Source organism: Cryptomeria japonica, chromosome 1, assembly GCF_030272615.1.
Source record: "Cryptomeria japonica chromosome 1, Sugi_1.0, whole genome shotgun sequence".
NCBI lineage: Eukaryota > Viridiplantae > Streptophyta > Pinopsida > Cupressales > Cupressaceae > Cryptomeria > Cryptomeria japonica.
Window position 1 is genome coordinate 660,909,848 of NC_081405.1, and position 144,179 is coordinate 661,054,026.

Consider the following 144,179-nt stretch of genomic DNA (forward strand, 5'->3'; position numbering starts at 1 on the left):
TACCTTGGTTATCTAGTTATGGTGTATTGAGAGCCCTTGCTTTTGTGTTGTGCATATTGTTAACCTAAGGTCTAGGTGCATGGTAGGGGGAGTGGGCTTCCATATGAGTGACTAGGCTCGTGAGGAATAGATTGATAGGTTGCCCGGGGTCTAGAATGCCAAGATAGCTCATTGGGAGTTTTCCTTATAATCAAGTCATAACATAATTAAATTAACCTTGGATGGATAAGGTAGAAGTAAAACACTTAATTAAGATAATATACATGGATGTGTGGTGCCTCAACACATGTCCCTACAGTAATAGTATATATCTCGGAATGGTTGAGTAGACCTTGGTGATCTAGGTAAGCCAAACTCCCTTAATATCCTCAAACTTTGAGGCGGCTCCACATGCGTATCACGGACGCTGAGACAAGTTCCCAATGGTTGCTTATTGGTGATAGTATGTGATGGCACTCCTTCCCTACATGTAGGTCATAGCACCTTAAGCCTTGTTTGTGGGAAGCCTCTGTAGGTCTTATGTTTTATGTTGAACTAGCCATGTGATGTGTGGAGGGTAAAATTACAAACATGTGTCACACTTTTATAAAGGAAAAGGTTAACACAACAATAACAGTTCAATTTTGATGCCATAAAAGTGGCATTTGTATTTTGAATTTGAAGATGATGTAAACTGATGAAATGTGTAAAATTTGATGAAGTTTGAGTCTATTTTTTTTTTAAATTTTTTATCAAAGATTGATATATTTTTTTACTTTTAAATTCAAATAGTTTATTGCTGAAAAATGTTAAAAATCAGGGGGTTTAGTTCCCACCAAAAACAAAATATAAATCAACTTATTTTTTTTTTTATATTGATATCCCTAATAGATGACATACATATACAATGCATAAAAAATCAATGTATATTTTCTTTGTTATAACATTTTAAAGTCGAACATACCTGAATTTGACAGCTTTTATCTCCCACCATATTTTGTTTATTTAATTTTTGATAATAATAAAAAAAAAAACCTTTTGGAGGAGACTCTCTCCTCTAGTGAACCATATTTTTTTCAAATTTTTTTGAGGTGTTTCATTTTTATTTTTATTTTTCAAACCAGCCTCTTACCAAACATTATAATACCTACTTGTAGTATTTTTAAAATAATATATATTAAATCTAATCAAAACATCATAAAAATTATATTAGTAGATTCTAGACTTCGATATCTACAAAAGGGTATTTTTGTTCTTTCAATAAATTGAATTTACTTGTAGAATTTTGTTGCAGTAGTCATAAGTTTTAGAAATTTGTCAAATTTGATGATGTGGCTGCCACTTAGGATGCCACTAAGGACATATTGGCCGAAAGTGTTCCGACTAAAAGGGTTCCTGCAGAAACTTTGGAGGCCGACGCGATCGGTCATTTGAGTGACCACGCCTCTTAAACCCCATATAAATAATGATTTATTTTTTTGTTTTTAAATATGAAAATCAATGAGTGTGAATTAATATATTTGATTTTTGAATTAAATCAATTATTTTTTGCAAATAAAAGCAACATTTTTTATACAAAGCGGCGAAGATTTCCAATTTTTTTGAAGATCTTGGTTGAAGGCTTCTACTTTTTTCAAGTATGTTATTTAAAAAAAAAAATCAATTAAATAAATATCCAATATTAGAAGGCTTTTTCAAGTATGTTATATTTAACTAAATATTTTTAAGATTTTATTAACCCTTATTTTTTGGATGCATAAATTGTTAAAGAAAAAATTGTATTGAAATGTTATTTACCTTTTATTTGTGGATTCATTCATGTAATTGTTCTTGAAAAATGTTTTTTAATTGTTGATCCAATAATGTATTTTCACTTGAACCTTTTATTTACACGTATAGATTCATTTATATGTGTTTGTGCATGTTTTAATTACATGTATGGATCTCTTTTGATTTGCATGTATGCATTCATTTTTATTTGTGTGTATGGATTCATCTATATGTGTGGATTCATTCTTATTTACATGTACATGGATTCATTTTTATTTACAAATAAACCAATGAAGTTTAAAAGACATTCAAAATAGTTGTCATTATCTTTAGAAAGTGAAAGATGAAATATTACAAAGATTGTAGAATTGTTATTTAGATAGATCAAATTTGTTTTAAGATTACCAACTAAGAAATAAGAATATTATTAAAATAAGTCTCGCAATTGTTACTAATTATTGTACTAATCCAAAAATAGTTTGAGTTAGTGAATTTATAAAATATATTACATTAATAGAATTGAGTATGACATGATTTTGTAACAAATAATTTTATTTACATATACAACTCAACTTCTCTGTATTTCAAAAATTGGAGTTTAGGTTCAAATGATAAATGGATGATGAGAATGATTACTATATTAGTAATAATCTCAATAAAAACACTTCTTAAATTGTCACTCTCAATAATGTGTTTTAGAAGGAAGCAAATAATAACTTCAATAATGTATGAATCATTATTTAAAACTGTATATTTAATTTAGTTGTCATTACCAAATCACTAATGAGAAAAATTATAGTGATCTTGAAATTATATATGTTTGTCCACCTTAGTTTTATAGCTCTTTTTTTTTCTATTTAAATGCTACTCCGTCACTTGTATAACAAGCTAACACCTATCTAGCAAGTTTAAGAATGAAAAATTATACATTTCATAAGCAACATTGTGAACAAGTCATAGAGCTCTTTTTTAAGAAAAAGGAAAAGTAAATTTAACTTTTGTATATATAGTATGTAGTAACAAATATTTTAGATCTAGAACAATATTATATCTATATGTGTTTACAAATGAAGTCTATATGTATCTAACTCTAATGTATTGTTCAACATTTAAAATACCTTGTGCATGATCTATGATTTTTTTCTTATATATGGTATATATGTGTTTGTGTGTTTAGGTGCTCAATTGAAATTGAATTTGAATATTTTGTGCAATGGAAAATAAGAGGACTAGATCAAGGTTGTATGATAAAAAAAGGGACGATAAGATGAAAGGGCATACAAAACATAAACAACAACAATCCATTGATGTTCAAGATCAACCTATTAATGTTAAAGAAATGACAACTCAGGTACGAGATCAAATTGGTATAGTGTCAATTTCAAAATTTTTCTCTAGTATGAAAAATTTGATGGAAATGGATGAAGATCGTCTATTCAATGAAATTCCTTTTGAGTATATGGTACTTGAAAGCATAATAAAATTGCATTGTAAGAAAATGTGCGATGATTAGTTTGAAAATAAGTCTATTATTGGAAGATCACAATTATTTGCTAAGTTATTTAGGAAAAGAGAAATGACCCCTGTTTTGGAGTTGTTTTGTGTTGATGATAAGAAAAGCTCACATGATACATCAGTAAAAGAAACTATAATTGAAAATTTGCAAGAAGCACTGAAATGTATTGACAACACAAGTCGAGGTGTTGAATTAAGTGTTGCACGTAGAGCATTGATGACTATGATTTCTAGTAAGTAATTGTCTCATAGAAATCAAGCTCGCACAATTTCTCAATTAATGAAAGTATATAGAAGAATTGTTCAAAGATATATTAGGAAGAGAAATATGTTAGATGAAAACATTGAAAACAATTGGGTAAATATATGTAGGGTTCCTCGAAAAGATAGCATTTCTGAAGATGTGAGAACACAAGTCGTTGATTATTGGACCAACCACTCTCGTGTTTCTTCTAATAGAAGGGACACTATATAGATGATAGATGAAGATGATACAAAAATTTCACATCTAAAACATTTTCTAGATACAACACAAAGTAAATTGTTTGAAGCATTCAAGCAAGAATTTTCAAATGTGAAGATTTGTCAAAGGATGTTTGAGAGATTGCATCCTTGCTTTGTACACATAAATAAGGTAAGTGAAACTTGTTGTCAAAATCATGTTAAATTTCATCTACACTTGCAATCATATAAAAAAGGCATGGCAACAATTAATCCAAATCTAGTCATTCCTACAAGTACAACACAATTTGTGAAGTCTATTTTATGTGATAAATTAGAAGATTCAAATGAGTTCAAAATGCAGTGTATAAAAGGTGCATGCAATGATTGTGGAGATTTGAGTAAGTTTTTATTGAAAACTAAGAATATTGGTATTACAATGCAATTTATGTGGAAGAGATTTAAATATGAGACATACAAAACTAACTCAAGAGCTGAATCCAAAAAAATTGTGTTCAAGGAGAGTGAATTTCCCTACATTGAGTTTATGACTAGATTTCATAGTATCATATATCCACATATCCAACATTTTCATGGTGCAAGATGGTAAGCTAAACAGTTTCGCGAGTCGAAGAATTATTTTCCAATAGGTTGTATTCTTTCAATTGTATATTTCTTTGAGAACTATACATTTATCCTCACACATAAATTCAAAGTCAATATTATCATTTTGAACATGTTGTAATATTTGTACAAGTTTGCTATAGATATGCACAATTTCAGGTGGATGGTATAGAGAGTACTGAAAATGAATGCATTATCATCAAGGAAGTTCATTTTTATATCAGTGATGATATGTGTCATGATAGGAGCTATGTAGCATGTATTGTTTTGGAATTTTTTTTGAAGATATTAGAGAATGTGGGATAAATTGTTCACAACATTAGATTTGGTCAGATGGATGTGTCGATAAGTGTTCAGATTGTACACACACACACACACACACACACACACACACACACACACACACACACACACATATATATATATATTAAATACATACATGTGTTTTAAATTTCAATTTGATTTGATTTTAACACCAAGTATATATATATATGTAACTATTTATGTCAGGACAATTTGTCTGCAAAAGCTTTTAACTGGTTATCCTTACAACATGCTTGACGTAACATAAAGTTTTTGTGGAACTTCTTTCAGAGTAGACATGGAAAAGGAGAGCATGATGGAGTAGGAGCATGTGTGAAGCATTCACTTAGCCAACATGAACTTACAGGTACATTCTCTTCATTTACTTTAATTTAATAATCTTTATATCAAGCAATTTAAATATATATGGGCAATTCCACTTTTCTAAAGCGATATCTTGTGTATAGGTAACACCATACGAAATTCAAATGAAATTGTTGAATGGTGCAAATTTCATTTTGCTAGTCGTGATACAACATACAAAAAGCATTATTTTTGGGAAGTTAAAGGTATTTATTCTTGTGTTCAAATTATTTTAAAATTCAACATGACATAAATGAAAAGTAAATTAAATTACTTTTGTTGAATTATGTGTTTGACATGTACATTTATTTTAAAACTATGTATTGAACTAGAAATGTAAATGTGTGTTTCTAAATTCATAAATTTGTAACATATATTGATCAATCAAATCCTTATAATTGTCAAACAATTAATGGTATTAGAAGTCTACATCAAGTCATGACTATGGGACATAGCAAGCCTCTTGTTATTCTTGTAAGAGAAAAATCATGTTTTTGTGTTGATTGCATTGAGAACAACACAAATACTCAATGTGAGAATATTGGAGATGGATATGTTTTACAATGGAAAATGAAATGGTTAGTCGCAATGCCTCGTTATGAAGATAGTGACATTATTGATATTCACGATCCTCTATATTCAGCTGATTGTGAACGTATTTTTGATTTAGTTGTTATAGGTGCGTGCGTGCATTTTTTTTACAATTTTTTAAATTCTTATTTATTTTATTGTTCAAATATTTTTTATTAATTGTTTTTGAAATATATGTGGTCTATGTAGGTGATTATTTTGCGGTGGTTGTTAATCTTAACAATACTAAAGGTGTTGATTATTATCTACTGAGATGCACAACACCAAAATGCAAGTTATTAGAATTAGTCACTGATGGTGATGGACAACAATATCCCATTGGTTCAATTGTTGTTGAAGGCACCTATTATCAACAAATGAAGATAGATAAAAATGGTGTAACATTTATTGATTATATGTCAGGCCGAAAATTTCTACATTACAGTCACTTAGTAATAGTGACAAGATTGCATTTGGAGACATTGACAAAAAGAGGATGTGGCAACCGAAAGTGGAGGTTGCCTATTGAAGATCATGAAAAAAAATTAGAGATTATAAAAGATAGGGAGGATCCATATTATATGTACCAAGAGCTTTAAGTTAACTTGTCATGTTTGAACTTTTTATATTAGATAGGTCGTACTTCGATGAACTCATATTTTCTAGGACAAGATCATATATATCTATCTAGAGATAGACATGCATGTTTGCTTGGATAGTGTGGATGGATATATATTATACATATTGCACATTGACATTTAATTTTGTGGATGCATAAATTGTTAAAGAAAAAAATGTGCATTGAATTTATGTTTTATATTTAAATATATTTTGTGGATGCATTGAATTTGTATGTGTATGTATGTGTATAGATTCATTTATATTTACATGTATGGATTCATTTATATGTGTTCTTAAGGGGTCTTAAGGGGATTTATGCAATGAGGTCATAGTGCATGTACATAGTTACACCTAGATCATAGTGCATGTGTTTTGTGGATGCATAAATTGTTAAAGAAAAAATTTGTGCATTGAATTTATGTTTTATACTTAATTATATTTTGTGGATGCATTGAATTTGTATGTATGTATGGATTTGAATTTTTATGTGTATGTGTGTGTATAGATTAATTTATATTTACATGTATGGATTCATTTATATGCGGTCTTAAGAGGTCTTAAGGGGATTTATGCAATGGGGTCATAGTGCATGTACATAGTTACACCTAGATCATAGTGCATGTGTGAATCACCTATAAATCATCTTTATGTATGTATACATGTATGGATTCATTTATATGCACGGCCTTAAGGGGTATGTTATTTAGCCAATTTGTAGCTTTGGTAAAAATTACCAAGCAATCCATGATATAATTTAAATGGTCACTCTTCAATTTAAGATTTTTTTAATTGTCATTGTATCCTTAGGACCATATAATAAAGTTTGTAATTTCATTATGGGGCCTAACTATCTTGGAAAGAAGTGCAACTTATAAATTTTTAGCCGAGACACTAATTTAGGATCTATTCCCTCTTTCTCTTGTAGAGGTAGTTTTAGGCACATAAAACGAATATATATGTTAGCTATATAGAAACATTTTCAATTGTTTCAAATTTTCTTATTTAAGAGATCCATGCAAACATTTAATTATGGATATTCTTCAAATAAATCTTACTTTTAATCTATCCTTTTGTTGAAGTTTTACATTAATGTAGGTTAGTTTTATAATTTAGATTGATAAATAATAAATTAGTTTAAGGTTATTTTTGGTTAGTAGTCCATTTATCTAGGAATCTACTACTTACATAAAATCCAAATATCAATTTGTTGAAACTTGATTAAATTTTTGGGTGAAGAACATGAGATTGATTAACTTTGCAATACAGGTTTAGAAAGTTATGAAATCTTGATATATATATATATATATTGGTGCAGGAGCACCCTTCCAAACTCTTTCTCTTTCTTGTTTTGTTGGTGTTATGCTTCTTGTGAAGCCATTGTACATAAAATAATGAGCCATGTGCTCATAGGTCCTAGTGGAGCTCTTAGGGGTCATCAGTCAAGATTGTGATTTTCTTGAAAATGGAGGGTATGTTTGTCCTGGAGGTGTTTAGGGTTCCTTCATATCATGGTAGTGTCCTTAGGTTGGCCCATTGTGGGTCTAGGAGTCATGAAGAGCAACATTGGGAAAGTTGCATGACAACTTTTAAAAGTTGTCAAGCAACTTTTTGACCATGATGTCAAGTTCTTTAGGTTAGAGTGGAAAACCCTAGTTTGGGCACACAGACCAAGGCAAAGGTAGTATAAGTACTAACAAACCCTAAATTCATGGGTTGGAGGTCAGACATTGTACGGCCCTAGCAAAAATATCAGACTGAGACTGTGAAACTATTACCAGTCAGTTTGAATGAAGGAAACAAGCAAGTTAATGGATTGAGATACGTCCAAAACTATGTGGTTTGTCATTCATGGTGTAAATACTTTCATTTCAAGCAATTAGTTTAGGTTCTTACTTTTAGATTGAGTGTGTGTGTAAATAGTCTATAAATTGTCTTCTTACTGTCCAGTTTTGGACAGGATTGTGTAAATGAAGTCTTAACTCCATTCCCCATTGTGGAACCACCATGAAACCATGGGGAATGGATGTGAAGACCCTATACTATAGTCCTAAGCAAGCAAGTCCCTTAAAAATTCAAGAAGGCCAAGAAAAGACCTACTCCTAGGCGAGACTGTTCAGTGCTTGGTTAGGAGAGGTCAGATTGCAGAGGTCTTGGAGAGCAAGGTTGAATAGTGGAGAGTGCATCCTTTGGAGGAGGTACAAAGGAGTGTTTGAAGCATCATTGGTGTGAAGGAGGAGCTTCCACCAATCCATAAAAGGTGGCTAAAACTCAAAGTACTCACTGTGAGCCAGGCAGACCACAAAACCCTTAAAAACCCCAAAATTTGCCCTAGGTACTGTACGGCCACTTGGAGGCCCAAAACCTAGAAAATCCTTGAGCCCTTGCCAATTGAATGGAATTCCATTTTGGGAGTTAGGGTTGGTTGTGCATCATTTGTGAGAGGGAGCCCTAGAAGACTGGATAGGAGGCCTAATTGGTCCTAATCCTTGTAGCCCTGTTTTGTAAGCAAAAACACAAAACAGTGAAATCGGTAGAAAGGATGAAGGTAGCAACTTCTTGGGGGCACATGGAGGGATGTAAAACATGGTTTAAGACTTGATTTAACCTTTCTAATACTTTGGAAAGTTTGAAACAAACCTTAGCCCTTATTAGCCATAGTAAGGGGTTTTTTGAGTCTCATGAGTAGGTGAGACCTTAGGAGTAGCATAGCAACTCATTGGTGGGTGGATTGGGCAAGGTCAGGGGATTCCTCAAGAAAAGGGAGTCCTAGAGACCCTAGGGTGTGAGGAGAACACCAGGTGATCCCAGGGAAGGATCCAGGAGCATAGACTAGGCTAGTCTATCCCAAACCCCATCCCATCATATATATATATATATATATAACATTTAACTTGAAAACTATATATATATATGATCAATCTATTTAATTTATATATATGTCTAATATTTCAAGATCCCACATGAAACACAAATCAAATTATCTTGAGTCATCAATTAACATTTAAATTCTTGAGTTGTTCACAAAACCAAACAATATAAATCTTCATGAAATGTAAGATCTAGTAAAGTCAAAATAGTAAGATAGAGCTCTACATAATATATAATGAAATGTAGATCTACACATGTATGTATGTTCTAAAATATACATCCAGGAAATGTCTAGAAAATAAAAATATATCTATATAAAATATGAATGTAATGTCTCTAGAAAATTTACATGCACATGCACATATGTGTCAAATGAATGTATAATGGGTCAGTCCGGGCCCTATCCTGAACCATGTCCCGATCCCTATGTCTACAATAGAGTACACGTGTACATACATGTTAAAAACATTCATACATATAAATTTAAGAATACATGGTAAAAATCTCATTAATTAAACAATTTATATCATTCAAGGTATCTAATAATTCAACCTAGATTAAGAACATACATGTACATGGTCTAGAGATATACATGTACATGGTCTAGAGATAAACATGTACATGATCTCTAACATCTCCACCATGTACATACATTACTCTAGAACGTCTATGAGATGAAGAGCTCAGGTTTGATCGTATCTCAACCTACAATGTACAAATTTTGTTAGATACATAACTTGAACCTAGAAAATTTTAAAAATTTAATTAATTAAAATCAATATCTTTTCCTTTAAATTGAACTTTAATAAATTTTTTTTTTTTTTTAAGTTATACTTGTGTCTAATGATGAATAGGGTCAGTGGTTGTGTGCAAATCTCCATACATGGATCCTAACATAATTCCCCTCAATTCACAAATTATAATTTTAATTAAAAAATTATACCTCTAGAATATAGAAATCATATATGTGTATGTGACATGTGTGTGTGTACAAACATTTAATTCAAAATTTATAGTGAACTATAGATAGTTTTTAAATTTATATCTCATTTGCAACATGTAATGCTCACCTGATCCTAATGATGTTAGAATCATGCAAGGTGCCCACTATAGCATCACCATCAAGGTCTGTCTCCATAAGTAGACTAGTGTAAATCCCCCAAACTCTAGTATCAGGTGCTATGGGATCAAGTGATGTATGAACACTAGGAGGAGGTGTATCCTAGCCAACAATTGTATGCTAGGGAGGGGTTGTAGGATGTGCAACACCATGTTGAGAGTCTATAGCACCACTATGGAAAGCAGGAGGCGGTCTACCAAGTACTCATCTAACATATGTTGATTCCTTATGTAGAGGGAACCCATGCTCCATAGAAAGAACCTAATATGCATCCAAAAGATCACTAGATAGACATGCACTCATCTATCACAAAGAATCTACATCATGTAGTCATGCAGCATCCATCGACAATGGTATGTTAGCTCGAATGTAGGGATCGTAACTCGATGATGTATATCAACTGGAGGAATGTTAGTATGAGAACATATCAAATATTTTCCCACATGATCTGATGTCATTTGATCAACCTGTGTCACTATAGTAGCAATACTGGAATAAATATGTTGCCGAGTGTCATCGGTTGCACTATCTGCTGCATGTGATAGTTCCAAACATTTTGGAAGTACCAAAAGCTTTGGACCAACTAATGCCCACTTATTAATGGGTTCTGGTGCATCAGGTTGTCTAAACTTATCTAAAAACCTCCCTCTCCCCTACCCAGCATGCACATGAAAATTTATATAGTCTACATCATAGCCCAAATGGAACACTACAAATAATTGTTTGCAGAAATAGAGGGGAAACTCATCCTTTTGGGGCCACATACGATGAGTGGCCAACTATCTAGGATATATAAAAGGTTCCAAAAGGACATTTGTGCACCTAGTAGGCATATAACCCCTTGTTCTACCTTTCAACTGATAATGGGGGAACATACTCTTCATATCATTAGTAGAAATATCATCATTGATTTTTTGCCATTTTACAGTATCAGTAACACTACGTGTAAGAGAAGAATAGAATGCATCAATGCTAATCTCATCATAGGGGTTATACATCTCAACAACGTCAATCATATGACATAGCTCATCACTAATGGTCTTTGCCCTTTCCTTATTTATATGGTTAGGGGTATTTTCCAATGTGTGCTTCAGGTGATCTAAAGCATATTGTAATGTTTGTGTGGTTTCCACATAAAGACATTGTTTATCATCAATAGATCTTGCAGACTGATGTGGCATCTACTCACTGCCACCTGGTTGAACACTAGGCTCAGATCCAATATGATGTGAAGTAGGATGATCTGACATGATGGTATGAAATATATATAAATATTTGCATTTGCACATATACATTACACATTAAAAAAAAATTTACTTAAATAAACAACAATTTTATATGTAAATATATTCTAACATCTTTTTTCTTTGAAGAATATTGAAATAAAGTGCAATTTTTCAAAAAAGATGTGTAGAACTAGATATATATAATTACATATAACAAATCTCAAACATATATAGAACACTGTATGTAAATTAATACATAAATGACATTTTAAACATATAAAAAGATTGAAAGAAATTTAAACATCCTAAAAAACATCTTAAAGTAATAAATTAAATGTCATGTTTTAAAGGTGGTCTTAAGGGGTCTTAAAGGGATTTATGCAATGGGGTCATATGTGGTCCTAAGGGGTCACCCATGTGTTAGAACACATGCATGACCCTTTAGGACCACATATGACCCCATAGGACACTATGTGATCCTATGTGGTTATATTGGGTCATAAGGAGTATATTGTACACACTAGGATGTTATAAGGGGTCATATGTGGTCCTAAGGGGTCATGCATATGTTAAAACACATGTGTAACCCCTTAGGACCACATATGACCCCTTATACACTATGTGACCCTATGTGATTATATTGGGTCATAAGGGGTATGTTGTACACACTAGGATGTTATAAGGGGTCATGTGTGGTTGTAAGGGGTCACACATGTGTTAAAACACATGTGTGACCTCGTAGGACCACATATAACCCCTTAGGATACAATGTGATCCTATGTGGTCAAATTGGGTCCTAAGGGATACATTGTACACACTAGGATGTTATAAGGGTTCATATGTCATCCTAAGGGGCCACCCATGTGTGACCCCTTAGGACACTATGTGATCCTATGTGGATTGTTAGAACACATGTGTGACCCCTCAGGACCACAAATGACCCCTTAGGACACTGTGTGATCCTATGTGGTCAAATTGGATCCTAAGGGATATGTTGTACACACCAAGATGTTATAAGGATTCGTATGTGATCCTAAAGGATCACCCATGTTTTAGAACACATGTGTGACACCTTTGTTAGTCCTCTCTTGAATTTTTTGTCTTTTCGCATTCTTTAAGTTTTTCCCCTTTGCAATTTTTCTTGAACTGAACTTCTCACTTGAACCGTTTCAAGGTTCAAGGTTCAAGTTCAAGTGCAGTATGTGACATAGTGCCTTTCTTTTAAAAAAAAGGGTGTTAAAGGTCTTGGTGGTCATAATTCATTGAACTTGAACCGTGAACTTTTAGAGTGGTTCAAGGTTCAACATGTTAAAGCAAGTCACACGTAAGTCATGTTTTATAATGGGTAAGCTTCATGTTCATGTGTTTTGCACTAATACTATTTTGAACTTGAACCTTTGAACTTCTTTTCGAAGGGTTCAAGGTTCAAGGTTCAAACTTTGAGGATTGATGACTTTGGAGATAAAGTGAACAAGTGTCAGCATATAGGGAATATTCTGGATTTAAAAGATGAACCTCGAGAAAATGAATAGTGATGTGAATCCGTACTTGGGAATAATCATTCCATATAATCATTTCAAGTAAAGGATGTGGAGGAGAAAAGACTTAATATTAATAAATTGTCAGAACTTGATCTTTTCAACATGATTTGGCACAGATGAGTATGCCGTTTTCAAATTATGATAGATCATGCGACCAATATTTTAGGCCAGTCCCTAAGATTTGTTTTTTTTTAAAACAAGTTACTTCCCTTTATTATTTGCCCAATTTTGTAAGTAGAAGGTTAATGCAAATGACATTTCTTTCTCTTAACTCTGTGAATTCTTAGCTTTGCATGAAAGGTGAGTGCAAGTTCTTCCTCTCTCCTTGTTGGTTTTCATTAATTGAAAGTGTTATTTGATACTTCAATCGATTTAGTCAATTCTTCCTGCTCTGCATTTTCTAATTGTAAAGCTAAAATGAGACCTCAAGTACCTCAAGTAGACCAGAAGTCTTGGCTAGTTAGTTCCCTGCCTAACATAGGAGATACTTTTCTGTTGTCAGTAGATTTAAATGAATTCCATGAAAGAATGTGAAATTCTACTAGTTCCCGTTTGATGCAGAAAATTTTAGGTAGTGGGTTGATAGAAGTTGCTGCATTTCCTCCCACTGTGTCATGCCCAAAAGTAGTTTTGGAATGTATGAGCAGATATGATCCTGTAGAGAGGTGTGTAATAGATGCAAAGGGTAAGGTTTTGAATGCAATTAGTCAAGAGGTTGTATCCACCATAATGAAAATACCAAAGACAGCAATACAAGGACTAGAGGGTATGCAAGTCGCAAGGGCTTTTCTCTGAGAAGAAATCATGTTATAGGAGTGTCATTGCAAGAAATTGGTTATTAAAATTTCAAAAGGGGGGTTCAAGGCTGCCAAGCCCATTAACCCGAGAGCATTTGATTCGGGAAGTAAGGGACATAATCATTTTAGTAAATAGAATGTAGGGAAATCAGATAGCCTTTTATTGGGAGGATTGGATGTATTTCTTTATTCAAGTCATTTTTGGTGACAAAAGATACATAGATTGGGCAAAGTTAACTGCAGAAAGAATGCATGAGGGTTTAGAACTTCTATATGTCATCCTACCTCATATATTGTTTAGCTTGTACTTGTCAATGGGTAGGTTTGTATCATGAAACTTGGCAGAATGATATGAAGATATATGAATATCACTCGCATTTGCAACAACATATGGTTACTGAAAATTATTATAAGGTTCACAATATTTTCCTGGGCCGGCTAGTATTTGAATTAAAAGGAGATGTTCATAAGAGATTGACTGAGGAAGATATGCAGTTTATAAATATATATGGCAGCTTCTATAATCAGTTCTCTAGGTTCACTTATTTGAGGGTTGGTGGCTTTGAAGGAGAACCCTACAAATTGCTGAGATATGCCTTTGACGGACAAGTATTAATTGAAGTTTGCAGGCAATTGGATTATATAGATAATAAATATGGGGAAGAACACCAAACAGGGGCTTCCTTTCCCATTGAGCTCACATACTACACTTGTAGCAGTGTCTCAGATGCTTTGAATTCGGATTTAGAGTTCAAAAGGTTCAAATTTCAGTTGTATTTCCCCCGTATGGAATTTGATACTAAAAGACTTGAAATGACACACTTTACATTCAGGGAGAATTTTTGACATGTACCTGATTTAGAAGACTTTTGGGCAGATTATGTGGATGAGTATAAAGTCCGAAAAAGAGCTCACCTGAGACTCAAAGTGAAGAAAATTCGGGATTATGGTTTGAAGATAAACACTGCAAATATTGTGGATGATGAAAATGATTTGCTTGATTCCAAATTTGTTGATGATAGGCAGCCAAGGGTAATACCCAAGATTGACTAGACAAAGGATGAGGAAGAACAGATTCAAACTAGGACATTCTTGGTCATTCGAAGAACACAGAAGTGGCTTAAAAAGCGAAGACCAATAAGAAGCTCAAGGAAAGATTCAACCTCACCCATTGAGGTCTTGGTATCTAATTCTCTTGTTCAATCTTGTGCTGTAGGTTCACAAAAATAGGGATAAGGAGGACAAAGAGCAAAGACAGTGCAAACCAAAGAGGAGACAACTTCTATTATAGTCACCCACTCAAGAACAAGAGGCGAAAGACATTCCTTTCCTGTTGATACTGTAGTAGTGAATCTTCACATAGATGCTACTTCAATTGATCCAATCAAAGAGCGACAAGATATAGCGGATGAGGGTAATAATCAATAGGAACAGGAAATCCCAAATGAAGTTACTATTACGGTAGTTAGGGATGGAAAAGAAATAGGAACTGACCCAGATAGGTCTCAAGTTCCTTTAGGACCAGTATGGTTAGAAAACATGTTAAGCAGCAAGAAGAGAAATATTGTTCCAGCCTTGATTCTAGTTAAAGATATGGTGAGTAAGTGCCTGGGAAAATTCCTAAGGCAAAGAAGTCAAAAACCATGTCAAAGATTGATTTTGATGTAGATAGTGGGAACGGGATTGTGTAGATAGCGCATCCATTAACAGATGAGAAGACAAAGAGCCCTATAGCTTAGGACTTTGCTATTGAAAGGATTAAAATTGGAACTACCTCTCAGGCTACAGATGTGCTTCATCTTGAAGCTTCAACAAAGAAAATCATAACCAAGACCTGGAAAGATGAGAAGGATAAACATAGAATGAAAGAGATGATACAAAGGATGGCAGAGTATATTGAGGTAATAAATGATCCAAATCCTCAATCTTTATCACAACTTCCAATGTCTTTCGATCCTAAGTCCCCTACAAATAAGAAGACTCTGGAACAAATACAAAAATGCAGGCTGATCACAGAAACTGTGATGGAGTGGCTAGGAAGAATTCAGAAGTCTGGTGCAGAATACTTTGTTAATTTAAGCAGATTATATAATGGGGCGATACAAGTCATGAAGGAATTGGAAGTCGAGATCATCAATTAGAAAAATGAAGAAGCTAAATGGGTGCCAAAAGTTGCACAGATGCGACAAGTGCAAAATTAAGGGGTAATGAAGTTTCTTGCTGAAACACTTGTGGTAGGTTTGAATGATCTATTTTGTATGTGTGTTAGAAGAATATTGAATGGAGAAATTCTCTAATAAAACAGGCTTATGAGGACTTCACGAAACTGATAAATCAACTCGCAGAGTTAGTCACCTCCATGAGAAATGAGCTCGTGTGAATTGAGATAAAATATCTAAAAGATGATGGAAGAACCCTTGAGACAGTTGAGGTTATAATCGAATCATTTAAGGACAAAATCAATTATGTGAAAGAAGCTAAGGGTTGAGTTTTGGATGACCTAAGTGTGATTGCTAAGATTGAATCACTCCTATTTTTATGCATCAGACAACTAGATAGTCACTCTGACAAAGTTGCATAGGTTCAAAAGGAAAAAGAAGTCTAGAAACAACGAATGGCACACATGGGATTACCTCATAACAAAATGATTCAACATTTTGCCACTACTCATGCGGATTGGAAGAAAGAAGCAACTTTCCCAGAACTGCATAGTAATTTTTTCTGTTGATGTTGGTTTCACTGATTATGCGGGGTGGAAGTTGTTGGTTTTCCGTGTTTCCCATTTTAACCGTAGGCCAGGTTGTGGCTATATATCTATGTTTTTGAGACTCTAGAAAGGTCTAAAAAACTGTGATTTTTTGCACAGTAGATAATATTTGTGTTTTTCTTTAAAGAATTGCTAGAAATTGGAATGATTGATTGATCAATATAAGTTATGGTTTTATCTTTAAATCTGGGTGTTTAAGGAATAGCAATATTTTCAGGAAAAGTTTGCTATAAACATGATATCATTTTATGCTCAGTCATTTCTATGTTTTCTTCAATTCATGGTTACCATTAGTTGTTAGTAGACTGATTACGTATTGATTTGCGTTGATCCCCCTTGCCCTGTGAGGCACGAGAGAGTATCGATCAACCTTCAGTATTGTTGAGCTTCTGCTATGCTTTGAATTTATATAGTGAGCATGTTTGTGAATCAGAGTCTATGAACTCTCATTAAATTCTTTTTAGAAGATTTTCTCTACTTTTAGTTTGGAGGCATTCATTTGTGTTGATGGATGAATGCTAAAGCCTTTCAATGCTTTATGGTAAAAAGTGTTAGCATTTCATTTATATAATAAATTGACTGCAAATCATATGGGGAGTTGCCCTCTAATGCAGAGGTTGAATTTTAATTAATTCATCTAGCTGTTGGTAATTTGTTTATTTTCATAAAGGGCAAACTAGAGTTATTTTTTTGCTTAAGGAAGATAATTATTAAGATTTCAGAAAAGAGACAAATCTATTCACCAATATATTTTTGGCGACTCTACTGGGGAGTCGAATTATAAGACTGGTTGCCTAGTTGCAAGACTGGAGTCAAAAAGTTACACTAGGACCCAAAGTAGGGAGGGGGTAGTTGATTCTTTCTTTCAGGAGTTACAAAACATCAATTTTCAACCCACTTTTTCACATCGAAGATGAGTAAGAAGTAGGCCTCCTTCTCCATCACCATCATCTCTTGTGTCATCAGTGTGTCAAGCTCTAACCTTGCATGGTATTGCTTTACCAAATATAATCAACCTGACTCTGCTCAATATCATACTTCCAATGGAAGTAAATAATCCTTGGGGGGCTATTGTAGGTCCATTGAACTTAGGTTTAAATCTCAATCCCTTACCCAAAGGTGCTAGAGATCACTTGCCAAAATTTAGTGGGGATGGAAAAATCACCATTGATGAGCACTTGAATGCATTCAATGTGGCTTGTGGGATAATAGTTGTTCAACACAAGGATGTTGTTGTAAGATTGTTTGTCCAAACACTAACTGGAGCAGTAGCAGACTAGTTCTATCACTTACCGAATAGCGTGATAATAAATTGGTAGAGTTTGAGAACAAGGTTTGAGGAAAGATTCAAAGTAGCTGAGGATGAACACTCTCTCTTAGCTCAATTGGCCCAAATTAAGAAAGATATTCTGGAGTCTATGAGGGACTTTGTAGCGAAGTTTGACAAAATTGTGCATAAAATTCTTGTTAATCAAAAACCCTCTGATGATAATTTGAAGTGTTTCTTTATAAATTTTATGCCTTCAGAAATAGGTTTGTTGATCCACAGGAAAAGAGTTGTAGATTTGAGTGCTGCCAAAACCCTTGCAGTTGAATTGGAAGATGATTTAATCACGATAGGTAAATGGAAAAGAGAAGTATAGGCTTCCCCTACCCAATCTTCAACTTCTTCTAATCTTATGATCCAAAGATTGATGAATGATGTGATTACCCTTAAAAGACAATTACCTAAAGCTAGTACTTCATATCCATCTCCCTATCAAGATATACCTAGGAGAAATACAAATCAGTCTATGGGATTTGGGAATAAGGCTTTGCAATTACCCCCTTCTCAACAGAGATTAGCAATTGAGGCACTGCCACCTAAAGTGAGTATGTGTATCTTTCATCTAATCGATGAACATGAGGGTAGTTCTTGTTCTAAAATGGTGCTTTATGCACAATTGATGAATTCTAAAGATACCCCAAATGAGTGGAGTGAAGAAAAATCTTTAAAGCAACTTGGTGACTCTGAAATCCACTTCCTAGAGTATGAGTCAGATTCAGAAGGAGGGGGTGATATTTTGGTTACTTTAGAAGATCCTTCATGTGTTGTGCTCACAAGAAATCAACAAAATGTAAAACCTCAGGGTGCTTCTTCATCGTCTGCTATGAATTTCAAAGGTAAGGAGATGGTTTCAAAATTTCATAACAATGATCAAAAACTGCAAGAGCCTCCATTTTTAAGGTTTGTTGAAAAAGAAAGTTCATTTGATATTGTAAAATTTTTCAAATCTTCTCAAATCCAAATTACACCTGCTGAGTGCCTCAAGATAAGCCCAAAAGAGTTAGATAAGCAAGTGTTCAATTCGTAAAAGGAAGTAACGTACTACAAGCTAATGGAACACAACAGACAGTAAATGCCATGTTGTCCTCACACAGTGATGAGTCAGTTCACCCTGTTGTTCATGAAAAGTTGCCTGAAATAACTGCTCTCCAAACAGATGATTCTTTGTCTACTCCAGAGTCAAAACCTGAACCCTTTTACCTATCATTGTTCATAAATGGTCATAGGTTAAATAATTGTATTATAGATTCAGGTGCGTCTGATAATATAATGCCTTTTGTAGTAGCTAAAGCATTAGGGTTGTCCTTGACAAAAAAAATTGGCAGATGTTATTTTATGGATTCAAAGCAAATTCCTCTGTTAGGACAAATTAAGGATGCTCAAGTAGTTCTTGCCGCTCACCCGAGAAAAATAATTAAGTTGACTATTCTGATAGCTGACATTCCAGCTAGCTATGGTATGTTTCTAAGTCATACATTCTGTAGGGATCTAGGAGGTGAAATTAAAATGGATTGGTTCCAAGCTATAATTCCTGTTGGAAAACAACGAGTCATTATGCAGCCTAAACCAAAGTCTAAATTCACTATTTTCCCTTTTGATGACCCAAGAGCTTAAATTATATATCATGATTATCAATTTGGAAATTACATGATTTTGTCCAATAATGAGGTAAGAGAAGATCCATCATAGTCTAAGGGAGAGGAAAGTTTATGGTTAATGGAGTTTGATGGTCGTTGTGAAGCATCAGGTTCAGGTGCAGGGGTAGTTTCAATCTAACCTTCTGGCAATCATATTCCTTTCTCTTTTAAATTGGAATTCAAAAACACCAACAATACGGTTGAGTATGAGGCTTTGTTGCTAGGTTTAGTTGAAGCCTAGAGACTGGGAGTAAAGCTCCTACGAGTCAAAGGAGATGTTGAATTGATTGTAAAATAGGTCAGAGGGTTTTTTAATGTTAAAAATGAAATATTGAAACACTATCGGAATAGAGTTTGGGATGAAATTGAAGATTTCGATGCATTTTCCATTGAGGCAATACCCAGAGAACTGAATTCAAAGGCAGATTCATTAGCAGTCTTAGCTTCTTTACTTGTTACGCATCTTGAATTTGTTGATGATATTTACAGGGTAGAGTTGATATATCGACCTAGTGTCCCAGAAAACTCTGAGTTTTGGTAGGTGTTTGAAAAGGACAAACAAATCAATAATTTTATGCAAAGTGTAGACATGTTTTCTGCCATATATTTTGAAGGTTCAGATGTAGAGTGCAAAGAATTTTCACCAGAATGAGCCAAGGAGTTGCCTAATGGAATTATGCAGTTGAAAGGAAACAAGATCCCTAAAGGGTTGGTTTCATTGGAGCGTCTGTTTGATCGTCATGACACCTACAAGAAGAACAAAGTTGACAAATCCCCTGAGGTTCAGAATATTGGAGGTTACGAGAAGATCAACATCGGTATCGAGGATGAACCTAAACATATCAATCTAGGAAAATGTTGTATGCCTACAGAAAATGAGAGGCTCATTAGTCCCCTATTGGAGTTAAAGGACGTGTTTGATTGGTGCTATGATGATCTTAAAAACTTCAGAGACGGTAAATTCCAACATCAAATTCCTCTAAAACTTGGAGTAAGTCCTTTCTGATAAAAGCTTAGAAGCTTCAATCCAAAAGTAGTTGAGGCTATATTTCAAGAAGTAGATAAGATGTTAAAGGCTAGGATTATATACCCCATCCATCATTATACATGGATAGCTAATATTGTACTTGTTAGAAAGAAAAATGGAGAAATAAGGATCTATGTGGATTTTAGAAATCTAAATTAGGCCAGCGTAAAAGATAACTATCCATTACTAGTCATGGACCACATTCTACAAATAGTTTCAGGATCAGAGATGATGTCCATGCTTGATGTATTTTCGGATTATAATCATATTAGTGTTCAGGAAAGTGATCAACATAAAATTGCCTTTATTACTCCCTGGGGTACATTTTCTTATAACCGAATGCCATTTGGTTTGATTAATGCAGGAGCGACATTTCAGCGTGCTATGGATTTGTCCTTTGGTCATTTAAAGGATAATATCATTGTTGTCTATTTGGATGACTTAAAAGTTTTCTCAAAAAGAAGAAACATCACTTGCGAGACCTAAGACAAGTGTTATAGACATGTTGTGAGCATGGGGTGTCCCTAAACCCGAGAAATCTGTGTTTGGAGTCACAGAGGGTAATTTGATTGGTCATATTGTTTCTAAGGAAGGGGTGAAAATAGATCCTGAAAGGGTAAGAGCAATTCAAAAACTAACTCTACCATCAAGTAGGAATGTTGTTAGATCCTTCTTCGGATAGGTAAATTTTCTAAGGAGGTTCATCCCGGATTTTGCAGAGACTACCAGGTATATTGTGAATTTGATGAGTGAGAAACAAGCTTTTAAATGGAATGAGGAAGGGAAAAAAGCGTTCAAATCAATAAAGAATGCTATTAGTCATGCGCATGTTCTGGTTAATCTTGATTTTAGGAAGGCTTTTTTTATCTACTGTTATGCCTCAGAGCACACTATGTTAGGAATTTTATTACAGAAGAATGAGGATAATGAAGAAGTCCCAATATCATTCATGAGTATACCACGGAAAAAGCATGAATTGAAGTATTCAATAATGAAAAAGAAATCATATGCGGTTGTGAAGACCATAAAGTAGTTCAGGTATCATACTCTCCATTCGGATGCAATTGTTTATGTGCCTCATTCCGGAGTCAAGAGCATATTGACACAACAAGACATAGGAATTAATAATAGAGTCTCCTGGGTGTCAAAAATTCAAGAGTTCAATTTAGATATTGTGTGGGGGAAAAAGTGACACTAAGCAAACATGCCCTAATCTCACTTTCAATCACACACTTGTGGAATATGAAAGAGCCTAGAGGTATCACACAATTGGCTACTTCTTTTTGTGGAAGAGAGAGCCATGGGCTACCTATTAGGATTTCTATTCCTTTGTTGCAAATGATAGATAAAATGATGCAAGTTCAACAACTAGCCCTAGAGTGCAAATATGAACTAGTAACAAGATTGCAAGATTGAGATTAAGTGATGAAAAGCTGCAAACACAAGGATAAAAGGAGAATGCAGATGTGTACCCGGGGTTAACATCTGAGTGGAAATGTTCAGGATGGGGGCGCATGCGCCACTGAACTGATTCTGCACCTGATACTGCTCCTTTTGGCAACCTGAAAGCCGTCGAAAAGTGATGAAAACTGTTGTTGTCTGAGGGACCAGGGCGCCCAGTGCCCCTATCCTGTCAGGACCAGGGCGCCCCATGCCCCTGTCCTAGGTTTTTGCTCTACAATTTGGTGTGTTGTCCTGTCTCAGTCTGCTCCCATCAGATTTGCAACTTGCGGCGTCCTTCGAATTGGGAAATCTGCACTTATATCTGAAAAGGGTTATAGGTGGCTATATAGGGTTTTGCCTTAGTCAAACCCCCGCTTTGGTGATTTCCACCTCCACGAATAGCCAAGTTGTATAGTAAAAGTTGTGTGTGCAGACCTTGTGTGTGTGCAAGATCCTAAAATGCAAGTAAGCAAACTAGAGCAACCTAGAAAGTAAACCCTAATTGCTTGTAAATGATAATGTAAATGCTCCAAATCAAGATGCAAAGTGATCTAAAGCATGAATACAAATGATATAATGAGTCTTATGCAAAGACATGAAAACAACATGAAATCATACCCAACCCCAAGGGAGGGGTACAAGCCAATCTTCAGTCGGTGATCCCCTATTGCTCTTCAATGTCTTCAAAGCCCTAAATGGATGAATGAAATTGATGAATGCTTGATGGATGGATGTTGAATGTTGTTGAAGTCTTCAAAGATCTTCTCTTTCGTTGTATAGAAGGTCCCCTGAAACCAAAATTCGGATCCTTTAAAATGAAGAAAGAGGGCTCTTATATATGAAACCCTACGTCTTAATTTCAACTTTTGGCCGACCTAGAGATTGAATCTCCCACCAATTTCTTGGGGTTAAGCTTTATTTTATGATTGGATCGCGCTCCTAAAATTTCAGGAAAAATGTCCGGGACTGTGTGCACTCCGGGCGCCATGGTCCCGACAACTTTTCACCAAATTTTCAGGGCCGCGGATATGATGATTTTAGAGAGAATCCCGAAGTTACAGGTGATTTCGAGATGTTTTGACCCCCGAAATCAAGCCCCCGAGTTCAAAATAGGACCTAATTAGGGTTTTTGATTAAATGATGTATTGGAGGAATAAAATGAAAGGGGCACACTTTAATGAAAAGGGCCCAACTTTATGATATGGAAGATGATGAAATAGGACCTTAGACCTAATTAATTTAATTAATTAAGTGCTAAAGGGGAAATGCAATGCAAAATGCAAAATGCGCTAAGGCGGGTGCTAAACCAAGTGTGAAATTGTACCACCCTAGCAAGTGCGTACAATTTACGATGCTACAGATATTAAGCCCACAAAGTTGGTAAAAGGGCAGGGTTTGTGCAAGCTAATTGTTGAGGGTAAAGAGGGAGAGACAGAGGAATTGCCCTTAGTCTTGTTTGTTGGCCTTCAGGATTCCTAGTTTGTAGATGTTGCTTACTTCTTGACATATGGAGATTGCCTAGAACATCTTTCTACAAAAGAGAAGAGGAACTTAAGGTTAAAAGATGATAAATATGTCATTTTCAATGATGTATTATATAAGAGGGGATTGGATGGAACCTTCTTGCATTGTGTAGATAAATCGCTCCAAGAGTCTCTGTTGAAGACATTTCATGAAGAAGCCTGTGGCGGCCATTTATCATCAATAGTGACTGCTTACAAGATTTTGAGGAATTGTTATTATTGTCCAGGGATGTTCAAGGATGTGTATGCATGGGTAGCCAAGTGTGAGAAATGTAAGTTGTTCACAAGTAAGCAATAGCTTGCAGCATTACCACTCCGACCCGTGGTTGTAGATGAACCCTTCAAACAATGGGGTTTGGATTTTATAGGCCCTTTGATACCTACTTCGAGTGTGGGACATACACATATACTGATAGCTACAAAATATTTTACTATATGGGTTGAAGCCATTCCAGTATGGAAGACATCTTCAGAGGCTGTTTGTAACTTTCTGAAAGAGAATATCTTGGTTCGATTCAGAGTTCCGCTAAAAATTGTGGTTGATAATGCTACTAATTTCTCTTCTGTTTAGATTTCATTATTTTGCTATGATCATGGGATCTCCCTTGCTCACTCTTCTTATTATTATCCTCAGGGAAATAGTCAAGCTAAATCTAGCAATAAAAACCTTATAAACATCATGAAAAAAGTAGTGAGTGAAAACTTTAAAGATTGGCATAAAAAACTGTATGAAGCTCTTTGGGTTGATCGTACATCACCAAAGAGGGCTATTGGGATTTCACCATTTGAACTAGTCTATGGTGTAGGGGCTCAGGTAGCACTTCCTTTGGAACTTGTAGCTACTAATTTACAAACTGTCATTGAGGATGCTTATTTTCAAAATTCTTTGGAAAAACAGATTATGCATTTGATGAGGATTGATGAAGAAAGAGATAAATTAGTGGACCAGATAATAGAGCACCAGATGAGGGTGAAGAAAATATTTGACAAACAGGCCAGGCCATGGAAATTCATGCTAGGTGATCAAGTACTACTCTGGGACAGAAGAACAGAACCCAAAGGGGTACATACAAAGTTCAAATCGCTCTAGAAAGGACCATTCTTGATTCATGAGGTAAAGGGGCCAAATTCATTTAAAATTCCATATCAGGATGGTATTACTCTTCCCCTATCTTATAATGGACAGGATTTGAAATTATATCAATCGTGAACAGAAGTCCCTTGTTGGTCTTGTATATAAGTTTTTGTTGGGTAGTTAGGCATTGGTTTTGTTTTGGTGTGTTTTTCGGTTCTTTCTTTCTGTAACTGTGTTTGCAAAACCATAGATTTTGAGTTCATTTATTGGTCCTTTGCAGTCCCAGTCCCTAGTCAGAGCCAATGTTAGTCCACTCTTGAATTTTTTGTCTTTTCGCGTTCTTTAAGTTTTTCCCCTTTGCAATTTTTCTTGAACTGAACCTCTCACTTGAACCATTTCAAGGTTCAAGGTTCAATTTCAAGTGCGGTATGTGACATAGCGGCTTTTTTTTTTTTAAAAAGGTGTTAAAGGCCTTGGTGGTCGTAGTTCATTAACTTGAACCGTGAACTTTTAGAGTGGTTCAAGGTTCAAGGTTCAACATGTTAAAGAAAGTCTCACGTAAGTCATGTTTTATAATGGGTAAGATTCATGTTCGCGTGTTTTGCACTAATACTATTTTGAACTTGAACCTTTGAACTTCTTTTCGAAGGGTTCAAGGTTCAAGGTTCAAACTTTGAGGATTGATGGCTTTGCAGATAAAGTGAACAAGTGTCAGCCTATAGGGAATATTCTGGATTTAAAAGATGAACCTCAAGAAAATGAATTGTGATGTGAATCTGTACTTGGGAATAATCATTCCAAATAATCATTTCAAGTAAAGGATATGGAGGAAAAAAGACTTGTTATTAATAAACTATAAAAAATTGATCTTTTCGGCACGATTAGGCATGGATGAGTATGCAGTTTTCAAATAATGATAGATCATGTGACCGATATTTTAGGCCAATCCCTAAGATTTGTTTTATTTAAAACAAGTTACTTCCCTTTATTATTCGCCCAATTTGGTAATTAGAACGTTAATGTAGGTGACATTTCTTGCTCCCGAATCTGTGAATTCTCAGTTCTGCATGAAAGGTGAGCGCAAGTTCTTCCTCTTTCCTTGTTGGTTTTCATGAATTGAAAGTGTTATTTGATACTTCAGTTGGTTCAGTCAATTCTTCTTGCTCTGCATTTTCTAATTGTAAAGCTAAAATGAGACCAAAAGTACGTCAAGTAGACTAGAAGTCTTGGCTAGTTAGTTCCCTGCCTCACATATGAGATACTTTTCTGCTGTCAGTAGATTTAAATGATTTCCGTGAAAGAATGCAAAATTCTACTAGTTCCCCTTTGATGCGGAAAATTTTAGGTAGTGGGTTGATAAAAGCTGATGCATTTCCTCCCACTGTGTCATGTCCTAAAGTAGTTTTGGAATGTATGAGTAGATATGATCCTGTAGAGAGGTGTGTAAGAGATGAATAGGGTAAGGTTTTTCTTGCAATTAGTCAGCAGGTTGTTTCCAACGTAATGAAAATACCAAAGAGAGAGCAATACGAGGACTGGACCGTATGCAGGTTGCAAGGGCGTTTCTTTGAGAAGAAGTCGTGTTATAGGAGTGTCATTGCAAGAAATTGGTTTTTAAAACTTCAAAAGGGGGGTTCAAGGCTGCCAAGCCCATTAACCAGAGAGCATCTAATTTAGGAAGTAAGGGACATAGTCATTTTACTACATAGAATGTGGGGAAATCAGATAGCCTTTTATTGGGAGGATTGGATGTATTGATTTATTTAGGTCATTTTTGGTGACAAGAGATACATAGATTGGGGAGAGTTAATTGTAGAAAGAATGCATGAGGGTTTAAGTTGTTTTGGGAACAAAAACTTCTATATGTCATCCTACCTCATATACTGTTTAGCTTGTACTTGTCAATGGGTAGGTTTGTATCATGAAACTTGGTAGAATGATATGAAGATATATGAATATCACCCGCATTTGCAACAACATAGGGTTATCGAAAATTATTATAAGGTTCACAATATTTTCCTGGGTAGGTTAGTATTTGAATTAAAAGGAGATGTTGATAAGAGATTGACTGAGGAAGCTATGTAGTTTATAAATATATATGGCAATTTCTATATTCAGTTCTCCAGGTTCACTTATTTGAGGGTTGGTGGCTTTGAAGGAGAACCCTACAAATTGGTGAGATATGCCTTTGACAGACAAGTATTAATTGAAGTTTGTAGGTAATTGGCTTATATAGACAAGAAATATGGGGAAGAACACCAAACAGGGGTTTCCTTTCCCATTGAACTCACATACTACACTTGTAGCAATGTCTCAGATGCTTTGAATTCAGAATTAGAGTTCAAAAGGTTCCATTTTCACTTGTATTTCCCCCATACGAAATTTGATACTAAAAGACTTGCAATGACACACTTTACATTTAGGGAGAATTTTTTACATGTACCTGATTTAGAAAACTTTTGGGCAGATTAAGTGGATGAGTATAAAGTCCGAAAAAGAGCTCACCTGAGACTCACAGTGAAGCAAATTCAAGATTATGGTTTGAAGATAAACACTGCAAATATTGTGGATGATGAAAATGATTTACTTGATTCCAAATTTGTTGATGATAGGCAGCCAGGGGTAATACCAAAGATTGACTGGACAAAGGATGAGGAAGAACAGATTCAAACTAGGACAATCTTGTTTATTCGAAGAACAAAGAAGTGGATTAAAAAGCAAAGACCAATTAGAAGCTCAAGGAAAGATTCAACCTCACCCATTGAGGTCTTGGTAACTAATTCTCTTGTCCCATCTTGTGTTGCTGGTTCACAAAAGTAGGGAAAAGGAGGACAAAGAGCAAAGATAGTGCAAACCAAATAGGAGATGACTTCTATTAGTCACCCGCTCAAGAACAAGAGGCGAAAGACATTCCTTGCCTGTTGATATTGTAGTAGTTGATCTTGAGATAGATGCTACTTCAATTGATCCAATCAAAGAGCGAAAAGATCTAGTGGATGAGGGTAATAATCAGCAGGAACAAGAAGCCCCAAATGAAGTTACTATTATGGTAGTCAGGGATGGAAAAGAAGCTAGAACTGACCCAAATAGGTCTCAAGTTCCTTCAGGACCAGTATGGTTAGAAAACATGTTAATTAGAAAGAAGAGAAATATTGTTCCAGCCTCGATTCCAGTTGAAGATATGGTGAGTAAGTGCCTGGGAAAAATTCCTAAGGCAAAGAAGTCAAAAACCATGTCGAAGATGATTTTGGTGTAGATAGTGGGAACTGGATTGCAGAGATAGCGCGTCCATTAACAGATGAGAAGATAGAGAGCCCTATAGCTCAAGACTTTGCTGTTGAAAGGATTAAAATTTGAACATCCTCTCGAGCTACAAATGTGCTTCATCTTGAAGCTTCAACAAAGAAAATCATAACCAGGACCTAAAAAGACGAGAAGGATAAACATCAGATGAAAGAGATGTTACTAAGGATGGCAGAGTATATTCAGGCAATCAATGATCCAAATCCTCAAACTTTATCATAACTTCCAATGTCTTTCGATCCTAAGTCCCCTACAAATCAGAAGACTCTTGAACAAATACAAAAATGCAGGTTGATCACAGAAACAGTGATGGAGTGGCTAGAAAGAATTCAGAAGTCTGGTGCAAAATACTTTGTTAATTTAAGCAGAGTATATAATGGGGTGATACAAGTCATGAAGGAATTGGAAGTCGAGATCATCAATTGGAAAAATGAAGAAGCCAAATGGGCAAAAAAAGATGCACAGATGTGAGAAGTGCAAAATTAAGGGGTAATGAAGTTTCTTGTTGAAACACCTGTGGCGGGTTTGAATGATAGTATTTTGTATGTGTGTCAAAAGAATATTGAATGGAGAAATTCTCTGATAAAACAGGGTTATGAGGACTTCACGAAACTGATAAATCAACTCGTAATGTTAGTCATCTCCATGAGAAATGAACTCGTGTGCATTGGGATACAATGTATAAAAGATGATGGAAGAACCCTTGAGATAGTTGAGGTTATCACCAAATCATTTAAGGGCAAAATCAATTATGTGAAAGAAGCTAAGGGTTTAGTTTTAGATAACCTAAATGTGATTCCTAAGATTGAATCGCTTCTGCTTTTATGCATCAGACATCTGGATAGTCACTCCAACAAAGTTGCACAGGTTTAGAAGGAAAAAGAAGTCTAGAAGCAACGAATGGCACACGTGGGATTACCTCATAACAAAATCATTCAGCACTTTGCCACTACTCATGCGGATTGGAAGAAAGAAGCAGTTGTTAGAACTACATAGTAATATTTTCCATTGATGATAGATCCTTTTACTTGTTGGTTGCAAAAACTTTTATTTTGAAGCTGGTTTCACTAATTTTGTGGGGCGGAAGTTGTTGGTTTTCCATGTTTCCCATTTTAACCGTTGGCCAGGTTGTGGCTATATATCTATGTTTTTGAGACTCTAGAAAGGTCTAAAAAACTGTGATTTTTCACACAGTAGATAATATTTGTGTTTTTCTTTAAATAATTGTTTGAAATTGGAATGATTGATCGATCAATATAAGTTATGGTGTTATCTTTAAATCTAGGTGTTTAAGGAATAGCAATATTTCCTAAGAAGTTTACAATAAACATGATATCATTTTATGCTCAGTCATTTCTATGTTTTCTTCAATTCATGGTTACTATTAGTTGTTAGTAGATTCATTACATATTGATTTGCACTGATCCCCCTTGCCCTGTGAGGCACGAGAGAGTATCGATCAGCCTTCAGTATTGTTGAGCTTCTGCTATGCTTTGAATTTATATAGTGAGCACGTTTGTGAATCGGAGTCTGTGAACTCTCATTACATTCTTTTTAGAAAATTTTCTTTGCTTTTAGTTTGGAGGCATTCATTTGTGTTGATGGATGAATGCTAAAGCCTTTCAATGCTTTCTGGTAAAAAGTGATAGCATTTCATTTATATAATAAATTCATTGCAAATCATATGGGGAGTTGCCCTCTAATGCAGAGGTTGAATTTTAATTAATTCATCTAGTTGTTGGTAATTTGTTTCTTTTCATAAAGGGTGAACCAAAGTTATTTTTTGCTTAAGAAAGATAATTATTAAGATTTCAGAAAAGAGACAAATCTGTTCACCAACAACCTTAGGACCACATATGACCCCTTAGGACACTATGTGATCCTATGTGGTCATATTGGGTCCTAAGGGATATGTTGTACATACTAGGATGTTATAAGGGGTCATATGGGGTCCTACGGGGTCACATATGTGTTAGAACACACTTGTGACCCCTTAGGACCACATATTACCCCTTAGGACACTATGTGATCCTATGTGGTCATATTGGGTCCTAAGGGGTACATTGTACATGCTAGGATGCTAAAAGGTGTCATATATGGTCCTAAGGGGTCACACATGTGTTACAACACATGTGTGACCCCTTAGGATCCCATATGACCCCTTAGAACAAGTTATGTGATCCCATGTGGTCATATTGGGTCCTAAGAGGTATGTTGTACATACTAGGATGTTATAAGGGGTCATATGGGGTCCTAAGGGGTCATGCATGTGTTAGAACACATGTGTGACCCCTTAGGACACTATGTGATCATATGCCATTAAATTCGGTCCTAGAGGATACTTTTTACACACTAGAATGTTATAAGGGTTCATATGTGGTCCTAAGGGGTCACCCATGTGTGTTAAAACACATGCGTGACCCCTTAGGACCATATATGACCCCTTAGGACACTATCTTATCCTATGTGGTTAAATTGGGTCCTAAGGGATACGTTGTTCACACTAGGATATTATAAGGGTTCATATGTGGTCCTAAGGGATCACCCATGTGTCAGAACACATGTGTGACCCCTTAGGACCAAATATGACCCCTTAGGACACTATATGATCCTATGTGATCAAATTGGGTCCTAAGGGATACGTTGTACACACTAGGATGATATAAGGGGTCATATGTGGTCATAAGGGGTCACACATGTGTAACACACATGGGTGACCCCTTAGGACCACATATGACCCCTTAGGACACTATGTGATCCTATGTGGTCAAATTGGGTCCTAAGGGATACACTATACACACTAGGATTTTATAAGGGTTCATACATGGTCCTAAGGGGTCACTCATGTGTTAGAACACGTGTGACGCCTTAGGACCACATATGACCCTTTAGGACACTATATGATCCTATATGGTCATATTAGGTCCAAAGGGGTACGTTGTACATACTAGGAAGTTGAAAGGGGTCATATGTGGTCCAAGGGGTCATGCATGTGTTAGAACACATGTGTAACCCCTTAGGACCACATATGACCCCTTAGTACACTATGTGATCCTATGTGGTCATATTGGGTCCTAAAGGATGCGTTGTACATACTACGATGTTATAAGGGGTCATATGGGGTCCTAAGGGGTCACACACATGTGTTGGAACACATGTGTGACCCCTTAGAACCACATGTGACCCCTTAGGACACTATGTGATCCTATGTTGTCATATTGGGTCCTAAGGGGTAGGTTGTACATACTAGGATATTAAAAGGGGTCATATGTGGTCCTAAGGGGTCACGCATATGTTAGAACACATGCATGACCCCTTAGGACCCCATATGACCCCTTAGGACACTATGTGATCCTATGCTATCATATTGGGTCCTAAGGGGTATGTTGTACATACTAGGATGTTAAAAGGGGTCATATGTGGTCCTAAGGGGTCACACATGTGTGACCCCTTAGGACCACAAATGACCCCTTAGGACACTATGTGATCCTATGTGGTCAAATTGGGTCCTAAGGGGTATGTTGTACACACTAGGATGTTAGAAGCGGTTCTATGTGGTCCTAAGGGGTCACCCATGTGTTACAACACATGTGTGACCCCTTACGACCACTTAGGACATTATGTGATCCCATGTGGTCATATTGGGTCCTAAGGGGTATGTTGTACATACTAGGATGTTATAAGGGGTTATATGGGGTCTTAAGGGGTCACACATGTGTTAGAACACATGCTAACACATGCGTGATGCCTTAGGACCCCACATGACCCCTTAGGACACTATGTGATTCCATGTGGTCATATTGGGTTCCAATGGATATGTTGTACATACTAGGACGTTATAAGGGGTCATATGGGGTCCTAAGGGGTCATATGAGGTCCTAAGGGGTCACACATGTGTTAGAACACATGTGTGGCCACTTAGGATCCCATATGACTCATTTGGACACTATGTGATCCTATGGGGTCATATGGAGTTCTAAGGGGTCATCTGGTGTCATCGGGGGTCGTATGGGGTCCTAAAGGGGCACACATGTGTTAGAACACATGGGTGGCCTTTTATGACCCCTTATGAGAGTATATGATCCTATGGGGTCATATGGGTTCATTATGGATCATAAGGTATTATTATGGATCATTAGAGTCATAAGGGGTCATTACAGTCAGAAGGGGTCTTAAGGGATGCTATTGTGTCGTATGAGGTCTTATATATTATACATGTGAGGATGCTAAAATAGGTCAAAATATGTCTTTAGATTTATTAAGGGGTCGTTCATGTCTTAATAGCGTCTTAAGATGTCCTAGTATGTGTTCAGGTGTCCTAGTAAAGTTGTATATATGTGCATGTCACATTTATAAATATTAACCATTAAAAACAATTTAACCATTAAAATGTTTAACACTAATATATTATTAAACATTAAAAAAAATCAAATCTAAAATATTATTAATAATTAAAAAACTAAAAAACAATAGAAAATTATTATGAAAAAAATTAAATAATTAATATATTACTACTATTGCATTTTAAAAAACACTAAAAAAACAAATAAAAAGTAAAATAAAAACTACCTCTGAAACGCTTCTGGACGAAATTGTTTCCCCTTTCTCCTCCTCGCTCGTTGAAATCTAAGCTAGTTAGTGCAAAATGAGGGGAAAAGGCTTTTTTTGCAGTTTATATAGGGAAAGGGCTTCCGGCCGGAACCCCAGTTTGCGACGTTGCCACCACATGATTGCCATATTGGTCCGGTCGGAAGGGTTCCAGTTGGATCGCACATATTAGCTCTAGGTGTGACATGGATCCATACTTTTACCCTGGAGTATTACCCTTTGGTTTTTAGGTGTCAGACTAGATCTAGAGTGTGTATGGGATCTTATGTCATCTCCTAGCACAGGGGGTGGTTCCTTATTGTTCCACATGGTCGGGTGGTTTTATGTCTTCTTCCATTGGGATTCTCTTCATTGGATGTTCATGCATGGATATGGATTCTCTAGCTCTTAAGTTCGTGATTGGTTTCTTGGAGCAGATTATTGTACTTCATGAGTTGTGTGAGACATTGTTGTATCTTGTAACTTGAGATTGTATAGTTGTAGATTGGAAACTATGTATATATTGATGTGAAAACAATAAATTGTATTCATTGGTATTGTAATTCAGTAGAGGTTATTGTTATTAATCACATTGTAAATGTGTTGAAACCCAAGTTGGATATGTGATGTATATTGTATGATTATAATTTTCACATTGTAGGAAGTTGAGTTCATGATGGATAAGTGGTGGATATAGCAATGTGTGCATATTATGACTAGTAGTGAGGATAAAGGATTAATGATGCATGGATATAAGTAAAGGAAGGATTATGCTCTAGGAATGTTACCTTGTTTATTGGATACCCTTGATTGGTTGGGATTAAGTATTAGGAATATTTGAAATTAATGCTTAAAAATGAACCTAGTGTTAGGCTAAATGGGGATGTGTTGTATAAGAATTAAGGCAATGTAATGAATATCTTTCTATGGATTTAGATGAAATGATTATAGAATAAATGTGGATTAGTTATGATGTTGTTATGTATATGATGTTGATACTTGGGTTAAATAAATGATGATGTTAAAGTTACCCTAGGGAAAGATAATTGTTGAGTTGTATTTCATTCCGCCAGTGTAATATATGTTCTTAAGATTATGCTTAGTTGATTATGTGCATGTTAGTGTATGGATGTTTAAAGCATTGAGTATTTAGTTATATGTGATGCATTAGATGATGTTTAAAAAAAATTATCTCTATTTGCATATTTGGTGGTTAATTTTCTCTAGGGTATTTTGGTGGGCATTACAAAAAATAGATGTCACACAAACATATATTTAAATAAATTTTAAATTCATAAATATTATGTGTCATTTTTTTATGTCTATCTTGTTCATAATTTGTCATTTGAATTACTAAAAGAAAAATAATTGTAGACACCTAAAATTGTCATGTCTAATTTAATAATTTTATTTATTTATTTAATTATTTTATCCTAAGTCTTCTATTAATTAACTAATTATTTATTTATTTATTTAATTCATTAATCCTCTTCTAAGACTTTTCTAATTTAAATAAATATTTTTATTTATTTAAATTGTCCTTTTCCTAATTTATTTATTTCATTGATCCCACTTCCTCTATTAATTAAATAAATCTTTATTTATTTAATTATTTCATTAGCCTTTTCTACCTATGACACATGTCATTCTTCTCTTACCTACCCACTTTATTATTCAATTATTTCCTCTACCCACCCTTTAATCCTAGCCGACCATTTATCCTTTACACCTCTTAATCTTATCCCTCCATTTCCTATAGTGTTCTCTATATAAGAGGATACTTTCATCGTTATCAATCCTAATTGTCTAATTGTCAAGTCTCTTATGCAATCAAACCTTCTTTCGATCAAGTTATCAACCACAATCCGTTCTTTGTTGAGCTTTTGTGCACACATAAAATCTGAGAGCAAATATATCAAACAAGATCAATGTAGACAGGAATAAATGGAGATTGAAACCCTACTTGACATGTGAATGGTAGTATTGTTTTATTTTGTTGATTTACATGATTTTAGGTATCTTCATATGTGTATGGTGGATACTTTTCATTGTTAGGCTAGGGTTTTTGTGGTTGGATCTTTGTTAGTCTTTCAATATTGTTGTTTTTATCATCACTTTTCGCCATATACAATAATCACTATTTATTATTTCTATGTACCATATTTATAAAAATATAGAACTAAAAAAGGACAATAAAAGTTAAATTAAGAATATATCAATATGAAAAGGCACAAAATATGAGGGCTAAATCATTTTAGTTTTTTCTTAGAATGTATGTCTTTTTCTCTTTTTTAAATATTTCTTTTCAAATTGCATTTAAATAAAAAGGGAAGATCCGTTATAAATTAGGTGAACTTTTTATACTTTTCTCATTTTCATGTGGGCAATGTGGCATATCCCTATGCAAGCTACATGAATTTTATGAATGTGTCTATCACCTTCAACATATGGCATAGTAGTGGTGAGTATTTTTTTTTTTTTATGGGAAGGGTAATCCAATTTTAGATTACTTATTCTTTTCTTGTGTCAAGTAGTTATTCAAGAAAATAATTCATAGGCATGTGTCACCTTGAAAGAAGAATAACAGTTCTATGATATCTAGATAATTTTTTTGTACTGAAGGGCGTTCCACCTAATTTATAAAAATTTCCTCCTTTGACAAAAAAATGAGAAAAAGAATTGATAGTTAAAATACTAACTAGCATCTGATGGGTATGGCTACAATGCGAGAGGCTTCTAATTTACATAGGGTGTTGGATGTTTACTTGGTTGCCTCAGGTCAACAAATCAATGAGGATAATTCTTCTATCTTCTTCTTCAACACTCCGCGCCCCATTCAGAGGAGGATTGTTCAAACATTGAGATTTCAGATCGGGACACTTCCTTTGACCTATCTTGGTTTCCCTATCTCGGTGGGCAGATTGCCTCGGGAGTCATGGCAGAGCATTCTAGATAAATTTAGGGCGAAGGTTAATCACTGGACTCGCCGGTGGTTATCCTTTGCTGGTCGTGTTCATCTTATCAAGTCAGTGGTACAGGCTTTGCCCATTTACAGATGCATGCTACAGGTTTCCCCTATGGGTTTTGTTAAGGATTTGGATTCTATGACACGACAATTTTTATGGGTTGGTTGCTTGGAGTCTTCCAAATGGAGTTTGGTTAGATGGGAGGTGGTGTGTAGCCCAAAGCATTATGGTGGCTTGGGTCTGCGGCAGATGGCTTTGACTGGTGTGGCTTTGGCTGCGAAACTATATTGGAGGTGGTGTAAGGAGCAGGATAAGAGCTGGGCCAAGATTCTTTCTCAGAAGTATTTTCAGGGAATCCCTCAGTTGGAAATGCCCCGTTACCCCCTTCTTGGAAAGGGCTCAGTGATTTGGAGTACGCTTAAGAAAGGGGCTACTCTTATTAAGGATGGTTTATTTTGGATTTGTAACAAGGGGACTGAGGTTCAATTCTGGTCTGATTCGTGGGATGGATACCCCCCCATCATTTCTCAGTTTCCTCACTTGTTAAATCTCTGTTAGAGATTTCGTGAGAATGGCTAGACTTGGGTAAGTAACTTTAAGTCATTTTCCTCTCGTGGTCAGTTGGAGGTGGCTGGATGGAAGTCTCCAGATGAATGGCCTGATGTTGGGATGCCAAAAGAATGTGTTGAGCTACATAATGTCCTTTCTAGTAGACGTTGCAACCCTCTCTAGTATGATGATGTGCTTGCCTGGACTCCCAATCCTAAAGGGGACTATACGGTTGCTTCTGGCTATCGGGAGCTATTGTCCCATAGGGTGGATGGGGATGAAATTCAGTGGTGGAAGAAGATATGGAACAAGTCTTCCTGGCCAAAATGTAATTGTTTTGTGTGGATTTTGGCTTGGAATAAGTGCTTGACCTGGGATAATATTCAAAAGCATGGCTTCCAGGGTCCCTCGGTCTGTGTTTTGTGTGGAGCTAACAAGGAGGACTCGGCTCATTTGTTTTTTCGTTGTCCTTTCTCCCTCCAGATTTGGCATTTCTGGTGGGGGGTTTGGAATAGTCCCTGTGTTCATGCTTCTTCCTTGATTGAGTTTTGGCAAAGGTTGGGTAGGCCTCCATCTATGGCTTCCTTTTTACAGGTGGTGTGGTTTGTGGGTCCTATCTTCATATTGTGGCAGATTTGGCTGGAGCGAAACCGGCGAATATTTCGTGGAGAAAAGAAGTTGGGTCAACAAATTTGGCAAAGAACTTTGGGCATGGTTCAGGAGACAATGGTGGCTAAGTGTGAGTTGGAATTCCCATTGGGGAAAAGGGATGCTGAAGTGGCAGAGAGATTGGGGATTCAGGGGCTGGCCTTGGCCTCGACATGTGTAAAGCGTGGTAAGCATTTGAAGCAGAGAGTTCAAAGGTCTGGATTCTGGCAGCCTCCCCCAATTGGGGTTCTAAAAATCAATACTGACGGTTCCTCCAGAGGCAATCTGGGGCCGGCTGGTATTGGGGGGATTGGTAGGGACTATTTGGGTTCGGTGGTTTTCCTCTTTTTGGTCTATGAGGGTGTTCATACTGTCAACCTTATGGAAGGGTTGGCAATTCTTTGTGCTCTTGAGAAAGCTTATGATTTGGGATGGAGAAGGGTTGTTTGTGAATCTGATTCCTAGGTTTTGATCAATTTACTTATTAAGCAGAAAGTGGAGGATGTTAGTTGGCAGTTGGCTGGGGTGGTGCAACAGATTTTGCGGGTTAGTTCATTAATGGAGTTGGTGACTTTCGTTCATATTCCAAGGGAGTGGAATAGGGCTGCTGATTGCTTGGCAAAATGGGCGTCAGAGTATGCTGAGGGATGGAGAATTGAGGAGTGGCAAATGGTCTCTCCGGTGCTTCGTCCTGATTTTGAGAGAATTCTTGCTAAGGATAGGGAGGGAGAAGGTGATGGTTGAAGGTGTTGATTGTCTTTTCCTGCTTGGTGGTTAGGATTTTCCTAGGGACTTTGGTCTCTTGATTCATTTGTAATGTTGTTCTTTGAGTTTCAATAAAGTTTTTACCCCTTTGGTTAAAATAAAAAATAAAAAAAAAATACTAACTAGCATGCATAGAATTTATACTTACTAATCTATGGGCTTACCACACAATCATTCATTCCTTACATGATACACTCTTTACCTACTATTTTATTATACTAAGACCATTATGTCATTTGAGTTAGAAATTCCATCTTTGTAGATATCCTCTTAGGGTATTATTGATTATAATGCAGACAAGGAATAATGATTTCAAGAAATTAAAACGCCTGGTGGATATCACATATTCAATCCTTAAACAATATATCTTTCTATTTAGACCAATTGAAAAGGATTTATAATAAAGGTATTTTTTGAAAAAAAATTGGAGACTAGTGCCTTAGTCTTTGAGAATTCTAAAAATCCAAAAGAAAAACAATAATTATAATGAACATTTATACCCAATTTTTTCCTGGACTATTCAAATTACCCTTAATGAAAAATATTTAAGAGATATTGCTAACATTATACATTTACATTGATACTACTCTTGTGGATTCATCCTTTGTTAATTTTATTTACATGATTTATATCACGTTTCAATTTCTAACAGATCATATGCATACTTACATAATCATGAGATTTTTTTTAAAATTTTTACACCCATAACTATTAGTCCAAAGTCGTGTTCATGTAATAGGTTCACTTATATTCATGTTTTTACTACTAAATAATATAACTAATATTTTAATCACATGACTAATTAAAATAATATTTTAATCCATAATGATCACATTATCTATTTGTGGTTGCCTTTCGAGCACATTATTTAGATTTAGAATCATTCATGTTTTTGCCAAGAATAATTGTATCTCATGCTAATGTGATCATTTTTTATTTTCATACAATTTATTATTGGAACATATGAACTATTATGTATTCTCATAAAATTGATGTCTTAAAAATTTAATTATTTTCTCGCATTGATCTATGATCTTTACTTGAGAAAAATTTGGGTACAATGTGGTGTCCTCACTATCTTTGTGCTTTCATGACACACAACATTACCTTATATTGTGGTGTCTTAGATGATATCCTATATTTTTGTTCTTTGTTGAAGACTATTTATTATTCAGCTTCTTATAAATTAATAACTGTTTATGTACACAACTAATTGGAAAACAGTGCACAAGGTTCTAACACCATTCTTTTAGATATTAATCATCGAAACTATCACATGCTTATTTAGCTTAATAGTTGTGACATGTAGTATAATTGTCGTTGTAGAGCACAATATTATTTTAGTTTCTTAAACAATCTCACATTAATTTTCATTAGGTACTATCCTATTTTCCCCTTGGTGGTATCATATGTATGGCTTCAAGTACTATCGTTGTTAATTTTTACTAGGCAGCCATTATTCTATGTTTTGATTTAAAAATTGTTTTTAGTTATTGTGTGGGGGAAAAAGTGACACTAGGCAAACATGCCCTAATCTCACTTTCAATCACACACTTGTGGAATACGAAAGAGCCTAGAGGTATCACACAATTGGCTACTTCTTTTTTTGGAAGAGAGAGCCACGGGCTACCTATTAGGATTTCTATTCCTTTGTTGTAATTGAAAGATAAAATGATGCAAGTTCAATCCCTAACCCCAAAGTGCAAGTATGAACTACTAACAAGATTGCAAGATTGAGATTAAGTGATGAAAAGCTGTAAACACAAGGATAAAAGGAGAATGCAGATGTGTACCTGGGGTTAAAATCTGAGTGGAAATGTTCGAGACGGGGGCGTGGGCGCCACTGTCCTGATTCTGCACCTGAAACTGCTGTTTTGCAACCTGAAAAGCTGTCAGAAAAATGCTGAAACTACTGTCTGACAGAAGGACCAGGGCGCCCAGCGCCCCTATCCTGGCAGGACCAGGGCGCCCCATGCCCCTGTCCTAGTCTTTTTCTCTGCAATTTGGTGTGAAGTTCAGTCTCCGTCTGCTTCCGTCGGATCTGCAATTTGCGGCGTCGTCCGAATCCCAAAACCTGCACTTATATCTGAAAAGGTATGGTGGGCGGCTATATAGGGTTTTGCCTTAGTCAAACCCCCGCTTTGGTGATTTCCACCTCCACGAATAGCCAAGTTGTATTGTAAAAGTAATGTGTGTGCAGACCTTGTGTGTGTGCAAGATCCTAAAATGCAAGTAAGCAAACTAGAGTAACCTAGAAAGTAAACCCTAATTGCTTGTAAATGATAATGTAAATGCTCCAAATCAGGATGTAAAGAGATCTAAAGCATGAATACAAGTGATATAATGAGGCTTATGCAAAGACATGAAAATAACATGAAATCATACCCAACCCCAAGGGAGGGGTACAAGCCAATTTTCAGTCGGTGATCCCCTACTGCTCTTCAATGTCTTCAAAGCCCTAAATGGATGAATGAAATTGATGAATGCTTGATGGATGGATGTTGAATGTTGTTGAAGTCTTCAAAGATCTGCTCCTTCGTTGCATAGAAGGCCCTTGAAACCAAAAATTTGGATCCTTTCAAATGAAGAAAGAGAGCTCTTATATATGAAACCCTAGGTCTTAATTTCAACTTTTGGTCGACCTAGAGATTGAATCTCCTGCCAATATCTTGGGGTTAAGCTTTATTTTATGATTGGATCGCGCTCCTAAAATTTCGGGAAAAATGTCCGGGACCGTGTGCACGCCGGGCGCCATGGTCCTGACAACTTTTCACCAAATTTTCAGGGCCGTCGGATATGATGATTTTAGAGTGAATCCCAAAGTTACAGCTGATTTCGAGATGTTTTGACCCCCGAAATCAAGCCCCCAAGTTCAAAATAGGACCTAATTAGGGTTTTTGATTAAATGATGTATTGGAGGAATAAAATGAAAGGGGCACACTTTAATGAAAAGGGCCCAACTTTATGATATGGAAGATGATAAAATAGAACCCTAGACCTAATTACTTTAATTAATTAAGTGCTAAAGGGGAAATGCAATGCAAAATGCAAAATGCGCCAAGGCGGGTGCTAAACTAGGTGTGAAATTGTACCACCCTAGCAAGTGCGTACAATTTACGATGCTACATTTAGCCCCCACTTTAGCAGTCATATGAACACTACGTGCATATGCAAGCTAAAGTATAGAAAAGTAAACATTATTTGAAAAAGGATATATCCATAAGTCTGCCGAACGAAGCCCCCAGCGGCATCTGCAGTACACAGTTAGTAACCGCACCCTACAAAACACACGTTAGATCACAAAATCACCTAATGCTTACTAAGGAAGGTGATGAAAATTCGAGGGTAGCTATATTGCCCCCCCTATTTCGGCTTGCTAATTTTAGTGAGTTGAAACAGGGTATCATGTTTACCACTTCGAATTGTTAAAGAATATTGATGACAAATGCTCACAAGAAGATTTGATATGAGATCAAAAACTAATGGAGAATCATTTGGTAAGAAAGAGGACTAAATGTCAATTCCAACACAACAAAGAGTGTGAGGATTTGAGAGTTCTCTAACACAAGATGAAGGATGTAAATGGAAACAAAATGCAAAGAGAAGAAAAGAAAGGAAAAAAGCATGAATACACACATTGGTGATCCATGAGAAGAATAGTGAGAGAGAAAACATGGACTTCTTGCCCCTAGATCTTGTCTGGGTGAGCCATGGGACAAAGGACATGGAAAACTAGCCCCTAGAGTCTGTCTAGGTGATCCATGTAAGGGAGGAGAGTGAGAAAGTCTAGCCTTATGCCGCTAGTTCCACTCAACCTCGTGCATGTGTGTGTAAGTGAGGTTAGAAGCACCTCATAGGAGTCTATGCCCGAGTATGCTACAACTTGTATATGTATAGTACAAAAGCGTGACATCTCGCTCTAAGAGTCTGTGCTCTGGTTCCGAGAATAATCACCTTGCATAAAAGAAAAAAATGGAGACATCTCACTCTAAGAGTCTGTGCTCCGGTTCCGAGAATGACCCATTGCTCAAAAAGTGTAATGTTTATGTCATAAGCAAAGTAGAACAAGGATACCTACCTTCATCACCAAAGAAGATACCCCAAAAATGCAACAATGTCATAGATCCAAGCAAGAGAGTTTTGCACTCTTTAAGCATGGATAAGATAGTTGAAAAGGGATATCTTGTAGTATGCGTAAAGGAGATCCTTAGAGGAGAAGAGATCTTTGTACAAAAGACACCTATCCCCGAGAGGAATTGTCTTAGACAAATATAACATCTTCTAGAATAAGACCAAGAAGAGAATATGAATGCAACACTTCCTTCTTTTGAGAGGTGAAAGTGATTCTTAGTGAAGGATGACGCTTTTTTTAACCCAATTGGGAGAGTGAATTCATTATGGATGTATTTTACCAAGTGCAAAAGAGGTTGTAGTCAAGGACTTACACCTCTTGTAAGAGAGAATCCTTGAACAAACAACAACAAATGCATACAAGGAATAACATCAAGTAATAAAGTTCACACCATCCACGAAATAAGAAAAAGTGGATCCTTAGATAAAAATAAGAAAAGATCATTGCCTCCCAAGGATAAGGTCAATGAGAAGGACTTACACAATCTTCCAGGGAGAGATTTAGATATAAACAAAATGTACCACATACTCACATGAGTTCATGCAAGCAAGACATTAGTGTATGTAAAATGCTCCTCACAAGAAGTGGGTAGGATAAGAAAGAGAATACACATCTTCTCCCATATCTAGGAAAAGAGAATTCTAAAGCAAAGATGATCAATATTTCCACACTATTACCCCATAGGAACAAGAGATAACATAGAAAAATTAGGCTATTATGTTGCTTCAAAAATATGATTGCACTTGAAATTGTACCATCATGAATGACAATGAGCCCCCAGTAAATGAGCTACCAATGTCACATAATGATGAGCAACATAATAGCCATTAATGTTATTGAAAGACATGATAGATTGAATGAGGTATTTGAATATGACATGCTGAATGCTCAACTATAAGTGAGATCAAAAACATGTATAAAATGATAAAAATTGAAGAAGGAAAGTTATGAGAAATCTTAGAAGAAAGATGAGTGTAATTTATTAGAGCCTTATCCCTGGAGGAAAGGACTTTATGATGAATAGGAGATAAAGATTCATAAGTGGATTTAGAAATTTGAGGGGATTCATAAAGAGATTTGTTCATCGCCAAGATTTCCTTATGAGGGGAATGAGAGTTGATAGAAGTAGAAGATGATTTAGTTGAAGTGAGATCATCATCACCACTAAATATAGCATTAACATTGAGAGATGGTCTTTTAGATGCTTTGGTGGGCTTAGAAAGATTATATCCAAGTCCAAATGAATATTCATGCATGTTATGTTCTAAAGGAACTTTAATTCCTTGTTCATTTGCACCACAACCATTTCCACTATAGCCACTCTTAGCCAAAATGTGAAAACCACGACCATAACGATTAGCCATTTCAGAAAGAAAAGGTGGTTTTTCATAAGACAAAGAATCAAATTCTTCAGAATTAGAGGTGTGAGGAGAAGAAGTTTGAGAAGCGGCCACAAAATTATTGCTCATAGGTTCAGGTAAGACTGATTGATCTCTAGTTTCTTCCTTCTTTTTAACTTTAAGCTCTCTAGGAGGAACCCTATACTCACCTAAAAAGGTGGGATTAAAATCAAGAGATCCCCAATCGTCTTCTACGAGAACCTTCTCAGGATCAAAAGCCTTTTCATGTGTAGATTCAAGTTGAGGAGAATCTTCTTCAGGAACTTCAAACTCATCCAAAGAATTTTGACTATCAGAGGGTGATGATTCATCCATAGGTATTTTGTTTAACGAGTCATCACTAGAAGAGGAAGGCTTAGAAGAACTCCCTTTGGAAGTAGATGTTTGCAAACAAGCTTGAAAATTAGTATCACCTATCAAGGTATATGTCTTATTATTATAAATAAATTTAACTTGTCTATGCAATGTAGAGGGGACAACTTGCATACTGTGAATCCAAGGTCTCCCTAATAACAAGTTGTATGTTAGATTTCCCGACATAACATGGATAGGAGTAGGCAAAGTAACAGGTCCCACTGTGATGGGTAAGGTGATAATACCTAATGAAGACTTAGCCACATTATCAAAGCCTCGAATGGGACGAGAGTCAGGCTCAATAAGGGATGTATCCACATTCATCTTATGCAATAGATTAATGCTACACACATTAAGGCCAGAACCATTATCTACCAGTGTTCGTCTTATAGCAGTGTCATTTATGATAACCACAATCATCAAGGGATCATATTGATGTTGAATTTCACTAGTAGGCAACTCATCTTGAGTAAACACAATTTGAGCTTTAGGATTCATCACAGAGTTAACCAAAGACACTATATTACTAGATGTATTAGGTGGAGGAACATTCAAATCTTTCAAGGCATCTTGTAACATTCCATGATGAGCGGAAGAAGTTTGGATCAAATCCGAAAGGGATATCTTAGCAAGAGTAGTTTTAAGTTGTTCTATGAGATCATAGTCCTTACTAAGCATTTGTGAAATACGAGGAGTTTGAGGAAGAATAGGTTGGGAAGGAGGAAGTGAAGTTGGGATAACTGAAGGAGGATTAGGTTGCCTATTGTTTCTTGTGTTATAGGTATGAGCAACCGCATTATAACTCTCTCTAGTCAGTTGCTTAGCATACTCATAAGGGCTCTTAGTAGAATAACCTCCTTGCACAGTAATAATAGGTTTCTTAGGAGTGCAAAAAGAATCATTAGCATAACCACCTTGAACCACTAAGATAGGCTTATTTAAAGGTTGAGAATTTTGAGAAGGACAAGCACCTTGGATAGTGAAGAGAGGTTTGTTAGGTGTTTCATTTACATGTATCAAATTGATTGAGGATGGTTTAGAGGAATGAACAAAAGTGTTGGAAGAACTATTGATAGTCTTCTCTTGCACTAAAATCTCATCACGGATTAAATCAATTTTAGGAGAGAGACAAGGGGTAGGCATTGATGTTCTACTAGGAAAGGTCATATCATCCTCTATCATCAAAGGATCTACATGGGGAATAAACTCTCTAGGAGAAGGATCAACATTACTCTCTAAAGTCTCACTTTTGAGAGGGAGATCTTTGAAAGAGACGTTAACCATCTTGTTTTGAACTAGGGTATCCTTATGAGTAGAACCAAGTTGAGGAGAGGGAGAATAATTGAGATTCAAGGAAGGTGAGAAACTATCAAGGGAGTTTTCAATCTTGATTTCATCCCCTTTGGCTAGGGTTCTCTCATGGGGTATAGAATAGTCTACACCTTCTTCTAATGGTTCATCCCAAATAGTGAAGTTGTTGAAAGGAATGTTTGAAGTATTGTCAATTTCAGGAGAGGAGATAACATTGTTTATTAATTCATCCTTAGGAGAGAGAGCATCAATAGATGTGTTAAACTCATCCTCTTTCCTCAAAATATGTTCAATATGATCTTTAGGGGAGAGAGAATTAAGGAAATTGCTTATTATTTCATCTTCTTTCTCTAAGGAATGCTTATGGGTAAGACAAACTTTAGGAGAAGGGTAAGCATTTATCATTAATTCATCATCTCTAGTGGGAATTTTGTTGGAAAAGGAAATGCCATCACTAGGAAAAGTAGGGATAATGTCATCTTCTTGCACAAAAGGATCCTCATGAAGGGAGTGTTTTTAAGGAGGAACATGAACATATTTCTCCAAAGATTCATGCTTAGGAAGGAGATCTTTGAAAGAAGTGTTCATAACCTCTTGTTGCACTAACATGCCCCCATTGGAAGGACCAACTTTAGGAGAAAATAAGTCAATGTCCATCAATACCTTTTCACTTAGAGAGGAATCATGTAGGGAAGGTGAAGTAACATTAAGAAAGGTGTTTATGATATCATTCTCTTCCTCTAGGATAGCTAAATAGGAAGGGCACATTTTAGGAGAATTGTCAAGATCACTCTTAAAGTCTTCATCCTTAGAGCATGGGAGAGTCTCAAAGGGATTGGTAGCAACTCTTTTAGGCACTAAAATGTTGTTATAGATGGGGGGAGGTTCTTTAGGAGAAGGAAAAATTGAAACAAGGGAAGCTAACCCATTATCACATCTATGAAATGAATGCATCATGACAACAATTTTCCTTTTTCAAATGATAACACATGCAAAATAGAAGGAAATGTTTAATCTTAACCAATGCAAGCACTTAGAATGTAGATTTAGAAAATGAAATTCATGATTCAAATGAGTTCCTAAATGAGATTTGAAATTATTGATCCCGATTAAGCTATCCACAAGTTCAACTTTGAATTGAAAAATTAGCAAAAATTTCCTCTAAATTTTTGAATCTTGCAAGAAATTAAAACTTGTAAATACAAATTTGAATTTGAAATAGAATAAACACTCAAATTTGAAAACATAAATCAGAATTAGAGAAGATTGGAGTTCACGTCGGGTTCACCAAAATGTGTGGGGGAAAAAGTGACACTAGGCAAACATGCCCTAATCTCACTTTCAATCACACACTTGTGGAATACGAAAGAGCCTAGAGGTATCACACAATTGGCTACTCTTTTTGTGGAAGAGAGAGCCACGGGCTACCTATTAGGATTTCTATTCCTTTGTTGTAATTGAAAGATAAAATGATGCAAGTTCAATCCCTAACCCCAAAGTGCAAGTATGAACTACTAACAAGATTGCAAGATTGAGATTAAGTGATGAAAAGCTGTAAACACAAGGATAAAAGGAGAATGCAGATGTGTACCTGGGGTTAAAATCTGAGTGGAAATGTTCAGGACGGGGGCGTGGGTGCCACTGTCCTGATTCTGCACCTGAAACTGCTGTTTTGCAACCTGAAAAGCTGTCAGAAAAATGCTGAAACTACTGTCTGATAGAAGGACCAGGGCACTCAGCGCCCCTGTCCCAAGGACCAAGGCGCCCCACACCCCTATCCTGGTCTTTTGCTCTGCAATTTGGTGTGAAGTTCAGTCTCCGTCTGCTTCCATCGGATTTGCAACTTGCGGCGTTGTCTGAATCCCGAAACCTGCACTTATATCTGAAAAGGTATGGTGGGCGGCTATATAGGGTTTTGCCTTAGTCAAACCCCCGCTTTGGTGATTTCCACCTCCACGAATAGCCAAGTTGTATTGTAAAAGTAATGTGTGTGCAGACCTTGTGTGTGTGCAAGATCCTAAAATGCAAGTAAGCAAACTAGAGCAACCTAGAAAGTAAACCCTAATTGCTTGTAAATGATAATGTAAATGCTCCAAATCAGGATTTAAAGAGATCTAAAGCATGAATACAAGTGATATAATGAGGCTTATGCAAAGACATGAAAACAACATGAATTCATACCCAACCCCAAGGGAGGGGTACAAGCCAATCTTCAGTCGATGATCCCCTATTGCTCTTCAATGTCTTCAAAGCCCTAAATGGATGAATGAAATTGATGAATGCTTGATGGATGGATGTTGAATGTTGTTGAAGTCTTCAAAGATCTGCTCCTTCGCTGCATAGAAGGCCCTTGAAACCAAAAATCTGGATCCTTTCAAATGAAGAAAGAGAGCTCTTATATATGAAACCCTAGGTCTTAATTTCAACTTTTGGTCGACCTAGAGATTGAATCTCCCGCCAATATCTTGGGGTTAAGCTTTATTTTATGATTGGATCGTGCTCCTAAAATTTTGGGAAAAATGTCCAGGACCGTGTGCACGCCGGGCGCCATGGTCCCGACAACTTTTCACCAAATTTTCAGGGCCGTCGGATATGATGATTTTAGAGTGAATCCTGAAGTTACAGCTGATTTTGAGATGTTTTGACCCCCGAAATCAAGCCCCCAAGTTCAAAATAGGACCTAATTAGGGTTTTTGATTAAATGATGTATTGGAGGAATAAAATGAAAGGGGCACACTTTAATGAAAAGGGCCCAACTTTAGGATATGGAAGATGATAAAATAGAACCCTAGACCTAATTACTTTAATTAATTAAGTGCTAAAGGGGAAATGCAATGCAAAATGCAAAATGCACCAAGGCGGGTGCTAAACTAGGTGTGAAATTGTACCACCCTAGCAAGTGCGTACAATTTACGACGCTACAGTTATGTTTATACTTAATTTTATGATTATTGTTGAAATGAATAACATATGCTACACATTAAATATTTTTATTTGATTTCACATATTTAAAGAGATTTCTAAATTTAAGGGAGTGTAAAAATAATAATATTATTTTATGAGTACCTCAATACATATTTGCTATTTGATTTTAGTTTGAGATGCATCTTCATGGTATCTCATGTTCTAGTTAAAGTGTAGGGGCTTAAAATTACACACCCTTCACTTTTTCCTTTTTCCACTCAATTTGATCCATTTTCACTACTGTAATTACTACTTTGCAAAAAAAATGTATTGTTCATGGAATTTGAAAGAACTGGATCCTAGAGTAATCCCATTGGCACTCATTCCTAGGGTCTATACTTAATCCTCTATTTTTTTTTATCTAATTCTCATGTAGGATTAGATCCATAGTTATGCAAACCACCCTAGTTAGATGCATAATTGTAAAATGAGCATATCTCTTACAAATATCAAATTCAAATTTTGGAGTTGTTCTTTTCCCTTTGTTAAGTTTTTGTGAACTAACATGAAGTGTAAGATGTTTTAATTGCATGCTAGAGTATTGTATATAAGAAGAAAAAATCCCATTTATTACAACTAAAGAATTCATGGAATGAACAATATTGCATACACTAATGGGCCTTAAAAGAATTTTCTAGTGACATCAACACTATATCAACATACTAGAGCATAATATATGACTATTTGTTGTCTCGTTTAAATTAATTGACATGGAATTCTTATGGGATTTGATATGATGGAGATTATATTCCTATTGCATGTGAACTTTTGTCTACAGTACCAAGTGATAAGTAGGACGTGTTTTAATACTGTGTCAAATTGAGATATGTATATCAAGATTCAATTCCATAGATTTTATGTCAAACTCCTTGACTCGTATTTTGTGAGTAGTGGCTCACACAAAACCATCTCTCATAGCAATGAATAGTCTACTTGACACTTATTCCATCTAGGTGATGCTCACATGGATGAAACATTCAACCTTCCTAGGAGGTCACCCATCTCAATACTACTCCAACTAAAGCACACTTAAACACCCACGATGTCAAGCCTACTTTGCCTACTAAGCTTCTACGCAAGCTAAAAAATGAAAACAAACATTTTCAAAGACTTTAAACAATTATAATAGATCATTTTTTTGTCGAAGGATCGTATTTCACAATTACAAAGGATTGAATCATATTTACAAAAGTAACCTAAAAAGGAAAAAATTACTAATTCTAATATACTCAATTGATATATCCTAATTTCCTTTTGCAAGAATGAATAAATTTTGAACACATAATAAAATTTAAATTCTACTACTATTTGATCCAAAAAAAAATATCAATTCCACATCTCATTGTAAAAATATTTATTTATCAAATATTTTTTAATTCATTCAACTTAAAATATATCAACAATATTATTTATTTCTATACAATTCTCAACTGACTAAAATTTACACAACAAAACCTACCAACTTCTTTCTAATTTTTAATGATCAAACCACAATAACAAACATTGAAAAATAAAACTGAGAACCAAAAACATGTTTTTAGATCTCGCAGCAAAGCTTTAAAAATAAATTTAACAGTGCAATAATAGTAATTAAACCTAAAATCTTGCATACCGCCTTCCTACTTCCCTCCTGTTTGGAATTGTGCAGTTTTTGCAGACCAAGTCTAAAGAGTAGTACGGATGCTTCTAAACCTAGCTGCACGGTGTCATGACATAAACCAAACAAATTTATCTACAAATTAGGAGATTGGATTTGGTCACTGCTATAAATTTTTATATTGACAATCATGTTCTACTCCATCTTAAACTAAAGAGCAATGTACTAAGTCAATGTAAATAGCTCATTCTTGACGGCTTCAAATCTTAATCATACCTCATCTCTTACGTTTGGCGCATTCCCAACTGCACCACTCAATTTCAGAGAATTCTTCCAAAAGGCAGACGTCTGATCAATTAAGAATTGTTCAAAACAATAGACTGTTTGGACGACTTCCACTTGACTGGTAGGTTCACGCGGAAAAATAAGTCTTTTTTTAATACATCACTACATATAAAAAGACTCCACCACAACCATATGAAATCACTTCAACCCATTGCATCGGCATCAACAACAATGGTGGCGAGCAGGGCACAACAATTGGATACTATGGCGTTTTTAGTTGTTTTGTTCTTCTCTATGGCAGCCTTCGCATCAGCTGAATATGAGCAATATTCATCTCCTCCACCTCCATATTATTATTATAAATCTCCACCACCACCATCCCCATCTCCTCCTCCTCCATATTATTATAAGTCTCCTCCTCCTCCATCTCCCTCTCCTCCTCCATACTATTACAATTCTCCACCTCCACTATTACCATCACCTCCTCCACCATATTATTATAAATCACCACCACCACCATCTTCATCTCCTCCTCCTCCATACTACTACAACTCTCCACCACCACCATCCCCCTCTCCACCGCCCCGATACTAATATAAGTCTCCCCCACCACCTTCTCCATCTCCTCCTCCACCATACTACTATGAATCTCCCTCACCACCATTTCCATCTTCCCCTCCTCCATACTACTACAAGTCCCCACCTCCACCATCTCCCTCACCTCCGCCTCCATATTATTATAAGTCCCCACCCCCACCATCTCCCTCACCTCCTCCTCCATATTATTACAAATCGCCTCCACCACCATCCCCTTCACCTCCACCACCATATTACTAAAAATCTCCACCACCTCCATCTCCATCGCCTCCTCCCCATACTATTACAAGTCTCCTCCACCACCATCCCCTTCACCTCCATCACCATACTATTATAAATCCCCACCACCTCCATCTCCATCTCCTCCACCCCCATATTACTATAAATCTCCCCCTCCACCATCTCCATCTCCTCCTCCACTGTATTATTATAACTCCCCACCACCACCACCACCACCACCATCACCATCTCCATCTCCATCTCCATCTCCATCTCCATCTCCATCTCCATCTCCATCTCCATCTCCATCTCCATCTCCACCTCCACCATACTATTGATTGATTCCTTCCAACCATCGGTACTAGGAGGTAACATTCTAACATATCTAATTGTCTTTTAAAAGTTATCTTGTGCATATTGAAAAGAAATCTGTAAAATCTGATATGCCGTCTTCCAATTCAATTTGAACTTATCTTGATGTTCAGAAGAATATGTTGTAAAGATCTATTTTTCTTTTTTTGTTTGTTTTTGTGTAGGCGGAACTGATGTGGTATGCAGCTCTCAATTCACTCGCCTATTGTCTTCTCATCAGTGAAATGACCATCATCAAATAAAGATTTTAAAAACCATCAAGATTTGCTTTGAAATAGGCTATATCATCTGTTCTGAGATCTGTGAGTGTGCATTGAGTAAGTAATGATAGAAAAGCAATTGCTGATACTTGTCTCTCATCTCAGAGGGAAACCCCATTGAAGTATGTTCCCTACAGCCTTCGATGGGCCAATCAATTCATTGTATTTCAGAGATAATAAGATTAATATTTCCTTAAATTCATTTTTTATTAATGTTTCCAGTATTATGGAAGAGAAAAAGACAAAAGAGCCTGGTAAAGATAGAAACGTTTATTCACTGTTCCAATTTTCTTGGGTATTTAATATAAAATGTTTTCTGGATAATTATTTTTTTATAATTTGTTTAATTATGTCAATCAATTGGAATTATTATTTTTATAGAATTTGAGAGAAGCATTGATCCATTCAAATTGTATTTTGGCATTTGATTTATTCTGATATTTGAATATTTGAAGAAGACAATGCCGAAGATGAATTCACATTCAGTTAGGTAAGAATGTATATGCTATTGACTAAAAAACCATAGTCCAATACGACAACCAAAAAAAAATTTATTAGGTTTGTTTTTAATATGTTGTAGATAGAAATACCATTCAAGACACAATATTTTTAGCTATTGTTGACTCTACAAGTGTAATACAGTAACTTAGACTAAACATAATGATCTGTACAGCTCCATGTGGAAAGGATTAGTCACATAAGAAATAATATTCCTCTTACAATCAATGTTCTACATGCAAAGAATACTCAAGGACAATTATTTTCAGTGCAAAGAATGTAGGTTATTTTCTTTGAAATAATATGTTTTCAAAACCAAATCTGACTGAACTCCAAATTATTTTGGTTTGAAAAGGTCCCCAGTGGATAAGAAATCAACCATGAAATCAATAGTTAAGTATCTCCAAGAAATGTATGGCTTTAAAATTCAGCATACCCACCTTCCATGTCTACACAAAAGGCAAACTATCTGCCAATGGAGGTAGAGCTTTACATAACAGTCAAACCAACCTAGTTCTCTTTCAACAAATATATACAATCAATAGCTTTCTGCCCATTATTTAAGTATTAACTTCAACTTAATTTTGGACAAGTCAATGGGTATCTAAGGTGTAAAGTGTTTTTGTGCAGACTGTTTGCCAATTTGATCATGATCAAGATACTTATGGAAAGGATTGTATTATAAAAATCAGTAACAAGCTTGCCTCTGTGGAAGCTCCAATCCTCCCTGTTCCATGGGTAGAGACCTCATTCTTTGTATGGATGAAACTTTGGACAATGGGTATAGATTTTTTATTGTGTAAAATAGTCACATTTTATAATACTTTGATTCTATTAATGTATTAATTTCCATGTGTAGTTGAAGTATCATGATACTGGTCAGTGGAACATGATTTATAAAGTAAATAGCATTTCCTGCTCATTTGATTGAATTGTATTTACATTATCCAGTATGATTGATCAACAACAGGGAGAATACAGTCTCTAGATAAAAGAAACAGTAGCTTAATGTATTATTAAAGAGATGGGCATTTTTTTCTAATTAATATTTGCATAACACTAAATAAAACAGAAAATTGTGAATGGGGGAACAATTAACCTCTGGGCTTGCATCAACTTTTCACAAAGTTTTCAAGAGAGCGTTTTGTCAGGATTTGGCTCAAATGTGCCAAATCTCTGGCATGGTAGGAATACACAGGAACTAATATTGTTTGTCTATACTTTTTCTCAAATTCATAGAATTGTTTTCTGGTTGATCTAAACTTATAGAGGTGTTTTCTGGAATAGAAAATGGAAAAAAAAAATTATTTGTTTTTGGTCTTTTTGTTGAAGATGTTAACAGGTGGATAGAGCTTTAAAAAATGTTTGCAAAGAGGCAATGAACGGGTTCGGAGGCAAGAATTTGGAGCTACTCATAGTCATTTTGCCTGAGTATTATTCTAAATTTTATGTAGAGATATATACTAGCAATTTTGCAATGGTTTTTTTAACCATTATAAAGTGCATCAACAATAATGGAGGATAATTTAAGGTAAATAAATTGTTCCATAAAGTGGACTCTATAATTGATGATGATGATAATCAATCAACATTATTCTAATTAATTATTCATTAAAGCTTAAATTTGTTTGAATAATTGTCATGTCAAAACATAAAATATATTTATAAAATTATCTTAAGCAATAAATTCACTTTTTAAAGCTGGATAAAGATTTATCTGCACTTCCTACAACTAATCTTTTGAGGTGCTTGATCCGGATAAGGATATGAATCCTTCTGTCCCTGTGATGTTCCTTTGGGTAGCAGTGGTTTTGAGGTTCTTGGTCAAGATAAGGATATGCTTCCTAGTGGACCTGATCCTTTAGGTACCACTGGTAGACTGCCCTTGATTCAGTCTCTACTCTCTCCTACATCTCCATTTAATACCCCTTTGAAGAGGGGTCGTAAACCTAAGCATGTTAAGACCCAGCTGGAAATTGATGTGGGTATTCAATCAACTCTTCTTTCTCCAATGGATTCTTCCAAGAGGAAGAGGAAAAAGAAGCCTTTTAGTCCGCCTATTACAAGGGCCTTGGCTTCTAAAAGGTGTCTTTAGAAGGACTTTTCTGAGGGAATGATCTCTCAGACTTGCAATTGTGAAAAGAGGGGAGTCTCCACCTCCTCTCCAGGTCAATGAGGATCATATCTTGGAATAATGCCCTAACAAAAGATGCTTGATTAAGTCCCAGTTGAACTTAATGAAGTGTGATATTGTGATGGTTCAAGAAACTAAGTTAAATTTGCCTTCTGCCAATTTTTTGTTTTCTTCTTGGAAGCCCTGGAAATTTGTATTTCTTCTTTTGTGGAGGCTTTGGGAGGGCTTGCTTTCCTTTGGAATGATCTTTGTGTGGATCTTTCTTTGGTTGCTTCTTCCTTGATTTGGATGCTTGGTTTAGTGAAAAGTATATTTTCCATTGCTAAATTTTGGCTTTTCAATATTTATGGTCCTATTAGTATTGTTGAGAAAAGGAAACTTTGGGAGAGTTTAGTTGTGATTGCTTCTCCATTGATGGGTGCCTTTTTGGTTTTTGGGGATGACTTCAATGCTATCTCAAGTCTTGATGAGAAAGCGGGGGGTATCATTCCAAACAAGCATATTATTGGTGATTTTTGTCATTTTATTAAGGAGTTGAACCTGGTTGATTGTAAAACTCAAAATGGCCCTTTTACTTGGACTAATATGAGAAAGGATTTATGTCAGATTACTGAAAGGTTGGATCATTTTTTGGTGTCTGAAAGTTGGTTTAGTTCATATAGGGATTTATTTTCCTCAGTTCTACCTTATATAGGCTTGGATCATTTTCCTATTTTATTTTCTATTCTTGAGGATAGAGCCCTTAGGAAGCTTCCTTTCAAATTTGAACCGATGTGGTTTAGGGATCAATATTTTTTGCCCCTGCTGAAAATGTGGTGGTTGTCTTCTCCTCATGTCAGTGGATCTAGGATATATCAGATTGTTAAGAAGTTGGCCTTTCTTAAAGGTAATATTAGAGAATGAAATTCTTTGCATTTTAAGAATATTTTTGGTGAAAAGGCTAGGATTAAGGAGGAAATTGAGCAGATGAATGAGGTTATTTTAAATTCTGGTATGGATTCTTTATCCTTTAATAGACTTAAATGTTTGAAAGCCAAACTTGAGGAAGTTTTGGCTTGTGAAGAATATTATTGGAGGCAGAAATCTAGGGACTTATGGTTATCAAAAGGTGATAGGAATACTAATTTTTTCATTCTTCAACCAAACTAAAGAGACAACATAATAGAATATCTTGCATTCATGATTCCAATGGGAATTGTTTGATTGATGATGGTGCCATCGCTTTAGAGGTTGTTAAATTTTTTAAGTCCTTTCTTTCTGCTGAATCAGTGACTTCGGATAATAACTTTGTTAATTCAATCACTTTATTTGTTAGGGAGGATGGCAATAAGATGCTCATGGCTCCTTTTACTAGTTTTGAGTTAAGAGAGGTGGTCTTTTCCATGTCTCCGGAGAAGGCTTCGAGACCGGATGGGTTCACGGCTTTGTTTTTTCAAAAATGCTAGAATTTTATGGGGAATGATGTCTTACTAGCTCTTGAGGAGTCTAGGCAAAATAGAACTATTTTGAAGGAGCTTAACACAACTCTTATTGACATTATCCCTAAGATGGACAGTCCTAATTCTTTTTCTAATTTTTGTACTATTGCTTTATGTAAAACCTTGTATAAAATCGTTACTAAGGCAATTTCAGTTAGGTTGGCTAAACTCATTCCTAGGATTGTGTCTATTGATCAGGGTGGTTTTGTTCCTAGGAGGGAAACTTCAGAGGGTGTTGTTCTTATACATGAGATCTTGCATTCCATCTCACTTCAGAAGATTTCGGCTATGATTCTTAAACTTGGTATGTTTAAAGCATATGATCCAGTAGATTGGCATTCGTTAGTTTCCGTTCTGAATCGCTTTGGTTTTGCTCATAGTTGGGTTAAATGGGTTTTTTCCTGCATTTCTTCTGCTCATTTTTTAGTTTTGCTTAATGGTTCCCCTTCTGGCTTTTTCTCTTCCTCTCGAGGTGTTAGGCAAGGGGATCCTCTCACCCCCTTTCTATTTATTCTTTTAGCTGAATCTTTTAGTAGGGCCATTTCTGCTGCTAGATCTTCAGGCCTTTGGAATGGTATTAAGATTGATGGGTATCCGATTTCGCAATCCCGCTGTCTTTATGCAGATGATATGCTCCTATTTGGTTCAGCCTCACTGGCAGAGGCTAGAGTTATCAAGAAAATTATTGCCGACTACTCTTCTTTTTCTAGGCAGAAAGTTAATAGTCTTAAATCAAAGGTGTTTTTTCTGAATGTTTCCCCTTTAGTTCAAAGTAGATTGACTCATTTTTAGGGTTTTCAAGTGGGTTCTTTCCCTTGTAAGTATTTAGGCATTCATTTTTTTGTTGGATCAGATAAGGAAATGTTTTGGGATAAAGTGGTTCATGCAGTATCTTCTAGAATTTCTTCTTGGAATCATAAATGGCTCACTTTAGTGGGTAAGCTTCTTTTGATTAAGAAAATCCTTAATACCATTCCTATTTATTTGATGTTTGTTTTGAAAACTCCTTCCAAGGTTGTTCATGAGCTTAAGGTGTCTTTAAGATCCTTTCTTTGGAATCAAAATATTGGGGGTAAGAAGAAGATCCCTCTATTAGCCTGGGATAGGGTATGTCTTCCTAGGGAGTTAGGGGGTTTGGGTATCAGAGACTTAGTTACTCAGAATAAAGCTTTGGGGCCTAAACTTTTCTGGAAGCTATATAAGGACCTTTCTAGTAAATGGGCTTCCCTTATGTTTGTTAAGTATATGAGGGGGGCTCCTAGAGAACAGTTATTCATAGCTTCATTTCTCCCAAATGGTATAGCTTTTTGGAATTTTATTTCTATTTGTAGATCAGTTATCATTCCTCACCTCTCTTGGGTAATTCAATAATAGGAGAAAGGCTCATTTTTGGGATGAAGTTTGGAATGGTCATGTTGCCTTGTCTTCCATTCGAGATTGGTCTCCTTTATCTAATATCCTCACTGATCTTTGGGGTGTTTTTGTTGTTGATTATTGTGTTGTTGATACTTCAGGTCCCTATCCTATTTTTTGTTGGAAATCCATTGATTTTGTGTTGATAAGTCAAGAACTCAAAGATGCTTATTTACGGGAGCTTGAGAAGATATTGCTAGCATTTTAGGATAGGGAGGATGTTTTGATTTGGACTAAGAATGCTTAAGGTTCTTATACAGTAAAGAAGGGGTACAAGGTCTGGTCTCATTCGTCTTATATCCCCTCTTTGCCTTCTCAGCTCTTTTGGCATTCAGATTGTCTTCCTAAAGCTGGTTCCTTTGCCTGGCTTGCAATTTAACATAGAGTTCTTACAGGGATGAGATTAGATAGGCTTGGGATTACAACGGTGTTTCCTTGTGTGTTTTGTGGCTTCTTCATGGAATCCATGGATCATGTGTTTTTGCATTGTCTATTTGCTTTGGATTGTTGGTATTGGTTGTTTGGTATGCTTAGACGGTCTTTTGCTATTGGTCCTACTTTAATATCTCATTTTTTGGCTTGGCCTTTATTGTATTCATCTTCATTTTACTCATGTCTCTTGGTTTTTGCTCTATCTATTGTTATTTGGAATATCTTGCTTGAGAGGAACTCTAGGATTTTCAAGCATAAATCTGCTTCATTGATGGATGTGCTTGATAGGATTCAATCTTCCATTTTTGAAGTGGTGATTTCTTATATTTATAAAAATTTAGAACATTTATGTTCCCTTTCCCACTGGGATAATTAGGTGACATAGAAAAGGGAGGCTCTTCGAGTCATTCCATCTCATTGGGTTGTATCATTAGGTTCATCCTCTCTTGTCAAGTGTAGGCTTACTAAATGGTCTCCTCCTCCGCAATTTTCTTTTAAATTAAATTTTGATGGGGCTGCCAAGGGTAATCTGGGTAAATATGGGATCGGAGCTGTCCTTTTTTATCATAATTCAAATATTGTCAAAGTTGCTTGTAAATTTATTGGTGTTGGTTCCAACAGTTCTGCTGAATTTCATGCTTTATCATTTGGTCTAGATTTAGCTATTTCTCTGAGCATTAAGGATATTGTCATTGAAGGGGATTCAATGTTGGTTTTTCATTCGGTCTCCAATAAGAAATGTGTCTCCTGGTACTTACAATACCTTTTAGACCGAATCCTTGTTCAATTAAAGTGTTTTAGTTCCTTTACTATTTCTCATTGTTATAGGGAAATTAATTGTATTGCTGATTTTCTTGCTAATGAGGCTGCAGTTGAGGGCATGGAATATTTGGAAGTCTCCCCTATGGATATTCCCTCTTCTTGCATGAGCATTCTCTTTTAGTCTTCTATGGTAGACTTTTGGGCTCAGGGGCCTCTAGTTTGATAGGGTCTCGCATGTGTTTTCTTGTTCTTCTCGATGTGTCATCTGAACTTTGTCTGGCTTGTTCATTTCTTTGGATTGGTGGTATCCTTTATGTTTATTTGTGGTCTGATGCTTTCATCACATACCATGTTTTTCGTGGACGTTCTTGTGTGTATTACATTAGGGAGGGTGTTGTCTCATCTTGTGGTAACACTTTTGTTGATGGCATACATGGTAAGTATTTTCTCTACGAACGAGGGTGGCGATGGAGTTTCATCCATGCAGTGTGTCTCTTGTCTGATAGGTCGGGCTTATTTGGTCATTTACTAGATTATGATGTTCTCACGCGCTCTTTTCCAGTCGATCATTGTTGTTCTTTGGCATTACTCTTTATCATGGTCTACAGTTTCGATGATTGATTTGGTAATTATGTTGGGATGTGCTCTTTATCTTTGTTGATTGATCTCTCCTTCAAATCATGGGCTTGGTAATTATGTTTGGGTGAGTTGGTTATTGCAGCTTCTGTGTGTTAGGGTTTCAAGCAAATCCAAAGCAAATATGAACTAACAATTATATGCATATTTAAATACAAAAGATAAAGAAATAAAACAAGACACAGATAACACAGATATTTAACATGGTTCACCCGGAATGGGTTATGTCCACCATACACAGTCATCCAATCTTTCTTATTATCTAGCAAAAATAGTACATCATCCTTACAATGCCTTAAGCATCCCAGCCGCTTATAACATGTGTTTTTAGGGAAACAAACAAAGTTGGCTTTTTTAGGGTTTTATTACAATGTCGATTTTCATCAATAAAAATGGCATAAAAAATTCTCGGGGGCTGCTACCCTTGAACCTTCGTAGCGGGATTCGCCCGCTTTCCCGGGGCCCAGCCCGACCTCAGACCCCGACGAGAATACATGCTAAGTGTACAGTACTTTGTTGATCAGTCGCCACATATCAACAATCTCCCACTTGGAGACTGATACTAGATGACACCACTGTACTTGCAACATCCGCTAGATAAAACAATGGGACTCGACTGGTATAAATTCCACAATTATCAATCAAGAAGACCAACTAAAACTGATGAAGAAATCAACTTCTCCTGTGGAACTTCCTTCATGAACATATCGACAAGATTCTCACTTGTGTGAATCTTCTCAAGCCGTAACTGACCCTCCTCCAAAATAGTCTGGATGAAGTCGTACCTGAGCTGAATGTGCTTTGTCCTTGAATGAAAAGCAGAGTTCTTTGCAAGATGAATGGCACTCTGGCTATCGGTATACAATGGGTGATCCTCCTGTGTCTGACCCAATTCCTCTAGAAAATATTGTAACCAAATCATCTCCTTGCTGGCTTCTGTAGCAACAACATACTCAGCTTCAGTGGTTGAAAGTGCAACAACCTTTTGCAGCCTAGAAATCCAACTGACTGCAGTTCCTCCTATAGTAAAAACATACCCTGTAGTACTCCTCCGTGAATCAATATCACCTGCTAGATCAGAGTCAACAAATCCACTCAAAGCAGCATTAGATTTTTTGAAACATAATGCCTTTGTAGTAGTTCTTTTTAGATACCAAAGAATCCATTTCATAGCATTCCAATGTTCCATACCTGGATTACTCATAAACCTACTCACAACTCCCACTGCATGTGCAATATCTGGCCTTCTGCAAACCATTGCATACATCAGACTGCCAACAACTGATGAATATGGAATGTTAGACATTTTATTTACCTCTTCCTGTGCCTTTGGGAACATCTCCTTAGTCAATTTGAAATGACTAGCCAAAGGTGTACTAATTGCTTTTACATCCTGCATGTTAAATCTTTTAAACACCTTCTTTATATACTCGCTTTGAGACAAATTCAAGGTTCTATTTTTCCTGTCCTGTGTAATCCTCATACCGAGAATTTGCTTAGCTGCACCCAAATCCTTCATAGGCGCAAATGACCTGGATAATTTCTATTTAAGATCATTTATGTGTTGCATGTTAGACCCAACAACAAGCATGTCATCAACATAAAGCAACGCGATAATATAACTGTCATTATCCAATCTCTTAAAATATAAACAATGATTAGAATGACATCTATGATAACCTTGTTCAACCATGAAACTATCAAATTTTAAATACCATTTTCGGGGTGCTTGTTTTAGGCCATACAAACTTTTCTTCAACTTGCACACCAAGTTCTCCTTACCTTTGACCACATATCCCTGTGGTTGCAACATGTAAATTTCCTCCTCCAAATCTTCATGGAGAAAAGTTGTTTTGACATCTAATTGTTCAAGATGTAAATCATATACAGACACAAGACTAAGTACAATTCTAATTGAAGTCATTTTTACAACTGGAGAAAATATTTCATCATAATCTATTCCCTTTTTCTATGCAAAAATTGTTGCTCTTTACTAAGTTGTCATTAGTTTTATGCCCAAAGTCATTCTATATACTCTAGTCGGTTAATTCTACCGAAAAGTCTAGTCGGTAAACACCAAGGTCACCAGTGTCGGTAATAGAAGAGAGACAAGTCACCGACATGATACACACCGAGCTGTGAACCGAGACATATGCAGATTGTCTACCGAGTAAGGTTTATATGTTTACCAAGCAGCAAAGAAGGAATACCAAGTTAATCTAAACCGAGTGAAAACGTGTTACTAGATTCAATGAACCTGGACACACATGTGAAACGTGTTACATAATTTGAGAAGATGAAACCGTTACTACATAAGAAATTGCATTTAAAGATTTTGTATGATTTTGAGGAAGAATATCCAATGAAATAATTTCTACGTTTATTCATTCAATAAAACATGTTTGTATGATCGAAGCATGAACAGGCCATCATCTCAGAGATCTATATAAACAGAATGATTTGAGTATATGATATGATATGAAAAGTCAATCAAGAAAAGAGACACAAAGGAATGACATAGTTTAGTAAGAAGAAAGAATATTGACAGAGATAATCACATGTTACCGAGAAGGTTTCATAGAACAGTTTAAGCAGACAAAGTATACAGAAGCGGTTATCAAGTTGATTTATCAATTACCGAGGAATGATATGAGCAAGGTAATTTTATATTGAGCACATAGAGTTTGCTATAACATTTCAGATGTGAAGTTGCAGATATTTTGTAAAGATTTTTGACTGAAATTTTAAGTTGTAATAGAAACCTTTAACAGGGTAAAAGACTCTAATAAAGTCTATAAATTGTAAAGCCTTTAACCAGGTACAAAATTTTGTAGAAGTGTTTGTAAAATCCTTTAGCAAGGTAGATCTAAAGATCTTTATACTCCTAATAGGGTAAGCTATCAGAAATGGTTAAACATGTAGCTCTAACCGAGCAATCTTGATTATTGCAGTAGTGAAGTTGTGGGTGCCATCCCCACCACAGTTTTTCTCTCTAACCAAGAGTTTCTACGTGACCTAAAATCTTTGCGTTATGGAGTGATATTTTGATGTATGTTATTTTTATGATTATGTTTCAGTATTACATATCTTTGAGATCAGCAATACATAGTTTGTGTTTATCAGTAAAATTGTTTTTTTTTTAAGAAAAGTTTTGAAGTATTGATTCACCCCTTCCCTCTCAGTAGATTAGCCTTCCAAGTAAGACCTAACAATTGGTATCAGAGCCATATTCTTGGTAAAGGGTCTAACAGCCTAAAGAGAAAGATCCTATCAATGGAAGGCTATAAACAATCTAGCAGGATTGTGAATCTTCAAGAAGAATTGGATCATGCTAATCAAATGATTGCAGATATGCAGAGGCAAATGCAGAGATCACTGAAAGTCGAAAGAATTTTGTCTGATGATTTACATGACTCACAGGAGATGGTGGAACAAATTGAGAAATCATCTGAGAACAACATATCAGAAGAATCTGAAGAAATGATTGTAGAACTGGAAGAAAAGAACAAAGCACTTAATGAACAGCTAAAAGCAATGAGAAGGGAACATGAGTAATTTAGCACACAGATGACTGAAAATCTTGATGCATTGAGAACTGCTAAAGATAATAAGAGAATTATAGAAGGAGAAAAACAACAGCTAGAAGCAATGGTGTCTGCAAAGAATGAGGAAATATCAAGGATGACTGTAGTTCAACATAATCTGTCTGATCAATTGGACTATGCACATCATGAAGCTAAACTAGAAGAAAATGAGAACCAAGCATTGAAACTTGAAATATCAAGATTGACCGATGAACTAGAAGCAAAAAAGAAGTCAAAAGAAACATTGAGGAAAAGCCACGAACCATCAAGAATGTTGGATGGACAACTGAATATAAGAAAACCCAACAAAAATGTAGGACTCGGTTACAAAGGAAACAACTCTACCGAGAAAGGGATCAACACTACCGAGAAAGGAGAATCATCTAAGCAAGCTGGAAACAAAGAGAACATCAAGGACAAGAAGCCTATTTGCAACTACTGTGGAAAACAAGGACATACTGCCAACATTTGCCAGATCAGAAAAGGTAAGCAACCGGATGTTACTAGGTTTTATGGTTATTGTTACAATTGCAATAAGTATGGTCACACATCTAAGCAATGTAGAACAAAGTCTATCAACAATTATCAGAAGGCAAAATACAAAGGGTTTTGCAAAAATTGCAATAGATATGGACACAATACCGAGAAATGTTGGTTTAAGCAGAAAAACTATATGTGGACTCCACACCGAGCAAACACTAGAAGCTACCGAACTCACACAAATCTCAATCGACAATATACTTTAGTACCATGGGATTACAATACAAGAATTTGGTGTGAATGATGTGGAAGGTATGGACACATAAGTGCAAACTGTATGATAAGGTTTGGAATGAACAACCGGAGATCATGGAGAAATCTAGGAATGGCATGTTTTCATTGTCAGAAAGTTGGACACATAGCTAAAGACTGTAGAGACCAACCAAGAGGAGAAATTGAGGAGATAAGAAGCAAATTGCAGAAATTTTAGAAAAAGAAGGAAAATGTGTCAACTAATGAAGGAAGCACCTTACCTATCGAGTTAGGTGCATCTACTTTGAATTAGTCAATAAAGGTATGAAGGGACTGCATTCTCAAAGGTTAGATCTTAACAGTTCCTATATATATTTATGCACTCAATTCCAAAATCTGCATAGCTAAGATGCAATAGAAAATTCAAAAAATTATCTAGTCTTTTGATTTACCAAAGAAGTCGGTAAAAGTATTAAACCAGTCTAGTCGGTAAAAGCTTATAAGAGAGTTCATCGGTAAAGTAAAACCAAGTGCATTTAATGCCTATTTAACCTAACCACATGAATCCCGATAAGGTCAAAAGGAGATATTTAAAGTATTGAGCACGGTCATTTTTTACTTACTAGTTTTCAAAGTGCAGAGAAGAGCGAATCAAAAGGCGATCAAACATTTCCAAGAGCGAATTCAAGGTATTTAGCAAATCTAAAGCCTCATTTTTAGCAGTTAACCGATCAAGTCGAGTTGTGAATATTTGCGAAGTATTTACTAAGTTCGAAGCATTTTCTAGTTATTTGAAACCCTAAGCTACTTCGTAAGTAGAATTTCCATTTGAAATGGCCCCCAAAGTTCAGAAATCCGTTGTAGTAGAAACCATTGAGAAGCCTACACTGAAATATACTTTACCTCCCAAAGTGGCTTTTGAACCCGATGAGAAAACTACATTCTCTCTTATTCCGGATAGGGTTCAGTTGATCAAGATGTTAGATTTTATACCAAGTGCAAAGTTGATGAGTTAGGTCATACTGAGATTATGGATATGTATGATAAATTGTGAACCAATGGAAATTTGGATAGCAAGTTTGAGCATATCAAAGTCAAGGGATTAACCGAAGCCCTAACCTATCCTCGAGTCTTCAAACCCCAATGGGTCAAATTTGTCTTGAGCCAAGTACATGACAATTTTATGTGGCTAGAGTATCAACCTTTCAAGATCACCAAGGAGATTATTCACATGATAACTGGATACACTATATTTGACCATGCCCGAGCACAGAAGATGATTTCATAGAAGGAAATGATAACATTAACAGGTGTTGAGTCTGATAGCAGAGGTCTTAAGTTGAACAATGCGACAGATGCAGAACTTAATTTTGCTATTACAGTTATTGGTTATTGTTTCTTCTAGTCGGCAAGAGAAAATAGTGTACCGTGTGCAGCTATAGATTTGGCCTATAAAATTGTTAAAAAGGGTATGCAAATTGATTTATGTGAAGTGTTGTTGAAGAATCTTTTTGAAAATCTAAATACAATAAGGCAACTAAAGAAGAAGAATACTGCTAACACACTAAAGTTTGGGTCACTATTAGTGTGTATGATCTTCTATTTTCATAAATTCTTTCCATCAGTCGGTAGCATTGTTTGGGAATTACACTGACCTATCACCCATCAAATAAATAATTTCATCAATCAGCTAGGTGATAATTTCAATATGATAATGGATGACTACTTCAACAAATTCCAGGAAAAGATGCATAGCAAGTATAGGATTCCACCTCAGCTAGTGGAAAAATACAAGCATACTATATGTTTTGAATTGGATACAGAGTACTGTTATGTCAATGCAGTTGAACCCAGGACTCAATCATTACCACCTATGGGTTATGAGATAGATTTTCACATTGCTCAACAGCAGATAGATGCCTTTTTAGCACTTCCAAGGCATGCTACCGAGAAAAGATATGGCACCTATGAAGAGGTGAAAGAGAAAGTAAAAGTGAGCATTGTTGTTCCGAAGGCTGCCAAAAAAGCCACCAGAATGATCAAGGATTTAACTGAAAATTTTGGAGAAGGTTCTACCTCCACTCCTACCAAGAGTGATCAACTTTCAATCGAGGAAGAATTTGAAGCTCAAGAAGCAGCAATTACATTGAGCACCGAGTTGCCAAAGGGCAAAAGTTTGAAAAAAAAGAAACAGGATGCAACCAAGGTAACACCGACCCCACCAGTGAAGAGACCGAAGACTAGATCATCTGTTGTGTCACCCTGTAAGAAGAAAAAGAATGTAGAAATGCCTAAGGTTACAAAAAATTATAGAAAGAAGAACAAAAGAACAGAAGACTAATTTTGGAAAGTGACACAGAGTTAGAAGATTTAAATAAACTTCAGATTGTAAAAAGCACAAAGGAAGATGTACATAGTGTTGACAATTTTTGTGCAAAATTGAAGGAATATGGTGGATTTGGGTCATTTCGATATGTAAAATATGATACTAGAACAGACGAAGAGAAGAGGAAAATAGAAGAGACTGTAATTAGTTCACTTCTCAAGTTCTGAGTAGTTCCATTGGAAGTGACTAGTTTTCTTCCAAAAGCATTATACTCACATATTGATAATAGATGGAAATATGCTATGGAATCGGAGAAGCAAATAAGAGAAAGAGTTTTGGTACATCTCTTTCCAGATATGTTAGTAGATGAAATAAGAGATCACTTGAAAAACTACCAAACAAATTTTCAAGTAAAACAAAGGGCCTTAAAAATGATGAATGGACTATATCTTGAAGTTGAAAATGAAACCAAAGAGAAATGGAAGAAGATATTCAGGATTTAGACTGAAGAGCCAAAAGGTGAAGAAGAAATAGTTGACATCACTAAGAAAGATCTTGCTTCCACTATTCAGATAGATGAGGATGTCATAGACACTGAAGCACAGGAAGGAGATATGATAGAAGGAAGGACCTATGCCAAACTGGTGTCTAGTGAATCAGTTTTGGAACAGGTTAAGCCTTATCCTCCGATCACCCAACAAGTCTCAGCTGATAAACCTCAGGACACAGATGAAGGCACAGAGGCTCCAAAGGATAAACAGGATGAACCTACCTCTCAGGCCACCGGCAAGAAAACTTCACAAGTACCTTCAAGCACCAAGACTGCCACTGAAATTCCAAGCAAGGAAACACCGAAGGATACAATAGAGACTACAGGAACTGATAAAAGTGTTTCCTCTACCGAGAAACATACCAAGGAAGGACAAGTCTCCAAAGCCATTGTACCCATTCAATCGACAAAGGCATCATCATCAAACGAGAAGAAAGAAAAAATGACACATTTTTAAGGTAGATCTGTCAAAGCCTATTGTGCTACCGAATGTTGACCTAACAAAATTGAAGGGGCAAGCACTGATAGAATTCAATGAGCTTTGTAAAGCCAAAGCAGAGCAGGAAAGACAAATAATTATTCAACAAAAGAACTGAGTACTTCAGAAGGTCAAAACATTATGGACAGAAATGATACCCGAAGCTACCATCAATAAAGATGTTGTCATCAAATGTGCAACTGGATGAACTACTCATTCAATTGGAGGAATTTGGAGTAGAAAGACAAATAACTATTCAACAGAAGAACTGAGTACTTCAGAAGGTCAAAACATTATGGACAGAAATGATACCTGAAGCTACCATCAATAAAGATGTTGTCATCCATGTGCAACTGGATGAACTACTCATTCAATTGGAGGAATTTGGAGTAGAAGCATCAAAATACCTTAGCAAATTGAAGGAAAAAGAGCTAATTGCCAAGATGATTAAAGAAGTGCAGAAAGCAATTGCTATAGGTAAAATAAAGCTTATTGAATTCATTGTTGAGTTGCCCCCTCAGCTCAAGCATGTTATTTATTTATTCCAGAAGTTATGTACATTTTCATTCTTCATCAAAGATATCAAGAATAAGACTGAAGTCATTGAAAAAGAGATCACCGATCTCTCAAATAAATTGACTACCGAGCCAAATTCTCTTCAAAAATTTAATACAAGGCTACAAACACTTATGGCTCAACAGTTAGAAATTCGGAATGAAGAGCATAAAATAAGGATGGATATCATGACTCTTCAAACATTATTTATTCCCCATTTGTCATTAGTTCAAGAGAAGATCAACCAAGCTACCCAATTGTCAACTCAAGTCGAGGGAAGCACTTTAGATGGTTTGATGACACTGTCAGCTGATATTACAGCTCAGATTACAATACTGGAAAGTATCAAGGATGCACTTAAGCACACTCTTACAGAAGCTCATACAAAGTATAAATCTATTTTTGATCAGTTGCCCCCACCAAATGGTAACTAGTTTTGATGTTTGTCAAAAAGGGGGAGTGTACCGAACATGACCGAGCATGAATATCTGAGTGTACAAAATTTATCATATATACCGAGTGTACAGTTGAAATTCTTAGGGGGAGCATGGAACATCAAGAGCATGTAACATCAAGAGCATGGAAATACAGAGCATGGAACATCAATTTATGTACATAATATTGATAAGGGGAGTATGTATTTGAGTATGTATTTGAACATTATATATACTGATATTTCAGTTTATTTTTGCAAGTATATAGATTTTGTATTATGACTTTGTAAGGAGTTTTGTCAAACATACCAAACTAATGTAAAAAGGAGAGATTGTTGCTATTTTCTAAGTTGTCATTAGTTTTATGCCCAAAGTCATTCTATATACTCTAGTCGGTTAATTCTATCGAAAAGTCCAGTCGGTAAACACCAAGGTCACCGGTGTCGGTTACAGAAGAAGGTGTCAGTTACAAAAGAAAGACAAGTCACCAAGATGATACACATCGATCTATGAACCGAGACATATGCAGACTATCTACCGTGTAAGGTTTATATGTTTACCGAGCAGCAAAGAAGGAATATTGAGTTAATCTGAACCGAGTGAAAACGTGTTACCAGATTCAATGAACCTGGACACACATGTGAAATGCGTTACTAGATTCAATGAACCTGGACACACATGTGAAACGTGTTACATAATTCGAGAAGATGAAACCGTTACTACTTAGGAAATTGCATTTAAAGATTTGTATGATTTTGAGGAAGAATATCCAATGAAATAATTTCTACGTTTATTCATTCGATAAAACATGTTTGTATGATTGAAGCATGAATAGTTCATCATCTCAGAGATCTATATAAACAGAATGATTTGAGTATATGATATGATATGAAAAGTCAATCAAGAAAAGAGATACAAACGAATGACATAGTTTGGTAAGAAGAAAGAAGATTGGCAGAGATAATCATAGGTTATCGAGAAGGTTTCAGAGAACAGTTTAAGAGGACAGAGTATACAGAAGTGGTTATTGAGTTAATTTATCATTTACCGAGGAATGCTATGAGCAAGGTAATTTTATATTGAGCACATAGAGTTTGCTATAACATTTCAGATGTGAAGTTGTAGATATTTTGTAAAGATTTTTGACTGAAATTTTAAATTGTAATAGAAACCTTTAACAGTGTAAAAGACTCTAATAAAGTCTATAAATTGTAAAGCCTTTAACTAGGTACAAAATTTTGTAGAAGTGTTTGTAAAATCCTTTAGCAAGGTAGATCTAAAGATCTTTATACTCCTAATAGGGTAAGCTATTAGAAATGGCTAAACATGTAGATCTAACCGAGCAATCTTGATTACTGCAGAAGTGAAGTTGTGGGTGCCATCCCCACCGCAGTTTTTTTCTCTAACCAAGAGTTTCTGCGTGACCAAAAATCTTTGTGTTATGGAGTGATATTTTGATGTATGTTATTTCTATGATTATGTTTCAGTATTACATATCTTTGAGATCAGCAATACATAGTTTGTGTTTATCAGTAAAAAAAAAAAATTTTAAGAAAAGTTTTGAAGTATTGATTCACCCCTCCCCTCTCAGTAGATTAGCCTTCCAAGTAAGAACTAACAATTGGTATCAGAGCCATATTCTTGGTAAAGGGTCTAACAGCCTAAAGAGAAAGATCCTATCAATGGAAGGCTATAATCAATCTCGTAGGATTGTGAATCTTCGAGAAGAACTGGATCATGCTAATCAAATGATTGCAGATATGTAGAGGCAAATGCAGAGATCACTGAAAGTCGGAAGAATTTTGTTTGATGATTTACAGGACTCACAAGAGTTGGTGGAACAAATTGAGAAATCATCTGAGAACAACATATCAGAAGAATCTGAAGAAATGATTACAGAAATGAAAGAAAAGAACAAAGCACTTAATGAACAGCTAAAAGCAATGAGAAGGGAACATGAGTATTTTAGCACATAGATGACTGAAAATCTTGATGCATTGAGAACTGCTAAAGATAATAAGCGAATTATAGAAGGAGAAAAATAACAGCTAGAAGCAATGGTGTCTGCAAAGAATGAGGAAATATCAAGGATGACCGTAGTTCAACATAATCTATCTGATCAATTGGACTATGCACATCATGAAACTACACTAGAAGAAAATGAGAACCAAGAATTGAAACTTGAAATATCAAGATTGACCGATGAAGTAGAAGCAAAAAAGAAGTCAAAAGAAACATTGAGGAAAAGCCATGAAGCATCAAGAATGTTGAATGGACAACTGAATATGAGAAAGCCCAACAAAATTGCAGGACTCGGTTACAAAGGAAACAACTCTACCGAGAAAGGGATCAACACTACCGAGAAAGGAGAATCATCTAAGCAAGCTCGAAACAAAGAGAACATCAAGGCCAAGAAGCCTATTTGCAGCTACTGTGGAAAACAAGGACATACTGCCAACGTTTCCCAGATCAGAAAAGGTAAGCAATCGTATGTTACTAGGTTTTATGGTTATTGTTACAATTGCAATAAGTATGGTCACACATCTAAGCAATGTAGAACAAAGTCTGTCAACAATTATCAGAAGGCAAAATACAAAGGGTTTTGCAAAAATTGCAATAGATATGGACACAATACCAAGAAATGTTGGTTTAAGCAGAAAAACTATATGTGGACTCCACACCGAGAAAACACTAGAAGCTACCGAACTCACACAAATCTCAATCGACAATATACTTTAGTACCATGGGATTACAATACAAGAGTTTGGTGTGAATGATGTGGAAGGTATGAACACATAAGTGCAAACTGTATGATAAGGTTTGGAATGAACAACCGGAGATCATGGAGAAATCCAGGAATGGCATGTTTCCATTGTCAGAAAGTTGGACACATAGCTAAAGACTACAGAGACCAACCAAGAGGAGATACTGAGGAGATAAGAAGCAAATTGCAGAAATTTTAGAAAAAGAAGGAAAATGTGTCAACTAATGAAGGATGCACCTTACCTACCGAGTTAGGTGCATCTACTTCGAATTAGTCAATAAAGGTATGAAGCGACTGCATTCTCAAAGGTTAGATCTTAACAGTTCCTATATATTTATGCACTCAATTCCAAAATTTGCATAGCTAAGATGCAATATAAATTTCAAAAAATTATCTATTCTTTTGATTTACCAGAGAAGTCAGTAAAAGTATTAAACCTGTCTAGTCGGTAAAAGCTTCTAAGAGAGTTAGTCAGTAAAGTGAAACCAAGTGCATTTAATGCCTATTTAACCTAACCACACGAATCCTGATAAGGTCAAAAGGAGATATTTAAAGTATTGAGAGCGATCATTTTTTACTTACTAGTTTTCAAAGTGCAAAGAAGAGCGAATCAAAAGGCGATCAAACATTTCCAAGAGCGAATTCAAGGTATTTAGCAAATCTAAAGCCTCATTTTTAGCAGTTAACCGATCAAGTCGAGTTGTGAATATTTGCGAAGTATTTACTAAATTGGAAGTGTTTTCTAGTTATTTGAAACCCTAAGCTACTTTGTAAGTAGAAATTCAGTTTAAAATGGCCCCCAAAGTTCAGAAACCCATTGTAGTAGAAACCATTGAGAAGCCTACACTGAAATATACTTTACCTCCCAAAGTGGCTTTCGAAACCGATGAGAAAACTGCATTCTCTCTCATTCCGGATAGGGTTCTGTTGATCAAAGACGTTAGATTTTATACCAAGTGCAGAGTTGATGAGCTAGGTCATACTGATATTAAGGATATATATGATGAATTGTGAACCGACGGAAATTTGGATAGCAAGTTTGAGCATACCAAAGTCAAGGGATTAACCGAAGCCCTAACCTATCCTCGAGTCTTCAAACCCCAATGGGTCAAATTTGTCTTGAGCCAAGTACATGATGATTTTATGTGGCTAGAGGATCAACCTTTCAAGATCACCAAGGAGATTATTCACATGATAATCGGATACCCTATATATGACCATGCCCAAGCACAGAAGATGATTTCACAGAAGGAATTGATAACATTAACAGGTGTTGAGTCTGATAGCAGAGGTCTTAATTTGAACAATATGACAGATGCAGAACTTAATTTTTCTATTAGAGTTATTGGTTATTGTTTCTTCTAGTCGACAAGAGAAAATAGTGTACCATGTGCATTTGTAGATTTGGCCTATAAAATTGTTAAAATGGGTATGCAAATTGATTTATGTGAAGTGTTGTTGAAGAATCTTTTTGAAAATCTAAATATAATAAGGAAACTGAAGAACAAGAATACTGCTAACACACTAAAGTTTGGGTCACTATTAGTGTGCATGTTCTTCTATTTTCAGAAATTCTTTCCATCAGTCAGTAACGTTGTTTGGGAATTACACCGATCTATCACCCATCAAATAAATAATTTCATCAATCAGATAGGTGATAATTTCAATATGATAATGGATGACTACTTCAACAAATTCCAGGAAAAGATGCATAGCAAGTATAGGATTCCACCTCAGCTAATGGAAAAATACAAGGATACTATATGTTTTGAAATAGATACAGAGTACTATTATGTCAATGCAGTCGAACCCAAGACTCAATCATTACCACCTATGGGTTATGAGATAGATTTTGACATTGCTTAATAGCAGATAGATGCCTTTTTAGCACTTCCAAGGAATGCTACCGAGAAAAGATATGGCACCTATGAAGAGCTGAAAGAGAAAGTAAAAATGAGCATTGTTGTTCTGAAGGCTGCCAAAAAAGCCACCAGAATGATCAAGGATTTAACTGAAAATTTTGGAGAAGGTTCTACCTCCACTCCTACCAAGAGTGATCAACTTTCAATCGAGGAAGAATCTGAAGCTCAAGAAGCAGCAATTACACTAAGCACCGAGTTGCCAACGTGCAAAATTTTGAAAAGAAAGAAACAGGATGCAACCAAGATATCACCGACCCCACCAGTGAAGCGACCGAACACTAGATCATTTGTTGTGTCACCCGGTAAGAAGCAAAAGAATGTAGAAATGCATAAGGTTAAAAAAAATTATAGAAAGAAGAATAAAAGAATAGAAGACTAATTTTGGAAAGTGACACAGAGTCAGAAGATTTAAATAAACTTCAGATTGTAAAAAGCACAAAGGAAAATGTACATAGTGTTGACAATTTTTGTGCAAAATTGAAGGAATATGCTAGATTTGGGTCATTTAGATATGTAAAATATGATACTAGAATAGATGAAGAGAAGAGGCTGTAATTAGTACACTTCTCAAGTTCCGAGTAGTTCCATTGGAAGTGACTGGTTTTCTTCCAAAAGCATTATACTCACATATTGATAATAGATGGAAATATGCTATGGACTCGGAGAAGCAAATAAGAGAAAGAGTTTTGGTACATCTCTTTCTAGATATGTCAGTAGATGAAATAAGAGATCACTTGAAAAACTACCTGACAAATTTTCAAGTAAAACAAAGGGCCTTAAAAATGATGAATGGACTATATCTTGAAGTTGAAAATGAAACCAAAGAGAAATGGAAGAAGATATTCACGATTCAGACTGAAGAGCCAAAAGGTGAAGAAGAAATAGTTGACATCACCGAGAAAGATCTTGCTTCCACTATTCAGATAGATGAGGATGACATAGACACTGAAGCACAGGAAGGAGATATGATAGAAGGAAGCACCTATGCCAAACTGGTGTCTAGTGAATTAGTTTTGGAATAGGTTAAGCCTTATCCTCTGATCACCCAACAAGTCTCAACCGAGAAACCTCAGGACACAGATGAAGGCACAGAGGCTCTAAAGGATAAACAAGATGAACCTACCTCTCAGGCCACCAATGAGAAAACTTCACAAGTACCTTCAAGCACCAAGACAATTGCCACTAAAATTCCAAGCAAGGAAACATCGAAGGATACAACAGAGACTACAGGAACCGACAAAAGTGTTGCCTCTACCGAGAAACATACCGAGGAAGGACAAGTCTCCAAAGCCATTGTACCCATTCAATCAGCAAAGGCATCATCATCAAAGGAGAAGAAAGAAATATGACACATTTTTAAGGTAGATCTGTCAAAGTCTATTGTGCTACTGAATGTTGACCTAAAAAAATTGAAGGGGTAAGCACGGATAGAATTCGGTGAGCTTTGTAAAGTCAAATAAGAGCAAGAAAGACATATAACTATTCAATAGAAGAACTGAGTACTTCAGAAGGTCAAAACATTATTGACAGAAATGATACCTGAAGTTACCATGAATAAAGATGTTGTCATCCATGTGCAACTAGATTAACTACTCATTCAATTGGAGGAATCTGGAGTAGAAGCATCAGAATACCTTAGCAAATTGAAGGAAAAAGAGCTAACTGCCAAGATGATTAAAGAAGTGCAGAAAGCAATTGCTATAGGTAAAATAAAGCTTATTGAATTCACTATTGAGTTGTCCCCTCAACTCAAGCATATTATTTATTTATTCCAGAAGTTATGTACATTTTCATTCTTCATCATAGATATCAAGAATAAGACTGAAGTCATTGAAAAAGAGATCACCGATCTTTCAAATAAATTGACTACTGAGCCAAATTCTCTTCAGAATTTTTATACAAGGCTACAAAGACTTATGGCTCAATAGTTAGAACTTCAGAATGAAGAGCATAAAATAAGGATGGATATCATGACTCTTCAAACATTATTTATTCCCCATTTGTCATCAGTTCAAGAGCAGGTCAACCGAACTACCCAATTGTCAACTCAAGTCGAGGGAAGCACTTTAGATGGTTTGATGACACTATCAGCTGATATTACAGCTCAGATTACAATACTAGAAAGTGTCAAGGATGCATTTAAGCACACTCTTACAGAAGCTCATACAAAGTATAAATCTATTTTTGATCAGTTGCCCCCACCAAATGGTAACTAGTTTTGATGTTTGTCAAAAAGGGGGAGTGTACCGAACATGACTGAGCATGAATATCTGAGTGTACAGAATTTATCATATATACCGAGTGTACAGTTTAAATTCTTAGGGGGAGCATGGAACATCAAGAGAATGTAACATCAAGAGCATGGAAATACAAAGCAAAGAACATCAATTTATGTACAGAATATTGATAAGGGGAGTATGTATTTGAGTATGTATTTGAACATTGTATATACTGATATTTCAGTTTATTTTTGCAAGTATATAGATTTTGTATTATGACTTTGAAAGGAGTTTTGTCAAACATACCAAACTAATGTAAAAAGGAGAGATTGTTGCTATTTACTAAGTTGTCATTAGTTTTATGCCCAAAGTCATTCTATATACTCTAGTCGGTTAATTCTACCGAAAAGTCCAATCGGTAAACACCAAGGTCACCCGTGTCAGTTATAGAAGAAGGCGTCAGTTACAGAAGAAAGACAAGTCACCAAGATGATACACACCAAGTTGTGAACCGAGACATATGCAAACTGTCTACCGAGTACGGTTTATATGTTTACCGAGCAACAAAGAAGGAATACCGAGTTAATCTGAACCAAGTGAATGTTGGTATTTTGGTATGGTTTTGTCATTGATCTCAACACCTACTGAATCACCTACTTTTGAGATCCAGCAACATTCACCAACAAGTAGTAATTTGTGCAACAGTTACTGGTATATGGTTAAACGACAGGGTATAATGTTCACCAGTACCTGGAATGACATGGGAGACACTTGGTAATGTCGAAGACATCATGTGGACACTTTATTTTGAAGTAATAATCATTGGTATATTCATATTTGCATATTTTCTTTTACCAGCAAATAGGTCCAGGTTATCTAGGGTTACACTGGCAGGTTTATCTTTTCCAGATCAGCATGGCACGCTATGGAGATGATTTATTATTGTTATAAATGCATTAAGCCGACATGTTTAATCGGTTATTGCATCGGATATTATATTATTTGTAAAATGTTTTTATTGTAATATCTTGTAGAGCCGACCTACTAAAATTGGTCTTAGGGTATGGTATAAATGTAAGATCTTATTTGTAAGATCAAGTGTGGAGTGCGAAAAAGATTCAAGTGAAGGTATATGTGAGATCAAGCAAAGGCATACACGAAGACATCATTTGAAGGTGAAGTTAGGTTTTTGTAGAAGCATATCAGCATTACACAGGTACTGAATCCAGCATATGAAGATGGGATTTTATGCAGTACATTCTTATTGGATTTAACCATCCAAGTGTAGTCAATGTGACTCCCATTTGTGTTTGAGCAGTGAGCTCTAGGCTGTTGGCCTTTCTGCATCTGCAGACCCCTTTTTGTACACTTACTATCTGCAGTAGTATCATTTGATTGTGGGTAAGGTTTCCCACCGTGGTATTTCCCCTTACAGGGTTTCCACATACAAATATTGGTGTCATGTGTTGTGGATAACTTTGTGTTTATGTTTCATGCATTAATTCTTACCGGTATAGCAATTTACTGTTAACACTGTCTACCGGCATACTTAACTGGTTCATCGGTATTAAGCATTAAGTTGGTTAATAAGTTTTTGGTTTGAATTTATCAGACAACTGATTCACCCCCCCCTCCCCCCCTCTTAGTTGTCTTCAGGACCTAACAATTGGTATCAGAGCCTAGTCCTCTTTTTGTAGAAGTTTAACAACTTGAGGAGATCCAATGTCTACTAATTATTTCAGGAAGGACAGTCCTAAACTTGATGGAACCAATTATGGGATATGGAAGATCAGAATGGAGACACATCTGAATTGCATCAGTAAAGACATCTAGGAAGTTACTAAGAATGGTTATACTACTACTGTAGCTGGTCAGACTGCTACAACTACCTTAGCCAAAGATGAAGAAAATGATTGCAAAGCAAGAGAAGCACTCTTGAGCGCATTATCAGATCAAAAAATCATGGGATTATCAGATAGGTCTACTACTAAAGCTATTTGGGATCATTTGGAAACACTGAATGAAGGAGATTCCACAGTCAAAATTGCAAAACTTGAAAGCTTCCGAGTCAGGTATGAACATCTGAAAATGGAAGAAGATGAAAGGATTTCTGCTTTTATGGAAAGAGTAAATGAAATTGTTTTGGGTATCAAATGTTGTGGAGGTACCTTGAGTGAGAATGAGATTGTTTCAAAAATCTTATGAGGTTTGCCACCGGCATATAAAATGAATGTTACTACTATAAATGAGTTGAGAACAATGCCTAATACATCAGTAACTAGGGATACATTGATTGGAAAACTTTCAGCTTTTGAAATTGAGGAATTTGGTCCTGTTGCTACTATAAAGACTGATTTGGCCTTCAAAGCATCAACATCATCTGCTCCATCTTTTGACAAATCAGACTGGAGAGCCTTTTATGCAAGAGAACTTGAAGAAACCAGGAAGGAAAATGAAGAGCTTGAAGAACTTGAAGCACTATTTGCAAGGAAAATGCCAAAAGGTCCAATTGGAAGTAAGTATGAAGGTAAAGCACCTTTTAAATGTTTTAACTGCAATAAGATTGGTCATATGGCTTCAAGATGCCCTGATAGACATGCTAGACTACGAGAAGAAGCTAGAAGAACATATAAGCCTAATCTTGAATATCAGAGATACAAATTTAAGAAGAACAAAGACAAATCTTGTTACATTGTTGATGAAGGTGTGACTGATGATTCTAATGAGGATCCAATAGACAATGGATGGGTTTTTGTTTCTATAATAGAAGATCAACCGGCACATACTGTTCAACCAGTAGAACAAGCCCTAGCAGCTAAAGTTGAATCAAAGGATGAATGGATTGTTGACTCAGGATGCTCACATCATATGACTGGAGACAAAGGTAAATTCTTGAACTTTCAAGAATACAATGGAGGTTTAGTAAGATTTGGAGATGACAAAGCCTATTCAATCAAAGGTAAGGGTTCAATATCTCTTGATGGTAAACATAACACTGACAATGTCTACTATGTTGAAGGATTAAAGCATAATCTTTTAAGTGTTGGTCAATTAGTTGAGAAAGGTTTTCAGTTACAATTTAAAAATGGAAAATGCAAAATCATGAATAGAACTGGTTTGGAAATTGCAAATGGTAATCAGACTAGAGGTAATAGCTTTCATTTGAATAACAGTGAAAAAGCATGCTTAATTGCACATATAGATGAAAGTTGGTTATGGCATAAAAGACTATGTCATGTAAATTTTGATTGCATGGTAAAAATTAGTACTTCTAGGGTAGTTAGAGATCTACCTAAAATTGTGAAACCTCATAATACAATTTGCAAGGAATGTCAATTTGGAAAACAAGTTAGAGCTAGTTTCAAAAGTATTCCAGAAAAATCCAATAATGCTCTTGATTTAATTCACACTGATTTATGTGGTCCAAATAGAACTAAAAGCTTACAAGGTGATAGATATTTCATGCTAAGTATTGATGATTATTCTAGAATGTGTTGGGTTACTTTTCTCAAAGAAAAAACAGAAGCACTTGGGAAGTTCAAACTATTCAAAGCAATAGTTGAAAATGAAACTGGTAAGAAAATCAAATGTTTAAGATCAGATCAAGGAGGAGAATTCACATCTAAAGATTTTAATACATTTTGTGAAGTGAATGGAATCAAAAGATAGTTATCAGCACCTCGGACACCACAACAGAATGGAGTTGTTGAAAGGAAAAATAGAACTATCTTGGATGCAGCAAGAAGTATGTTATCAAAAGCAAATCTACCACATGTGTACTGGAGAGAGGTAGTAAGCATTGCTGTCTATACATTCAACAAAGTTCACATCAAAGGTGAAACCGGTAAGACCCCTCATGAACTATGTTTTGGTAATATTCCTACTCTTAAGTATTTCAGAATTTTTGGAAGTAAATGTTATATTAGAAGAGATGAGTATATTGGCAAATTTGATCCTAGAAGTGATGAAGGAATATTTCTTGGTTATTCATCTAAGAGCAAGGCATATAGATGTTTTAATAAAAGATTACAGAAAATTGTTGAGAGTACAAATGTAAAGATTGATGAACAATTCAGAGGAACTTCAAGGTATATAGACTTTGAACCGGAAACAGAAGTTATGACATGTGAACCTACACTGAATCCACCAGTACAAAATGATGATCCAGTTACTCCGGTATCATCAGAGGATTCCACAGTAATTGAATAACAACAACAGACTAAGACACCTGGGTATGTAAGACTGAATCATTCTGAAGATCAGATAATTGGAAACAAATTTAAAGGAGTTATGACAAGAGGAAGATTGGAAAATGAAGAGGTATGTCTTATTTCTGAAATTGAACCATTATCTATCAATGAGGCATGTGAAGATAAATTTTGGATTAAAGCTATGGAAGAAGAATTAGGACAAATTGAGAAAAATAATACTTGGACATTAGTTCCCTGGCCTAAAGATAAAAATGTAATTGGAACCAAATGGGTATTTAGAAACAAACTTAATGAAGATGGTAAGGTTGTCAGAAATAAAGCAAGACTAGTGTGTAAGGGATATTTTCAGAAAGAAGGAGTTGATTACAATGAAACCTTTGCACCGGTAGCTAGAATTGAGGCAGTTAGATTATTCTTGGCTTTTGCAGCTCACAAGGATTACAAAGTTTATCAAATGGATATTAAATGTGCATTTCTGAATGGAGATCTTGAAGAGGAAGTTTATATTGAACAACCTGATGGATTTTCTTTGATAGATGACAATAATATGGTTTGTAGATTAAGAAAAGCTCTGTATGGATTGAAACAAGCCCCAAGAGCTTGGTATGCAAGATTGGATAAGTATCTTTTAAAGATTGGTTTTACTAAAGGAAATGCAGATAGAAATTTATATTACAAAGTAACTAATGATGACATCTTGATTATTGAAGTATTTGTTGATGATATAATCTTTGGAGGACAAGATGGATTATGTAAAGAATTTTCTCTTGAAATGCAGCAAGAATTTGAAATGTCTATGATTGGAGAAATAAAATTCTTTTTAGGATTGCAGATTTTATAGACTGATAAAGGTATATTTTTGAGTCAGCCTAAGTACTTGAAAGAACTACTTAAGAAATTTGGGATGGAGAACTCTAAATCGGTAAGCACACCTATGACTACAAATGACAAATTATCTCACAGGGATGAATCTACACCTGTTAATCCAACTAGATACAAATCTATGATAGGAGGTTTACTGTATTTGACACAAACCAGACCTGATATTATGAATGCAGTATGTATAGTTTCTAGATTTCAAAGTAATCCTAGGGAAAATCATGAATCAGCAGTGAAAAGGATTTTCCGGTACTTACAAGGCACAACAAATCTTGGATTATGGTATCCTAAAGATGAAAATTTTGATCTATGTGCATATACAGATGAAAATTGGGTAGGAGATGTGGATGATAGAAAAAGCACCACTGAAGGAGCATTCTTTCTTGGAAAGAGATTAGTTTCTTGGTTAAGTAAGAAACAGAGTCGTACATCTTTATCAACAACAGAATCAGAATATGTTGCAACAACAACAAACTGTACACAGGTACTTTGGCTTAAGCAAATGTTGAAAGACATAAAGGTAAAATGCAAGGAACCTATTACTATATACTGTGATAACACTGCAGCAATTGATATATCTAAAAATCCGGTATTACACTCTAAAACAAAACATGTTTCTATCAAACTAAATTTTCTAAGGGAAAAAGTTGAAGAAAAAGAGATAAAACTGGTTTATGTGAATACTAAAGAACAACTTGCAGATATTTTCACAAAACCTTTGCCTAAGGAAACTTTTGAGTATCTCAAAGATCAGCTCGGAGTTATACCACCACCGGTAGAGACTTAGACAGTTGATGATTGTCATCAACTGGCATAATTAAATGGACAAATCTTTATTCCGGTATTCGATGAGGAAGCTACTTCAAAGGGGGAGTAGTTGGTATATTGAATTGGTTGGTATTTTGTATGAACTTGACCTTTTTGTGACTTTGGCATTTGATATCAAAGAGGGAGAGATATCTATGGAAAAACACATTATCTTTTAGTAAGAAAAAGAGATTTTTAAGGTATAAATTTTGAAAAATACATCTAAGGAGAAATTGGTATTATTACTCCTAGGGGGAGAAATGGAGATATTATTTGGCATTTCTGTCTTGGCACTGTGATGGTTTTTCCATCTTGTGTTGCCATCAATGCCAAAGGGGGAGATTGTTGGTATTTTGGTATGGTTTTGTCATTGATGTCAACACCTACTGAATACACCTACTTTGGAGATCTAGCAACATTCATCGACAAGCAGTAATCTGTGCAACAGTTACTAGTATATGGTTAACCGGTAGGATATAATGTTCACCGGTACCTGGAATGACATGGAAGACACTTGGTAATGTCGAAGACATCATGTGGACACTTTATTTTGAAGTAATAATCATTGGTATATTCATATTTGCATATTTGCTTTTACCGGCAAATAGGTCCAGGTTATCTAGGGTTACACCGACAGGTTTATCTTTTCCAAATCAGCATGGCATGCTATGGAGATGATTTATTATTGTTATAAATGCATTAAGACGACATGTTTAATCGGTTATTGCATCGGATATTATATTATTTGTAAAATGTTTTTATTGTAATATCTTGTAGAGCCGACCTACTAAAATTGGTCTTAGGGTATGGTATAAATGTAAGATCTTATTTGTAAGATCAAGTGTAGAGTGTGAAAAAGATTCAAGTGAAGGTATATGCGAGATCAAGCAAAGGCATACACGAAGACATCATTTGAAGGTGAAGTTAGGTTTTTGTAGAAGCATATTAGCGTTACACTAGTACTGAATCCAGCATATGAAGATGTGATTTTGTGCAGTACATTCTTATTGGATTCAACCATCCAACTGTAGTCAATGTGACTCCCATTTGTGTTTGAGAAGTGAGCTCTAGGCTGTTGGCCTTTCTGCATGTGCAGACCCCTTTTTGTACACTTACTATCTGCAGTAGTATCATCTGATTGTGGGTAAGGTTTCCCACCATGGTTTTTCCCCTTACAGGGTTTCCACATACAAATATTGGTGTCATGTGTTGTGGATAACTTTGTGTTTATGTTTCATGCATTAATTCTTACTGATATAGCAATTTACTGTTAACACTGTCTACCGACATACTTAACTGGTTCACCGGTATTAAGCATTAAGTCGGTTAATAAGTTTTTGGTTTGAATTTATCAGACAACTGATTCACCCCCCCCCCCCTCTTAGTTGTCTTTGGGACCTAACAGTGAAAACCTGTTACCAGATCCAATGAACCTGGACACACATGTGAAACGTGTTACATAATTTGAGGAGATGAAACCGTTACTAGATACAAAATTGCATTTAAAGATTTTGTATGATTTTGAGGAAGAATATCCAATGAAATAATTTCTACGTTTATTCATTCAATAAAACATGTTTGTATGATCGAAGCATGAACAAATTATCATCTCAGAGATCTATATAAACAAAATGACTTGAGTATATGATATGATATGAAAAGTCTATCAAGAAAACAGACACAAAGGAATGACATAGTTCAGTAAGAAGAAAGAAGATTGATAGAGATAATCACAGGTTATAGAGAAGGTTTCAGAGAATAGTTTAAGAGGACAGAGTATACAGAAGTGGTTACCGAGTTGATTTATCAATTACTGAGGAATGCTATGAGCAAGGTAATTTTATATTGAGCACATAGAGTCTGCTATAACATTTCAGATGTGAAGTTGCAGATATTTTGTAAAACATTTTGACTGAAATTTTAATTTGTAATAGAAACCTTTAACAGGGTAGAAGACTCTAATAAAGTCTAGAAATTGTAAAGCCTTTAACTAGGTACAACATTTTGTAGAAGTGTTTGTAAAATCCTTTAGCAAGGTAGATCTAAATATCTTTATACTCCTAATAGGGTAAGCTATCAGAAATGGCTAAACATGTAGCTCTAACCGAGCAATCTTGATTACTGCAGTAGTGAAGTTGTGGGTGCAATCCCCACCACAGTGTTTCTTTCTAACCAAGAGTTTCTGCATGACCAAAACTCTTTGTGTTATGGAGTGATTTTTTGATGTATGTTATTTCTATGATTATGTTTCAGTATTACATATCTTTGAGATTAGCAATACATAGTTTGTGTTTATCAGTAAAATTGTTTTTTTTTTTTAAGAAAAGTTTTGAAGTACTGATTCACCCCTCCCCTCTTAGTACATTAGCCTTCCAAGTAAAACCTAACATTCAAGGTTCTATTTTTTCTGTCCCGTGTAATCCTCATACTGAGAATTTGCTTAGCTGCACCCAAATCCTTCATAGCAAATGACCTGGCTAGTTTATGTTTAAGATTATTTATGTGTTGCATGTTAGACCCAACAACAAGAATGTCATCAACATAAAGCAACAGGATAATATAACTTCCATTATCCAATCTCTTAAAATATACACAATCATCAGAATGACATCTATGATAACCATGTTCAGCCATGAAACTATCAAATTTTAAATACCATTGTTGGGGTGCTTGCTTTAGGCCATACAAACTTTTCTTCAACCTACACACCAATTTCTCCTTACCTTTGACCTCATATCCCTGTGGTTGCAACATCTAAATTTCCTCCTCCAAATCTCCATGGAGAAAAGCTATTTTGACATCTAATTGTTCAAGATGTAAATCATCTGCAGCCACAAGACTAAGTACAGTTCTAATTGAAGTCATTTTTACAACTGGAGAAAATATTTCATCATAATCTATTCCCTTTTTCTGTGCAAAACCTTTTACCACAAGTCGGCCTTATATCTTTTATGACCCCCTTCCTCCTCCTTCAGCCGATAAACCCATTTGTTAGGCAACGCTCTTTTTTCTGCAGGTAAAGGGACTAAGTCCCAATTCTTATTTTTTATCAAGGAGTCCATCTCCTCTTTCATGTCTAGCTCCCATTGTTGTTTGGCATCCACCTACATTGCTTCTTCATATTCTTCTGGTTCACTAGAATCAGTTAATAATATAGAATAAAAAGAAGGAGAAAATCTTTCAGGGGGTCTACTTGACCTCATAGAAAGTCTAACACTTGCAGGAGTTTGTGGGACAATCTGTTGTTGCTAAGCATCAGGTACCTATGGCATTTCATTTTTAGGAATCTCATCCAACACCACATATTCTTGTTTGTCTTGTTCATGCTTCTTTTCCTGCATTTGTTCTTTATACATAACCTTCTCATTGAATATAACATCTCTACTTCTAATTATTTTCTTATTTTCAAAATCCCATAACCGATAGCCATATTCATCTATCCCATATCCAATGAAGGTACATTTCTGAGATTTAGCATCAAGCTTGGTTCTGTTTTCTTTATCAACATGGACAAAAGCTTCACAACCAAAAGTTTTCAGAAAAGAATAATTTACCTTTTTACCAGTCCATGCCTCCTCTGAAATATCACCATCCAAAGGGGTTGAAGGTCCTCTATTTATAAAATAGACAGCAGTATGTATAGCATCTGCCCAAAAATGTAAGGGCAATCCAGCATGCAATCTCATGCTCCCTGCACGTTCCATGATAGTCCTAGTCATTCTCTCTGACACACCATTTTCCTGTGGAGTTCCTGGAATTGTCTTCTGCTTTCAAATCCCATTTAAGGAGAAGTAATCTTCAAATGCTTTGCTGCAATACTCACCTCCATTATCCAATCTGAGATACTTCAACTTTTTTCCTGTCTCATTCTCAACCAAAACTTTCCATTTCTTAAAAGTTTCAAAAACATCTAATTTTTGTTTTAAGAAATATACCCATGTTTTTCTAGTTGAGTCATCAATAAAAATAACATAATAACAAGAGACACCAAGAGATGATACCTGAGTCGGTCCCCATACATCTGAATGTACAAGCTCTAACTTCTCACTCTTCTTCTCTTTCCCAACCTTGAGAAATCTAACTCTTTTATGTTTACCATAAACATAGTTTTCACAGAACTCTAAATCAATCTTCTTTAGTCCTGGCAATAGATTTTTGGAGTGAAGGGTTTTCATCCCTTTCTCACTCATGTGCCCAAGCCTATGGTGCTACATTATCGAATCTATTCTTGCAACATCTATTGTTGTTGTCCCTGCAGTAACTTTATCTGTAGCAGCTAGGGTAGAGTAAGTGTTACCAATACATAGATATAATGTGCCTACCTTCGCACCTTTAGCTACTACTAATGATCCTTTAGTGACCTTCCACATACTGTCTGAGAAGGTAACTATGCAACCTTCACTACCTAGTTGCCCTGTAGAAATTAAATTTCTTCTTAAATTAGGAACATGTCTTACCTCTTGCAGAAACCAATCATTTCCATTCTGCAACTTGATCTTTATCTTTTATTTTCCAACAATTTGACAGGGCTCATCATCACCCAAATATACCTGTCCAAAATCACCTTGAACATAATCTAGAAAGTATTTTCTATGGGGTGTAGCATGAAATGAAGCACCAGAATCTATTACCCAGGAATCATTAACATTATCCAAACATAGGATTAAAGCATGTTGTAAAGTATTACTTGCAATATTATCTTCCTTACTGTCATTTTCATTTTTGTCTCCTTTGTTTTTCCGAGACCAACAGTCTTTTTTTAGATGACTAGGCTTTCCGCGATACCAACAATCTTTCTTTCCTCTCGATTGAGAGTGTCCTTTCTTTGACTTCCCTCATGAATTCTCATTCCCAGGGTCTTTTCCTCTTTCCTTTGATCTTCCTCTGTTCTCCACATTCAAAACACTACCCGATGATTTTGGAGTCTCACCTGTGCTTTTCCTTCGCATTTCCTTGCTTAGGATAACACCAACAATATCATCAAATATCAAAGTATTTTTACCAGAGACAGAGTTACTTACAGCCATAACCAAGCTATTCCATCTTTCTGGCAAAGAACATAAAATCAAGAAAGCCCTAAACTCTTCTGCAAAAGTAATTTTTACCCAAGACAATTGACTGGTAATTGTATTAAATTCATTTAAGTACTCTGCTACAGATCCTCCCTCACTCATTTTCAAATTAAACAAACGCTTCATAAGAAATACCTTATTCGAAGCTAAGGGTTTCTCATACAACTTAGCCAATATCGTCAACAAATCTACAGTCATCTTTGCTTCTATTATATTGAAAGCTATAGATGGTGTGAGGCACAATCGAATGGATCCTAGTGTCTTTCTATCTAAAATGCCCCACTCTTCATCTGACATTGTGGTCGCTTTCTTTGCCTTTCTTTCCAATGGCCACTACAAATCCTTTTGATACAGGTAATCCTCTATTTGCATTTTCCATAACTGATAATTCTGGCTGTTAAACTTTTTGACCTTGAATTTGGAATCCTCCATTGTTCCCACTCAAATCTGAAAATCCTGCCAATTTACAGAAAACCTCGCTCTGATACCAATTGTTAGGGTTTCAAGTAGATTCGAAGAAAATATGAACTAACAATTATATGCAGATTTAAATACAAAAGATAAAGAAATAAAATAGGACACATATAACACAGAGATTTAATGAGGTTCACCTAGAATGGGTTACGACCACCATACACATCCGTCCAATCTTTCTTATTATCCAGCAAAAACAGTACATCATCCTTACAATGCCTGAAGCATCCCACTCACTTATAACATGCATTTTTAGGGGAAAAAACAAAGTTGGCCTTTTTAGGGTTTTATTAGAAAAGATTTTGTAAAGGGTATTGCATCAGCTTATGGGTTTGAACTCAAACATGCGATTGGTACCCAGTTTCTTAAGGATTAAAACAATAAATGTTTTATTAATCTCTTTGAATAGTCTAGATGAAGCCATAAACTCTCTTGTTTTCATAATGACATATGAACCCATAATATCCCAATATTCCTGAATGATCAACAGGGGAAAACCATCAGAACCAGGAGATTTGAAAGGTCCAAAGGAAAAGACCGCCTCCTTGACTTCTTCCTAAAAAACCCTCCTCTTTAAAGGCACAAATCCAGCTGATCAATAACAATAGGAATAGCCTGATTCGATCTTTCTAAAATTTCCATTAAGTCTGGGTCCTAGGGAATTGAAGGATTAAGTAAGGAGTTGAAATGAGAGACTACCTCTCAACTGATGTCCTCAATCTCTTTCTAAATCTGATTTATCTGGATCTTCAAATCCTTTTTCTACTAAAATAAATTCCCAAATGAAGCTTTACTCCAAGATCACAAACTATTCTTGAGGAGAATCAATTTGCAAGAAACTTTAAACATAGTAGTATCATGAACTTCAATACTCCACCAATGGGCCACAAGAGTTCTAAAGTTAGGAAAGTGTGACCACATAATCACAAAGTGAAATGGTAATCTAGTATTGGGACCATCATAATCCCATTGCATTAGAATAGGGAAATGGTCAAAACCAAAGTGAATCATAGAGGAAATATAGAAATTCCCATGAATATTCCAAGAAGAAGAAATCACATACCTATCCAATATATCTTGAATGAGATGATTTCTATAGCAAATATTGGACAAAGTATAATTTCTATCTTCAAGATCTAGGTCAATAAAACTCTCCCTCATCAAAAACTCATGAAGGTCTTGCATACCATCAGAAAAATCAAGAACTCCCCCAAATTTCTCTGAAGGAAATAATGGAGAGTTGAAGTAACCCATCACAATCCAACAAGAGTCATGGAAGGACTTCCTATGGGAAATAAGGGCATCCCACAGAGCTCTTCTAGCAACAAAATTATAAGGGGCATAAAAATTAGTAAGAATCCACTTTTCCTCGAACAACATGTTTTCAAAATTGATAGATTGGAATCCTCTCTCCTAGAAAATTAAAGTCCACACAAGAAAATTGGGTTTCCATAAGACAACAACGATAGGCACAAGAGAAGGGCCATAGAAAATGAAAAATCTTCAAAAAGGCTTCGGAGCTTATCTTAGTTTCTTGAAGAAGCAAAATATCTTATTTCAATTCCTTGGTCGGGTTTTTCACCAAAATTTGTTTGTAGAAACCATTAAGTCCCCTTACATTCTAGGATAGTATCTTCATTTGGAAATAAGGCGAGAGCAGCACTTCTCCAAAGTACTTTACTATTCATTGGTAACATCACAATCCGCTTTTGACTATCTCATCATGGAACTTAAGAGGCAGTCCTAGGAGGTTAACCCAAGGCGAATATTTCACGTCAACAACCTGGAAAATGACTATTAAATTGTATTGATTATGGGTGGCCTTGTCGCTCAGACTTTATAAATATTCATCAAATGCACGTCCCAATCGCCCTTGGTTTTATGTAATTAATTGTATCTCTATCAATATTTCACCAATAGAATCTATGTTTTCCACATGGTAAATTCAATATTTTCTCCTAGACTTTCTGAGGTTGTCTTAATAGACTATCATAATTCACCAATAGCCATATAAAGATTTATTAGCCAAGAGGACCTAATTCGCATGCATTTTGCGGAAGCGTGTCTCAATTCACCCCAATTTTCACCAACTCTATTATAATTTCCAATTAATTGAACGACCCATAATCGCCTCAAAAATTACATAAGACGTGTTATAGTTAAGCGTGATTCACCAAATATTTTTATACCATATAAAATTCTCACCGAAATTGACAAATAAGGATTGGCATAAATACAGTCAAAGGTTAGATTTATCTCTACACAATTTGGTCGGTTTTGAGCTCTCAATTCGGATCACTAGCAAAGTTTCGGACTAAGAACAACCATTTTTGTTGACTGCATTAGCGACTGCTAGTGACCTAAAGGTAAGTGATCATATTTTTGGAGTGTTATAATATTATTCTGAATTCATCTCTATCTATTTGCATTGTTGATTTCATTTTGTATTTCTCTCAAGAACTTACTAGAAAATTTGAATTTGAAATGGCTTTCTTGCACCCTTGAATTTGGATTCTAATTTCTGAATCCCCTTGGTTAACAACTTTTTTTTTTTTTTGGTAAGTGTTACCTTTATAGGGATAGCTCCCTATATTAAAATCAAACCAAGTTACATAGAGATTAACATCATATTTTCCTAGCATACTCCCCATTACATTTGACCTCCATTATTAACAGACCCTCCTATGCTAGAGACCACCCCCTCCCAAAACATAGAAAAACACATATCCTCATCCCCCTTAGATATATTCTAGAATGATGGCCAACTTCTCTCCAATTTGCATCACAACTCCGAGAGCTAGTTATCCCCCCTATCGATCATCCTCTGAAATGGATTCAAGTTATTTTTTATCACTCCTACCTGATAAACCTCCCAAGCCTCTTCAATCAATGATCTTTTTTGTATCTTTTCTACCTAATGTTTAACAGCCTCCTCGTCCTCCTCCGAATCATCCTCGGAGTCCAATGAAACATAATTGTCGGGGTTGAAAAAGGTGTGAAACACGGTAGCCCCCAAGTTAGCCTTCTCCAGAATGGCAATGGCTACAACATGCCCATCAACTACCCAAATGAACCCATCAATCCTCTGGATGCACACCTCCCTGGAATCTAGAACATCTACCAATCGGCTAATTACAGCCTCATACACAAATCCATCACACCAAGCATGCATTCGACTAAGCTCTTCACCACGACAAACACTCTTTCATTTGTATGGAATAACCATCTGCATTTTCACTAATGCAATTAGTAGTTTGCAAAAAAGAAAAAAATTCATGGAATTTGAAAGAACTTGATCCTAGAGTAATCCCATTTGCACTCATTCCTAGGGTCTATACTTAATCCTCTAGTTAGATGCATAATTGTAAAATGAGCATATCTCTTACAAATATCAAATTCAAATTTTGGAGTTGTTCTTTTCCCTTTGTTAAGTTGTTGTGAACTAACATGAAGTGTAAGATGTTTTAATTGCATGCTAGAGTGTCGTATATAAGAAGAAGAAAATCCATTTATTACAACTAAAGAATTCAAGAAATGAACAATATTGCATACACTAATGGGCCTTACAAGAATTTTCTAGTGACATCAACACTACATAAACATACTAGAGCATAATATATGACTATTTGTTGTCTTGTTTAAATTAATTGACATGGAATTCTTATGGGATTTCATATGAGGGAGATTTTATTCCTATTGCAAGTGAACTTTTGTCTACAATACCAAGTGATAAGTAGGAGGTGTTTTAATACTGTGCCAAATTAAGATATGTATATCAAGATTCAATTCCATGGATTTTATGTCAAACTCATTGACTCATATTTTGTGAGTAGTATCTCACACAAACCCATCTCTCATGGTAATGAATAGTTTACTTGACACTTATTCCATCTAGGTGATGGTCACATGGATGAAACATTCAACCTTCCTAGGAGGTCACCCATCTCAATAATACTCCAACTAAAGCACACTTAAACACCCACGATGTCAAGTCCGCTTTGCCTACTAAGCTTCTATGCAAGCTAAAAAATGAAAACAAACATTTTCAAAGACTTTAAACATTTATAATAGATCATTTTTTTGTTGAAGGATCGCATTTCACAATTACAAAGGATTTAATCATATTTACAAAAGTAACATAAAAAGGAAAAAATTACTAATTCTAATATACTCAATTGATATATCCTAATTTCCTTTTGCAAGAATGAATAAATTTTGAACAAATAATAAAATTTAAATTTTATTACTATTTAATCCAAAAAAAATTATCAATTCCACATCTCATTGTAAAAATATTTATTTATCAAATACTTTTTAATTCATTCAACTTAAAATATATCTAACAATATTATTTATTTCCATACAATTCTCAATTGACTAAAATTTACAGAACAAAACATACCAACTTCTTTCTAATTTTTAATGATCAAACCACAACAACAAACATTGAAAAAAAAAACTGAGAACCAAAAACATGTTTTTAGATCTCGCAGCAAAGATTTAAAAAGAAATTTAACAGTGCAATAATAGTAATTAAACCTAAAATCTTGCATACCGCCTTCCTACTTCCCTCCTGTTTGGAATTGTGCAGTTTTTGCAGACCAAGTCTAAATAGTAGTACGGATGCACGGTGTCCTGACATAAACCAAACAAATTTATCTACAAATTCAGAGCAGGTTTATCTACTTGTTAGTGTAAATTAGGAGATTGGATTTGGTCACTCCTATCAATTTTTATATAGAGAATCATGTTCTACTCCATCTTAAACTAAAGAACAATGTACTAAGTCAATGTAAATACCTCATTCTTGACGGCTTCAACTCTTTATAATCATACCTCATCTCTTACGACAGACTTGACGTTTGGCGCATTGCAAACTGCACCACTCAGTTTCAGAGAATTCTTCCAAAAGGCAGACGTCTGATCAATTAAGAATTGTTCAAAACAATAGACCGTTTGGACGCCTTCCACTTGACTGGTAGGTTCACGCGGAAAAATAAGTCTTTTTTTAATACATCACTACATATAAAAAGACTCCACCACAACCTTATGAAATCACTTTAACCCATTGCAGCGGCAGCAACAACAATGGTGGCGAGCAGGGCACAGCAATCGGATACTATGGCGTTTTTAGTTGTTTTGTTCCTCTCTATGGCAGCCTTCGCATCATCTGAATATGAACAATATTCATCTCCTCCACCTCCATATTATTATTATAAATCTCCACCACAACCATCCCCATCTCCTCCTCCTCCCTATTATTATAAGTCTCCTCCACCTGCATCTCCCTCTCCTCCTCCATACTATTACAATTCTCCACCTCCACCATCACCTTCACCTCCTCCACCATATTATTATAAATCTCCACCACCACCATCTCCGTCTCCTCCTCCTCTATACTATTACAAATCTCCACCACCACCATCCCCCTCTCCACTGCCCCCATACTACTATAAATCTCCCCCACCACCTTCTCCATCTCCTCCTCCACCATACTACTATGAATCTCCACCATCACCATCTCCATCTCCCCCTCCTCCATACTACTACAAGTCCCCACCTCCACCATCTCCCTCACCTCCACCTTCATATTATTACAAGTCCCCACCCCCACCATCTCCCTCACTTCCTCCTCCATATTATTACAAATCCCCTCCACCACCATCCCCTTCACCTCCACCACCATATTACTACAAATCTCCACCACCTCCACCTCCATCACCTCCTCCCCCATACTATTACAAGTCTCCTCCACCACCATCCCCTTCACCTCCACCACCATACTATTATAAATCCCCACCACCTTCATCTCCATCTCCATCTCCTCCACCCCCATATTACTATAAATCTCCCCCTCCACCATCTCCATCTCCTCCTCCACTGTATTACTATAAATCCCCACCACCACCATCTTCATCTCCACCTCCACCATACTATTGATTGATTGATTCCTTCCAACCATCAATACTAGGAGGTAACATTCTAATATATCTAATTGTCTTTTAGAAGTTATCTTGTACATTTATAAAAGAAATCTGTAAAATCTGATATGCCGTCTTCCAATTCAATTTGAACTTATCTTGATGTTCAGAAGAATATTTTGTAAAGAGCTATTTTTCTTTCTTGTGTGTTTGTGTGTAGGCGGAACTGATGTGGTACGCAGCTCTCAATTCACTCGGCTATTGTCTTCTCATCAGTGAAATGACCATCATCAAATAAAGATTTTAAAAACCATCAACATTTGCTTTGAAATAGGCCAGATCCATCTGTTCTGAGATCTGTGAGTGTGCATTGTTAAGTAATGAGAGAAAAGGCATTGCTGATACTTCTCTCTCATCTCAGAGGGAAACCCCATTGGAGTATGTTCACTACGGCCTTTGATGGGCCAATCAATTCATTGTATTTCAGAGATAATAAGATTAATATTTCCTTAATTCATTTTTTATTAATGTTTCCAGTATTATGGAAGAGAAAAAGACGAGCCTGGTAAAGATAGAAACGTTTATTCACTGTTACAATATTCTTGGGTATTTAATATAAAATGTTTTCTGGATAATTAAGTTTTTATAATTTGTCTAATTATGTCAATCAATTGGAATTATTATTTGTATAGAATATGAGAGAAGCATTGATCCATTCAAATTGTATTTTAGAATTTGATTGATTCTGATATTTGAATATTTGAAGAAGACAATGCTGAAGATGAAATTGACATTCAGAAAGGTAAGAATGTGAGAATTGAAATATAATGGATGTATTCATGAACTATATGCTATTGACTAAAAATTTCATGATCTATGAACTATATTGTTTGACTATGGAAAAGCCATAGTCCAATGCGACAACCAAAAAATAAACAATTATTAGGTTTGTTTTTTATATGTTGTAGATAGAAATACCATTCAAGACACAATATTTTTAGCTATTGTTGACTCTACAAGTGTAATACAGTAACTTAGACTAAACATAATGATCTGTACAGCTCCATGTGGAAAGGATTAGTCACATAAGAAATAATATTCCTCTTACAATCAATGTTCTACATGCAAAGAATACTCAAGGACAGTTATTTTCAATGCAAAGAATGTATGTTATTTTCTTTGAAATAATATGTTTTCCAAACCAAATCTGACTGAAGTCCAAATTATTTTGGTTTGAAAAGGTTCCCAGTGGATAAGAAATCAACCAAGAAATCAATAGTTATCTCCAAGAAATGTATGGCTTTAAAATTCAGCATACCCACCTTCCATGTCTACAAGTTGGAAATACACAAAAGGCAAACTATCTGCCAATGGAGGCAGAGCTTTACATTACAGTCAAACCAACCTAGTTCTCTTTCAACAAATATATACAATCAATAGCTTTCTGCCCATTATTTAAGTATTATCTTCAACTTAATTTTGGACAAGTCAATGGTTATCTAAGGTGTAAAGTGTTTTTGTGCAGACTGTTTACCAATTTGATTATGATCAAGATACTTATGGAAAGGAATTTAATATAAAAATCAGTAACAAGCTTGCCTCTGTGGAAGCTCCAATCCTCCCTGTTCCATGGGTAAAGACCTCATTATTTGTATGAATGAAACTTTGGACAATGGGTATATATAACTTCTATTGTGTAAAATAGTCACATTTTATATTAGTTTCCATGTGTAGTTGAAGTATCATGATACTGGTCAGTGGAACATGATGAATAAAGTAAATAGCATTTCCTGCTCAATTGATTGAATTGTATTTACAGTATCCAGTTTGATTGATCAGCAACAGGGAGAATACAGGCATGAATGGGGGAGATTTGAAAAGAATATGTGAAACAAATCTTGGCGTAATATCCCTTGTTGGAAATGCCCCTTGTTGGAAATCTACAATGTGGCTAAGTGTGAATCTGAGATATTCTAGGGGAAATAGACTACATGATAAAACATATATTTCATGAAGGGAACAAAGATGTTAATCATCTAACAAGATTCATCACACATGGCCTACTCTTTACTTCTAAGAAATCTCTCTCACATACAACATTTACAATCTCTAGGCTCCTCTATATGATCATTTTTACAACTTTTATTCATCAAGCTATATCTAGCACCCTATTTGTCCTGTCCTTTTCTTCAACCAATTTGTCATGGCCCACGAATGAAAAAGAAATAATGGGAACAAGAGAAAGAAGAATGAATATAAAGTTTTCATAATTAAATACTTAAACAATGGAATTTACAAGATATTTTTATAATTTTATTATATTAGTTCATTTGATTAGTTTGAGTTTGTTAGTATTATCATAGATTAGATTTGGGAAAAAAATATTTTTTCATATTTATTACATTTAGAGTTAATAAAAAAAATTAAAAATTATATAGATTAATTTCAAATTCAAAACATTTATTGTAATATCTCTTTTATAACAACGCATTCTCATAATCAAGGAATTTGAAATCGTGTGACAAAACACTCTTATAAGAAAACATGAAACAACTTTTTAAAAAGCTATTTCATTCAATAAAAGAATTTAATAATCATCTAATTACATGTGTTGGAAAGAATTGGGGAAAAAAAAAGATGTCACACAAACATATTTAAATAAACTCAAAAATTATAACTACTATGTGTGTGTTACCTATTTCTATCTTGTTTATAACTTATCATTTGAATTACTAAAAGGAAAATAATCACTATTTATTTTTCTATGTACCATATTTATGAACATATAGAACTAAAAAAATACAACAAATATTAAATTAAGAATATATCAATATTAAAAGGCACAAAAGAGGGCTAAATCGTTTTAGTTTTTACTTAGAAAGTATGTTTTTTTCTCTTTTTCAAAGATTCCATTTCAAAGCGCATTGAAATCAAAAGGGAAGATCCATTATAAATTAGGTGAACTTTTTCTACTTATCTCATTTTCATGTGAGCAATGTGGCATGTCCCTATGTAAGCCACATGCATGTTGTGCATGTGTCTATCACCTTCAACTAATGGAATAGTAGCAGCGAGTAATTTTCGGATGGTAAGGGTACTCCACTTTTAGATTACTTATTATTTTCTTGTGTCAAGTAGTCATTCAAGACAACAATTCATACGTATGTGTCACCTTGAAAGAAGAAGAATAGTTCTATGATATCTAGATTTTTTTTGTACTCGGGGAGCTTCCACCTAATTTGCATGAAAATTGCCTTCATATTCTTAAAAATTTGATAAAATTTTGAGAAAAATAGTTGACAATTAAGATACTAACCAGCATGTATATGGTTTATACTTACTAATCTATAAGCCTATCACACAATCATTCATACCTAATGTATGATACACTCTGTTGGCAACAACAATGTAGGAAAACTAAGAGGGGGGAGAATGGACCTAAATTAAAACCTCGAACATGCAACAGTACCGAATATCTCGCCAAGATCATCCACAACACGCAAGAATCATCAGGTTGGCCCAAAGGTCATATAACATGAAGAATACCACCAGACCAATAAAATATTCAATAAAACGCACATCGATCAATGCAGACCACCAATACGCATAGAAGATGATTTAAAAACATCAACAAGCAATGTGAATTCCACCACGCAACAACTCAAATTACTAGAATCATCATCATCTCCCTCTCGGAGCACAAGAACACCAACATAACTTACTGACAAACTGAAAGATACACTTGTGAAGTTTCAAATCATGAACCACTCAAATTGAGGACACACATAAATGTCCCAAATATTCTCCAAATTTCTCTCAACATAATGAATAGATTTCGGAGAAATATAAACCAGAAATCGCAACTCTACAATACTGAACCAACAGAAAAACAATCATCACATCGAACCACATAACTTGGTCAAATCACATTCTAAAACATTGAAACTCATATTGAATCAACTAAAAATACTAATCTCTAAATCGTTAAATCTGCATCATCATATCTGCAATATACCAACCAAACCAACTCTCTGCAACACTGAAGCACAAGAACACAGGACAATGTTGACATCAATGACAACAACACATTCCAAAAGTTCTCTAATATACAATAATCTCCCCATTTGGCATTAATAGCAACATATGAATGTGAAAAATAATCAATGCAAAGAAAGAAATCAACTCCATCAATATCCCCCTGAGATCATGCAAACATGGCTCACTACCTTAGATAGATAAGACAATTTTTCACATTTTTCTCTCCCCCTTTGACATCAATGCAAAAGGCTCTCAAAACAGAATAACTCTTCTTTACACAATAAAAAATTGAACCATATACTAACTACTCCCTCTGAGTAGCAAGACCAACTCATCAATCCAGATATTAGGATAAGACTATTAAGTCCACTGGATTGATGCATCTCAATGCATCTAGTTCACATCAGGAGGGGCAATGACCCCTAGCTTATCTCTCAAATATACAAATGTATCTGCTGGCAAAGTCTTTGTAAAGATATTTGCAACCTATTCCTTTGTAGACATATACTCCAATATGGCTTCTTTCTCATTTACCTTCTCTCTCAAGAAATGAAACCTGATTGATATATGTTTTGTCTTGGAATGCAACATCAAATTCTTAGAAATATTGCTAGCACTTGAATTGTCACAATATTTAACAGTACGCTCTTTATAAACAACTCTAATATCCTTCAACATCTGCTTCATCCAAATTACCTTAGTAGAATTGCTAACAGCGGCAATGTATTCAGCTTCTGCAGTAGATAAAGAAATAGCATCTTGCTTCTTACTTGCCCAAGAAATCAACTTCTTTCCCAAAAAGAATGCACCACCTGTAGTGCTCTTTCGATCATCAACATCACCTACCCAATCAGCATATGTATAAGCACTTAAAATAAAATCATCATTCTTCAGATACCACAAACCATAATCAATTGTTCCCTTCAAATATATGAATATCCTTTTCACAACAATAACATGAATTTCCTTAGGATCAGCCTATAATCTTGCAACAAGACATACAACATTCATAATGTTCGGTCTAGTCTGAATCAAATATAGCAGTCCACCGATCATAGATCTATACAACATCTAATTAGCCTTTGAAGATTCATAATCTTTTGTCATCTTGCGTTTGGTTACCATAGGAGTTCCAATAGGTTTGGAATCACCTAACTTCTTGATGCAAGAGCATCCCTGGTCTTTGAGCAATCTTGCATCAACCAAAAATATTTCCTTTCAGTTTAGTTCTTGTTTAGTTCAGTGTGCAGTTTTTTGTGTTCTTACCAATTGGTACCTGTAGTTGCTTTCTTTTCTTTGCAGATCTTATTTCCGGTTTCCAGGCTGGTTCATCTGCTTAATTCCAGATTTTTCAGTTCATTTGGATTCTTTTCCGGTTGGTTATCGCTCTCAATTGATTATTTCTGGGTTCCGAGATAGTTCTTGTGCTTACCAGATAACTTTCCTTCATTACCCGAGCTATTCTTGGCATGTGGATCTATTTTGGGTCTTTTTCGATGTTCTTTGGCATGTGGCCAACCTTCCTGCTGAACCGCACCTCTTGGTTGTTATTTTTTGGAAGGATTTATTTAATTCTTAGGACCAACCTAGTTACACATTTCATTTTCCTGCATTGGTAAATATATTCTTGTGAGGCCGACCCAGATATGTTCTGGTGGGTATTAATATGGCATTATGTGATCATTTGAAAGGGGAGAAGAAGTAGAATTAAGAATAAGGATTGAGATTTGCATTTTGTGATCCAGATGATTCTTAGAGTTCCAATTGGATTGTATTTGGCTTGAAGCCTGCATGTAACCAGTTAACTACCAGATGTTCTATGATGATAACCGGTTGGTTGCCGAAAGTTCTAAGGCAATAATATGATCTTTTTCTGTAATCTTGCTATGTTTTCTTGTTGCTTTCATTGTGTTACTCTTGTTGCATAAGTCGGTTGATTCTCTTTGAGGGTTTTGTTGGTTATGGCAACATCAAGTGCTATTAGAACTGGTTATGAATTGGCTGGTGGATGAATTATTTACAAACATTGAGGCATTCCTTTGGGTGGATAGATCACTAATTGGAGACACATTGCGTGTGTGTTCAATAGATCGCTGAGGGGAGCTAATTGAAACTGGTAGTCAGGTCATTGAGTTGAGGCAAATCACCAAAGCAGAAGAGGAAATGCCGCCTAGAAGGAAAAACTCCCAGAGGGTAGAGCGGATGATAGAAGACTTCAAGAATGAAGTGAGAATGAAATCCAGAATCCTTTGGCTAGTTTGTGGAGAAACCCTGAATCTGAGGATGAATATGAAGAAGTCAATGAAGAGCTTGAAGAAGAGGCTGAAGGATTGGAAGATGGAAGACAGGAAAGATTCCTAAGAGTAGTGGCGCAAGCGAGTAAAGTTCATAAAGTGGAAGTTTCAAACTTTTATGTAACACTAAACCAGGAAGATCTGATTGATTGGATCAGAGAGATGGAGGACTACTTTCATTTGAGGATGACAAGGACCCACAGAGAGTCCGGTTGGCACAGACTAAGTTGAAAGGGCATGCTCCCTTATGTTGGAAGGAATTGTATAAAGACGGAGTGGAGAATGGTGAAATGAAGATCACTCGGTGGAGACAGATGGTTGCAAGATTGAAGGCCTAGTTCATACTGGGAGACTATGAGTTGAAATTGTTTAAGAAGTTGCAGAACCTAAAATGGAGAAACATGACTATGAAAGAGTACATTGAGGAATTCTACAAGGTGATGATTAGATATGGACATAGAGAGATGGATAGAGAAATGGTGGTGAGGTACATAAATGGACTTTCATTTAACATTCAGGATGAGATGAGTATGTTGGGGGTTTCCACAATTGAGGAAGCTTACCAGTATGCTTTGAAGGCTGAGGAAAAGATGAGAAGAAGACAACTAAATAGAGGGAAGGAGAAATTCAAGGGAAAGATGAGTACAGAGAAGCAGAGTGTTGAGGAAGAATCAAAACCTAAGTGGATTAAAGAACCAGAATAAAAGATACAAAGAAAAGCCACTGGCAGCACCAGTAGAGAATTTCCTAGCAAATGTTTCAAGTGTGGAGAAATTGAACATTGATTTTATGAATGTAAATAGGGAATGGAAAGAAGTTGTGTGGAAAATGAGGAATCAAAAATTGAAGTTACCGGACCTGACTGTATACCGAAGCAAAGAGAATCCCTTATGTTCAGAAGAGTCATGATGGAGCAGAGAGGTGAGGATACCGGATCTACTCAAAGAAAGAGTCTTTTCTGGACTGTGTACAAATCAGGTGGTAAGTGTTGCAAGGTTATTGTGGATAGTGGAAGTACTCACAATTTGGTATCTGAGGAGATGTTTGTGAATCTTGGATTGAAGAGGCTTGAGCATCCTTGTCCTTATGAGGTGAGTTGGTTATAAGATGATCAAAAGATACAGATAAAGGAACAGTGTTTGGTGAATTTCAATATTGGGCCTTTTAGCAATGAAGTTTTGTGTGATGTTGTATCTATGAGTGCTTGTCATGTCTTGTTAGGAAGACCTTGGCAGTTTGATAGAGGAGATATTTATGAATATAGAAGAAACCTAGTCAATATTGAGAAGGATGGGCAGAAGTTCACATTGATTTACTTGAAGGAGAAAGAGAAAGAGGTGAAGAATCTGAGTCCTGAGAAAGGTTGTTGTGCTAAGAAACTAGTTGCAGAGGTAATACCAGAAGGTGACATGAGTTTGCAGAAAGATTTGATAAATAAGCCTGATGGACAAATAGAACTGGATGACAGAGAACTTATGGTGACAAACCGGATGAAGCCTTGTGGTAGAAACAAATCACAGTTGCAGAAGAAAGAAAGTAGTAAACAGAGACAATGTGCAGATCTGAAGAAAAGGAAGAGAAACAAAAAGAGTCAGAGGTTAGAGAAACTGGTTGAGGTGATAGAGGAGCTAAAGAAGAGGTTGGCAGATAAGGAAGGTGTTTGGATCATAAATGAGCATGGGGTCTTTATCTCGAATCCTTTTAGATGTTCATGAGTTGCCTCTCATGGAACATCTTTTCCTACCTGGGGTGTTTGATGCAGGAGCATCCCCGGTTGATGAGAAATATTGCATCAACCAATAATATTTCCTTTCAGTTTAGTTCAATGTGCAGTTTTTTATGTTCTTATCGGTTGGTACCGGTAGTTTCTTGCTTTTCTTTGCAAATTCTATTTTTGGTTTCCAGGATGATTCATGTGCTTAATTCCATATTTTCAGTCCATTTGGATTATTTTTTGGTCAATTATCTCTCTCGATTGATTTTTTCTGGGTTCCAGAACAGTTCTTGTGTTGACCGGTTAACTTTCCTTCATTACCAGAGTTGTTCTTAGCGTGTGGATCTATTTTGGGTCGTGTCCAATGTTCTTTGGCATGTGGCCAACCTTCTTGTTGAACCTCACACTTCTTGGTTGTTATTTTCTGGAAAGATTTGGTTCATTCTTAGGGCCGCCCTAGTTACATGTTTCATTTTCATTTTCCTGCATTGGTAAATGTAATCTTATGAGGACGACCCAGATATGTTCTGATAGGTATAAATATGGAATTATGTAATCATTTGTGGGGTAGAGGAAGTAGAATTGAGAATGAGGATTGAGATTTACATTTTGTGATCTGGTTGATTCTTAGAGTCGCGTTTGGATTGTATCTGGCTTGAAGCCTGCATGTAATTGGTTAACTATCAAATGTTCTATGATGATTATATGATGATAACCAGTTGGTTTCCAAAAGTTCTAAGGCAATAATATGATCGGTTTTTGTAATTTTTCTATGTTTTCTTGTTTCTTTCATTGTGTTACTCTTGCTGCATAAGTCGATTGATTCTCTTTGAGGGTTTTACCAGTTATGGTTGCATCAGTTATTCATGTGGGAAAATTGAAGGCAGAAGAATATAAGCTTGTTGACATACAATAAAAAAAGATGTGTCGAGGCACATGGATGTCAACTGATTCTCAAAAGGTCGATTTAGGAGGTGTTTTGTTGGGTCGAGTCATATTAGTCGACAAAGTTGGCAGTTCCAGAGGTGACAATCTTAGCAAGTTTTCATTGCCACCACAAAGAGAAGTTGGGATCTTCAGAGGGATGAGATGATAAGGATGATTTATGAGCTGGAAACGAAGTGATCAAGGACCTATCAATAAAATCATAGGTAGTGTGCTATTAGAGATTCTCACAGTAAGGCAGAAAATCAAGAAATTTGTTGCCGAGAAACTTTCAAAAGATAAGGACTCAATATCCAAAAAAGGGGGATTCTAAAGAAGAAATTTTGTAGTCAAAAAATCAAGAAATCAAGAACAAAATCATTCACATCAGGTGAACTTTATCAAAAGGGAAGTGAATTGGTAGTTTGAGTCTGACGGTGTTTTTGATTTGATGCATATGATTTCTTGAATCCATTTGCTGGCAGGATGAGTAGAAAAGCATTGAAATGATGATTTTTCCCATGCATGAGCTTTCCAAGAAGGGTATTTTTGTTATAAATACAGCTAGGTGGTGTCTTCAGTTGGTAGGAAGAACAAAAAAATCATTATCTTCTCAGAAGTTTTTGAAATGATGAGAATGATTTTTTAGCAGTATCGTGCTAGGAGTTACATTGATCTTTGTGATATCAGATGGAATTCCTTTGGGAGTGAGTATGCTTATAGTCGATGGAGTCTTGAAAGTGGGGAGGATAGTCGATGGAGGCTTGAAATCCGTTTCTTATCAAAACAAGCCCTACATGACGTATCATTTGCCTCTCTTCTATCACTTGTTGATAGGGGTTTCTAGGAAGGACCTCACAGAGGAGCGAGAGTGAAACAAACTTGGGGAGGAGGTGGCAACCAGTCATTTCTGCAATGACATGCAAGCTGTGACCCCTTTTTCTCCTATTATGTTCCTCTTTCCACTTTCTCTAATCTTGGGCATAAAGGCTTGAGCTCCTCTTTTAGTGGAGGGGCGATCTTACTTCTTCTTGGGATCTAAACCCTCTTCAAGAAGGGAAGTACTCTGTAGAGCATCAAGGTTCATCTCATGGTCCATCTGGAAGCATTAGGGGTGATGGTGGCATGGCTCAAGAAATTTTGTTTCTACTAAAATGTAGTTAAGAATTTTGGTCCTACTTCATCATGAATGGCATCATGGATAGTCTTTTGGGAGAATGTGAGGAGTATTTTTGTAACAAAGTTACAAGCGGTCTTATTAGATTGTGACGGATGTCTCCTCTGGCCTGAGGCTTGTTTTCTCCCTTGTTTCTATAAAAGAGGATTCAGGGCCATGAGACAAAGGTCGAGAAACTTGGTTATAAGTCTTGGGGGTTGAGAAATTTGGTCCACAAGTTTGGATCCAAACCCTTGGTCATGTATAGTAAGTCTAGGTGAAATGAGTAGGTTGTAATAGGAATTTGTGGAGCAAATGAAATGGGTCTTGTGTCTTATTTTGTTAGAGGTTCTTGAAGGAATTATATGTATGTTAATTTGTAACACAAAATAGCTTATTAATTCAAGCATAGTTCAAAATTCATTTTCTCCATTGTGTAACTCTGTTATGTTTTGAATGAGTAAGATCAAGGTTTTTTCTCGTTTGTTGCATTCAGTATGCATTTTCTATCTTATCCTGTGATCTAAGGGGTCGGTTAAATTGCTAGGATAGGATCTGTAGACTGATGGGGCTTATACATGGATTCTGGTAAGTATTTTGGGTTGGGACAAATAGATGAGATGTATTGTAAGGTAGTGTTATCTTAAGATCTCCAGCTATTAGATTAATATTTTGTTCTGTTATATTTTATCTTATGTTTTACAATTTCAGTTTCCCAATGGATAAGACACTAGTCATGGATTTAGTCATTTCCAGTAAAATTTCTCCTCATATCTCATTGACAGCTTGTTGTAATCGATAATATCAGAATATCTTTTCATTTATACATATGTCACTACTTGTCAAAAGTTGTCTCACACTCCAAAGTAGGTCGAGGATCACTAAGAGCTAGTCACTATGTAGCATTCTCCCTCTTTGTTGAGCCCCTTTTAGGAGTGAGACCTTCTGCTTTATTTTAATGTCGTCTACAAGTGTGGTGTGGAGATTGCAAGAGCATTAAGGGATCACCCTCTCGGGTTTTGCAGAGCCTGAAGTGAAGAAGGGTTAGCATAGTCCTTGTCATATGTTGGTCCAAGTCCCCGAGTATCTCTAAAATAGTCTGGATTTGGCCTCTCCATGCATGATTCAAGGGATCAACTTGGTTCATGCCCTTGCGGCAGTGTAAAACCCCCAACATGTGCAATCTGGGGAACCAACATATATAATGGGCCTACAGGGAATTTTGTAAATCCAATGTTTGAAACTCATAAATTCAATGGGCCTATGGGCTCTTTTAGTTATGTATAAGGATGATGCTAGATGAGGATTTATTAGTGATGTATTTTTTGTTTTAAATCACTGAAGGGGACTAGCCCTATCCAGTAGTTTAATTATAAAAAAAAATGGTTGTGACATATAGTATAATTTTGGTTGTAGAGCACAATACCATTTTAGTTTCTTATGCAATCTCACATCAATTTTCATTAGGCGCACTATCCTATTTTTTCCTTGGTGGTATCATATATATGGCCTTAAGTACTATCATTGTTAATTTTTACTAGGCAATCATTATCCTATGTTTTAATTTAAAAAATTGTTTGTAGTTATGTTTATGCTTAATTTTATGATTATTGTTAAAGTGACTAATAGATGCTACACATCAAATATTTTTATTTGATTTCATATATTTAAATAAAGTTTTAAATTTAAGGGAGTGTGAATCAAAGCAATACCTATAACAATAATAATATTCTTTTATGAGTACCTCAATACATGGTTGCTATTTGATTTCAGTTTGCTATGCATCTTCATGGTATCTCACATTCTAGTTAAAGAATTGGGGCTTAAAATTGCATACCCTTCACTTTTCCCTTTTTTTGACTCAATTTGACCCATTTTCGCTAATGTAATTAATAGTATGCGAAAAAATATATTTTGCATGGAATTTGAAAGAAGTTGATCCTAGAGTAATCTCGTTTGCACTCATTCCTAGGGTCTATAATTAATCCTCTATTGTATCCAATTCTCATGTAGGATTAGATCCATAGTTATGCAAATCACCCTAGTTAGATGCATAATTATAAAATGAGACTATCTCTTACAAATATCATATTCAAATTTTGGAGTTGTTATTTTCTGATGCAGTCAAGGTAGGGAGATTCAATGAAGGACATCCCCTCCTTACAGCCTAAACACAAACACCATGCAAGATATTTCGGTAACTGGTAACACAACACAGATAAAGAAGAAAGAGAAACTAGTAACACCAGAGAATACGAAACTGGTAAACAATATGAACAATTCTTATAACAGTGTAATGAATTACATATGCCACATGCTAGACCATAGCCCAGGATTACAAACAATGCTTACAACACCAATATAAGATCCACAGATCATCTACACATCAATTCGGCCTCTGAAAACAGTCAACCGGTTCAACCCTGTTCCGAACCTCAGCCCTTCTAGCTTCAGTCCTATCGGACTAGGATCTCGTTGGTGTCAACATCTTTGCTCGTTCTCTTATTTCTATAGCTTTTGTCTTCTATCTCCTACCCTTAAAATGATTCACAAAACTTCTCTTTATATCATCCACAAATAATAATAACTCGATCAAGTCGGCCTAAGACCAACCGGTTCATAATGAAATGTGTAAACAATAATATGTCAGTTCAAATCACTAAGAACGTCACCAAAATGCATAAAAAATCACGCAGTCTTCTGGGAACATCGGAAAAGGCACAAGAAACACAACTCAACGATCCACAAGTCACGGAGGTCAACAACAACCCAATTCAATTTCGCTCCACACACTGCAAGACTAACTGGTAAAAAAACCTCAACACCAGGCCAATACCGGAATTGATATCTCACCAGAAGCAAATCGAAATGCCATGAATCTCGAATATGATAAAGACAACAAACTCAAGGTAATAAATCCAAATCCACAATGCTAGATTCTCAAACATGAAGAAATGTCACGATCTCCAAGCATTAACTTCTCTAACCGGTTTGAACTACTCTGGTGCTCCTGCATCATTTTCCGTTTGTTAAGTTGTTTTGAGCTAACATGAAGCGTAAGATGTTTTAATTTTATGCTAGTGTTGTATATAAAAAAAAAATCCATTTAGAACAACTAAATAATTCATGGAATGAACAATATTGCATACACCAATGGATCTTAAAAGAATTATCTAATGACATCAATACTATATCAATATACTAGATCATAATATATGGCTATTTGTTGTCTTGTTTAAATTAATTGACACATAATTCTTATGGGATTTGAAACGAAGGAGATTCTATTCCTATTGCATGTAAACTTTTGTCTACAGTACCAAGTGATAAGTAGGAGGTGTTTTAATAGTGTGTCAAATTAAGATGTCTATATCAAGACTTCATTCCATAGATTTTAGGTCAAACTCATCGACTCGTATTTTGTGAGTAGTGGCTCACACAAACCCATCTCTCATGATAATGAAGAGTCCGCTTGACACTTATTGCATCTAGGTGATGCTCACATGGATGAAACATTCAATCTTCCTAGGAGGTCACCCATCTCAATACTACTCCAACTCAAGCACACTTAAGAACCCACAATGTCAAGCCCACTTTGCCTACTAAGTTTGCACACAAGGTAAAAAATGAAAGCAAACATTTTCAAAGACTTTAAACAATTATAATAGATCAATTGTTTGTTGAAGGGTCACATTTCACAATTAAAAAGGATTGAATCATATTTACTAAAGTAACTAAAAAAGAAAAAAATACTAATTCTAATGCACTCAATTGATATATCCTAATTTCCTTTTGCAAGGGCAAATAAATTTTGAACACATAATAAAATTTAGACTCTACGACTATTTAATTCAAAAAATCTATCAATTCGACATCTCATTGTGAAAACAATTATTCCTCAAATACTTCCCTCCTGTTGGGCATTGTGCAGTTTTTGCAGAAGTATGACTAGTGGGTATGGATTCTTCTAAACTTAACTGTACGGTGTCATGGCATAAACCGAACAAATTTATCTACAAACTCAGATCAGCAGGTTTGTCTACTTGGTAGTGTAAATTAGGAGATTGGATTTGGTCACTTCTATCAATTTCTATATAGATGATCATGTTCTGCTCCATCTTAAACTAAAGATCAATGTACTAAGTCAATGTAAATAGCTCATTCTTGACGCCTTCAACTCTTAATCATACCTCATCTCTTACGACAGACTCGACGTTTGGCGCATTCCCAACTGTACCACTCAATTTCAGAGAATTCTTCCAAAAGGCAGACGTCTGATCAATTAAGAATTGTTCAAAACGACAGACCGTTTGGACGCCTTTCACTTGATTGGGACGTTCACGCGGACAAATAAGTCCTTTTTTAATACATCACTACATATAAAATCACTCACTTCAACCCATTGCAGCAGGAACAACAATGGTGGTGGAAAGGGCAGAGCTATTGGATACTATGGCGTTTTTTATTGTTTTGTTTTTCTCTATGGCGGTCTTGGCTTCAGCTGAATACGAGTAATATTCATCTCCTCCACCTCCATATTATTATTATAAATCTCCACCACCACCATCCCCTTCTCCTCTTCCATATTATTATAACTCACCTCCACCTCCATCTCCATCTCCTCCTCTTCCATATTATTATTATCAGTCACCTCCACTTTCATCTCTCTCTCCTCCTCCTCCATACTACTACAATTCTCCACCTCCACCATCACCTTCACCTCCTCCACCATATTATTATAAATCCCCACCACCACCTTCCCCATCTCCTCCTTCTCCATACTACTACAAGTCTCCACCGCCCCTACCTCTCTCTCCACCGCCCCCATATTACTATAAATCTCCTCCACCACCTTCTCCATCTCCTCCTCTTCCATACTACTATAAATCTCCACCACCACCATCTCCATCTCCTCCTCCTCCATACTACTACAAGTCTCCACCACCACCATCCCCCTCTTCACCGCCCCCATACTACTACAAGTCCCCCTCACCACCTTCTCCATCTCCTCCTCCACCATACTACTATAAATCTCCACCACCACCATCTCCATCTCCCCCTCCTCCATACTACTACAAGTCCCCACCTCCACCATCTCCCTCACCTCCACCTCCATATTATTATAATTCCCCACCCCCACCATCTCCCTCACCTCCTCCTCCACCACTACTACAAGTCCCCACCTCCACCATCTCCCTCACCTCCACCTCCTATTATTATAATTCCCCACCCCCACCATCTCCCTCACCTCCTCCTCCACCACCATACTATTATAAATCCCCTCCACCTCCACCTCAATCTCCATCTCCATCTCCATCTCCATCTCCATCTCCTCATATTATTATAAATCTCCCCCTCCACCATCTCCAACTCCTCCACCGTATTACTATAAATCCCCACCACCACCATCTCCATCTCCACCTCCACCATACTATTGATTGATTCCTTCCAACCATCAATACTAGGAGGTAACATTCTAACATATCTAATTGTCTTTTAAAAGTTATCTTGTATATTTTTATTTTTTTTTTAAAGAAATCTATAAAATCTGATATGCCATCTTCCAATTCAATTTGAATATATCTTGATGTTCGGAAGAATATGTTGTAAAGAGCATTTTTTCTTTTTCTTTCTGTTTGTGTGGAGGCGGAACTGATGTGGTATGCAGCTCTCAATTTACTCGGCCATTGTCTTCTCATCAGTGAAATAACCATCATCAAATAAAGATTTTAAAAACCATCAAGATTTGCTTTGAAATAGGCCATATCATCTATTCTGAGATCTGTGAGTGTGCATTGTGTAAGTAAAGCCATTGCTGATACTTCTCTCTCATCTCAGAGGGAAACCCCGTTGGAGTATGTTCCCTACAGCCTTTGATGGGCCAATCAATTCATTGTATTTCAGACATAATAAGATTAATATTTCCTTAATTCATTTTTTATTAATGTTTCCAGTATTATGGAAGAGAAAAAGACAAGAGCCTGGTACAGATAGAAACGTTTATGCACTGTTACAATTTTGTTGGATATTTAATATAAAATGTTTTTTTTGGATAATTAAGTTTTTATAATTTGTTTAATTATGTCAATTAATCAGTTTTATTTTGTTTTTATAAAATTTGAGAGGAGCATTGATCAATTCGAATTGTATTTTGGCATTTGATGTATTCTGAAATTTGAATAAGACAATGACAAAGATGAAATTGACATTCAGTTCTTAGATAAGAATGTGAAAATTGGAATATAATGGATGCATTCATAAAATATATGCTATTGGCCAAAAATTTCATGATGTATGCATTATATTGTTTAACTATAATACAATCATATGAAGATATCATAGCCCAATACAATAACTAACCAAAAAAAAAAAAATAGTCTAAGACAATTTGATAAAACTAAAGTTTATCAAATATTTAAGGAAGGACCATTCATAAGAAAATCTTTTCACAGAGGGGTATTTGCAAGCAATTTTTTGGATGCGTTATTTTTTATTGTAGCTACCATAACATCTTATCTTGAACTCTGAAAATACTATCTCAAACTCTGAAATTGTCTTTTGACACTTCATTTATCCCTTACGTTACGCATTTAGCTGAGCCTAAAACAACTTGAACTGGTCTGAGAAATGTTGTAGACTTGCAAAAACAATTATTAGGTTGGATTTTTATGCATTGTAGATAGAGATACCATTCAAGGCACAATATTTTTAACTATTGTTTTTATTAAAAAATAACGTTAATTAGGGTGTTGATTCTTTACATAGTCAAAAAGCTATCAAAAAGCAAACAACAGTCAAAAGGCCGTAATCAGATCAAGTAGGGGTACAAACCCGAAACAAACAAAGCCAAACAAGCCAAACAAACCTGTCAAACCTGTAGCAACCCAAAACCCAACTCAAGAGTGGAAAGAAATGCCCAAAACTTGACAAAAGAGGGGTTGGGAAAGGGGGCCAGATTTCCCCTTCCACCTGCGACAAACAACCATCTAAGCCACACTGCCATTAGGAACATTCAAAGAAAAATCAGGCAAGGAGGACCCCATGGCCAAGATACTGCCAAACTATTACTCCAAAACAATAGCACACTGTTGCTACATAACAGCAACAAGAGCATAATCGCCAGGAGTAGAGTGGATTTGTGGAGTAGAAGCAACAAATGTAGAATCCAAAGAGGCAAAAGAGTCCACAACAACAATAACATCAACTAAGTGTAGTACAGTAACTTAGACTGTATTACGGTAACTTAGATTGTTGACTAAGTGTAATGCAGTAACTTAGACTAAACATAATGATCTGTACAGCTCCATGTGGAAGGGATTAGTCACATAAGAAATAATATTCCTGTTACAATCAATGTTCTACATGCAAAGAATATAAGAACAATTATTTTCAATGCAAAGAATGTATGTTATTTTCTTTGAAATTATATGTTTTCCAAACAAAAACTGACTGCATTTTAAATTATTTTGGTTTGAAAAGGTTCCCAGTGGATGAGAAATTAACCATGAAATCAATAATTGAGTATTTCCCAGAAATGTATTACTTTAAAATTCAGCATACCCACTTTCCGTGTCTTCAAGTTGGAAATACACAAAAGGCAAACTATCTGCCAATGGAGGTATAACTTTACATTACTGTCAAACCAACCTAGTTCTCTTTCAACAAATTATATATACAATCAATAGCTTTATGCCCATTACTTAAGTATTAACTTCAACTTAATTTTGAACAAGGTATAGACCTAACATTAAACTAAGAAACAAAACTCAATCAATCTGAGATTGGAGTCTTCAAAAAGAAACTAGGTCATTTAGAATGGGAAGCAATACCTGCGGTAGGTGCCTCAGGGGGCTTGGGAGTTAAAATGGGATCCTAGGTGGGTTGTAATTAATATGATAGCCAATAACAAGTATTGGATGGTTATTTATGTCAAGCATCTAAGTTGTAACTTAAACTTTGTTCTTTTTAATCTGTATGGTCTCATATTGACACATGAGAAGGCAACGGTGTGGCAAGAAGTAGGATTGGTGCTAACTTCCCATTCAGAGTGGAACTATTTTTTAGGAGGGGACTTCAATGCTATCTCTGATCTCTCTGAGAAGGCGGGTGGTCTAAGAAGAGAACCCCAAGCTCTAATAGATTTCAGAGACTGGATTAATACTCACATGATAGATATAAAAACCGATAATGGCACCTTCACTTGGAATAACAGAAGGCAAGGATTTAGTAATATTGTGGAAAGGCTAGATAGGTTTCTATTTAGTGGAGACATCCTAGCCTTCAACTATATTTTCAAGGCTTCCATTCTTCCCATTTCAGGTTCTGACCACTTTCGAGTCCAATTAATCATTGAGGAGGAGGTTAAACCTAAGAAGAGCCCCTTCAAGTTTGAGAAAATATGGATAAAGAATGAATCTTTCTTAGAAAATATCAAAAAATGGTGGAAAGAAGTAGAAATTTTGGGGTCAAAATTATATCATTTTGTCACAAAAATTAAACATATTAAGAGTAAACTTATCCAATGGAACAAGGATTGGTCTGGAGATATCTTTGTTTCTAAGAGGGATATAGAAGTTACCTTAGCTCAACTTAATGAAAAATTAATTAGGGAAGGTATGGATCAAAATAGCTTCCTGTTAGAAAAAGAGCTTCTCCATAAACATGAATAAATTCTATCAAAGGATGAATGTTTTTGGAGACAGAAATCTAGGGCGACTTGGATATCAGAAGGAGACCATAATACTAAATTTTTCCATGCTACAGCAAAAACTAGAAATAGAATCAATAAATTAACCCATATTAGAAGCGAGGTAGGGGTTATGCTAGACAATCCTGAAAGTATAACATCAGAAGCGTTGTATTTCTTCCACAACTAAGAAAAGAACGTATCTCTGATTTGGCAGCTCAATCCAGTTTGATTAACAACATCCCCAAAATTATTGATGATAGTCAAAATTCACTCCTAAATCGGAACTTTACCAAAAAGGAGATAGAAGAGGCTATATTCCAGCTTCATCCGGATAAGGCCCCAGGACCAGATGGATTTCCTGCATGTTTCTTCCAGAAATGTTGGCATATTTTAGGTGATGATTTGGTAGATGCCTTGGAAGGAGCAAGACGGTCGGGTAGATTTCTTAAGGAAATAAATCACACTTTCTTAGACCTCATTCCTAAAAAAGAGAATGTGGATAGTATGAACTATCTTAGACCTATTTCACTCTGTAATACTATCTACAATATTTTATCAAAAGCCCTAGTCAATCAACTTAAACTGTTGCTTTCAAGCATCATTTTGGAAGAACAGTCAGGATTTGTTCTTGGTAGGTCCATCATTGATGGAGTCATTATAGCACAAGAGACAATACACTCTATTCAAGACAATCATCAAGCTAGCATGTTCATTAAACTAGATATAAGGAAGGCATATGATATGGTTAATTGGAGATTTCTTTGCAAATGTTTAGAAGCTTTCGGTTTTAGCAGAGCTTGGATTAACTCAATCTTTTAATGCATTTCAAGTCCCAAAATCTTTGTCCTAGTCAATGGAATGCCAGATGGCTTCTTTGAAATTTCACTAGGTTTGAGACAAGGTGACCCATTATCACCCTTCGTTTTCATCATAATGGCAGAAGCCTTAGGTAGGACCATTCAAAAATCTCAAGATTTGAGTGATATTGCTGAAATTAAAATCTCTAGCAGTATTCCCCCTATCACACATCAACAATTTGTCGACGACGCCTTACTGTTTGGGGAAAGCAGTCTGATAGAAGCTAGAAATTTTAAAGTTATCCTAGACTGGTTCTCTAGAGATTCGGGACAAGTGGTCAATAAGGAAAAATCAAACTTGTTCTTTTTCAAAATAGAAGAGAAGCTAAGTAAAACTATTGCTAGCATTCTAGGCTTTCAATTAGGAACTCTCCCTTGTAAATACCTAGGCCTTCCACTAGATAAAGGGAAAAGGTCATCTAATATTTGGGGGTATTTTCTAACCAGGCTTGACCAAAAAATCCAAAACTGGAAGGGAAAATGGCTATCAGTAGCTGGTAGAGTAATTATGCTTCATTTTGTACTCTCTACCCTTCCCCAATACCAAATGACCTGTCTTCTATTGTCAAAAGGAGTGAAAAGGAAATTGGACCAAAAGCTCAAAACTTTTTTTTGGCAACGATTGGCAGACAAGAAGAAATTTGCACTAATAGCCTGAGAGAAGATCTGTAGACCGAAAGACAGAGGTGGACTAGGACTTAGAGACCAGGAGTTACAAAATAAGGCTCTAGGGGCCAAGTTAGTATGGAAAATTTATCAGGAACCACATAAAAGATGGGTGAAAGTCTTGGCTAGTAAATAATTAGACCTTCAAAACCCCACTAGTATCTTTAGAATTCTTAACCCTCCTCATGGCTCCAGAATCTGGAGTTTCTTAATCAATTGCAGGGAGGTACTCATTCATGAACTCTCTTGGAATATAGGAGTAGGGGATAAAGCATTATTCTGGGAAGACTCATGGGGTGGGTATCCACCAGTCCATGCAATTCTCAATGATCAAAACTTAAAAAATAGCTTGGAAGAAAGAATCGGTAACACTGTGGCTGATTATATCATCAGACACCTAGTAGACCCAGCTCTACGGTGGATATGGAAGTCATCTATTGATTTGGGTTTATCTACTGAGGATGGTTAAAATCTTGCAGAAGTCCTTGCACAAAGGAAAATTACGATTACTAATAAAGATGATTCTCTTATGTGGTCTACTTCTTCTACTGGAGACTACAAGGTCAAGAATGGATATAACTCCCTTTGCAATAAACTCTTCCCTTCCAAAAGAGAGCTACCTACATCGTTATGTTGGGACAATATATGTCTCCCGAAGGCAGGCCTTTTCTTATGGACAGAAATGCAGAAAAGGATTCTAACCTCGTATTGGTTTAAGAAGTTGGGCTATGTCGGTCCTAGTAGATACCCCCTTTGCCTCAGTAATAAATACATCGTAGATTGTCTACTTCTTAGATGCAATTATGCTAATAGATGTTGGATGCATTTAATTTATAGATTAAATTGGGCTACAGCCCTTCCCAATCATCCGTTAGAAATCCTTTTAAGTTGGCCAATCCATTTGAAGTCTGGTCTCTATGGACTGTTATGGATTATTTCTCCTTCGATCCTCTTATGAGAAATATGGAAGGAAAGGAATAGAAGGATTTTCAAAGATAAGGCTATGTCCCCTGATCGACTCTGGAACAAAATTGAAGCCTGTATCATAGAAGTAGATAATGGCATATTAAATAATGGTCATAACAGTAACCTATCTTTTACTATTAGGAATAAATAAGTTAGGAAAAATTGGTCTGGACTCATTATTCCCCCCTTCTATGGCCTCGGGGCTATCAGATCAGCATCTCTAAGGAAAGAATGCAAATGGTCCCCTCCAAGCAAAGGTTAGTTCAAACTCAATTTTGATGGGGCTTCTAGAGGCAACCCTAGTATCGTAGGAATTGGGGGGTGGTTCATTTATGGGACAACTCAACTGTAGCAACGATTTCAAAACCTATAAGTTTAGCCACAAATAATGAGGCAGAGCTAGAATCACTCATCATAGGTCTCCTCTTTTGTAAAGACTTAGGCATCAAAAGATTGGAGATAGAAGGAGACTTAGCTATAACCATTAATGCAATCAAGATAGGTAAGACTTCAAATTGGAAATTAAACAATTTGGTGTCTAGAGCCACAAAACTGCTAAAAACATTTAAGCACACTACGATCAACCACATCTATAGGGAAGGTAATATGGTAGCAGACTCCTTAGCTAATCAAGGAGCTGATGGTATTTGGGAAGAAAAAGTAGGTGTAGGTTAAAATAGTATATATATATATATATATATATATATATATATATATATATATATATATATATATATATATACACCTCTACAAACACTTATATAAATATATCTATATAGATACATATATATATAAAGATAAATATATATAAATACTCATATATTTATACATTTATATTTATGAACTTATATATAGCTATTTATATATGTGTGTTCAGTTATAGATTCTTTATATATTTATATTGATATATATATTTATATATATATAGTCATGTATATATTCATATATATGTATATGTATATGTATATGTATATGTATATACATATACATATACATATACATATACATATACATATACATATACATACACACACACACATATATATACATATACATGTATATACATATATACATATATATGTATACATATACATATACAATATACATATATGTATTTGTATATATGTATACATATACAATTATGTATATGTATATATGTATACATATATACATATACATATACATATACATATACATATACATATATATATGTATACATATATACATATACATATATATATATATATATGTATACATATATACATATATTGTTGGGGGGCCTGCGTCTCTCCCCGAGTTGACTCCTCCCCTCCATCACTACTATGGAACATTTTCCCACGATCCCATGGTGGTAGTAGTAGTGTGTGTGTGTGTACATACATACATACATACATACGTACATACGTACATATATATACACACACACACACATATATGTATTTGTATATACATATTTATATATGTGTATACATATCTACATATATGTATGTATATGTATATGTATATGTATAGATATACATATTTATATATGTGTATACATATACATATTTATATATGTGTATACATATGTATATGTATATGTATATGTATATGTATATGTATATATATGTATATGTGTGTGTATATATATATATATATACATATACATATATATACATATAAATATACATATATATACATGTATATGTATATGTATGTATACATATACATATATATGTATGTATATACATATACACACATACATATACATATATGTATATATACATATGCATAGATACATATATATATACATGTATGTATATACATATATATGTATGTATATACATATACATATATACATACATATATATGTATATAAATACATATGTATGTATACATATGTATATATACATATATATGTATACATATATATATATACATATATATACATATATATGTATACATATATATATTATGGTATATTTTAGTTATATTTTTACATTTTCTCCCTTTTTTTTTTTACTTTTATATATATATATATATATATATATATATATATATAGAGAGAGAGAGAGAGAGAGAGAGAGAGAGAGAGAGAGAGATACTCACAAACATATATATATATATACCTTTCCTTAGATATATTTATATATATAGATTCAGACATATATATTTATATCTAGCTCCATATACTCATATATATTTAAATATAAAGAAGCATTAGTAATTGTTATAAGGCTAGCCTAGGAGCCTTCAGGACTTTTGAAGAGGATTAAACCTTTTTTAAATCGACAAGGCTTCGATTGCCTAAATTCATTTAGAATTTCCTAATCTCAAGGCCGAAGGCTCTATCCTAGCTGGGTTTATTTGCTCACAACTAGTGTAGTTAATCCATGAGCTTAATTTCTAGTGATTACACATAATCTTTGATACGTGTGCATACTCTTAGAATAATAATGATTACATAGAGTTGAGGTGGAAGCAAGTGTAATCGTCGGTATTAAATAACTCGATCTCGGAGATTGATCTTCATCGTAAACCAAGCATCCTCGTCTTACATTCTTTTTTCTGACACTTTGGGACAATTTCCTCGCAAGTTTTAAGTAAAGAGGTACTATTAATTATGGCAATTTTAAATCACATGCTAGCTAAGGCAGTGATTTCCTTTCACATAGAATTTATTTATTTAGAAGATGACGGTTTAATCCGTTGTAAGATAAAATTGAATTGAAATTTTGAGTCTAAGTAAGTTAGAAGTATGGACACACCGCTGAGATTGTTCAGTCTAAAGAGACAGATGGCCTTTACAGGAGAAATCAAAGAGGATAGGTTAAGAGGCATCCTAGTCTTTCCTCATGGCTTAGTTATTAGAGCGGTCAGGAAAATTTTAGGGGAGGAGTATATAAATAATGAAAACGGAACTAGGGAAAACTTAGACATAGCTGCCATGTTCTTAGTTGTGGCTATGCTCTTTGAGAAAGACAGAGAGGTAGTTAAAAAATTGTGTCGAAGTGTTTTTAAGAAGAATCTGTTGGTTGAGTTGGATAGGGTGGTCATCAATGTGTCTGATGACCTAACTATTCTGAAGCCGAAGCACTATGACAGATTTATGTGGAAGAACAAACCGGTGCCAAGATTTCTAATTATGGAAATTGATGATGAGGATGCTTTTGCTGCTTATAAACCAATAAGGCAACGTAATTTCCATTTTCTGATGTGGATCCTGCATGTTAAACGCCCGACGTGCAAGAGATAGTTCGCCAATTACTTGGAGGAGGAAGGTATTGAAGTAGTGCCAAACAATGAAGAGTTACCTAACGTTGTTGTGCTTCGCCCAAGGGAGTCCTCTGTTAAGTCAAGACCTGAGGTAGGCAATGCAGTACCCCTACTCGTTTGAACTCATTAGACTCATATTTTATTATTGTTTGTTTTCAGTGGATACATTACCATGATGTGTTATTTAGATTTATATGGCATTATTTCATGCTTTATCTGGATATGAGATGCATAATTTATTTGTAGTATTTTAGTACTTATGATTTATGACATTTTATGGATTATTGCTATGTACTAACACTTTACTTTATCAATGCAATGTGAAATTATGTGTTGTGTGTCTGCGAGTGTATTGGATGCAAGGGGATGATTTTCCTTCACTCACTCTGGTGAGATAGGGAACATCGCGATTCTCCTTCATCGGTGTGCATGTCGTGTTTTCTATATTGTATATATGCATGTGTGGTTCGGTGATGCGGGATATTGCAAGTACTAGTACCAAGTAGGTACGGGGTATCATCTCCACCTTGCTTCATAGGTCTGAGCATGCCTTATATTGTTCGATGGAAGTGGAGGAGGTAGTAGTTGACCCTATTTTACTCAGTTACACTCTTGTGAGTGTCGTCAGTTGGTCATCCAGTTAGTTTGTTCGGCCTTCGTGTATTGTCATTTTACTTTTTTTGAGTCTTTGCTTGGGGTTTGGTTAGTTTGTGTGTTTTAGTGGATTTAATTAATTAATTAAATTTATGGAGTTATCTCATAGTTGGTATTTTTGAATTATATATTTTATGCATTGAGATTATAAAATTAATTAATTAAAAGAAGTTATTAAATTAAGTTGCAAGCTGCATGATATTAGAAATATATTTTATTTAGATTTTAGTGAAAATAAATTAGATTAATTTTATTTATTGTTTCCTAGAATTTAAAATAAATAAAAGAATAAAAGAATTAATTAGAATTATAGTATTTCTTTAAGTTCTTTATTTAGAAAATTAATTAATTTGCATGAGAAAAGAAAAGAAAGAAAAATGTTTTTTTAATTATTGCATGTTAACTTATCCTTTGTTAGAAAATTAGAAAAGAAAATAAAATTGCTTTTATTACTAAAATTAAATATTAAGGTTTTGGGAAAAATATATGCAACCTAGAATTTTAGTTTAAAAGGGGAATGGGTCAAGGATTTAGGTGAAGAGAAATTTATTTGGAAGCTTATTGAAGGATTGGTTCTCTTCTACAAATTTCTTCCAGGAAAGCTATACCAAGTTGGGCAGCTTCGTTTGATTGTTTGTTTTAAAGAAAATATTTTATTTATTTATTCTTTCTGAATGATGTGTGTGTTAAGATGTTTGTCAAATCTAAAATCATGTCTTCTTATTTCTTGTTCTTGGCTAAAGTCCATTCCTGAAGTTAATTTTTGGTTTATGGAAAGAAGTTATTTTTTGGGTGTTTTTAGATTAAAATTTTGAGAAGATTGGGAAAAGTTATTATGGCAAATTTTGTCAAGATTTTTATTGTGCATGAAAATTGCAAGATTTGGGAGGAATAGGATTTACCAGAGAAAATGTTTCCTCTTGTTTGATTTTTGTTTCGATATTTGGCTATGGCGGTCCTTTTAAATAATTATGTTTCTTTGTGAAATTATTTAGTTATTATAGAAATAAATTTAATCATTAATTAAATTTATTGTGTTATTAAAAGTTGAGGGAAATTATTTTATTATATTATTTTGAAGAAATTATGTATTAATTAATTTCCCTGTAAATAAATTGGATTGGAAATAAATTTTGGTTGAAAATCAATTTACTAGTTTTTTGGGTTATTGTATTTAAAAAAAATAAATTAAAAATTAAAAAAAAATAACAATTGGTAGCCACTACTGATGGTAGTACGACTACCGTACGGTAGAAGTACTACCAATGGTAGTATGCTACCGGCGGTAGCATCTACTACCTACAGTAGCACCTGCTACTTGCGGTAGCACATGTTACCGTGCAGGGAGCAGGGTTTTTAATTGATTTCGCTACTTCCCAGTTATATTTCGTGCAAACCGAAATATGGAAATTTTGGATTTCTGTGCAACTTATTAAATTTGATTTTTAAATTAAATTATTAAATATATATATATATATGGGTATGTGCAGGATCATGGTGTGCCAAAACAGGCCCTTAAGTGGCAATGAAATTTCAAAAAATCAGAGTTTTGCAACTTGACATGAAAAATTGAATAAGTTATGAACATTATTTTTAAAATATGTAAGAAGAAAATCTATAGAAAATTGAATGTAGTTTCTAAGCTACTATTTGTTTTTTGAAAAAAACAAATTCTATTTGATGAAAATTTCAAATTTCAATGCAGTGGTACAAAAATTTCAGGAAAAAGATAAGAAGTAGGTGTATGTCTGACCACCCTAATCACAATCAAATCATAATATTTTTTTATAAGATTTATAATATAAGTATTAGACTCATGTCCAGATGTGACACATATTTTTTTATAATTTTTTATAAAGTAAATAATTATTTATGATTTTTTTACTACAGCTTTAAAGAAATTCAAAAACTCCTACGTCTGACCACCTTAACTTGGTCAAAACCTTATGAAATTCAATTTTTTTTAATTTTTCCCTATAGTAGATGAAACATAGGATGTGACGCATGTTTCAGATTTAAAAAATGTTATGCGGTTTGAAAGTTATGAGTATTTTTCAATCAGTATATCAATCAGGACTATTATCAGAATTCAATTAGAAAATAAATAATAATTATTTATTAAAGTCGAAATAAGAAAAGCCTTATATTGTTGGAAAGCTGAGAACATCCTTAAAAAACTCTTTTCGTTTTATCAATTTTGGCTATAAAAAAAGTCATCAGCCACCAGTGTAAAGTTTGGAAAATCAAGGAATACTGAAAAACACGTTTTTTCAGTTGACTTTCCAGGCTTGTCACTTCCAAGCCAAATCCCAAAGCGAACCCAAACCAAAATATGGAGGGAAAAATCTATGTTTTAAAATCGGATATCAGATTTTATTGGATAAAATCGGATATTGGATAAAATCGGATATCAGATTTTATTGGATAAAATCGGATATCCGATTTTTGAAAAAATAAAAAAAATATTTTAGTAAATTGGGCATAACTTTTGCGTTTTATATCGAAATTTTGATTTTTTATAGGCATTGGAAAGGTAATTAAGAGATATATGATATGGAATAGGTATATTTTCAATTATTTGTTTTACAAAATAATTATAATTCATTTAAATTCATCCTTCATTTTTAAAACATAAAAAACTCATGACTTTTTCATATGATTTCCCTATTGCATGAATTTTTGTAACAATCATCTCAAAATAAACTAAATAAGTAATTAATTAATAATAGAAAATTTATGAATTTTATTGAGTTCGATAAATTTTGATAAACCATGTTATCTATGTTTGTTCCTTTCTCCATGTCTCTCTCCTAAACTTGTCACACCGCCTATTTGTTTCTTCCTCCCTCTCTTTTGTCCATATTTATACATCTCTCTCTAGACCTATATCTCTAACTATCAATGAATACCTCATTAAATCTCTCAAGCTCTAAAAGGTGCTTATATTTCTACCTCTTCATAATTTCCTCCTCTATGTCACTCTCGCTTCCCTAAGATCTAGACTAGTCTCTCTGCATTTCATTCTCATCTCTAGCAACAAAATTCAGAGGGGATAAGGAGAGGCATAGGGAAGTATCAAAAAAAGGAGAGGGGGAGAGAGGTGAGAAGGAGAGATTAATTGGGGGGAAGAGAGAGTGTGTGTGAGAGAGAGAGAGAGCTATAGGTAATTAGGTGGAAGGCGGAGAGAGAGAGGGGGTGATTGGGGTGAAGAGAGAATGAGAGGGATAGTTTGAGATTATTAGGGGGTAGGAGGAGAGGGGGAGAGGGGAAAGTATCAACAAAGAGAGATGAGAGATGGGGACAGAAGTGAAGAGAGACATAGAGAGTAATTAGGGGGTGGGTAGAGGGAGAGAGGGAAGTATCTATAAACCCATAGGAGGAGAGAGGTGATCAAGGGTAATTGAGGAAAAGAAACAATGTGAGAGAGAATATGGTGTCCTAAAGGGTCATATGGTGCCTCATGAACCTTTAGGACACCATATGACACCTTATGACACCATATGATGTTGTTATAAGTCTTATGGTGTCCTAAGGGGTCATATGGTGGTCTATGAGCCTTTAGGACACCATATGGTATCATTACAAGTTGTATGGTGTGTTAAGGGGTCATATGGTATCCTATGACGCCTTAGGACACTATATGACCCCTTAGGTATTGTTAGGGGTCATATTGTGTCTGAACGGGTCATATGGTGTCGTTGGGGGTTGTATGGTGTGCTAAGGGGTCATATTGTGTCCTAAGGGGTCACAAGACATCGTATGACCCCTTAGACACCATATGATCCATTAGGTTTTGTTAGGGCTCATACTATGTCCTAAGAGGTCATATGGTGTCCCATGACCCTTTTGGACACCATATGACCCCTTAGGACATCATATGGTGTTGTTATGGGTCTTATGGTGTCCTAAGGGGTCATATGGTGTCCTAAAACCCCTTAGGACATTATATGACCCCTTAGGATACCATACGATACCTTGGGACACCATATGGTATCGCAAGGAGTCATATGGTGTCCTAAGGGGTCATATGGTGTCCTATGAACCCTTACGACAATATATGACCCATTAGGTGTCATCAAGGGTCTTATTGTGTCCTAATGGGTCATGTGGTGTCGTATGACCCTTTAGGACACCATATGCTTGGAGACAATATGGTGCTATGGGTCGTATGGTGTCCTATGACACCTTAGGACACCATATGACCCCTTAGGATACCATTTAGTGTTGTTATGTGTCGTATGGTGTTCTACGACCCCTTAAGTGTCATTAGGGTTATTTTATATCCTAAGGGGTCGTATTGTGTCCTAAGGGGTCATACGGTGTCCTATGACCCCTTAGGACACTATATGATGTCGTTAGTGGTCATATTATGTCCTAAGGGGTCATATTATGTCTTATGACCCCTTAGGACACCACATGGTGTCGTTATGGGTCGTATGGTTTTCTAAGGGGTCATATGGTGTTCTATGACCCCTTAGGACACCAATTTTATGTTGTTATGGGTCGTATGGTCTCCTAAGGGGTCATATGGTGTCCTATGACCCCTTAGGACACCATATGGTTTCATTATGCATCATATGGTTTCCTAAGGGGTCATATGGTGTTCTATGACCCCTTAGGACACCATATGGTGTCATTAAGGGTGGTATGGTGTGCTAATGGGTCATATGGTGTCCTATGACCGTTTATAACACCATATGACCCCTTAGGTATCGTTAGGTGTCATTTTGTGTCGTTAGGGGTCATATGATGTCCTATGACCCCTTAGGACACAATATGGCCCCTTAGGTGTTGTTAGGGGTCATATTGTGTCCTAACGGGTCATATAGTGTCCTAACGGGTCATATAGTGTCCTACGACCCCTTAGGACACCATATGGTGTCATTTGGGATTGTATGGTGTGCTAAGGGGTCATATTGTGTCCTAAAGATTCCTAGGACATCATAAACCTCTCAGGACACCATATGACCCCTTAGATATCGTTAGGGGTCATATTGTGTCCTAAGGGGTCATATGGTGTCTCATGACACCATATGACCCCTTAGGACACCATATCATGTCGTTATGGGTCTTCTTATGTTCTAAGGGGTTATATGATGTTCTAAGGGGTCATATGGTTTTATATCACCCCTTAGGATACCATATGACACCTTAGGACACCATATGGTGTCATAAAGGGTCGTATGGTGTTCTAAGGGGTTATATGGTGTTCTATGGGGTCATATGGTTTTGTATGACCCCTTAAGACACTATATAACGTTGTTAGGGGTCATATTATGTCCTAAGGGGTCATATTGTGTCTTATGACCCCTTAGGACATCACATTGTGTCGTTATATGTCGTATGGTATTCTAAGGGGTCATATGGCATTCTATGACCCTCTAGGACATCATATTAGGTTGTTATGGGTCATATGGTCTCCTAAGGAGTCATATAGTTCCCTATGACCCCTTAGGACACCATATGACCCCTTAGGACACCATATGGTGTCATTATGTGTCGTATGGTGTCCTAAGGGGTCATATGGTGTTATATGACCCCTTAGGACACTATATGGTGTCGTTAGGGGTCGTATGGAGTGCTAAAGGGTCATATGGTGTCTTATGACCCCTTAGTACACCATAAAGTGTCCTTAGGGGTCATATGGTGTTGTATGACCCCTTAGGAAATAATATGACCCCTTAGGTGTTGTTAGGGGTCATATTATGTCCTAACGGGTTAGATGGTGTCCTACAACCCCTTAGGACACACTATGGTGTCGTTAGGGGTTGTATGGTGTGCTAAAGGGTCATATTTTGTTCTAAAGGTTCCTAGGACATGATATAACCCCTTAGGACACCATATGACCCCTTAGGTATCGTTAGGGGTAATATTGTGTCCTAAGGAGTCATATGGTGTCTAATGACACCATATCACCCCTTAGGACACCATATCGTGTGGTTATGGGTCTTCTTGTGTTCTAAGGGGTCATATGGTGTTATATGACCCATTAGGATACCATATGACCCCTTAGGAAACCATATGGTGTCGTAAAGGGTGGTATGTTGTCGCAAGGGGTCGTATGGTGTCCTAAGGGATCATATGGTGTCCTATGACCCCTAAGGACACTATATGACGTTGTTAGGGGTCATATTATGTCCTAAGGGGTAATATTATGTCTTATGACCCCTTAAGACACCACATGGTGTCTTTATGGGTCGTATGGTGTTCTAAAAGGTCATATGGTGTTCTATTACCCTCTAAGACATCATATTATGTTGTTATGGGTTGTATAGCCTCTAAGGGGTCATATGGTGTCCTATGACCCCTTAGGACACCATATAGTATCATTATGTATCAAATGGTGTCCTAAGGGGTCATATGGTGTTCAATGACCCCTTAGGACACCATATGACTCCTTAGGACATGATATGATGTCATTAGGGGTCATATGGTGTGCTAAGGGGTCAAATGGTGTCCTATGACCCCTTAAGACACCACATGGTGTCGTTATGGGTCGTATGGTGTTCTAAGGGGTCATATGGTGTTCTATGACCCTCTAAGACACCATATCATGTTGTTATGGGTTGTGTGGTCCTCTAAGGGGTCATATGGTGTCCTATGACCCCTGAGGACACCATATAGTGTCATTATGCATCGTATGGTGTCCTAAGGGGTCATATGGTGTTCTATGACCCCTTAGGACACCATATGACTCCTTAAGACACCATATGGTGTCATTAGGTGTCATATAGTGTGCTAAGGGGTCAAATGGTGTCCTATGACCCCTTAAGACACCGCATGGTGTCGTTATGGGTCGTATGGTGTTCTAAGGTGTCATATGGTGTTCTATGACCCTCTAAGACACCATATTATGTTATTATGGGTTGTATGGTCCTCTAAGGGGTCATATGGTGTCCTATGACCGCTCAGGACACCATATAGTGTCATTATGCATCGTATGGTGTCCTAAGGGGTCATATGGTGTTCTATGATCCCTTAGGACACCATATGGTGTCATTAGGGGTCATATTATGTGCTAAGGGGTCAAATGGTGTCCTATGACCCCTTAGACCACCATATGACCCCTTAGTTATCGTTAGGTGTCATTTTGTGTTGTTAGGGGTCATATGGTGTCCTATGACCCCTTAGGACACAATATGACCCCTTAAGACACCATATAGTGTCCTTAGTGGTCATATGGTGTCCTATGACCCCTTACGACACAATATGACCCCTTAAGACACCATATTGTGTCCTAACAGGTCATATGGTGTCCTACGACCCCTTAGGACACCATATGGTGTTGTTAGGGGTTGTATGGTGTGCTAAGGGGTCATATTGTGTCCTAAAGATTCCTAGGACATCATATAACCCCTTAGGACACCACATGACCCCTTTGGTATCATTAGGGGTCATATTGTGTCCTAAGGGGTCATATGGTGTCTCCTGACACCATATGACCCCTTAGGACACCATATCATGTTGTTATGGGTCTTCTTGTGTTATAAGGGGTCATATTGTGTTATATGACCCCTTAGGATATGATATGACCCCTTAGGTGTTGTTAGGGGTCATATTGTGTTATATAACCCCTTAGGATATGATATGACCCCTTAGGTGTTGTTAGGGGTCATATTGTGTCCTAACGGGTTATATGGTGCCCGATGACCCCTTAAGACACCATATGGTGTCATTAGGGGTTGTATGGTATGCTAAGCAGTCATATTGTGTACTAAAGGTTCCTAGGACATCATATAACCCCTTAGGACACCATATGACCCCTTAGGCATCGTTAGGGGTCATATTGTTTCCTAAGGGGTCATACGGTGTCTCATGACACCATATGACCCCTTAGGACACCATATCATGTCATTATGGGTCATCTTGTGTTCTAAGGGGTTATATGATGTTATATGACCCCTTAGGATACTATATGGTGTCGTAAAGGGTGGTATGATGTTGTATGGTGTCCTAAGGTGTCATATGGTGTCCTATGACCCATTGGGACACTATATGACATCATTAGGGGTCATATTATGTCCTAAGGGGTAATATTGTGTCTTATGACCCCTTCAGACACTAGATGGCATCGTTATGGGTTGTATGGTGTTCTAAGGGGTCGTATGGTGTTCTATGACCCTCTAGGACACCATATTATGTTGTTATGGGTCATATGGTCTCCTAAGGGGTCATATGGTGTCCTATGACCCCTTAGGACACCATATAGTATTAGTATGCATCGTATGGTGTCCTAAGGGGTCATATGGTGTTCTATGACCCCTTAGGACACCATATGGTGTCATTAGGGGTTGTATGGTGTGCTAAGGGGTCATATGGTGTCCTATGACACCTTAGGTAGCGTTAGGTGTCATTTTGTGTCATTACAGGTCATATGGTCTCCTATGAACCCTTAGGACACAATATGACCCCTTAAGACACCATATAGTGTCGTTAGGGGTCATATGGTGTCCTATGACCCCTTAGGACACACTATGACCCCTTAAGTGTTGTTAGGGGTCATATTGTGTCGTAACGGGTCATATGGTGTCCTACGACCCCTTAGGACACCATATGGTGTCATTAGGGGTTGTATGGTGTGCTAAGGGGTCATATTATGTCCTAAAGGTTCCTAGGACTTCATATAACCCCTTAGGACACCATATGACCCCTTAGGTATCGTTGGGGGTCATATTGTGTCCTAAGGGGTCATATGATGTCTCCTGACACCATATGGCCCCTAAGGACACCATATCATGTCGTTATGGGTCTTCTTGTGTTATAAGGGGTCATATGGCGTTATATGACCCCTTAGGACACCATATGGTATCGTAAGGGATCGTATGGTGTTATAAGGGGTCATATGGTGTCTTATGACCCCTTAGGTTTCATCATGGGTCGTATTGTGTCCTAATTGGTCATATGACATTCTTTGACCCCTTAAGACACCATATGACCCCTTGGGACACTATATGGTGCTATGGGTTGTATGGTGTCCTAAGGGGTCATATGGTGTCCTATGGCCCCTTAGGACATAAGATGACCCTTTAGGATGCCACATTGTGTCATTAGGGGTTGTATGGTGTCCTAAGGGGTCATTTGGTGTCTTATGACCCCTTAGGACACCATATGGTGTCATTAGGGGTCTTATTGTGTCTTAAGGGGTCATATGGTGTTTTATGACCCCTTAGGAGACCATATTGTGTCCTAAGGGGTCATATGATGTTCTATGACCCCTTAGGACACGATATAACCCCTTAGGAGACCATACATACTAATTTTCAAATAAGGAGAGATATAAAGGTGAAGAGAGATGAAGAACTAAAGAGAGGGAAAAGAACTAACGGACAAGGACATAAATAGAGATATAGATATTAAGGAGTATGAAGTGAGAGGGAGAAAAACTAAAGGACAAGGATGGATAGAAAGAGGTAGACATATCTAGATATTGAAAAGGAGAGAGGAAGATAGAGATAAAAGATGAAGATAAAGGGAGAGGGAGGTGAATAGATATAGAAAAAGAGAGAGGTAAAGACAAAGATAAATATATGAAGAGATGGAGAAAAATGGACAGCAAGGGGTAAAGAGAGAGATAAAAAAAGGAAGAGATAGAGAGATATAAAGGAAGAGAAATATCGATAGATAGAGATATATAGATAGTGTAAGAGAGTGAGAAAGAGAGATAGAGATTATAGATAGGGATAGATTGAGAGGGAGAGAGAAAAAGAGGAAGATATAGAGATATATAAGGGCACTATAGAGAAGGATGTGGGGAGAGAGAAAAAGATATATAAAGATCGAGTAAATAAAGAGATAAAAGTAGAGAAAGGGAGAGATACTTCAAGAGGGTGATAGAGGAAGAGACAAAGAAGTGGATTAATCATGTATAGAGGAATATATATAAAGATAGAGGAACATATAAAAAGAGATATTGATAGGGAAAGAGATGGAGATGTGAATATGGAGATAGAGATAGATATGGATATAACATGATAGAGAGAGTATGATAAATGGAGGGAGAGATGGAGTGAATAAGTGAGATTTAGAGATAATGAAATATAAATATACATGAAGATAGATCTATAGGGATATAGAGAGAGAGAGGACAAGATAGGGAGAGAAAGGAGGTGATAGAGACAAGTAATATATAAGTATAGGTAGGATAAGGTAAAGGAGGGAGATAAATAGAGAGAAGAGAGATTATTAGAGAGAAATATAGAAATAAGGAGTGACAATGATGGAGTGGGAGAGGAAGAGATATGAATAGAAAGATTCGAGATATATGCAGAGATGCATGTAACTTGGGAATTTATTTATCTACATGGAATGAGAAAATAAGTGACATAAGTAGAGAACAAAGAGATATATAAAATATATTATATAAGTATAGATAGACAAGTGATAGATAAAGGAGGTGATAGGAAAAAAAATGAGACTTTGTATGCAAAATTTGTGACTATTTAAAGTTTTAAAATTGAAGGACTAACTTTAAATGATTATAATTAATTTTTGGTCTATAATATCATCAAAATACCTCATCCATTTGATAGGTCTATGAATTACCTTTCCAACGCCTATAAAAAATCAAAATTTTGATAAGAAACACAAAAGTTATGGCCATTTTACTAAACTATATTTTTTATATTGATAAAATCGGATATCCGATATTATCAGATATCTAATTTGGTTTGGTATTACCAAACTACCAAACCAAATTCAAATTTTGCCCAACCCAAACAAAAAGTCAAAGTGGATTTTGGCATGTTTGGAAAGGTTGAAAGCGCATTTTTTTTCTATTGCCACTTTTTGGCCCCCCTTGATCTTGCACATACCCATATATATATATATATATATATATATATATATATATATATATATATATATATATATATATATATATATATATATATATATATATATATAGGTTTTTTTTATGGGCATTATGTTATTTAATATTATTTCAATACTATGAAAATTAATTCATATGTTTATATATATATATTTTGTAATATGATTATAGGTATATGATATATATACAATGTATATATATATTCATATAGTTATATTATATTGTATAGATATAATTATTTCAGAGTTTGGTTATTTCCATAAAAGCTTATATTTTAGATTCTATATTTCTGGTTGAGTTGTCATTATGTCATATGTTGTTATATCTCCTTGGTCAGGTGTTGTTGTATAACCCTGTTGATGTGAGTCATTGTGTGTTATGTTCCAAATGGTCAATCCTAGGTTAGTGATTGTGTATCCTTCACAAGTGGTTTGTCAGGATTAGTTATGGTTTTCTGTTTCACCATAGAGTTCTCATAGAGAGACCTTTCCTATTAGTGTCCTATGAGAGAGTGTGGCTTTCAAGCAGGGGCCACGCCCAAAGTGGATGGCAGGATAACCCCTTGAAAGTCAGTTAAGAAGTGATAACCTAATAATTGATTAGGGGGTGGGTAGATTAAATATTAATTAAAATAATGTACCTTGTGCATAGGTGAGTGATAGTATAGGGCTCATAATGTTGCGAGAAGGCCTGGAATAGCAAACTTACCACCTTGTCTTCACAAAAGGATTGGTAGGGTCCGCATGAGACTTAGACGGAACCGGAGGTTCAGGAGAGGTTACTAGGATAACCCAGGATGGGGGCCGGGACCTATGGAGGCCTACCAGGGCAACCACCTTATCCATGCGATGACACTCTCTCCTTAGAGTCACTAGAGTTTGTGAGTTGGGTCACATGGATGTTTGCGGTGTCGTGTAGTTCTTTCGTACTTGTATTATTTTTCTTGCTTGAGGGTTTTCTACTATCCCCTAGCACGGTGGGGTGGTTCCATTTTGGGATCACATAGTCGAGTGGTAGTGCCACTTCCCATCGGATGTTCTGGATTGTATCTTCAAGCGAGGAAAGGCTTCCCTGGTATTTCTTGGTTCGTGGTTCATGTACCAGCTCTTGTTCGTGATCATTGTTCAGTTGAGACCTTGTGGTCATTGTATCAGACTTTTATGTAACCTTGATATTGTAACTTTTGGATTTCGTGGTATTTTTGGAAGCCATGTAATTATGGATATTGTAATATTATGTCAGTGGAATGTATGTTAATTCAGTTTCTTTGGTCTTTTGTATAGATGGTTTATGGATAAATAAATGCATTGGAATACTTTGATTCTTTCATTATGGAATTTAGATGCATGTGTAGTTTTAAACTTAGGCATTTAATTTATCTAATTAAATGGATGATTGGATTAACCATGGTGTTAATATAATCTATGATTTAATCTTCATTGGTAACCCTTAGGATCATGTGTTAGACTTCCATTGTGTTATTAAACGTGCAATGGTTATAATTAATGCACTTAATCTTTAAAAAAAAAAATTCACCCTTTAGTTGCCTAGTTGTGTTGTTTTTCTTTAGGGTTCCTGGTGGGGCATTACAGGCAAGCCTCAAAAGAAAGGGATTTTATTCTCCTCTAATTCCTAGGGCTTGTTTGTTGTCTCTTCTGGTTTTCTTCTAGACATTTAACCTTGCAAATACTGGAATTAAGCATTTTTTTTGGCATAGTTAGGATAGTTTTGTTAATTTCAGAATGCTATAGTTGTAATACCCTAAAAATGGTCACCTAAACCATGGGCTCCTAATCTCAACAACATCACCAAGGTCCTAACCAAAGGCAATTAAATCAATCTTGAGCACATTATTAATTATTCAGTCATCAACTGTCACATGGCAAGTGAATTATTCTATATTAATTAAATATTTATTTAATTAATTCAATCATTCCAAGAAAATCATTTTGATCAATTATCCTATTTAATTTATTAAATATCCTAGCATATTTAATTAAATAATAAATTTTCTATTTAATCATAAAAAAGGAATTAATTTATCACAAAAGAAGAATTAATCACAAAGCAAGAGTTCAATTGAAAATAAAATAAAAGAATTGAATTGAAAGAGAAATCAAACTTGAGATATTATTTATTTCTTCTAAATTGATATTAACTTGAAATCAGGAAAGCAAATAAACGGAATTTAATCATTCTCTAAAATTGGAACTCAAAGCTTTTAAGAAAAAACAAGTTCAGTTGCATTGAAAAGACTCTTTTTTTGAATAAATCAAAGAATTACCTATTTTTATCGCAAGTGCATGGAATTAATTGAATTATATCTCTAATGCAAACTCAAACTTCTAATCTGAATGTATTTCAATTAAACTATAATTGGAATCTATCTCAAGGTTAATTGAATCCGATTTCTCAATTATTTCAATTAATCCTAAATTATGTTTTTTCTTGATTTCTCTTGTGATTCTCTATAAATTCAGCCTTCATCTCTTATTCAAAACACCCTGGAGATTTATTGTTATTATGCAGTTTTTGCTCTAGAGTCATTGAAGATATTGTGATTGATTTTTGAGATTATTGCATCTTAGTTTAATTTCTTTTTGCATATTTAGTTCAATCATGATTGCTTGAATTCATATAGCTTACTATTCATTCATCTATCATAATCTTACATCCATTTAGCTTAATATCATGCTCATATAGATTAAATCCTTTGTCTTGGTGTAGTCTAGTCACTGGTATTGCTTATATAAATTCTGGGAGCAATCCTATACTCGCATCTTTTAGAAGGCAATTAGTCGATTTGTTATGGTTTTATTATTCATGCTTATATCTGTCTAACCATACATGTAATGACTTAATTGAAGTCTTGTGTCTTGTAGCTTACAGACTTATTCCACTTTTTCACACACACATTTCTGGCGCCCACTATGGGGCAGAAGACTACATTTTTCGGCCTTGGAGACTAACTTTTTTTTGATTTTTTAGATTTTTTATTTTTTTGGATTTTTCATCTGTACATTTTCTGTGAATTATCGTACGAGTTTTCCCACAATGTTGGATGACAAACTACAATTATCGTACGATCCTGTATGAATTATTGTACGAGTCGGTGAAAATTGTTTTATGGATGGGTATATGCACGAAGTTGTGGTACCAAAAAGGTGCCACACTTCAAAAAAAAATTAAAAAGCGCATAAGGTGCACGCACTATAGGGCGCGCACCCTATAGTGCGCATGCCTTATAAGGCGTGCGCCTTATGTGCATTGTAAACTTCAAAAAAACCCTGCTCCACATTTTGGATGCATTCTGCATTCCAAACCCACGTTTCGGAGTTTTCGGGTGTCATTTTCTTGCGCTCGCCCTTTGTAAAAGCTTGAAATTGGGCACTAAGTTGTCCATCTCTCATCAAAATGCCGCCACACCATCGAAGAGCTAGAAGATGTATGTATTTTTATTTTCTTATTGTCATTTTTTTAATTAATTTGAAGATTAAACTAGGTTTATTGATTTAAATTTATTTTCATTATCAGGAAATGAGATTAGACAAGAAAATATTGAAAAGACTCAATCACCTCCTCATGAAGACCATATTGAAGAAGAAGCACATCAATCACCTCCTCATGAAGACCATATTGAAGAAGAAGCACATCAAGAACCTCCTACAATCCTTAGACATTCCATAGGTACACAAGAAAACCTATTAGGTCAAATAGAAAATAGCCAAAAAGAGCTTGAAGGTTTAATCACAAGGCTAAAAGATCCCACTGGAACAAACTCCCATAGGACAAACCTTGCCAGTTCTTTCCAATCTATTGTATCTCACATACAATCTGTGAGTGGGCAAATAAATTTTTGGTGCCGTAAGAAGGAAGAACAAAAGAAATTTTATGCTGACAAATTATCATATGTGATAGTGAAGAAAAAGAAAATTGATAAATTTGACTTGTGTGCTCTTTTTACGGACCCCCGAACGAATCAACCTTTATACCATGGATGTAAGAGATTACCTATTCATTGGTATCATCATGAAAGGATTAAGAACAATTTTGGGGATAGGTGGTGGATGGTATTTGATCAGCCCCCATGCAATAATCATGAGGTACCCCAATACTTTTTGAGAAAATTGTACTGTGAGTTTGTCCTTAATGAGATCCCAAACTATTTGATTTTCTAGATTTCCAAGGTAGAGGTGGGGGTTCCTCGCATGATAGAGAGGGTACACAGCATGATCCAAATCTCCCACCAAGACCCTTGGCCAGACCTATGGTGGAGCATGTTATTATTCCTTCCATTGTGAAGGAGAGTATTGAGGTCGAAACTCTAGACTCGATTAGCTCACTCACTCAGACCCTTATATAGTATGTTAGGCCTCTAGTAGAGGGTGATGCGAGTGATGATGTTGATTCTTCTATGCATCAAGTTCCAACTCATTTTTGTCGATCTTGTGGTTCTCTTTGCACTTGTGATCCTAATAGTTCTGAGAATGCACGTGCATGAGCGGAGTTTGCTATAGAGAACATTGTCATGACAGAATCCTTGCTGAACAAAACATTTGGCATTGATACCCAGGTGAATTTCATTACAAGTTCATTTCATTCTTTTTATTAAACCTTATATGTAAATTTGAGAATATATCTAAATTAGTAAATTATTATGATAAAAAATCAGGGTCAAAGTGTTCACAATACTAGCAACATTCCTGCAACACCCTTTTTCACTACTTCATCGACTCCACAGGTATACAACGAGTGAAAAAATATAATTATTATATGTAGATAGTTGAACCTTATGTGAATGATTTTCTAATTACTCATTTTGGATGTCAAATAGTTTGATGCTAGAGCTTCAACATCAACACCTCGTAGTGTATTTCATCGACAATCTTTCACCCAGGTAAACAATTTATCTTTAATGTTATTATTAAATAATATAGATAGTTTTGGCGATTAATCAATATACTTTGTTTAATTTTCAGATGTTGACATCAGAGACTCCTCCTGCTATCCGCACGTCAATGGAGTGTGGTGTTGTTGCAGTAGTAGCAAGTTCAATTGCTTTAACAGAAGTATGAGACATATTTATAAATTTAGTAAATTTAGCATTACATTTGTTATCTTAATAATATGTTATTGAAAATTTTAACGACACTTGTATTTAGTTTAATTTATATTGTGATGCTTACAGGAGGGGGTTGTTACTCCAGATCATGAACGTGCACCTGTTGTGGATGAACATCATGATTATTTGTATGCGGTAAGTGACTATTCTATTATATGTCATTCTAAAATTCAATTTTTGTATATGCTAACATCATTCTTTCCATTGTATCAGGTGGAGTTACAAAAAATTTTGGAGAGGAGGTCAAGTGGACATACTCGAAAGACACCTGCATCATATACATCTCCATCCCCTCGATAGGCAAATATATCTCATGATTTGTTTCCTTCCCCTAGAGGGAAATGAATAGAATAGGGTCCTATGTTGTATGCCTATATGGCAATTTTGAACATATGTTTTTTATTATGAATATGTGACATTCTATCGCCATATGGCTTTTTGGCAAGCTCCTATTTGACTTTATTGGATACCATGTTGTATGCCTATATGGAAAATTTGAACATATGTTGTATTACGAATATGTGACATTCTATGTCCATATGGCTTTTGGCAAGCCCCTATTTGACTTTATTGGATATCATGTTGTATGCCTTTATAGCAATTTTGAACATATATTTTGTTTTATGAATATGTGAAATTCTGTCCATATGGCTTTTGGAAAGCCTATTAGTTTGTATTGGATATATTTAATAGTTTTAATGGTATACAATGTTGCATGGATTTATAGTTTTTTGGTTAATGCAAATCATTTATCATGGTTATCCATAATTGCAGTACAAATGATTAGATGAATAATTGCACAAAGTTTATTGTTACTTAAGCTTTGAACCTAAATATGTGTTTGTAATCCAAGACACAAGCCAACCCGATGCATACGAGTTGACGGTTCGGTGCTGCAAAGAGACCCCGCAGGATCAGATGGATCGTTCTTATGATTAACGGGAGCCGAGAAACGCGATGCTGAATATTGACAACTTTGAGCAATTTGAGCACTTGGGCGATTTCGCTGCTAAGGTGTGGCCCACAACAATCGAGCGAGTTGGAGAGAAAAAAGAAGGCATTCCTAGCATAAACCCGACCATCTCGACACGTACGAACTAATGGTTCAGTGTCGCGACGAGCGGATTGAAAGATGGGGCATTGTGCAACTTTTCATTGAACTCATTTGACGCTTTTTGTCGCAACCGAGAAAGAGTCACCATGAGCAACTAGATCTGAGTCTACCAAAATCGAGAGAGGATTTTTTAGAGTTCCATAAAATGACCCCGCAGGATCAGACAAATTGTTATTATGATTAACAGGCGCTAAGAAACGCGATGCCGAATATTGACAACTTTGAGCAATTTGAGCACTTGGGCGATTTCGCTACTAAGGTGTGTCCCACATTAATCAGGTGAGTTGGAGAGAAAAAAGAAGGAATTCCTAGTGTAAACCCAGTGACCCTAATGCGCACGAGCTAATGGTTTGGTGCCGCAACGAGCGGATTGAAATATGGGGCATTGTGCAACTTTTCATTAAACTCATCTGACGCTTTTTGTCACAATCGAGAAAGAGTCACCACGAGCAACTACATCCAAGTCTACTGAAACCGAGACAGGATTTTTTAGAGTGCCATAACACGACCCTGTAGGATCAGACGGATCATTCTTATGATTAACAAGCGTCGAGAAACATGATGCCGAATATTGACAACTTTGAGCAATTTGAGCACTTGGGTGATTTCGCTGCTAGGGTATGTCCCGCAATGATCGGGTGAGTTGGAGAGCAAAAAGAAGGAATTCCTAGCATAAACCTAGCCACCCCAACACGTACGAGATAATGGTTTGGTGCCACGATGAGTGGATTGAAAGATGGGGCATTGTGCAACTTTTCATTGAACTCATCTGATGCTTTTTGTCGCAACCGAGAAAGAGTCGCCACGAGCAACTGGACCTGAGTCTACCAAAACCGAGAGAGGATTTTTTAGAGTGCCATAACATGACCCCGCAGGATCAAACAGGTCATTCTTATGTTTAATGGGTGCTAAGAAACGCGATGCCGAATATTGACAACTTTGAGTAATTTGAGCACTTGGGCGATTCCGCTGCTAGGGTGTGTCCCGCAACGATCGGACGAGTTGGAGAGAAAAAAGAAGGCATTCCTATCGTAAACTCAGCCACCCCCGATGCATACAAGCTGACGGTTCGGTGTCGCGATGAGCGGATTGAGAGATGGGGCATTGTACAACTTTTCATTGAACTCATCTGATGCTTTTTGTCGTAACTGAGAAAGAGTCACCACAAGCAACTGGATCCGAGTCTACAGAAACCAAGAGGGGATTTTTTAGAGTTCCATAACATGATCCTGTAGGATCAGATGGATCATTCTTATGATTAATGGGCACCGAGAAACATGATGTCAAATATTGATAACTTTGAGCAATTTGAGCACTTGGGCAATTTCGCTGCTAGGATGTGTCCCGCAACGATCGGGCGAGTTGGAGAGAAAAAAGAAGACATTCCTAGTGTAAACCCGACCACCCTGACACGTACGAGCTGATGGTTTGGTGCCACGACGAGCCGATTGAAATATGGGGCATTGTGCAACTTTTCATTTTAACTCATCTAACGCTTTTTGTCGCAACCGAGAAAGAGTCACCACGAGAAACTAGATCCGAGTCTACCAAAACTAAGGATTTTTTAGAGTGCCATAACACAACCCCATAGGATCAGACAGATCATTCTTATGATTAGCAGGGGCCGAGAAACGCAATGCCGAATATTGACAACTTTGAGCAATTTGAGCACTTGGGTGATTTCGTTGCTAGGGTGTGTCCCGCAACGAACGGGCAAATTAGAGAGAAAAAAGAAGGAATTCCTAGCATAAACCTAGCCACCCCGACGCATATGAGTTGATGGTTCGGTGTCGCGACAAGTGGATTGAAAGATGGGGCATTGTGCAACTTTTCATTGAACTCATCTGACGCTTTTTGTCACAATCGAGAAAGAGTCGCCACGAGCAACTAGATCTGAGTCTACCAAAACCGAGAGAGGATTTTTTAGAGTGCCATAACATGACCCTACAGGATTAGATAGATTATTCTTATGATTAACAGACATTGAGAAACGTGATGCCGAATATTGACAACTTTGAGCAATTTGAGCACTTGGGCGATTTCGCTGTTAGGGTGTGTCCCGCAACGATCGGGTGAGTTGGAGAGAAAAAAGAAGGCATTCCTAGCATAAACCTGACCACCCCAATGCATACGAGCTGACGGTTAGGTGTCACGACAAGCGGATTGAAAGATGGGGCATTGTGCAGCTTTTCATTGAACTCATCTGACGCTTTTTGTCGTAACCGAGAAAGAGTTGCCACGAGCAACTGGATCCGATTCTATCAAAACCGAGAGAGTATTTTTTAGAGTGCCATAACATGACCCCATAGGATCAGATGGAATTCTTATGATTAACGAGCGCCGAGAAACGTGATGCCGAATATTGACAACTTTGAGCAATTTGAGCACTTGGGCGATTTCGCTGCTAGGGTGTGTCCTGCAACGATCAGGCGAGTTAGAGAGAAAAAAGAAGGCATTCCTAGTGTAAACCCCACCACCTCAACGCATACGAGCTGACAATTCAGTGTCGCGACGAGCAGATTGAAAGATGGGGCATTGTGCAACTTTTCATTGAACTCATCTGATCCTTTTTGTCGCAACCGAGAAAGAGTCGCCACGAGCAACTGGATCCGAGTCTACCGAAACCGAGAGAGGATTTTTTAGAGTTCCATAACATGACCCCGTAGGATCAGATGGATCATTCTTATGATTAACAGTCATCGAGAAACGCAGTGCTGAATATTGACAACTTTGAGCAATTTGAGCACTTGGGCGATTTCGCTGCTAGGGTGTGTCCCGCAATGATCGAGCGAGTTAGAGAGAAAAAAGAAGGAATTCCTAGCGTAAACCTAGCCTCCCCAACACATAAAAGCTGATGGTTCGATGTTGCGATGAGAGGATTGAAAGATGGGGCATTGTGCAACTTTTCATTGAACTCATCTGACGCTTTTTGTCGCAACCGAGAAAGAGTCGCCACGAGCAACTAGATCCAAGTCTACCGAAACCGAGAGGATTTTTTAGAGTGCCATAACACGACCCCATAGGATCAGATGGATTGTTCTTACATGTCACTAACATCGAGAAAAACCATGCCGAATTTTGACAATTTTTCACACTTTAAATGATTGACAACAAATGCATTTTTTACATCTTTTACCATATTAGCAAGGTATACTTGACGAAATGATCCCATGTGATCTCTAATGGTCCAAAATGATATTATTTACATAAAATCACACAAAACAAGACAAAAACACAATTTTTTATATTCCAATGCCTCAAGTAGTCAAAAATACAAGTCATGTACATATATCCAAATAAGATTGATATTACAATTTTTTTAATTTACATTTAATCCAATGAACCATCTGGATCTTCTCTACTCTTTATCATGTCTAGTATGGCCTCATGGTCAAACTTACGAACCTTCCATAGGTTCTTGTTTAGTGTTCTACCCCCATATCTGATCAAATGAACATTTGAAGCTACAACAAGGTTAGAATAATGAAGAATCTTCCTATGTGTCTAGAAGTTTTCGAACAACCACAAGTTAGACTTCTTCACTGGGTACCTTCTAAGCCATGTACCAGTAACAAATACTGATCCTGTGGGGTGCTCAATATTTTCTCCATCTACCATAGGGCGATCCAATTTCTTTTTTGCATCCACACAATGACATAGGTAATAATATGTTCCTTCTTCATTGTCTTCAGCTGCAATTACTGCATAAACATGCCCTGCAATGATAAAGTGAGAATAATTTAGCAAACAACTAAGGTAAAATATTAAAGTACAAAAAATTGCATGTGCATAATTTACCTAGTTGGACTAAATCTGACACATGGTCAAAGTCAACTAAGGTAAAATATTAAAGTACAAAAAATTGCATGTGCATAATTTACCTAGTTGGACTAAATCTGACACATGGTCAAAGTCAATTGATGCTTCCATCTGTGTGAGTTTTAGTGCACTCAAAGGTCGGTATGTCTCAAGTGGGATTAGAGGTCTCATACACCATTCGTCCACCCACTCCTTTGACTCACATTCATTATAGGCACCATCTCTACATGAAGAACAATAGCATGCCATCTACCACGTATGGATAGTCCATGAACCTGCATTAGAGCTTTTGAAAGAGTGTAGCTCACTCGATCCTATCAATGTACAACAATACTCTAATTTTGCAATGTTAGTATCATCTACCAACCAGAAAAATTTGTGAACTGGAGACTTACCTTGATTACCTGGACCAATTGTACCATTGCACCATTGAATGATTGATTTTGCATCTTTCAATTTTGCATTCCCTTTGTACTTTAACTCTTCTCGTGCTAAAGCTCTTTTAATACATGCTCCTGCACCATCATGCTCCCCTTTTCCATGCCCAGCCTTAGAGAAATTCCACATATGTTCAATAGTAGTCAACTTATGCATCCTACTCAACCAATAAAACATCCAAGATTTCTTAAATTACGATGCACAATTATCTGACCATATGATATGTTGACAGAATGATATGCCTCGGCTAGGCAAATCATCATAGAATATCTGAAAACAACCTTGCACAAACTCTGTAGAGTGTGAGCAATCATCACTAATGTAAAAATGATACTCCCTCAATATCTTCCTATCCTCTTCCATACTATCATCTGCATGAATGAATGCTATATGCACAAATATGGCAACTTTTGTGGAGTTGTAATATTGTGATTGCACCTCGTTCTGCGGTTGTAGTGTGTAGTTCTTTGCAAAGTCAACAATTGAAACGATTGTATGAAGTGGAAATGTGTCCTTTCATAGCTTAAATTGTGAGTCCAACCAATGAGCTCGATGGTTATGCCTTGCATACTCATACACTATATTCTCATGAAAGATGCCCATAAACTAATACACTGGAATCTTCTCACTAACCAATTCACACCTTTTTGCTTCTTTTCCATCTTTTAGCATGTAGACCACTATCTTATATTTTTAAAATTCTACTAATTCATTACCAATTTCTTGTCCTATATCCATATGTTGACAAATTTGTAAATGTCGTAATCCACCACAATCAACACATGTGCCATCCAAGCAACACTTATTGTAATATACTTGACCATCTACTCTTTCACATAAGATTCTAGATATGAATTCCCTTGAAGATGTCGATGGACCATTTATGTTGCATTCCTGCAAAACATTGTTAGCATGCAAATCTATACATATGCGTTGATAAACATAATAATGGTTAGAAAATTCAATGTGTACTCTACAACAACAAGTTGTGCGTGTGTAATTTATTTTGACATAAAAAGGCTTTACCATTTCAAAGTATCTTTGACTAATTTTTATTTGAGGATACATATGTTGAAACTTGGCAAAAAATTGTATTTGAGTCATATCCAAAAAATGTTTCGGATGTGGATCACGGATTTTACTACCAATCCTCCTTCTTACAACATCTCTTTGATTTGGAGAGACCCTTGTGTTATTCTTCCAAAAATCTTCAATTAGGGATCTCAAGGCTTCAACAATTGATTTATCTTTCCGTGGTAATCTACCGAAAAATTCCCATAACTCATTGTTATATGGATCCTCCACTCTTTGTCGCCTTCCCAAAGCTCTCATTAGAGTTTGTCTACTTATCTTCAATTGTTTACTTGTCTTTCTAAGGAGGCGAGCTTTCTTAGTTTGAGTGCTTACAATTGTTGATGTAATGACACGTCGTGTGGCATTACTATCTTTTGTGCGTGAGTTAGAACCAACAGTATCATATGCATTCATCAGATTCTTCACAATAGATTTTTCGCTTGATTCAATCGATGTTCTTAGCCCAAGAATCTTCATTATAGGCCTAAATTTCAGATTTCTCATCATTTCAACAAATAGTTGGCATCTTCTTGTCTCATTTAAAGGCTCAAAAAATATTTTCCATATCTGGTTAGCATGTCTTCGACAAGTACGCTTCGGAATCTTGTCAACCATTGGTTTCAAAACATTTGCATCAAAATCAATCGAATACTTAGGCTTTCTATGCAAAACTCTAGGAGGTGTTCTCAAACTTTGAGTTACCTCAAGATTAGGAATGTCAACAACATTAGGGATTGGTGGCATACCTTCAACCGGAGATGAAAATGATGACATACCTTGAAATTGAGGTGTACAAGATGGTGTAGCTCCAATACTTGATGTCAGTCGTGAAGTACTTGCAACGTCAAATGTCATAGAGGGAGTGCATTCAATATGAGATGTTGTAGACACCAACGGTGTGCCAATAAGAGATGGTGTGCCTTCAACTTGAGATGTAAGAGATGGGGTACCTTCAACTTGAATTATGGTAGACATTCTCTCAACCTCGGGATTCAATTGTCTCATTGCACAAAGGTTTTGCATCCATTGCCTTTGTGTGGCCAATTTTGTCTCTCTCTTAGATTGGATGGATATTTCATGTTCCTCTTCAATTGGCACCTCTTCTTCTATGGTATTCAATTTCCTTTGTTCACGAAGTTGCTTCATTCCTTCTCTTTTTTTTGCATTCTTAGCTTCACGCTCTTCCGGTGTTACATTTTTTGGTCATTTCCTCGGCATGATGATGATTTCTACATGTGCATGCACATAAAAGAGAATAAAGTGAAATTATGCATCTATGACTGTCCTAATTATGCATCTGTTAAAATGGATATATGAAATTGAAATTATTTCATGTATTCCTTTTCTAAATTATTTCATAAGATCTTAAAAAGGACGTATGAAATTGCAAATTTTGTTTTAAACCACTAAACAAATAATTTTCTTATGCAACTTCCTTCAAATGCATTGTTAAATCTAATGTAAATCTAATAGGATTATAATCAATTTTGACTCACTCTTTTATTCTAACATTTAAACAAAATAATACTTAATAAGTATTTGAATTCTAAAAACAAGAAAATATTACCTCAATTATTCAAATTTGATAAAAAAACTATGTTCTTCCTCTTTGACATTGCCAAATAAAAAAAAAGGTGGTGGAGAGCTAATGGAATGTATAAAATAACCTTGCATAAAATGTCAACACCATGCAAAAAGCATTTTTTTGTCTGATCATGCGCAGAAAGAAGACAAATGAGAGAGTGTGGACTTGGGTCATAGGTCACTGGTCCAATATAACCATTTTTTAGTGCAGCTCATTTGGCTAGCGTCAAATGACTTCCATTGAAATTTTTTACCTTTGATAAATTTATACTCTATACCCTATAACCTTTTTTTTGTGCAACTCATTTGGCTAGCGCCAAATATGGCTCTAGCCATATTTGGCGCTAGCCAAATGACTTCCATTGAAAATTTTTAACCTTTGATAAATTTCTACTCTATACCCTATAGTTTGATAGCCACAACCATAAAAATTAAACCATATGACTCTTTAGGACAAATAAATATGGTGTCTTAGGACACCATATGACCCCTTAGGTGTCGTTATGGGTCGTATAGTGTCCTAAGGGGTCATATGGTGTCTTATGACCCCTTAGGACACCATATGACTCCTTAGGACACAATATGGTGTCATTATGGGTCGTATGGGGTCATATAGTGTCCTATGACCCCTTAGGACACTATATGACCCCCTAGGACACAATACGGTGTTGTTATGGGTCGTATGGTGTCCTAAGGGGTCATATGGTGTCTTATGACCCCTTAGGAAACAATATGGTGTCATTATGGGTCGTATGGTGTCCTAAGGGGTCATATAGTGTCCTATGACCCCTTAGGACACCATATGACCCCTTACGACACAATATGGTGTCGTTATGGGTCGTATGGACACCTAAGGGGTTATATGGTGTCCTATGGGGCCATAGGACACCATATGACCCCTTAGGTGTCGTTATGGGTTGTATGGTTTTGTAAGGGGTCATATGGTGTCCTATGACCCCTTAGGACACCATATGAACCCCTAGGACACAATACGATGTTGTTATGGGTAGTATGGTGTCCTAAGGGGTCATATGGTGTCTTATGACCCCTTAGGACACAATATGGTTTCGTTATGGGTCATATGGTGTCATAAGGGGTCATATGGTGTCCTGTGACCCCTTAGGATACCATATGACCCCTTAGGACACAATATGGTGTCGTTATGGGTCATATGGACACCTAAGGGGTCATATGGTGTCCTATGGGGCCATAGGACACCATATGACCCCTTAGGTGTCGTTATGGGTTGTATGGTGTCATAAGGGGTCATATGGTGTCCTATGACCCCTTAGGACACCATATGACCCCCTAGGACACAATACAGTGTCATTATGGGTCGTATGGTGTCCTAAGGGGTCATATGGTGTCTTATGACCCCTTTGGACACCATATGACCCCTTAGGACACAATATGGTGTCGTTATGGGTCGTATGGTGTCCTAAGGGGTCATATGGTGTCCTATGACCCCTTAGGACACCATATGACCCCTTAGGACACAATATGGTGTAGTTATGGGTCATATGGACACCTAAGGGGTCATATGGTGTCCTATGGGGGCATAGGACACCATGTGACTCCTTAGGTATTGTTATGGGTTGTATGGTGTCGTAAGGGGTCATATGGTGTCCTAAGGGGCCATAGGACACCATATGACCCCCTAGGACACAATATGGTGTCATTATGGGTCATATGGTGTCTTATGACCCCTTAGGACACCATATGACCCCTTAGGATACAATATGGTGTCGTTATGGGTCACACGGTGTCCTAAGGGGTCATATGGTGTCCTATGACCCCTTAGGACACAATATGGTGTCGTTATGGGTCGTATGGACACCCAAGGGGTCATATGGTGTCCTATGGGGCCATAGGACACCATATGACCCCTTAGGTGTCGTTATGGGTCGTATGGTGTCGTAAGGGGTCATATGGTGTCCTATGACCCCTTAGGACACCATATGACCCCCTAGGACATATTACGGTGTCTTTATGGGTTGTATGGTGTCCTAAGGGGTCATGTGGTGTCTTATGACCCCTTAGGACACCATATGACCCCTTAGGACACAATATGGTGTCATTATGGGTCGTATGGTGTCCTAAGGGGTCATATGGTGTCCTATGACCCCTTAGGACACCATATTACCCTTTAGGATATAATATGGTGTCGTTATGGGACGTATGGACACCTAAGGGGTCATATGGTGTCCTATGGGGCCATAGGAAACCATATGACCCCTTAGGTGTCATTATGGGTCGTATGGTATCATAAGGGGTCATATGGTATCCTATGACCCCTTAGGACACCATATGATCCCCTAGGACAAAATACGGTGTTGTTATGGGTCGTATGATGTCCTAAGGGGTCATATGGTGTCTTATGACCCCTTAGGACACCATATGACCCCTTAGGACACATTATGGTGTCGTTATGGGTCGTATGGTGTCCTAAGGGGTCATATGGTGTCCTATGACCCCTTAGGACACAATATAGTGTCATTATGGGTCGTACGGACACATAAGGTGTCATATGGTGTCCTATGGGGCCATAGGACACCATGTGACCCCTTAGGTGTCGTTATGGGTTGTATGGTGTCGTAAGGGGTCATATGGTGTGTTATGACCCCTTAAGACATCATATGACCCCTTAGGACACAATATGGTGTCGTTATGGGTCGTATGGTGTCCTAAGGGGTCATATGGTGTCCTATGACCCATTAAGGCACCATATGGTCTCGTTATGGGTTGTATGGTGTCCTAAGGGGTCATATGGTGTCCTATGACCACTGATGACAAAATATGGTGTCGTTATGGGTCCTATGGTAACCTAAGAGGTCATATGGTGTCCTATGACCCCTTAGGACACCATATGACCCCTTAGGTGTCATTAGGGGTCATTTTGTGTCCTAAGGGGTCATATGGTGTCCTATGACCCCTTAGGACCTAGAGAGAGGAGGGAGTGAGGAAAAAACTAAGGGAAAGAGGTGAGAGAGGGAATTAGATGGGTGTAAGGATGAAGAGGGAGATAGCTTGAGGGATAGGAGAATAAGGGAATTGTGAGAGCTAGAGAGGGGAGGGACAAAGAAGAGTTTGTATCTATTCCACATTTGGCATGAGCCAAATAGGGAGAGTGCCAAATGTGTACATAGAAACCCCCATCTCACCTCTCCCTTCTTTATCTCCCTTCCCTCGTAGTTCCATCTCTCTCTATGAACTAGATCTCATATTCTCTCTCTCCCCTTATCTCTTCTCAGGCTCTTCATTCTTATAGATACATACTCTTCTTTGTCCCTCCCCTTTCTAGTTCTCACAATTCCTCTTCATCCTTATTTGGCGCGTACCAAATGTGGAATATGGACCACATTTGGCATGCACTAAATGGAATATCCATTCATCACATTTGGCGCACGCCAAATAGGGTGCTTGCCATATTTGGGGAGCACCAAATGGCCTTCTTTGGGAAACACCAAACCTAGAGTTTAGATTTTCCTTGGGCATCCAACCCAAAGGTTTGGATGAACATTTCAAGCTAGAGATGTGTTTTTGTCAGAACATTGAAAATTTTGACATATCTTTGGTTGTGCTCTCCATTAGGTTTCCACATGTTTCAATGAAGTTAAAAAAAATACTGTGGTAAACTTGAGCTCCCTCTTAGCTATCCAAAAATGTAATTTATTTCAAATTTTGATTTCGTTAAGTCTTTCATCTATAATTTCTTTTGTTAGTGTGTCTATTTTTGTCAAAAACCAACATGCACTATTTTGGGTATAGATTTTTACACATTCATCAGATTTTGAAAAAAATTACATTTTTAGAAACTAGACTCCATTCTACACAATTTAAAAAAAAAGTTTGATTTTTGT